The sequence below is a fragment of the Haliotis rubra genome, unplaced genomic scaffold, assembly GCF_003918875.1.
Source record: "Haliotis rubra isolate DU_JTF1 unplaced genomic scaffold, ASM391887v1 Scf1181, whole genome shotgun sequence".
NCBI classification, from domain to species: Eukaryota; Metazoa; Mollusca; class Gastropoda; order Lepetellida; family Haliotidae; genus Haliotis; species Haliotis rubra.
This window is the reverse complement of record NW_025765094.1, coordinates 122,899-266,820: the sequence shown is the minus strand read 5'-3', so window position 1 is coordinate 266,820 and position 143,922 is coordinate 122,899. Positions and strand designations below refer to the sequence as shown.

At 39.5% G+C, this 143,922-nt stretch overlaps 2 protein-coding genes across 2 annotated transcripts; both read left to right on the top strand.

Moving 5' to 3' along the window:
* The first annotated feature begins 32,889 nt into the window (after nt 1–32,889).
* On the top strand, nt 32,890–102,668 carry LOC124259750 (cGMP-dependent 3',5'-cyclic phosphodiesterase-like). The gene is given in 28 exon segments (XM_046693950.1): nt 32,890–32,920; nt 39,271–39,360; nt 52,498–52,586; nt 53,626–53,732; nt 54,988–55,043; nt 57,878–57,949; nt 62,872–62,970; nt 63,622–63,674; nt 64,406–64,480; nt 65,836–65,877; nt 70,337–70,405; nt 70,788–70,909; nt 71,914–72,025; nt 73,975–74,014; nt 76,129–76,192; nt 76,454–76,535; nt 76,891–76,951; nt 77,627–77,708; nt 78,178–78,212; nt 78,462–78,577; nt 81,411–81,541; nt 81,632–81,668; nt 83,274–83,315; nt 83,317–83,349; nt 83,595–83,694; nt 83,886–83,998; nt 94,728–94,873; nt 96,657–102,668. Coding segments are annotated over 22 exon segments (1,839 nt in total). The 5' UTR covers nt 32,890–32,920; nt 39,271–39,360; nt 52,498–52,586; nt 53,626–53,732; nt 54,988–55,043; nt 57,878–57,949; nt 62,872–62,879; the 3' UTR covers nt 96,850–102,668.
* Nucleotides 102,669–105,675: 3,007 nt separating this feature from the next.
* On the top strand, nt 105,676–110,284 carry LOC124259743 (anhydro-N-acetylmuramic acid kinase-like). The gene is made up of 2 exons (XM_046693938.1): nt 105,676–106,532; nt 109,137–110,284. The coding sequence occupies exons 1-2, from the start codon at nt 105,792–105,794 to the stop codon at nt 109,590–109,592; spliced, it is 1,197 nt and encodes a 398-aa protein (XP_046549894.1). The 5' UTR covers nt 105,676–105,791; the 3' UTR covers nt 109,593–110,284.
* Nucleotides 110,285–143,922: the final 33,638 nt, after the last annotated feature.

Genomic DNA, 143,922 nt, shown 5'->3' with positions numbered 1-143,922 from the left:
ATCAGTATTGCTTCGTTCCAGTTACGTACTAATTATGTATTGACGGGTGTTTCAGAAGGTAATAAACAATAGCGTTCTTTGTTAGAATATATAGTGCATGAGATATATTGAACATAAACACCTCAGACATGCTGGTCACAGAGGTGTATGTATTTAAATGTAGGTAGAGAGAATTAGTATGGGTATGAAAGTGTGTTAAGGGTATGGAAGTTATTGCAAGACATGGAGGTGTGTAAGGTATGAAAATGTAAAGGTATGGAAGTTAATATGTAAGGTGCTATGGAAGTAAAGACAGGTGTGTAAGGTATGGAGATGTGAAAAGTATGAAAGTAGTAAGGTAGCGGAGTGTGGGGTATGGAGGTAGGTACTGGCAGTGTAAAAGGTATGGAAGTGTAGCAAAGGTATGGGAAGTGTGTATGCAAGAGAGATGTGTAAAGGTATGGAGGTGTGTAGAACAAAGTGTGTAAGGTTATGGAAGAGTGTAAGGTATGGAAGTGGGTATGATGGTGGGTAAGGTATGGAAGTGTTTAAGGTATGAGGTGTAGGTATGGAAATGTGTGGGCATGGAGGTGTTATATGGGTGTATGAAGCGTGTAAAGGTATGGAAGTGTGTAAAGGGTATAGAAGTGTGTAAGGTATAGAAAGTGTGTAAATGTGTAGAAGGTGTGGGAAGTGTGTAAAAGTATAAGAGAAGTCTGTAGGAGTATATGGAAATTATGTAAGGTATGAAAGGGTGGTAATAGATATGTAAAATAAGGTGTGTAAAAGGTATAGAAAGAGGTGTATAAGGTATGGAAGTGCTGTAAGGCATGAAAGTTATTAATAGGGTATGTAGAGATTAATATAGGTATTGAAGTGTGGAACATGAGTGTGTAGGAATTATGACAGTGTATAAGGTATATGGAAGTATATGGGTATATAGAAAGGAGAATTAGTAGCCAAAGAGGGGTAAGCCGGGAGGTGGTGGCCAAAGATTGTAGAAGGGTGGTGAGAGTGTGTAGGGTATGGAGGTGTTTAAAAGTATGAAAGTGTGGGTGTATGGAGTATACATGCTGGGTATGAAAGTGTGTGGTATTTGGGCATGAAAGTTAGTAGCCAAGGTATATAGGTTGTTTAAAGGTATTGGGGGTGTGCTGGGTGTGGGGTGTGTAGGTGTATTGGTGTAAAGGGTATGGAAGTGTGTTGGGTATGAGGTTTAAGGTGTGAAAGTGTGTAAGTGAAAGTTGTGGGTATGGCAGTGTGTAAGGTGAGAAAGTGTAGAGAAGGTATAGAAAGTGTAGCAAAGATTATTGGAAGTTAGTAAGGTATGAAGGTGTAAGGTATGAAAGTTTGTAGGTCATATGAAAGTGTGTGGGTATGAAAGTGTAGGTGTAAGTGTGGCAGGTGTAGATGTAGCAAGGTATGGAGGTGTGTATGGTATGAAGAAGTTAGCAAAGATTGTGAAAATGTAAGGTGGGAAGTCAGGTTACTCATGGGAAGGTCATTGCTGGGCCTATCCAGAGAACAGATGTATTAAATGCATCAACACAGATCAATACATAAAACCAAGACTACAAGCATATGGTGATTTACTAGGCGCTGCATGCAATACTCTCCCAGATATTAGCATTAATTTTTGGAAGCTTAGTCAGCTGTACGTTCCTTTGGTAGTCCCTAGATGATATCCGAGATGCTTTAATCAGTTGTCCTTCACTCTGGGCTGGAACGTTAAGATGTTCCACTAGTGGCTGATTGTTGTCTCTGGTGAGGTGGACCCGTGACTTTCCAAGTGCAAATCCCTTGGAACAATGCTTGTGAAACAAACACTTCCTCATGATTGAACCTGGAGTGTTCTCATCAGAACTTAAAACCACCGTGGAAACCAGCGTGCTGAAACCTTTCTTCATGTAAAACTCAAACCAGAATGTCCCTCAATACACCTGAAAATGTCAGCCGCAACTTGAAGAATGAGGAGTCTGCAGCAATTTTACTCTTTCTCAACATAGCAGTGTAACAGATTGCTTAACAGGTGTTCCCTGGTTTGACTTTGACGCTTTCGATACCCACCGTTACCAGAAAAAAACAAATAGGGAGCATCATAGTCCTTCAAAGATTCTTGGATACTTTAGTAGACACGCCCTTGCATCAACAGATGGCCTGTCACTGTCATGCTTACCAAAAATGAATACTACCCTAGTTGCATTTATAGAAAACATAGAAGAGTTATTATTATTTTACTTTTGGCATTGGAATAAAACTATTATCTGGGGGTGCTGATGCTTTAGAAAGGAGAGAATCTAATTATATCCACATTACATTCTTGAAACTCTTGACCCTGTTTGCAGGGGTGTTGATTAATCGATTACAAAAAACTTCCCTATTTTCAGTACTTACGTCAGTGGCCGTATAACCAATTTCTGATGAGCGCAAAATAATTGCATACTGTATCAAAAGGAAACTAATATTTCTGGAAACGGGCAGTGGAGTGTAATTCCACATTGCAAGGTAAATATATAGTTACCTGTCGAGGCAGTAATGGTAATCTATGGTATTTCGTTATCGACTAGGTGTTTTACTATGATCTTTCTCTTAACATGGTATGGTACATCAATAGTATACGATTGGCATAAATAATATTTCACCATTCAGGGGACATCTAATGCACAAATTGGGATTCACATATGCATCTAAAATCTAATTTTTAAAAATAGTTGAAGTTTATTCATTTTACACAGAGACACGTTCATTCCTCATTTATGATCAGAGACACGTTTCTTTTTATGAACTTAGGGACTACCACCTAGATTTGATTTGTAGAGAAAATATCTTTATAGAAAATATCCTTTTATGTTTAATTATAGCATTCTATGATGGCCTGTAAAATGTACAGGTGTATAACGATGGGTCCATAGGCCAGACTCGACAATCCATGCACAAACGCTAAGAGTCTGCCAGCTAGTCCACCACAAACTCCAAACATTTTATAAAGACATTCACTTGATTGGTTTGCAGCTTCATGAGCATGACAATATTCACAAACATGCATTGGGGCCATTAGCAATACGATACTACCATTGAATATCTGATTTTTAGGCCTGCTCAGCTACATTGATTATCCTCATACGTTCAGGTTACCTGTGATGTGGTTGACACTTAGCGTTAAATCAATTCTTGTGAAATATTACTCATTGACTAAAGGTCAGGGTTTTAATTTTGGGTGTTTATGTGAGACGGAATGTCAGGGTTTGTCTTGTTTTAAATCATCTTGTAAAAGGGCCTTGGCGTAGGAACAGAAATATTGTGGCGTAAGAAATGGTTTACAGAGGAGGGATGGTTAATTGAAACCACAAATGTGAGGTAGAAGGTCTGTTGTCCATATATCTGGTAGAGATTATATATATATATATATATATATGACAGTAGAAAAGTGTTGACATGTGACAGTGAAGATTTTATATATATATATAATTATGTGCCCTTCTCCCAGAATGCATGAGTCAGATATTTCTTCTTACCAAGAGGTACAGCACTATATATCTGCACAAGATCTCGCTTTATTTCAGCTTGGCTCTTCAGGTGTACAATGAAGCTGGAGTGTCGTCATAGGCCTGAAACAGTAATGGAATGTATATATACCAGTAGGGGTGTATGTGTGACATACATATGTGGCAGTGGAAACTATATATGTATATGAGAGTAGAAAAGTATATTGTGACACACATATGTGACTCTAGAAGAGTATATTGTGAGCATACATATGTGGCAGTAGAAGAGTATATTGTGACATACATATGTGACAGTAGGTAAGTGTATATTGGTGACACACATATGTGGCAGTAGAAGTATATATTGTGACAGGTACATATGTGGTAGTTGTGACACACATATGTGAGTATATTGTGACATACATATGTGGCAGTAGAAGAGTATATTGTGACCTAAGTATATGTGGCAGTAGAAGCAAATTCTTGATATTGTGACATTGTGACATATGTGGCAAGAGAAAGACAACCCTAGATATATGTGGACAGTGAAAGTATATTGACCTGTAGACATGAAACTATGAGCAGTGAAGACATGTTTGTGACTTCCATACATGTGGCAGTAGAAGTGTATATACTGACACACTAATGTGGCAGTAGAAGATTATATTGTGACACACACATGAGGCAGAGTAGAGGAAGGTATCATGTGAGCATACATGTGTGGCAGTAGAAGAGTATATTATGACATACATGTGACCTAGCTGCATAGACACACACAGTATATTGTGACATACATATGTGGCAGTAGAAGAGTATATTTGTGACAGCCATATGTGTGGCAGTGACAAAGGACACATATTGTGAGCAGAGCACATATGTGACACATAGAAGAGAGTATATTGTGACATACATATGTGGCAGTAGAAAGAGTATATTGTGACACATATGTGGCAGTAGAAGAGTTGTATCATGACATACATATACATGGCAGTAGAAGTGTATATTGTGACATACATATGTGGCACTCTAAGAGTGTATTTGCAGCATACATATGCGGCAGTAGAAAGAGTATTGTGACACATGGCAAACTCTAAAGTGTATATTGTGTGCCATACATATGTAGCAGTAGAAAGAGTATATTGTGACATACATGACAGTAGAAAGAGTATATTGTGACAAACAGTGACCAAGAGTGCTGGAAAGCTTACAGTTGCTGGTCTTGACAATTAGTTGACCAAGAGTAAGGCTTACTGTACAAGGGGAGCTGTGGAATAGCCACACTTTAAAGCATAAAATGTTGAATTATAAAACAACTTTTCAATCTTACATAGTAATATATTCTTATTGTTTGACAGGTCAAAGGGTACATGAGTTGCTAATTCAATACAACATATACTTATCTACTACTCAAACTAGTAGTAATTAAAGAACTTTAACCTACAACTATGTACAAAACTAGAATGAACCTTATATTTACATAAACATATTCTTTCATCCAATAAAAATATCAATGTTTTACAAATATCGTGCGTTACCCTATCACTTTGGAAGTAGATCAGACACAAACATGGAGGTGAAAACCTGTGTAATAAATATCAGCCTTTGATACGGACAATTACAATCCTTAAAAGTAATATCCTTGATTGACGTGGGTTGGGTATCCACCTTTCTGCTAGAGATTCCCAAGCTACGTTTCGAGGATGGATTTATTGAATCTATCACCTTGTGTCACTCACGAGGTCTGGAACCTACAGTAACTGTGTACGTGAATCCTTGAGCAGCGGTGTTTGCCAATAGCCACCAGGCGGATCACCTCATTCCTCTCATGGTGCTTCCCGCACATTGTGCAAAGGTTTAATACCTCGTCCTCTCCAGCAATAGGTAACTCCCGAAGATTGGCCTTAAATTTGATTTTATGTCCTTATCAAAGAGACGTGTTGTAATGTTGTGAATGCCTTATAAATAACTTGGAATACAATCGAAGAGAAAACCATGATGGTCCTTGGGGTTATAGTAGTTTGTGCATGGAATTGTATGTGTGTGTCACCAAACGGGATGACGGATACGAACATAAGATACAATCAAGCCCTACGTTATGTCGAGATGTCTACGTAAAACCTCTAGGTATCCGAGGTTCGACACAACCGAAGACTATGGACTTCAGAATTAATACGATGTGGGCTTTTGTTGGAGATAGCTTCGTAAATTCGGTATGAACGCGTTCGACATCGGTTATAGTTTTGGCACTGTGTCTGGCCATCTTCTCAGTTCATGTTTTTTTCTATGTTTGTAGTTTTAATGTGTGCAGTATTGGGTGTCCTTGATGTACGTACGACACTTCAGATGTTAAAAGAGCAGCAAACCTATGATGCATGGAGAGGAATGGCACGGGTGAGGAATTGAAATCGGGTTTAACGTCCGTACTTGAATATATTTCGCTTATATGACGACGTACATTGCGTGTGTATGTGTATTGCTTGTACTGCAGCGGACTGCGCGCTTGCTCGTGATACCGGCATGCCGCAGTTAAGCATGGAACACCCACTCAGACACATTATACTGACTCCGAAGCCGACCAGTCCCTTGTTGTACCATTATTACTGCAGAGAACAAGACGGGAGGTTCCAGGCCAGTTCATATAGCGGGGTTTTGTATGACATGATTATCGAAGACCGGTACTCCCGCCCTCCCATTATGAAAACTAAAGCGCGAACCAGATCAAATAGAAGGAAAGGGTCCTATTGACAACTCTGGCCTTCCTTGATCATGGATAGGCATTTCTATTGGTCATTTTGCTGCTTCTTTACATATACATGTCGTACATGTAACATTACAGTGCTTTTAATCGGGACTACTCCCGATACCGCACATCACACTTACCTCCACATTTCATGGAATATGAGAGACCGCTATAGTTCGAGTCGATAACGTTGTTATCTTCACAGAAACTCACATGTTAACTGGATGATTTGCCTGGGGTGATCATAGTCTGGGACTGACCGTGAAGTGTTTGGTAACATTATACTTTCACACTTTATGGTAACGGAGTTTACAACTGTTCTCTGGAATTCGCATGGCAGAAGGGATGCTTGGTTCAACCGTCAAGAGAAGGCTTTATGGGACCGCTTCTCACTAAGTGAACATCAACGTTCATTTTACATCATTTATTGTGACAGGGGAATTGGGAATATGATAAGATGATGCTACAATGAATTACCAGACAGAAATAAGATTACAAGGTGTTTGCGAACTAACTGCCGGGTGAAGACTATTAAAAACAATATATGAGTGGTTAAAATTACCATAGGTCTGGCGATTTAATGACCCGATGCCACATTACTTTAATTTGCGCAAACGTTTGAGATATGGCTCAATTTCTAGAGATATTTTTAGAGATATACTTTTTATTACAGGTGACCTTATTTTATTGACTTGTAGTGATGTCAATGTAAAAATGACAAAAAATTGCATGTGCACTGATACCATTTACTGCAAACATTTGCTGACCTATTTCTGATTTTTATTGAGATCCTAATATTGGTGGCCACACCATGGAGAAAACTCTAGGTTACTTTCCTCCACAGTGAAATGTCATAGCACAGTCCTCTGCAGACGTTTTACATCCTTGATGAAAACAGTCTCTGGTTTATTCACGGAGCATATTGCCGTTGATGTCCTGGTATTTACAGTCCCCACTGTTGTTTTGCTCCGTCTGGAACCATTCGAGGGTCATACCTGGTGTGTGATGGTGACCAACAGGATAAAGGAGCAGTGTTATGGGTTACCTGGACAAAGTGTTAAAACATACGAGAATTTTATCACACTTAAACACAGCTGAGGAATTGCTCTAGGGACAACATTCTCAAGTCACACAACCACAGTAGTGACATTCGTCTCAGGATCCATCTCTTTACTTTGCTTGTCTGGCAATATACGGGGTTCTTCCTAGCGGGCCGAGATGTTGGCGGGCGTGCGCTTAATGATGGAGGTGTCGCTGTATGGGACTCGGATACGGTATACATGAAATGAAGAAAGGTTTATAGGCATAAAGATTATATGTGATAACAAAGAGCCGAGGGTGGTTGTACCGTATACACGAATCATTAGCGGCATTGTTCGCATTAAGATATTTCATCTTGATTTTACAGCCATAGCTACTCCGGGTTTCCGGTACATTTGGCGACGATCCTTTTTGCTTTGGCGCCAAGCTTTGTCACATACGGTACGACCTTGTACATCCTACCAATTGTCCTGACTTTTGATCATCCCGCCATGTTGACATTCTCTTCACCAGATATATGTTTGCTTGTGTCGTGGGCGTATGAAAAATACAAACATGTATGTATATGTGATAAAACTTTATTAAAATCATGCGGAGATGTAAAGGTATGCTTTGTCTGTCTACGTGATGAACTCTCACCTTTCATTAAGATCGTACGAATGATGACTTTTTCTGTCTGGGTGATAAAGAGCTCTCACCTTTCATGAAGAGATCGGCACGAATAATGTAATAAATATGCTTTTGTCTGTCTGGGTCAATAGGACTCTCACCTTTCATTAAGATCATGCAAATGTTGCTGTCTGTCTCATTGATAAAACTCACCTTTCGGTATTAAGATCATGCGAATGATGTTTTTGTGTCGGTCTGGTGATAAAAGCTCTCACCTTTCATTAAGATCATGCGAATGATGTTTTTGTCGGTCTGGGTGATAAGAGCTCACCTTTCATTAAGATCATGCAGATGATGTTTGTTGTCGGTCTGGGTGCATTGACTTTCACCTTTCATTAAGATCATGCAGATGTGTTATAAATATGCTTTTTGTCTGTCTGAATTTGATAAAACTTCTCACCTTTCATTAAGATCATGCAAATGAATTACTTTCTGTCTGGGTGATAAAACTCACCTTTCACATTAAGATCATGCGACTGATGCTTTATCTGTCTGCGATGATAAAACTCTCGCAACTTTCATTAAGATCATACGAATGATGCTTTCTGTCTGGGTGATGAAACTGTCACCTTTCATTAAGATCATGCGATGATGCTTTATCTGTACGTGATGAAACTCTCCACTTTCATTAAGATCGTAAGATGTGTAATACATATGCTTTTGTCTGTCTGGATGATAAAACTGTCACCTTTCAAACTGGATCATGCGAATGATTCTTTGTCTATCTAGATTGATAAAACTCTCACCTTTCATTAAGATCATGCGAGAATGTGTAGCCCATGCTTTGTCTGTCTTGATGATAAAACTGTCACCTCATTAAGATCTTTGCAGATATTTGATCCCCATTAGCCTGACATGCGTGAGGTAAATGTGTTTATGGTATGTTATTGCTTGTATAAGGTAGATCAACTGGTTCCAGGTCGGTTAGGATTTGAGCGTTAGTTTTGTTTAAGAATGAAAGTTAATTAGGCCACGCAGTCACACATTCATGTATATACCAAGTGCAACATTTTCCTATATTAATATTGATGGTAGCAACCTAGTTGTTGAAGCGTACTCATCATAACAAGTTCCAGGTTCGATCCCCTAACATGGGTAGAAATGGGAAGCCAGTTTGAATTGTCTCCGCCGTGATATTGCCGGAATATTTCTAAAAGCAGCGTAAATCTCGCACCTCCCGTTCGAGCGTATTTGAAACCTTTCACACTGCGGTTGGAAGTCTAGACGACTAGTCCAGCATATCGTTTGACATCCTGGGCCTTTGGGAGCGGATGTCCACCATTGTTGATCTGATTATTAAGTCCCTGAATTACATTTTGATGTCGGAAATGGGTCAAGTTATCATGAATGTATGATTGATATAGTAGCGTAACGATGACAGAGCGTGTAGGCCTTGATTTTTACTCGTAAGGTGATCCTACTGACTTACTAAATATATAATTTGCAGAAGCAGATCTGACGTCGCAACAAATTGATCATTTAGAAACCTCATGTACATAAAGACGGTGAAATTGTTCTACCCTGATAATCCCACATCATTTTGTTCAGCATTTACGAACAATAGAGCTCCTATGCTTGGAGATTACTATGCTTGACTCGACCAGAGATAATTAATACTCTGTTAATGCTTGGTGAAATACGGTAAAACAGCACGGGTTGTGTATCCGGCCGCGTCACTCTTAACCTATATGTTCCTATAGGTCTAAATAATCGTATTTGTGAAATCATTTCAGAGCAAGAAATCGAAATCTAATTCAAATTATACAGAGCTGTGGTTAGAATACCCTTTGATGCTATTACCGCAGAATACCCGCAATGCGCATTCCATTGCTTGTATCGCCACATCGCGTTGCTTTGAATTCATAACGCATTCGTCAGGTTCAGAAATACATCCAGACGCAAAATCCAAATAAAATCAGGGGTCCTGGTTGATCGTTATATTTTTGACTTGTTCATGTGACTTTTGCAATGTCGAGGGTTTTCGAGACAATATACCCTACTCCTAAAGATTACCCGCATACACTGCCCCGAATCTAAACTCAATTTGCGGTTATTAAAGACTTCTCCAGCGGTCATACCTTTCCAAGTGATTACTTCTTCTTTCTTCTAGGAATCGATACCTTCCCATCGGTCCTTTAACGGTTCTAGATATGCCTCTAATCAGCGCTTGCATGTGGTATGTCTGCTTCATCGCATGTGTGCTCCATTTCTCGATGCATTTACGTTGATTTCATCTCCCTTTTAGAAAATCTGGGGCCTTTGGCCCTCATCTTATAGGGCTGTGTCGGGCCTGAGACGTGACCTCCTTTGGGGGAACATACCTCGTTGTTATCCGGTAATGTCCATTACTTCTAGCTACTTGTTTTCAGAACCATATAGGTCAATTTCAAAGTTGTTTCCACGTTAGTTGCTGTCATTTACTCTGTTTCCCCGTGTAGACGGTTACAATTGACATTTCATTTGTGGTTCCACAGAAGGCGATAATGGGAGTTGGATGGTACATTGTATCGTCGCTTTGAGTGGGATGTATCGGAGTGTATTGGCAATGGGGTGGAACATCTTGTGTAGGTTCATTGGGCGCGTCTCCTATTCTATGTGGTTCTGAAACAACCCGGTACAGTGGCTGTCTGGGGCCACGTTAAGTATTCTTGGCGTTTCAGGGCATGTTGTTTTTCAGAACAGGTACAATAACAGTATATATATAGTGTATATTTCATCTGTGCAAGAATATACATACATTATAAACCTATTCATCTACGGCACAGTTCATGGGATTATCTATTTCAACAAGGTGTTGTCTGATGTGGGCATTTTGTCGGTCCTGTGTGTATAGTCTAGTATATTTCTGGAATGAGACAGATAACAATCAACACTTGAATAGGCGTCTTGCGTGTCAGTCCAGTAAGCCCTATTACGGGAGTAATCGATATTTCCTTGTGCTGACAACTGGATAAATAAATTACGTATTAATGGAATAACCATTGTGATAGGCTTCATTTTTGATTTGAATTGGTAATCTCTTGTTTCTGTCTCAGTGAGATCAGTCTACTCTGTTTGATGTTGTTCTTTATTATCACGACCATTTAACCATTGCACAGAACACGACTCGGGGCCGCGTAAACCGAACATAACTGGCGAATTGAAGAAACGTTACAGTCCGTGTGTGTGTTTGGGTGCTGTTAATTTTGCTTTTGGTTTATTTGTCTGGGTGGGCGAACAATGTCTGTCTGCCTGTGTATTATTATTGATATTAACCGTCCATGAGAGCCTGTTTACGTTTGACATTGTGATAGTGTTAAGGTTACTGTGTAGACTGATGATCGTGAATGGTGTGCTTATGTAGAGCATATGTCGGTGGTGTGTTAGAGTGAGTATGTTAGTAGGTGGTGTGTATGTCGATATGTGTGTAAAGTGTGTATGTCGGTAATATTATTGGGTGAAGTGCATGTCGATGTGTGTGTAGAGATATTAATATGTCGATGTGTTGTGTAGGTGGCCATGTCGATGTAGTGTAGTATTATTGTGTGTCGATGTAGTGAGTAAATGCGTGCGTATTGTGTGCGTGGGTAGTGTGCATGTTGATGCATGAACTAGATGGTAGATGGGGCGGGAAGTTGGAGGTGGTGGCTATTCTCAGTATGTGGTTGGTTAGGTAATTATTAGCAGTGGTGGTATGCATGTTGCTATACCAAGGCAGCAGGTGAGTGGGTGGATAGGGATATTTGTCTGTGGGTGGTGTATATGAAATGTGTAGATGAAGTGTGTTAGGCACACATGGGTCCCTATGTGATGTGTGTAGATGTAGAGGTGTGTAGGTGTTGTATTGGTGGTTGACGTAGTGTGGGTGGAGGTTGTGTGTGTGATGTGGGTGTGAAGGTAGTGTGTATGGAGGTGGTATGTTGAAATAGAGCGTAGAGGCGGTATGGCTGAGGTGATGGTAGTATATTGTGTGTGGACATGAGGTATGTTGAGATAGGCGTAGAGGTAGTGTGTGTGTAGAAATTGGTATGTGTGTGGAGGTGGTATGTTTTGAGATGGAGCGTGAGGTGAGAGGTGGTGTGTGTGGGTTTGATTAGGAGGCGTAGAGGTAGTGTGTGTAAGTTAGTGTGTAGGGTGTTGTGCATTATTGGAGGTGTATTTAGGAATGGGAGGCAGTAGGTGGTGTGTGTATTTGATAACCCGCAGCGAGTTGTTGTTAGGATTACATCCTTGGCACGGTGGACGGACTGTAAATAAAATGTCTTCACGAGGTAAATCGATCGTCGATAAAATTTAAATCCGTCTAACTTCTTGATCACTTGGAGGCACTGATAAAACTAATTGGCCAGCGCAGACTATGATTTGTGTCTAACCAGTCATTTAACGCCGGATGCCATTTAGAGCATGCATGTTTGTTGCTCGGATATTAGACAGAGAGCAACGCTCACCCAAAGTTATTGGCGGAGATATTGCCAGCTTGGGAAGGGTTAGATTGAAGCGGTAGTGTAGCGTGCATTTTAGACATAGGTACAACTCTGGTGCTTGAGAATAGAACCGTTGACACAAACACCACCAAGGATTGTTTAGGCCACGGAATTAGGGTGAATAATATTTCGAGTCTGAATGAGGAGTGCATCTGTATAACTAGATCTCTGCACCCTGATGACTTGCTAAAAAGCTCAGGTTTAATGAGAAAATCAATGAGATCCTTAGAACACTTCATGAATTAGAATACACTTACTTCTTTTGACAGACAAATTTTGACCTAATTAACACCTTTCACTGAACATAATCTCTGAACCTTTAGAGACTTCCATGTTAACAGACAACTTTCTCACCAGGTGAAAATCTAACATAAACTTATCATCTTACTGACAAACATTCAAAGATTTTGGTGATGTTGTACCCAGTAAAGTATGATACTTGTTCTCTATGTAACAAAGAGTTGAGTATCAAGACGTTATCCTGGCGTCCATACACGCTTAACATATATATCAGACCATGGAGATCCATAGACGTTCTGGGACTGTCACAGCAGATTTCACTGTGTTCGTCTAGAGAAAGGGACATCATCACGCATGACATATGGCTGGAGACGATGTGGGGCAACTGGGAAATACTCCCTAAGGACAGTTCGTTGTACTTCCTCTCGAATCTCCACTTCCAAAGAGAGACCATGCCAACCCACAGGACCGTGTTACAACATCTATTCACCACTTTATTCATTGCCTAGAGACTAGTTTCGATGATTTGCTAGAATCTAAAGGGACAAACTTCTTTCCTTCGAAATTGAAGCTACAGTTATTGGAGAATTTCACCGGTTTAAAGTTGACATTTTCAGTGTTCGATTTTTATGCAGTGTGTGTGTCTGACATATTGAACCAGGATTCCATTAAGTTAATTGGTTCTAACGTCAGTGATATGATATCTGATCGGTCATGCATCACACAAAAGACTACACTGTTTTGACGTGGAAATGTACCGCAAGTAATAAAATGATGAGCAAGACGAGATTATTGGAATATATTTTGCAGCTCAAAATGGGGCAGTTGGCAGATACCTGTGAACCTACAAATTCGGTTGTATTTTGTTGTCTCACCGGATGTTTCCCGAGGCCACTTTCCTTTCTAAGACACTATGTTAGCACACAAGATTTGGTCATGCCTTTACACCTGCAGGTTGCAGGAAACCCTAGTGTTCGCTTACATTTTGGGAGATGGTTCGATTTGCAAAATGGGTACAATGTGTGTGAAACCCATTTCTGATCTCCCGCCATGTGTGTGCTCCGAATATTGCCCAAACGGCGTGGAAGTCTAAACTCACTCACTCATTTACCCCAACAAGGTTTGTCACATTGTACGCCTTGTTGATACCGGGTGGTCAGACCAGGTAAATCGTTACATCTCGGAACAGTCCAGACCAGGTGATGTTGTATAGACAGAGAGCCATATATCCCGGTGTATGAATTCTGAGGGCAACCCTAAAAGCTCTAAGACTGTAGTATGACTATGTTAAGGTATGGGGTTGCAGTCTGCATAGCACATAAGATCGCTTTGCTTTAGCAGCACACTGGTCGGCAGTCGCGTCTAGGAGCAGTCGAACCGGGTGCTTAGTCTCACGTCTCCTGGTCAGACCAGAGTTGTGGTCTCACGATCTCACCCTTGGTCAGACCGGGTGTGGTGTCACATCTCCCCTAACGGTCAGACCAGTTGTAATGTCTCACATCTCCTAACGGTGTGACCGGGTGTATCACGTCTCCCCTAACGGTGAACCGGGGTGTGGTGTGCATCCTTGTTCAGACCAGGTGTAGTGTCACATCTCTATCAGTGACCGGGTGTAGTGTCACGTCTGGGGCCGTTAAGACCGGGTGTAAGTCACGTCTCAGAGACGGTCAGACCAGAGTGTATTCTCACGTCTCAAACCCAGGTGTCAGTTGGGGTGTAGTCCACGTCTCGGAACGGTCCAGACCGGGTGTAGTCACGTCTCGGTGGTCAGACCGGAAGGTGTGTCCCGTCTCCGAACGGTCAGACCGGAGTTGTGGTCTCACGTCGGAACAGTCCAGACCGGGGTGTAGTCTCACGTCTCCCGGAACGGGTCCAGACCAGGTGTAGTGTCACGTCTCGGAACCTCGGTCCCCAGACCAGGTGTAGTGTCCACGTCTGGAACAGTCCAGACAGATTGTAGTATCGTCTGGAGACGAGACCGGGCAAGGTGTAGTCACGTCGGAACAGTCAGACCAGGTGTAGTGTCCGTCTTGGAACAGTCGGACCGGGTGAAGTGTCATCTCTAGCGGATCGGAATTCCGGGTGTATTCATCACATCTCTAACGGTCCAGACATGCCAATCACGTCGAACGGTCCAGACCGGGTAATAGTGTCACGTCTCAAGACAGGTCAGACCGAAATTTAGCGTCACGTTAGGAACGGTCAAGATAAGGTCAACTATTGACGTCCCTGAAGCTGCAAACTGTCCTTCAATGTCATTCGAATAGCAGTTTCAAGATTCACCCTTGTGCTGGAAGGCAGCTCTTATCTAATATACTGTATATTACCACGGTCTGACCATTTCTTATCGTTTATCATTTTTGGCAATGAAGGATTTCATGCTAATACTTTTCAACATGGCGACATAGATAGCACAGAACGGGATGTCATTACTCTATAGAAACCTTGTTTACCCCTAGAGACAGATCTCTCCGACCCCAGCCTGTTCTGGAATGGCATACAACAGACCGTACAGCATATAGTAAATGTCCAAGAAAACATTATCATTGTGCTTAAAGAACCCCATGAGACGTGGACAAGAAAGACAATAATGGGGCTCTTTCAAGCTTCTAGCTGGTCAAGTTCAAACTCAAACTGGTGGAACAGGCACGTTGTTCCCTGACTTCTGTTGATCAGTGGGCTGGCACGACTGGAATTTTAGCTCCTGATTAATAATGGAAACCGCAGAAGAATTGAGTCAAATTATACAGAAGTGTTGCACTTGTCAAAGTCTTCACTTCTACTCAGTAGCCTGTGTGAGTTAAACAGAATGATGATGATCAGTTGAGCCACGGTTATCTAATTGTTCGATTTCTTAACTATATATCGAGATAATCATTTGTGTTTTTGGTATGAAGGGTGAAATGTTTGTAAAATATTTAATCATTGAGATGTATGTGTGTTTGTGGGTCCGCGACACAATTTGATTAATCAGTAACAGAATAAAACCTAAAAGCATTATCCATTCTACTATTACGGCGACAAAATCATGAGCATGTGTATTGACTATCGATGATGAAAACCAGATTGGTGTGTCACCTGCCCATCGGTGGCGCCGTTTGTAAAACACATGCAGGGTAAGTGCGGTGTTCGGCCTGGGGCCTTATTCTCGAAACGTTCGTAACTAAGGTGCTTAACTTTTAATGGCGACGGACTTTAGGGTTAGGGCGGAACGTTTAAGAATATCCAGCAGGTAAATACCAGACGTCGTGAACATTAGTGAATTGGTACTGAGACGTTGTACAACTTCGGCTGGCAACGATACCTGGTGAATCGATGATTCGTTAACGGGCGACATGGCGTTGTGGCATGGTTGAAGATTTTGGCATCTCGCTTTGCAGAACACGGTATTATCTGTAGTCACAACGGTGTCACATGACCAACGCAAAAACCTCTCTGGGGTTTATTCCTGAAACCAGTCAAATCGGGATTACCACGCAATGCAGAGGGACCAGCGGAGAAAAATGCTCTCTTTTGTATAAGTAACAATGGGTCGAAGTGGAGATTCCGTTTCCATACAGGAGGTTGTCGCAGCCTGGGAGACACCCTTGACTGGCTTTTTATCAAACTGTCCAATGAAGATCAGTTGCGTTTTTTCACCAAGGCGAACCATTGACAATTAGACAATGCTGGGTGTAATCAAGTAGACACCGGACGTGAAGTAATGACCTGTTAACGACTCGAAACGTCCCTGTGTAGAAGTGTTAATACATGATAACAGCCCTCGCCTCATGGCGCAGCGTTCAACGAAGCAGGCCGCTGGTCCCCACCATTTAAGTCTTGTATAAATGAAGTGCCGTGTTCTGTAGCTTTGACATGGGGTCAGGAAGATCAGGTTGATCGCAGAGCTCTGATTCAACTGTTGGGTCGTGGTCGTAACGGGAAATTATCTCTCTGATGGAAATTTTCAAAGTAGGGTTTATGCAAGTTTGGGAATCGCAAGGGGACAGAATGAACGTTTTGATTGAGAGGCAAAGAAAACCGAATTTGGCTTGGGTTTAGATCACTGTAAGGGTGATTAGGCTGAGGCAGCAGGGTTTGCTCCAATGTACATTACATGTGGATGTTGAGGGGACATAGGGTGCTCGTGAGATGGTAACAGTTTCAAAGCTGATCTGGATGTACGTATGGTGATTCTGATGTCTAGTTGATTTGGTCTGATTTTATATGTCTTTTCACTGCAGGGAAACATTTGTAGATTCGCTACATATGCTTTTCATACAAATAACTACGAGAGTTTTGTGTTCATGTGGAGACATTGAGGCAATATCCGAAACGGAGACCTGCTTAGAGCATATGGCAGACTTGCCATCCACCAAAGTGCTGAGCCAACCTAATGCAACTGTGACGAAGACAGCCAATGCCGAGACTGATCCGACAAACAATTTTGGTCCGTGAGATCGTATAATAACGAAGGTGTTGTACGGGTTGAAAATCATTGGGTCTAGGTAATCGGTTATTTTCGGTTGCATGTATCAAACAAGGACTTTGGGCAAGATTATTTCATTTGACTGTTTTCAACAATGCAAATATTCGCTTTATTCAATCAAGTTCCTGGCAGAGCTGCGCAGAGGAAATAATTTGACATCAGAGCTATCGCGGAGTTCTTTACCTCTCCATGAAAACAATCCTACACTAATTGACGGGTGTCCGTTTACGAAATAACCAGGTCTCCACAACATTTATAAAATGGATTGGTAAAACTGTGTTTTACCGTGAAGAGAGAATCATTGAAATATTGCCACGTTTCGGTTGACAATATAACCGTCTAATGTTGTAGGGTTACCTCGAGGAGCGTGACACCAATACCGCGGAATGGTCCCACGGTCCACAATCAAACTATCCATTTCCTCGGCAGGTTACGATAAATGAACTTCTCCTCTCTTCCACTTGAATACCAGAGCGCATTTCGATCATTAAAGTGTTCATCGCTCAAACCCTGCACTGGCTGTCAATGAGTATCCTCCCTCTAATATGAATTCCAAAGTATGGTTGGCAATGTACCAGAACGTCCAACCTTCACAGATTGAACATTTTTTTCAGTTTCTCATCTGAGAACCAATACCCTCACCAGGTACCTATTGTAAGAATGGTATATTGCGAAACCACCGAGAAATCGCCGTATTTCGCAAACCAGTTTAATTGCGAAACCCGTTTAATGGAAGAGGTATTGACTGAACGCCGCAGTTACATATTTAATTAAATTTTCATCAGCAACCATCGTAGCTCGTGTTTTCTAAGTTATTCTTTCAGATATGACGACGGTCTACCCTGTACTGGCAAAGAAGCTGAGCCATCGTTCGTACCGTCAGAGTGAAAGGTGGAAAGCGTTAGTTTGTGAGTGAGTTTACCATGGCAGCAATATTCCAGCAATATCGCGGCGGGGACACTAGAAATGGGGCTTCACGCAACATTGTCACACATTTAGAATGCGACCCCGGTCTTCGGCATTGACGATATTAACGTTGCCGAACAATGACTGGCTCGCACTCATATAACTACCTCCATGTTTGCGCTAGAGCGTCGCTTGTAGATCTGAAGGCATAACGATGCCACTTTGGTTGGAGGTTCATATAATCCCAGGCCCTCTATATCAGGGCCTACCGAAAACTTTCCCGCTGTTGCGAAAAACTACTTGAAAGAAGCCCACAATCGTGGAAATAGCAACATATAAACACATGACCTCGCTACTGGAAACGGTAAAGCTGCAGCGAAAAACATGAGCGCAACTTGCGTTTTCCTTGGTTTTCGCCAATATCAGCAGGGCGACTCTACTACGCATGCGCATTATGATCGGGCTCTTTCCAATTTCCGACAGCCGTGAATCGCCTCGCTTCGTAAAAAAATATTAAATATGTCAGGAAATAATTGCTGTCAATTGTTTCCATACGAATCAGAGAAGTAAAATGACAAGTGTGCACACAAGTATCATGAGTATATGCCAAATTACCTTGAAATGCCAAAGGGAATGTAACTTTTTATTGGTAAGAAATGTATCATATGCGGTCAGACTTCACTTCCATTATTCGCATGCGCAAAATCAAGGATTGCCGGCCCTCGTTTTGGGATCTTGTTAGCGGTGCTGTTTCGGTAGCGAGGTGGTACATGTTTACCCAGCTTCTATGTGGGCTTTTCTTAACGCACAGTGGGAGAAGTTTCTTTGTTATATATATTCCTTTCGGAGACACGATTAGCATAGTAGCGGGGACTTCTTATCGACCCTGAAACTGAATTTCTAATTCCAAACGCTAACCGAGCCTTTAAGCACCCCAGATTAATTAACACCTGTACATATTATTATCGTTGTAGGTTGAACCAGCACAAACCTACACGCGCCAGCTGAAGTGTCTGTCCTGTGATTTCAGACTTCGGGTTTTCGTGTGTGGAAACGGGTTTGCGCGTCGTGAAAGCTTTTACGTGAAATTGTCTCTGTTTGATGATGGAATGAAAACACTTGGTTAAAGAGACCCTCGAAGGGGCAATGATATCTTGTCTTTGAATTCTCCCTTGGTATCCGATACGACCAAGTGTAACAGGGTCTTACTGTATGCAAGCAGAAAACCTGACGTTATCACGTCGCGGAGGCGTTCATTTTGGGAAAATGCGAACGCCTCTCTTGTGATGGATCTGTCGCTAATGGGAATCTAATATTTTAGCATATAAGTGGATTTAAATTGCATCGGTTGCAGGTGTATTCTGTAAAGATTACGTTTTTCTTAGGTCAGTTCTAACTGACTGCTCGTCTAACGATAGCCTTAATCTCGATCAGTTTTCTTAAAGTATCTTGAACTTTTAAGTTCATATACGAATTGTTTTATGTGATTCCAAATAACCAGCACCACTTTAAACAGCACATTGGACCGTGTCGGAATCACCAGGTTGTATTACACATAGGTCTTCACCAAGATTGTATTACCATGGACCGCATTAAAATCACTACATTAATATTACATATAGACCATCAGGATACTTCATTATATTACATGGCGCGATGGGCCTTCGTTATAATACATGTACCTTGTCAGGATCACTTATCATTTTAAATTACCTTGTCCAAGATCACCGGCTTATATTACATGGGCCGCGTCAGGATCGCTTCATTATATTACGCGCCTGTAGGATGCTAGGTTATATTGACCGCTTCCCTTTCAGCTAAAAAGCACGTGGACCATTATCCAGAATCATAAGTTATTATATAGGTCTCCACCAGATTATTATTATTACATGGACCGCATAAGATCCGCCGTTACCATTCGCCTTGGCGATCCTGGAGTTGTATTACATGGACGCATCGGGATCCACTACCGTCCTTGTACCCCCTTGTCAGGATCCTGCTGGGATTTATTATTACATAGGTCTTTACGGATTGGTATTACATGGACCGCGCCAAGATCACTACATTATATTACATGTGCGCTCAGGATCACCAGGTTGTATTACATGGCCCACGTCAGGATCACTACATTTATATTACATGTGCCTTGTCAGGATCCTGTGGGTTGTATTACATGGCCCACGTGGGTCATTACATTCTATTTTGTGCCTTGTGGGATCACTTAGGTTTATAGTACATGAACCCGCATCAGGATCACAACATAATAATACATGTACCTTGTCGGGATTACTAGGTTGTATACATGGATGCCATCAGGATGCTTGTATTACATGTACCTTGTCAGGATTACCAGGTTGTTATTACATGGCCCGCGTCAGGATCACTACAAAATATTACATGCATCTTGTCAGGATCACCATGTTTATTACATGGACCACGTCAGGATCACTTCATTATATTACATGTACCTTACGGATCACCAGGTTATTATTACATGAACTGTCAGGATCTACATAATATTACATGTACCTTGTCAGGATCGCAGGTTGTGGCCATGGACTGCGTCAGGGATCCTGGATTGTCTTTGCATTGTCTCATTAAATTGGATTTGGTGAAGGTAAGGTGGTCCCAGCTCACCAATATTTCACCTGGTCTCGCTACTTCCCGGTCTACTCCCATTTGTTCCCCGGTTGTGGGGACTCCCAGTTGTGAGACAGTGGGTAGGTAATTAGCAAAGCTTACACCTTACTCCCTATCTGATGAGATGGTTAACCCCAGCTAATTATAGGATTACCTGTTGTGAATCTTGTGGAGATGACGAGCTCTAAAGATAAAAGTAATTAGCCTACTCAAATAAATGGCTTTTTTTTAAAAACACTTTGTGTAGGTAACTTCGTGATTATTTGAAGAAATTAATTTACCTACTCAGGTTTACGTGTTTGAAAAATTATAATAACTGTTGTATTATAATTAATCCAAATGTGTTGTAAACCTTTGACTGCTGCTTTCGATCACACCATAATGGCAGGCCTTCAACAAGTAGAATATATCACCAGTTCACGATAATCTTTTTCAGTATTTCCATTATCTATTGAAAACAATAAATGCTCTTCAACGAACAATGTCTTTATTTAATTAACTCATTAATGAACTATCTTGCCTCCAGCGGGTACTCTTCAGCAACAAGGGCTGTTTCCACGCTTTCATCGGGATGGGAGCACCACCTGTGTGCACTGAACCATTATTAATGTGTCTCACAACTGGGAGCTTCCTACACAGCTGGAGGACACCGCTTACTTCTGTCGCACAGGCGTATATCTTTCGATAATCATTCTGACATCTGGTTTCACATTGTTTTGAGAGTATGCTAAAATCGGAATTTTACAACGATAGGAAAGTCCCTAATCCTGCTCCCCAGTCAGCGGCCCCGCATTGCAGACTGATTAGGCATAAAATTATTAAAGTTTAGAAATAAACACGGAGGACTGAGCCAGTAATATCCAACGGACTTCCGGTGCACGTCAATGACGAAACTGAAACTACTCACTCGTCCAGGCTGGTTCCTTTTAATACCGATACGACCTCGAATAATTCAAATCTTTACCTTTACATAAACCTACATTTACTAGTTATTATGTCCTTAAAAGTCAGCTTTCAGAAGAATAGGTTGATGTATCCCGCACACAACTGAAAACACAGACAGAGTGGGAGGAATACAATTACACAGTCTCGAGGGAACTGTATGCGATTAATCACATTTAATAGCAGTTTGACCGCGTTCCTTCTGAAGTCAGGTCGATTTCGGAAGGGAAATTAAGCTACCATGTTTGTGGCTCGACAGCCACATCTTGTAGGCAAAGCTGAAAGGTGTTCTACACTTTTATTATTGCTGCCCATATGAAGAGGGTTATCTTTGATTGGTCCAATCACGAAAGTGAATGACATTTCTACTGAGCATTGCTGTCATTGTTTGACAAGGACAAAGATGGACCTGTTACAGGTTGTTTCAAAGATGTTGTTGTTTTGCAGCACGTGATCTAAAATGCAGTTTCAAAGCCCTAGAGCAATGAGAGCACCCATGTGAGGGTAAAACAGTTGTAAATATTTGTATATATGACTGAACGTGTTGTATATATGACCAGGTGAGTGGAGGTGAAGGTTAATTTTACGCCGCACTCAACCAATATTCAGCTATATGGCGGCGGTCTGTAAATAATCGAGTCTGGATAGCAGACAATCCAGTGATCAACAGCATGAGCATCGAATCTGCACCAGATAAATAATATCCAACAAATTAAACGAGCCACGACCACAATCCCTCTAGTCGCCTTTACGTCAAGCGGTCGCCTTTTAGCAATGAGAATGGGTTTGCTGAAGACCTTTTTCTACCCCGGATCCGGGTCAGTATATGTTGAACGTGGTGTGTATATGGCATTTGAACGTGTTGTATGACTGAACGTGGTGTATATAGCGACTGAACATGAATTGTACATATGATTGAACTACATTGGTGTATATATTTGAACGTGGTGTACATGGGACTGAATATAGTTATTTTATATGATATTTAGACTTGGTATATATGGCTGAACGTGTTGTATATTTCTAGGAAGTGAACGTGGGTACATATGACTGAACGCGGTGTACATAATGCACAGATATGGTGTACATGTACAGACAGTAGTTGTATATGACTAGCTTATGGTGCTGTGAATCTGAATGTATATATGAGGCTAGACGTGGGTGTATATATGCCTGAGCGTGATGTGTATATATGACTGAACATGGTGTACACATGACTGAACGTGGTGTAATATATATATGAGCAATGGTGTATTGTATTGAACCTAGTGTACATATGACTGAACGTGGTATATATGACTGAACGGGTGTATATATGATGAACAGGGTTGTATATGACTGAACGTGGTGTTTAGTATATGATTGAACGTGGTGTATATATTACTGAATACTTGGTGTATTTATGGCTGAACGTGTTGTATATATGACGAACATTAGGTGTATATATGACTAGACGGGTTGTATATGACTGACAGTAGTTGTATATGACTGAACGTGGTGTACATTTGACTGAATGTATTTGTATGTGACTGAACTTGTGTTGTATACTGAGCTGAACGTGGTGTATATATATTAGACAGTAGTTAATATATGATTGAAAGTGGTGTATATGACTGGTTGGGTTGTATACTTGAACGTGTGTATATGCTGACTGGTTGTGAATATTTTTATGATTTGAGACATTAGTGTATATGACTGAACGTGTTGTATATGACTGAACGTGGTGTGAATATCTGACTGAACATTGGTGTACATATTTTGAACGTGGTGTGTATTATGATAGACGTGGTGTATATATGACACGTGTTGTTGCTAGCGATACGAAAAGAAATTGGTTTATATGTGAAGAGCTGAACTTGGGTTTGTATACTTGACTGAACATTGTTGTACATATGCTTGACTGAACGTGGTATTTTGTATGACTGAACGTGTTGTATGACTGAGCATTGGTGTTCATATGACGGGCATTGGTGGCTATATGACTGAACGTGTTTGTATGTAATGAACGTGGTGTATATATGACTGATCGTTAGCATACATGTATATGACTGAACGTGAATTATATATATGAAGCTAGAACCGTGTTGTGCCTGTGAACGTATATATGACTGAATCAATAGTGTATATATGAAAACGAAAGACGTGGTGTATGTATAGCTGAACGTGGTGTATGTATGTCTGAACGTGGTGTATATATGACTGAACAATAGATATATATATGACTGAGCATGATGTATATATCTGAACGTGAGTGTATATATATGTCTGAACGTGGTGTGTATATATAGGTGAACGTGGTGTATATATATAGCTAGACGTGGTGTACATATGACTGAACGTGTTGTATATGACTGAACGTGGTGTACATATGACTGAACGTGAATTGTATAGGACTGAACGATATTGTATATGACTGAACGAAATGGTGCATATATGACTGATCGTGAGCAAACATGTATGTTCCTGGAAAGTGGGTATATATTACTGAACGTGTTGTATACATATGACCTGAACGAGGTGTATATGGCTAGATATGCATGGCAGAGCATGGCTGAACGTGCATGAATATGACTTAACGTGGTGTATATATTAATGGACTATTGAATGGTGTACATATGACTGAACGTGGTGTATATATGTTTCGGAACATGGTGTATATATGAATGGAACGTGTAGTGTATATGACTGGAACGTGCGTAGCATGCATATGTAGGTGAACCGTGGTGTATATATAAGGACTTTGAACGTTAGGGTATATATGACTAGACAGATGTGGTATGACTAGGCGTAGCCGTACATATGTCTGAACGTGATGGAACGCTTGTCGAAGGCTGGACTAACACAACATGACTGCTTTAATTGGCGACATTTCAGGTCTCAAAGTTAATGTCTTAAATCATGATTAGTGTTTGCACAAAGTTCTTAGCAAAAACTTCTTTACATAGACGCCATCATTGTGAGGAACCAGTATTTGCAAGCATTATTAGCTTCGGTAAACACAGACATTTTGCCTTCATTTCTTCGGGGCGGTGTGAATTTGGACGGCGTTCGCTCCTACGCCTTTACATATTAAAATACTATAACAATGTTTTGAAGAAATCTATACTCCCCGATCTTTGCTTTGGCGGTACTCCCCTATTCCCTTGAATTAAAGCTGTCTCCCGGGAAATCCGAAATATACGTTTAGCCTTCCCGGGACATGTGAAAAATATTTTAGCTGGCACGACACCTAATGACGCATGGCTACTACCCCGACGGTCTACGGTATATTTAAACGCTTTGTGACCCGTAATGTCTTTCTCAATTTGGCAGTGCACCTACGTCGTAATTATTACCGCCATTGTGTTGTAAGGGTACGGTACCTTTTCCTGATATGCGTGACCTGTTCCACGATAGAGGGACTATGCCAAAGACGTAACGTGCAGCGGTAATAGACACCACCTGTCGTTCTTGTGAATGATTATAGAGACTTCCCCAAGAACCCTATCTATAAGTAAAACAGATGAATGAATTATTTTACATATTCCATTTACAATAAATTAAAAGGTATGTAGCGATGTAGATCATGGCCTGAGACTCGTGAAGGTCCGAAGGCAGTCGCTGTGTAGTAACGTCGTGAGGGCGACTGAGCGGATCCAGTGGTCGGAGCTCTCTGACTTGATTGACACATGTCCCTCGTATCCCAAGTTGGGGACGCGCCCTTGCAGGTGATCACTGGATTGTCTGGTCCAGACTCAATTATTAACACCGCCGCCATAGCTGGAATATTGCTGACGGCGTAATACTAAATTCATTCCTCCTTAATAGTACATTTGTGATTTCGCCCTTGAAGATTTGCTGCTGGGCTTGTAATATTTCCCACCCAGATGGAATGTTCTACAGTCTCCCTGGGACGTGGGTGTTCGCCATGATGGTGAGACCCCGCTGCACTGTAGTTATTATTGACATAAACGTTATATTTATGCCTTGGTGCTGGAAGCAAGCTTTGCACCATTTAGATAAAACATGTTCATGGTTAACACCTCCGGAAGGAGAGACCATGGTTTCCTCACTGTGTGGGAGATACGTTACGAGAATCAACTTCGGTTTATTTCATGTCCGCATTATACTTGAACAAAGAGCTTTACATCAGTAACGTTCGCGTACCACACGTACCACTTGTAACATTCCGGCAAATCTCTCAGCATTATATAAAACCTCAGTAACATCTTATGTACGTCAATACCTTACTCTATTAGCGTCATTTGCATTTGCGCAGCTGACTATAGTTGAAATACATAGGAAGTACCCGGTATATTAATAGACCTGACATCAGATTACCTCACACACTATACTCTCATTGGGCTGAGCTCTTGGATCCGACATCTGGGCATAACTTCCTGTAAACCCTTTCCATTTACTGTTTCAAGTTAAGAATACTTCAACCCTATAAACACTCTCTATGTGTTATGTCCAATATGCTCGACTGAAGTCACGCTTTCCACGAGCTTAAAACGCCCGTTTAGAATGTATAACAGTGGTTGTAACTAAATCAAGGTTTGTTTTCGATAATATGGGTATCAGCTGTAGTTAAGTCCGGTGGTTTGTATAATGCAAGGTTTATGCTTTCTCTTATGGCTAAGTAGCAGTTAAATAAATTTAAATTAGGAGCTTTAAATCTTCCCTTACACCAACTTCCACTTTTGTCTTCCTATACCACAGTTTGGAATGGATGTATTTACCAATACAGTGATATATTATCACTTACCATAATAGCCAACCTACGTCACATTTCAATTGCTTATCTCATAGAAGTCGAGCCAGGAAAGAAGCCAACTGAGTGTTACTACTCAGTTTGCTGGGTGGTATCTAATGAAACACCATTGATCGCCTCATGACCGGAGATGATGGAATCGAATTATTGACGTCACGAATATTCAAACGGGATATGAAACACGAACAATCAGAATTCCATTTGTCTGATCAATCTGACTGTCCTACAAAATTTGCTTGAACTTTAAACATGCATTTAAAACGATACACACACGGGTGAAAATGTATGGATGTCAAAGTCTATATATCTTGGGCGCAGCGGCGTCATCTCGCCTCCTTGTTCATGTCGGAATAGGTCTTCAATGGCATTTATATTGAAATTGAAAATGTAGAATCTGTCTTTACATTCTGTTCCTCAATACCATTTTATTTCTAAAATTCCATTAGCAGATCTTACACATTTTAATTATAATTGCTACATCATATATTAATGTGTAATGAAATACGCTGTATGTAGGAAGTTCCTTATTTGGTTCATGTTTATCAAAGTCCTCCACCGTTCCTCCTTCGTCAATTTGTCGTCTTCCATTATTCCAATGGTGTATGCCGTTGTGGAGACATTGATTCAAAACTACATACAGCAAGTGTCGTGGTTCTTCATAGCGTTATGATGACATCTCATGGCAACGGCGATTATTCACACCAGCACACGGTGCATTAATAGTTCGCCTTTATCTGCAATGTTACTCATGAAATTTTCTTGGATTTCACCATGACCGGGACCCGGGGACTTTAACTGTGAGGCTGACAAACAGCTTCTAGCCATCAGCAGGCCTCCCAGACACGCCTTCCGCAATGCAGGTAGTTACAGAACGTGAGGAATCGCCGTCAAGAATTCCATAATTCATATGTTGTTGTAAGCTTAGTAAATGTTTAGACAGTTTAGGCGGATGAAGCGTTACGTAAGACATATTTAGAATAGAATTACAGTTCTAACAGATGATAGTTCGCTATATACTCAAAGCAACAGCTGCCTTTAAAATAGCCCGCATGCATCCTCTCTTTGTTGTAGCAAATCTGACTGAATTTCTGAGTGCTCGAAATCTGTAGAAAGGGACCGGGATATTGTAGAAGAGCACATTCAAACCAACGGGTAACAAAGGGACGGGTTTTACAAAGCAATAATAGTTTGGGCTGAGTTCAAAACTGAAAATAAATAATAAATAATAATTTTACAACTATGCTTGTTGTAAACGGGATGAGTACTGAGGGTTCGTTGACTTGGTGGTTGATACATGTCACATCCCTATATCATTTGCAGAACGTTATTCTGATGTCAGTCACTGAATTGTCTCGGAACAGACTCTCGATGATGTACAGACGTAATCAGACCGATAGAAAAAATTAACTTTTTAGACATCTTATAAAATGCCATATTCGTCATTAGAATATTTGCTCAAACATAGGTCTAGATACGGGAGACAATTAAAACCCGTGAAGCATCTTCAACTATTTTATGGGCAGTTCTGTATCTGTTAGGTTCGTTTTATTATTGAGGGGTGTGGTGTTTTCTCTCCCAACCGCTGCAGAGCAGACCGGCAGATTGTTCTCCACCACAGGGTCATTAATGGGGCCCCAGACGAACGATTAGAGTAATCTACGGCCGCTAGACAGCACTAAGCACTTACAGACGGCTTGCAGGATGCCCTGGTTGGATACTTTGACAGATCCAGTAACTTCAAAATTACAGTTGGAATTACTGAATGGAAACTGACACTTTTGTTCATAATGGTGATTGTAATAACACACATACACTGGCCTCTGCATACTTGTTCAGTAAGGATCCGGATATAATTTCTGAAGAGCAAAAGTCAGAATCGGAACCAGTAAACCAGATGCACAAGCTTGAAGTTTCCCCAAATGCACTGGCAATGTTTACAGGTTTCAGTACGCATTTCACCATAAATGTGTCTGTAATGTTGTTGATATTTGTTAGTTATTCAATGCAGACTCCTCTCTGTAATCTGTCACAGTCGACAAAGAAGGGGAGATACTTCGAAGAGCGATCGATAAGTTTAATGGCTCCTAAATTGAAGGCTATTGCAACTGGCGTATGCATGTAACCTAAGAATATCTGAAACACCACGCTCATCACTGACACATGAATGGTCAATTATTTGATACAGCGATCAATGGCTAATTTAAACTTATTGTCATATTTTCGATGTTTACATTTCTACTTTTGGAATTGTTTTCATATCTTTATATCATGTTTTTGTAAAAATAACATAATTAAAGCTTTTACCTGGATTAGTGACATGATCTATAGACAACTCTTTCATTTGAAATTGAATATTATTGAAACAAATTCTGATTATAATGTCGCCAACTTTGGGTATGTTGTATTTATCCAAAGGTGAAGGTATGTAAACATGTTGGGCATTACTACACTAATTAATATTTTCTGAAATACATTTTGATATATATTATCCCAAAGGCTGAATTAGATGTTTCTGTGGTGATATCGTGATTGCATTTACTTTCGTATGTCAGTGCGATGCGCTGGAGCACATCGGTTGGTCGGATGCCCAGTCCACTGTCGGTGAAGTTTTATTTACAATTGAAACCAGCGGAAGTTTCAGTTGTTTAAAAACAAACAAACATCAATATCATTTTACCGAGGATCGTTAATACCGCTTCAAATGCAAAATCAGTTGCCTTTATAACAAAAAATAACAAACTAAATATTTCAGTGGATTGATGGTCTGCTTTCGTCACGAATTGATGTATATAAGAAGTAGAAAATAGCGTTATCACAACATTCCCTGTGGTCTTGGTGAAAACCATACAAAATACCAAGGATGTGGCAAGCGGTGGCTTTCCAGTTTGCGTAGATAGATTATTAATCGGCCTTATCTTTTGTAGGAAACACTTGATATTTTTGGTGTGAAATGAATGAATATATCCTTTAGGGTTGGTAAAATTAAAACTTCAAATGTGTACTTTGTTGCAGATAAAATTATGTTTTGTCTTACACCGTTGAAAACCCTATTACCTGATACATGGCCCTTTTTGTGACAAACGGTCAATTTAATTGATGATGAAACATCCACCAGTTGCTTGGTCATCTACTGTATTGTGTAAAGATATATATGCTGTGTGATGTGGTATCGTGTCAGTTATTCCTGTTAGATATCTCTGTTTGAAATATTTGCACATTCCTGGTTTGCATGATTGGTGTCAAAGAAGTTTATTTTGGATACCAAAGCAAAGTTTATATATATCAATGTATACTAGGTCTATATACTAACATGATGTCAAACACTTGCTGATAGCTAGCAGTTGTGTAAAGGTGCAGTTGTTTGGCCATAAACACTCCAAGAACCAAGGTTTAGAATACTTTGAATCTCGAGGAGCGGTAAATTGTGGGACATTTCCTCGGGGTTATAGTTCTGCAACTCTGTAGCTGATCATTTTTTGTGGACATGTCACGAGCTGAGTTTATAGTTTCGCTAGCTTTTAGCAATATTCCAGCAAACATCACCGGTGAGGGGACATACCAGAAATGGAGCTTAACACTTTGTGTGGACATGTGGATGGGCACAGTGGATCCTAATCTATATTCCCTGTTGATATGTTTCATTTTCATTGACTGAACTATTTTAGTTGAGGACAATTTCGCCCTGGAATCTAGCGGAAATCAATTACCAGAGTTAAAGAAATCTGTGGCTGTGGGGAAGTTAGGCGATCACCTGAACTTTGGAAACCTGCAGAGATCATGTAGGAATAACAACAATAATAGTCCAGTCCTTAAGATTTCTCTATAAGAACATCATAATCATTATTACTACGCGTGTATATTCATCAGATATGCCTTGGGATGCAGAAATTGGAAAAGCATTAGCTCATGGGGGAGTTCATGTTTCTTTATGATTCGCGATTTATGTTTGCAAAACTTCATGTAATGTTTTGCCGAATATACTGGTTCTCAGAAAAGATGTTATTGATACGCGTCGTTTCAAAAATGTGTGCAGTGCTCTCTAGTGAAAAAAGCATTAAGCTAAGTTCAAAAGGTAGTTCACAATTATTTTCTTGATGCATGAGTATGTTCAAAGGAGACATCAAACATCAAAACATATATACTTTGTGAGTGGTTTCAGGAGCACTTGGAAAAGATTTATTTATTTCTTTACATATTTGACAAAATCTATTAACAGAATTGATGTGCTCACATCCCTAATAGCTTGTAACCTATTACAATTCATATGTAAAAAGGAAAAAGTACTCATCCAAGTGTGAGCAATTACTCACTAAGTTGGAGAAAGTCTTCCAGTACAACTTTAGTTTTGTTTGAATTTAAAACAACAGTCCAGTAACATGTGTATGGACGATAAGATTGTAGAAATTATGAATTTAATACAAGAAAATGTGTTTATACTGAAAATATAAAAACATGTTTGAATATGGGGTAGGGGGGGTTCTTGGGTTTTTCCACAATGATGTAAAAAAATTGTGGTATTTATGACCATATTATGTAGTCTACTATTATGAAATTAATGTTTGTACAACATCAACATTGGTATTTTCTTACAGTTACATGAATGTGAATAAGATGTAATGCATCTAAAGTCAGGTTTCTTGCTTTCATTTTTCTCTATTATTGCCAAAACTTTGTCATGCAGTTATTGATGACAGCTGGCTCATGTCAATAAAAAATGAGCATACATACATTTACATACAAACAACTGTCACTGTCATAGTGTCATTGTGGCAGAAATGGAAGTAGTCCCTTGAATGTGATCAGTATTTCTGGTTGTGCTGATCAGTTTCAGTTCATCAACATCATCAGGCGATCTGCTTAGTGGCAGTGCTACCAAGTTACTGTATGTAGTGGCTCCGCAACTATGCTGCCCAGCTTTTTATGACATTAGCCTATTACAGTCTCAAAAGTAGCTTTCTGTGTTTTGTATGAACTCAATGACCATAAATCAAATGAGACCTTAGAGACTGTAACCTTTTATCACTGTTTGAACAAGTGGTTTAGTTATATTGGGCCATTAGGGGCAATTCTGTGTGCGGCCTTTCATAAACAGCCAGACGGTAGAATTTTCTATGCATTATATATGTAGAATTATTATATTTCATCTAAACTTTGAAGTTTGGATGTTGAAACAAAAGGTTCAAACTCAAGTATTATTTTTGATACCTGTAACCTTCAACATGTTCAAGACTTCCGGTGTTGCAGAGTACTTAACTTTGTGATGTATTGTGTCTATGAACCTTCCTAATGATACCCTTCAGTACACCTGATCCATGTAATTATTTAAAATCTGGGATGTTGTCATGACAACAAAGTAGTTCAGCCATCTTATGTTCGGATTCTGAAAGAAATCTTCGACAAAGTCACTGCAACAACAACAGCCAATTAGAGAAGATCTATTACACATTAGCTTTGTTAGAAACATTGATCAAAAGAATAAAAGTAATTGATCTGGTTTTAATTATTTCTGTGAGAGGAGTCATTGAGTAATAACAGTTCCGTTTATTTTGTAGAAACTAAATAAAACATTTTTATATTTTGAATTTGTGGGATTTTTGTGTAAATTGTTCCCATAACATTAGTGCTGTGTTCATCAGTAGTGCTTGTACCTTACAGAGGGTCCTTGGCCCTTGGTGTTTTTCACTGGAGGCCTGCCATATAATACATGTTTTAACAATGTCAGGATTATGATAAGAGCCCCTTATATAAAGAATATAGTTACACCTACAGATCAACGTGGACCATGTCATTATGCTTCATTGACACAATACCTGAAATAATACAAATGCTTTGTATTCATCATGATTGGAAAGAATGTAGGTAATTTCAATACAATGCAGTTTGGATGTTGAGTACTAAATAAGCTGAAGACGAGACACTTGTAGTGATCACTGTAATTGAGCTGTTCCAGCCAGGGATGGTAGACAAACAACATTGACATCCTTTTCTTGTAATATAAATCACATGCTAATAATACTTTGATATACAAACAGATGCATGATACAAATAACAATCCACAGATATTCTTGGTGTCATCACAGATTTTCATAGGTCAATTCATTTTATTTTCATTGCTGTTTTGCCCTTTGTACCAAATGAGATCTGTTTGTGAGGATAGTCCAGACTGGGTATTCTGTATTTTTGCATCGATATTACACAGTTACAAGTGTGCCAGTGTATTGTTTGAGTCCGAATTTGATTTGAAATATTCTTTGATATGTTATACAGGCAATTTGTATACAGACTCAGTAGATGGTTCTACTTATAGTATCTTCTTTAATTTATTTAAAAAAAGATACATGTTGAATTCCTTTTTTTGTACAGCATCACTAGCATCAGTATGATACTTCACTGGTATGTTGTTGCAAACCTGTCATTCAGTCATGTTTATGAATGGTTTTTCACGATAATCTCAAAGACACTTTGTATAAATAGGAAAGAATGACAGGTATCTTTCGTGTGTCATGTCTCTCTCAGTCTCAGTTGAATTATAAATATGTTTTTCAGATTTGCGGGTTTTGTTAATATGGTATTCAAGGAGATGATACATTAAATGTAAGTAAAACTCAAACATGTACATCTATTTAGATTCAGATATGCAAATTTATGCCCACAATACATTTTCCTACAACGAAATGTCATAGTACTATTGATCTCATGACCATACAACATATATCTGTCTGTCTGTCTTTCACAGAATCAACTGCTACTTACTTGTGCTTGTTTTTGAAGATGAGATAAACTGTTCAAATATTTTATCTTTCATCAGGGCCATTACATTCATGTGTTGCTGCTCATGTCAAAGCTGCATGTTGTCACCCTGTCACTCTGTGTTGACTCTCTTATTGACATAGATTGCACTGCTCTCATCGTTGTCGTTTCCCATGGCTATTCAATTATCAGCTCCTTACTATTAAATGATATGCCACTGATAGTAGCCATGTTCACATACTGCTACCTGAAACCATTGAACTTGAAGTCATTTGTGTGTGATTCAACCAGGGTAGCTACAGGCATATGGTCCAGAAATACTGTTTTCAAATAAGTGAAAATACACTTATACAATTATGATCTTAAGCAATCCATTTTATTATGTTGAGATTATGTATACCATAATCATGTCCAGTCAGTAAGTTTATTATAGAATATTAGTTACACAGTGCTCAGTTGAACTCAATAACATAATCATGACACATGTCCTGTGGCAGCAAAATGCAAGTAATTGCTAAGTTTATCAACACACTGCTACCCACACAGTGTTTATCCGATTATTGATCGATATGATCTATATGTAAAAGATGTAAAAATGTTATACATTGCGAACAATGCAGTTTCTAGCCTAATGGTAGTATGGTTAGGGACGTTAGCAAAGTGACGCAGGTTACATCACTGAATGTCTTGGATATTTTCTATTTTGCGTATCTCACTTAGATAAACAATAAACTAGTTTCAAGTAACAATCTCACTCTTAAGAATGTTTGTAAATATTGGATTCAATAATTGATTTAAGTACTCAAGATAGTTATTTCTGTCAAAGTACCTCAATCCTACAGTGCAATTTCTCATTGATTTTTCAGTCACAGTGTGTTCATAGCAGTTAAAAAACAAATTGTTTCACAGTACAAGTTGCAACATTTTCAACAAAATGTGGGACAGCATACCATATTTCCTCTAATAAATTACCAGACACAGTAATTAGACCCAGTAACTGCAAACGTGCCAGGCCTCTAATAAGCACCAGGTCTGGAACACCATTGAAAAAATAAGTGCCCATGTCTTTTTTTCGAACAGGTTTTGTACTTCATCAGATCATGATAAGAATTTCAATGTTCTGCATCCCTGCATAATTTTATAGTTAGGGGTATGTGCAGTGCAGGTGAGATTCTTGAACAAAGTTAATTTTCCAGATCTTATGAAAATGTGTATCAGAAAATTGATGTGGCATCCGGCAAAGTCCTCTGGCATGCTTAGGCTGAAATATTATAGAAGCAAACATCTAGGATCAAAGGATCACCCTTAATATTTGAGAACATATATATTGGTAAAGAATGCTCAAGAAATCTCCAAATCACGAAATAAAGACAACTGTATATGAACATGAAAAAGTGGGCAGAAGTAGATAATAACACCTTGATAACTAATCCCTTTATTGACAGCACCTTCTTGACAGAACATGTGGTAAAAATGACACACAATGACTTATAAGGACTACAGTGCACTCTGTCAAGCTCGGACTCTGTCTTTCTCGGATTGCTGTACAAACAGGACTGAACTCACGGTCCCGATGAATCCTTCTTCGTTGTCATAATAAAAAAGTTCTGTATCTCGGACTCTCATTATTTCGGATTTCGGACCAAAGTGTTGGCCCGATAAGGTAGTTACATGTAAGAACATTGCTACATGTATTTAGATAGTGTGAGTCATATGTGATGCTCTGGGTAACTCAGGGGCTGGTGATATTGGGCAGTAAAGTAAATCCAGGTCTATAGACAATTAAAGACTTGGTTATGTTTGTTTGTACGTTGTTTATCATATTACATCCATTGGTCATGACTACTACAAAATGAATCATCAAATCCCTTTGATTTTACTGCATCACAATCAAGCATTTGATACAAGGAAGTTCATAGTTCTAGGTCAAGCCACTGATGGAGGTAAAACAGGGAGATTCACATGGCCATGTTTGCCTACTGTGTATTTAACATTGTTTTCAAATTGCTCAGATGATAGGGTCATTACCCAAAGTAGGGCCCCCATTCAAAGTAATTTCATACTCGGTCTGCAGATATTGGGCCACATACATAGTAATCCATACACACACAAACACACACTGAGTAAATTATGAGGGTATTTGTTATACATTTGTATTTGTTAGAACATTGCAAAAAGAACTGGGGAAAAAACAATGTCTTTGTACTTAATCTGGATGGAACGGTTTCAGGTGAAACAGATTAACAGACCATGGATATCACAGTGGAACTTCCCTAACACATGTTATGTAGGTGTTGCTAATTATTTATTGTTAATGTGATATGTCACTTCAACATTAACCCTCTGGATGTCATGTTGTTGTTTTAAAGATTCAAGAAATCAAAAATGTGCAGGTTGTGTGAGAACTGCGGTCACAGCATTAGGTGGACCTCAACTAAAAATTGTGCAGGAATGTACAGTATTCAATTTAGAATCTTATGATGTAAATGTAACTGGAAATATCAGATTGGCTTGGAACAAAGACAGTGCTTTTGTCCTAGATTGTGTTATGTGTGAGAAAAAACAGGAACAAATTTTGCAACTTTTTATCATAATAGTACTGTGTGAGGGACTTTTTAACTGAACAGCTTTTCAGAAAGTGTGAAAAAAACAATACTGCCTCTGCATGAACTACATAAATGAATATCAATTTATCATATTGTTTTAAGCATTTAAAACTTGCACTGGTGCAATCTGAAACTTCAAAATGCAACATCATATTTATACCAACCTGCACCCAGTGTATGTTAATATTTTGTTTAATATTGACTTACATATAACATTATCCATTTTTGTATTTTGATAAGTGACTAGCCATAATTGGGAGAAGATTGTTTTTTCTCTTTGACATCACAAGACAAGAGTGAGGACCATGCATAAAGAACAGGACTATTTCTCTGTTTTGCCTTGTGTTATGTCCACTGAAACTCTGGACAATATATTTTCTTAATGTTTTTGTTCTCCATTACCATTACATCACAAATGTAGATATCAGAATTGTATGTGTTTTAGTTTATGACAAATCGTAAGAAATGCTAAAATTAAGAACAACTTCAGTGATTTGTTGTTGGTTGTTTGGTTGTTTAACACCACACTCAGCAATACTCTAGTATGATGGCAATCAGTTACCGTGTCTGGACCGGAAAGTGTAGGTACAGGCATGATGAGCATCAATCTACACAACTGGGATATGATCACATGCATCACACATGTCAGCAATCCTGACCACCTGATCCCGTTAGTTGCCTCTTATAATAAGCTTCGGTTGCTGAAAACCAATTATAACGCTCATCTTCACAGGTATACATAAATGATGGGGTCATGCAGAAATTAATAGCCCCCTATTGATTATGTAAATAAGTAATTATGTTCCCACATTCACCTGGGTGTGTAAGTTGCACCTTTATGAATGGAGCTTTATCATATATAATGAATTATTGAAAATTTATCACCTTTTGTTTAATGTCATCTGGATTGTTTTATGTTTTTGGCTTAATCCAAGAAAGATTCATTGTAATACTGATTGATATGTCACTTAATTTTCATTGATAGAATGAAAAATAAAAGATATGGATCATTCTTGCACGGTATAAAAGTCAAGCCCATCATTAATGTATTGCAGATGAGTGTGAAGTTACAAATAATATACAAAGTTATATGTAATAGGCATCTCATAACAGTCATAAATTAATTGTGATTTATTAAGCACTATCAAGTTGTTTTACACAATAACTAACATATAGACAGTAAATTGTTAGTCATAGAATTAACTTTCTAATGTCCATGTGAAATATTTATAGTGAACAAGAATGTAAAGAAATCTCAAATTGGATTAAACATTTCCCAGTTGAACCAGGTAGATATGATATTATTGTTGTGGTTGTTTGTTTATTCACAACAGTCTGCAATATCCCAGCTATATGACAGTGGTCATAATCAAGCCTGGACCATGCAATCCAGTGATTAACGTCTGACTGACGATTGTGTTAGTCACTTCTAACGATAAACATGGCCATGGGTTGCTGAAAACCACTTCTAACTCAGATCTCTACTGGTCATAACTGATGGCTTTATCATGTTTATAGAGGTGACCCTATGAATACCCTATGAGCATAAGGGGAAGAAGCAGTGTGTGAAATAGCCATTGGTTTGCTAGCCCATGCCTAGTAAAAATCCTGTCGGGCCAGTAAGTCTCCCCAGTAACTGGCCTGACTGGTTTGTGAATTAGTGAATTTTCATGGGGTCATTTTGTAAATATATAACTCTCTCCAAGTTGTTAAGTTATAACACACCTTTCAATCATGCAAGATTATGTCCTGATGAAAATATGTTCATCATATTAGCAGTTTCATGATGAAAGCTGTGTCTACATTCAAATTTCGGGCAATGGGATTATTTTGTTGGCTTGTAACTTTCAGGCATAGCTAGCCTGACTAGTAAGCAAAATTTGGAAACTGTTTTGCATGCTGAACTAAGGGGATGATGTTTGTTGACATGGCTGATAACATCCAGCTAACATGTCAGTTCCATGAATCAATGCTCAAGTCACTGGATTGTCTGGTCCAGAATTGACACAAGTACATCCTATCACGTACACCAAATATTACATTAGTGAGTTACTCTTTAAGATCAGTGTCAGGCAAGAGTTGGATGAGGACATAACTAATGTATTTATTACTCACAGTTTCTAATTAGCTCATCCATGTTAAAAGTGAAGTATCATCTACTAGTTGTAGTATTTATTCTTCAAAAAAGCTGGGGACCCTCAGAGGTAACATAAATTTTCCAAATGTTTTTCACAATAAGAACTGCAATGATACAACATCATTTACCTGACCAACTGAAATATACAACAGAAAAAAAAATTAGCTGTGGGTAAATATTGTGTTACACCGACAACTGCAGTATATTATTGCAACTCTTTTCACAGTTCACTACTTTATTTTTTAAGAGTATGTTTTGAAAAGGGTGAGTGTGATTAGTTTTACGCCAGACTCAGCAATATTCCAGCTATATGGAGGCGGTCTGTAAATAATCGAGTCTGGACCAGACAATCCAGTGATCAACATCATGAGCATCGATCTGTGCAATTGGGAACCGATCGCATGTGTTAACCATGCCAGCGAGCCTGACCAGTCCTGATCGCCTCCTACGACAAGTATCGGTTACTGAAAATCAAGTCTAACCCGTACCTTCACGGGTTTTGAAAAGGGACTCCTGAAACTAAATACGATGTGCCATCACGTCTAATGCAACATCTACAAGGGTAATTGCTTCAGTCATGCTGTGGAACAAGTGAAATGTTATGATGCTTATTTACGTTTTGGGAAATCCATTACAGCGACAGTTAAGTTTGATTCTTTATGCTACTATCAGTCGTCATTTTAAGATTCGCGTAGATTTCTGTCTTCAAACGTGATGTGTTATGGTAACAACTCAGGGCGAGCGTGGCTAGACTGAATGAATGACAGGTTTATTCGCGGATTATATAAATTTTGGCTAAAATGTTTTGCGCGAAAAGCGTGAAAATAAAACCTGCACGAAATATACTACGTTTACAGTATATGGATGTCATTGCTTATAAATCTTGATCAATAGTGATAATATATTTGTGAAAATGTCTGTGAATTCAAAATGTTTGCAGCCCATGTAGACTATCTCAACAGTTTTACCACTTCTGCAAAATATGTTCTGTAATACTGCTGGAATATTAGTTCAATTTCTAAAATGCTTTAATGTTTCAAAAGTTTGTGTTATGGTTCAGCTAACATATTCTAAACACACCAAATGTATTCACCAGTCGCCATTGTTTTCATGCTTGGTTAAAAACAAATTTCTACTAGCAGCTGTTGCCTGTATATGGTAGGGAAGTATTGGTGTATGGACTAACACTTGAATAACAGAAAAGTGCACGCAGCAGCTTCCTGATGTAAGGAATGTAAAGGAAACATGTGGCTGGATGTGTATGGTCAAATTCACTAGAATTCCTACAATCTTATACAATATCATGTGATTATGCATGTGCATTCAACAATTTTCAGTGAGACTATTCATTTGTTTTATCAGTTGGGATTCCAAACCGTACATTGTGTTGATGGTTTACTTCACTTGTTCTTGTTTGTGTGTGTGTGACAATGATTCCATGTTGTTTACAGGAAGCATTCCTACCCTTGCTGGAAGCCAAAACAGTAGCAGAACTTAGAACAGCAATAAGAAAAGCCCTGACATTCATTCTTCCTCAAGTGGTAAGTACACTTGGCATCTGTTGTTACACTTACATCTAGCAAGTCTTATTTATGATTCACATTTGGTTTTTATGACTGCATGTGACTTTTCTTCTTTTACACTTACAGGTATTTACATATTATGAGCTCACCTCAAGTAGATATCCAGAGAGATTGTATCATATTCTACGAGTATCTTTCCTCCAATACTTATGGCTTGATTTAAAGAAGCTATCATCCGTTTTCAGCAGTTATAAATATTGTTGCAAAAATAGGTTTTGCATGTATTATATAAGATGCTGATAAAAGAATACCAGATATTAAATTGTCACATCAGTGTTCGAATTCCTTGTGTTAGTGACCACATCAACAACACTCCAATAATCAATCAAATATAACAACTATACCTTGTGACAATGTTTATCGGGTGAAACCACGGAAAAAGTAACACACAAACAGTGCTGAAAATATCAACATGTTTAATCACAAACTTGATTTGGGTATTTGGAAATAGAGAAAGGATATTGTCAATCCCATGCAAAAAATGGGGGCAACTCCAAAAATTGCAAATGTTTTTTATCTAGCTTTGGTGAAATGTGATAAAGCAATTTGATGAAGGATCAAAATGATACTTCCAGGTGGAACACTTTGATTTCAAAGTATGCAACTCAATATCTTTGAGTGCCCATGTATTGCAAAAAGGAACTAAGTGTTAATGTTCGCATCCAAAGGAGAAACTCAAATAACTTGTGAAAAGTGGTCCTTGCAACCATATAGATTCTCACTTGTAGCTTCATAAACTTTAGGTGTAGCTTATTTGTAAACACCCTCATTTAGACAGGCCAGAAAAGTGACTGCTGAATATAAATCAGCTGCTGAAGTGCCGTTCTTCAACATCCATGGTTCAACATGTTCAAAAGAACCATACCTGTTACTGTTCCATTGCTGATACACCAACAATAGGAAATTAAAGTGATCTGATTGGGATCTATTTATGCCTTTTTATTCATATGTCAGGTTTTTGAAAAGAAACATGCTAGAAAATTGTTTTTGGAAAAGACAGACAGATCAAATTTGGTGTGGCCTGACACTACAGTCTCTTTATATATTTACATTTTAAGATTCAGTCGGGCAGAGCGTCTCTGCTCTTTGCAGACATTTTCTGCATCAAGACACTGTTAAGGACCCATGCCTTGAATGAATCCTTCCTCCACTTCACGCATTTAATGAAGTGAGTGCATTCATATATCTTCTTCCCCTTTGATCTGATTATGGAGGTAAATTGGCATAAATCCCCATGAATAATTGTTCTCTTAGTAAGCCATGTAAGCCTAGACTGGTCTTTTGGAAGAGACATTATCGATCGTAGGGGAATGGAAATGTCTTCGTTTCTTGCTAGACTATATGCTTTCTCCATCAACAGACCTGTTGTGCTTGTTGGCGGCATCAGCGACCACGAACATGGTTAAAGGTGGGAGATTAGATGTAATGTGGTCAGTCGTTTACAACCATCAGATCACTTTGTCACCAAGTGCTGTCTTAACAAATATCGCCATGTTATTTTAAGTTGCAAATAATGGTATAAATTGTATCTCATAGTCACTTGGAATCCTAGAACATATGTTTTCCTAAATGTGACATTTTGTTTGATTCTGTATTTATCATGGAAATGTTAGGTAGAATTAAAATATTGTGATTGTTAAGCATGCAAGTTCAGTTTGTACAACAATGTATATTTCTGTAACATGTTATAATGAGTTGGTAAACAGGCTCTTTGTGCCAACTACACACCTATTGCCAAATTACATTAGCCTCATTAGTGAAGGTGTTGTTGCTGATGTGTGGAATGGTGATGGGCAGAGCTTACTAGACTAAGGCACCGTTCTTGTGGCTATATCATTGCCAACTGTTCTGTGTGATACTGCTGAACAAAAACAGAAAAAACTCGATCTTCTCTGTTGGTACAGAACACAATTGTAAAATGAGCATATGTACTGCTTAAGGGTTCTGTCGAAATTCATTACACAGCTCTCTAAGCATGTTTTCCTTGCACATTTCTTCTCACAAAATAGAATTGTATAAACCTGACTCTCTCTGTCATTATTGATTATGCTAGAAATTGATCATCACATGGAGTGAGCAGAGGAAAAACTGTAGTTACTTGAAGTGTCTTGTGGATGTAATCAGTTGGAGGAAGGGCTTCAAGCTCCTTGGTCAATAGACATCCAATACAGGGCTCCATGATTGCTCAGTGATTGAGAGTACTACCAGAGAGACACAGCCCCTCTTCTAGATGATACACATGAAATTAGTAATAGTTTACCCACAGTACAGCAGACACAGTCACACAAAAAAGGACTGATTGCTATTTGTGAGATTTGGCAGCTCGTCTGCCAGAATAATTCTGTGGATACTCATAGAGGACTAGAGGAGTGAAGTTTGTTGGACCTAAAAAACAACAACAGTATAACTTTGGTATTACCATTTAGGCTTAAAAAGGATAAATACTGATTACATGTATTCAAATAATGGTTTGGGTGTGAATGTCCGTTTCCAACTACAGATGAACAAAGAACAAGTGATGTCTGATATCATGATATCAGTGTAATAGTAAAGGTGTTATCATGTATAAGTCGGTTATGTATTGATGTACATTGATGAATATTGCTACTAAATTAATACCTCTTTGTTAATCTAAATATATTCAATGTGTGAAACAGGCTGATCCAGTTTAGATGTTTGTAAGACCCGAATGGGATAATTATCATCACTTTTTGGATTCTGTTGATTTTGCAAAAATAGAATAAAAATTGAGATAACATGGGGTTTCCAAGTTGTAATTGCAAGTAAGGCTGTAACGATTCACTCGCATATTCGCTGCATCGAACCGTAGCCCTTCATGAATTCAATTCGTTATTCGTGGTCACAAGAACCGAATATTAACGAATATTTACAATTTTATAAAGGGAGCTTGTTTTACTTGAACCCTTATGTCCTTTTCCAAAGTGAGATATGCAAGAATGGAACATGTACTAGCATTGGAATAGTGCAAGTCATGTTAGTTTGCCAAGATTGCACATGGTACTGTCGACTATAACTATTACATAACAAATTTGAGTGTCATGGTATCACTGGTTATTGCTGTGACAAATCAAAACTGTCAACATGGGTTTTCTATAAAGTGCATCAATCACTTAACTACAATATTGTATTCATGAATAAGTATTCGTATTCGTTACCCAAAATTCTTGATACGAATCATATTCACCACATAGTGTATACGTTGCAGCCCTAATTGCAAGTAATGTTAAACAAAAAGTACCATCTCCAAAACCTGCCTCAGCCAAAAACTTGGGGTGTACTTGAACATGACATGATGTGAAGGGCTAAGAAATTGAAGAAAAGTCTGACTTGTGGAAATAGCTTACTGCACAAGCAATGCAGTACAGCCTTATTATGTTCAGTGTAAGTCTTTGCCTCTTAATTGATAGGTCTCTGACCGAAGACCTTAAAATGCCACTCCATCTTGAAGTGATCACTCATGGATATGTAAATATCAATTTATTAACATTAAACAATGACAACCAATGCACAGTATTCATCCACCATGTTTTATTCTATTTATTGTTTTGTCTTGCTGCTTCAAGTATCAGTTCCACAAATCATACCGGTTGCATTTTCTAAATGCTCATACGTCTCAATGTTAACATTTTCATAATATATAGGTAAGACGCCAATTGCTATTGCCTGGAACTGTTGACAGTTGAATTGGTTTCCCATATGCCATTATGTACCTGATTCAATCTCTAACAGCAAACTGAATGATTCTCAGAATATTTTCATTGTTCAGTCTCAAACAGTATGCAGATTACCGCTGTACTGTATAAATGTAGTCACTCATAACAGACAATAACCTAGTTAGGCTCCCCACCAAATTTCTCATATGAAAAATGTCAGGAAAATATACGTTGTTCTTTGTCAAAAGAGAACTGTAGGAAGTGTCTGATAAATGTGTATGAGGTTGTGCATCTGAAACAAGACTTCTTAAAGATAACTGAAGGTTTTCTCACTCCAGGTCATCATGACTATGATTATGTTTGCACGATTGCAGTTCAACCTAATCCATGCATATATTTGGCAGGGTTTTACATGACATGTGATTCCTGAGTATTTGACGCAACAATTTTGTAAACGACTGTCAAAATATTATCATACGAGTCAAGCTTGACGGAAGTTTTATGGGTGGCCCTTACATTTTAGTTCAATAATATCGATTTGATAAGCAAAAAAAGATATTGTTCGATGATAGTTTGACTTTTACAGAGCTGTCAGATTGTTCCAGAGTACTCAGAGGACAGTAATCCTGGCTGTTTGAATTGAACAATGCTGTAGTTTCATTTGGTGGTGTGACATACACAGTTACATACTGAGAATGATTAACATAAAGATTTCATGACTCCCAAATATTGAAAATAACTCCCAAAAATATATATTGTGAGTCACCATGACTCCCATTGTTAAAAGTCTGTGTAAATCCCAGATATTTGGCCCTAAATCTGCAGCAAAGTCAATTCAATATGCGAAATTTGTGTTTAAAAGGAGTAAGTGGATAAATAGAGTGTGTTACTCGACTTTTATGAAACAAGTGTGAAATTTTGTATTGCGAGAGCGAGAACGTACATACTTTTGCACAAGTTTGTGTAAGTCATATGGCACATTTGCAAATGTAATAGTTTCTTTATTATCCATTCTATTCATGTACTTTTGTGTAGTATAACGCGGTAAGCAAGTGTGGCAGCCCTGTTCATTGACATCACGTTCAATTGTTTAATGATGTCACTGACGACGAAATACAGAAACAATGGTTGCTTGGCAAAAGTGATATGTGATATATATGATACTGGTTATGTTTCACCATATGGATAATAAGAAGTTTTATGCGTCTACATAAAAATGTTGGTATTGGTTGAAAGTTAACAGATATGTTGAATGGCTGGCCACGAGGCATTTTTTTTTCTTAAACTTGGAAGTTTTGAAAATTTTGATGTGGTCAGAAACACAAATAGTAACAAAAATGAGTACAAAAGGCTGATTTTTAGAACTTCGAAGTCTGTGACCAAGATTACATTTTCACCAAATGTTTATGATTTTGCTATGTATATCTCCTATGAAAATGAGCTTTGGATGCTCAAAGTTTAGGCAAAGCAAGAGCACTTTATGCAAACCTCATTTTTTCTCCCCACCAATGCATTTTGTGTTTTCCAGAAAAATGTAGGTTAGTTGATTCTTAAATTATGGAGATCGTGTGTGCCCTTACTCATCCTTTCCATATTCTTGTTAATGGAGTTATTACTACTGATGACTTGGTAGAGATCTTTTCCAATACAAGGTTAAAATGCAATGTGTTTGGTTTAAGAAAATATGAACATTAAAAATACCATTTTGAACAGTATATAAGTTCTTTCCACTATATGCCTACTCAGGGAACTTTGGGCATGTGTGGGTATTCAGTATGCATCATTACATCAATGACTAAGTTAATCATGTAATAAATAATAAGTGAGTTTCATTTGTTATTTTCTGTATATATGCATCTCTTGGCTTATGTAATCATAGATGAAGGATACAAAAGCATAAAGATCACATTTAATCAGCACCCCCAGCCTGAACAGCAAATTGTGAAGGAATCATAATGAATTCATGTTTTTTTGTATTGCTTATTTTGAAACCATAACCTCAGAGAATGATTGCTGACGATGTCTGTTCCAAATGTCGATTATCATCATGTAGCCTTTGATCAGTCTTGTCACAGACATGACTTAATGATTCTTCGCTCAGGAAAATGATAAGAACATTTGCTTGATTGAGAAAATTAAATGAAATGTTTGTTTAATATTGTGAAACCAGTTGGAGGGACAGTGATGTATGATAACTAGGACTGAAATAACTTCATGTAATTAGGCTATTCCACTTGTCCATGGCATTGCTTTGCTATATGGAAACAGCTGCAGCTCACAACGATTGCAATCCCAATAGTGATGATTTGCAAAACTGATAAGACACATCTCATCAAGGGACGACACACAGAGAGCTTTTTGTGTAGCAGACTTATTTAATACACAGTCATCATCCTAAGTTTATCAGTAAACTTCCACTTTTCCTAGCATTAAAGATTCCTTGATGGTTTTAATGACAGATGTTATGTACTCATCTGTGGTTGAAGGCCATGTAAACAGCAGGCAAGTAGTACGGCTTGTGGGAGATAATAACCTACCTACAGCTCAGCACATTGTAATGCTGATCATAGCCAGCTGTCAGTTAAGCTGCAGCAATAATTTGTTTATTAGGATGAAAAGGACAAAAGCACTTTGGTATAATGTTTTTTCTAAAGTAGCCTACAAAATGTACTGATATAGGTGGAGATTGATCTAAATGTTTTTCAAGCAAAGCATGTTGATTCAGTTATTTACATAAACTATCAAGTTCTAAGGTCTTCAGGAAAAGCTCCATATGAGCTTGTCTTCATACCGATAGCAGTTTTTATTAATGAGCACGAAATTCTAGTGGATGAAGCTGTAGGGTCGTCTATTAGAATCAAATACCTTTGGAGCAAACTCACAAGAAGGACCTTAAGACCCCTTTGATTGGAACACTGCATGCCTTGTACACTAAATGAGACATTTTTGCTTGCACTTTAAATCATAAGTTTTCTAGATTATTGGTTCATTGGTTATTGTATTCAGACCATTGTTAGCATTGAACTTCATAACACTTCATCCATGGGGATTCTGGGTACGAAGAAAGATCGCAAGCAAACATTTTTCCTATCAGGTGACTTAATGGTCAACCACCACTAGAATGAACACAAATAACCATGGTATAGCATGGTCTCATGAGATACTATGATATACCATGGTTGATGTTTACCTTTGCACACCATGGTCTTATTATATACCATGGTTATACCATGGCCGTTCCATTCAGGAAATACAGTTCGCTCTATAGTTAAAGCAAGGGTCTTTGTGCTTTAACTGTAAAAACAGTACTTTATTACACAAAACATAGGGGTAGAGCAAACTGTACTTCTTTTCTAAGATGCCAAATTTAATACTTTCCAATGATTAATCTAAGACACAAAACAAATAGAAGAACGAATTTGTCGGTACTGAAGGTAACCATGGCTGTTCAGGGCTATCTGACATGTTGTTCTATTGATGTGTCTGCCCCCTATGTTAAGATACCAAGAATAGAAGTTTCAAGATGGTTTACATTCAGGTTGAACATAATCTCTTTATTATTTAAATTACATTTATGATTGTACCACACAAACCACATGGTCGAGCTGACTGTCTTGTGACATTCCACTGGTCTTTGAACTAGATGGCGAACATTCCCATGTTGAGTCAAGCACATTTTCTATCGAAAAGGTTTAACATAATGTTTCCACCTGTTAGGCAACTGCATGAAAAGGGGTGCTAACCATGCTTTTGCACTGTAGGAGACTGAACTTGCCAGTGACAACTGACGTGAATCGGTCTGGGGGCGAGGTAACCTGACGTGAAATGATTTGATCATGGGAAGAGCACCGCGGAGATAGTGCATTAGCACTGACATGAATCCAAGCCCACCAGCACCAGCCTTGGTCAACCTTGTAGCTGGTTTTGCGCTAACACAGTGGTCTGTGTACATTTGTCATAATCTCCCTTCTTTGGAGATTGGTTAACATAAAAAATTTAAGAGAATTATTGCTGGGAAATACCAATTTCGCTTCGGATTTCACAAGGACACTGAAATAAAAAAGTTTTAGACAGATTTCAGACAGAGAGTTTTTTACGGGACAATGTGCATCCTTTGTCTTATACATCCATGGCTGTTTAGACTTTCCTTGACTGTCAATGCCATGGTGTGTTTTGTCAGACTCATTGTAAGCCATACGAGTGAGTGAGTTCAAATTTAACATGGCATTATTTCAGCCATATGGCAATGTTACACATATACATGTACACAAATGTGTGATTTACACAAAGCCACAAACAATAGCAAGTTTTCATATACACCTTTTAACATCACAATATTATCAATTTACAATTTGGAACACTTGAATTTTATTGTTATAGCAATACTATTTACAATCTGGAAGACCGCTTAACACCCAAATTAGAAATCGAGCAATGTGTAATGCATATATATTCAAAGTTTCTGATACAGATCATTTTCCTTCAACTACCTAATTCAGTGCTTCAGCCAGGCAAGCGCGCCATTGCACCAGTCACACTAAAAAATATGCAATGGCACTTTTTTTCAATGCTAGAGCACCCATTGGCGCAACATTTAATATATTCCACAGGTCTTCTATACCATGGTTACCATGAATGGCAAAAGTTGCAACTGCATTGGCACACATTTTAGTAGTTAAGGTGCCAAGTGGCAACACTCAAAAAAACTTCTGGTTCAGATTCTGCAATATATTGGGTCATCCAGAGTTAGCTCCCTTTGAGTTGTGTGCCCTTGATTTCCATAGCAACAAAATGTGCTCTAAAAGTGCCAAATATACTTATATATCTGTTGGTTTCATGTAACATTTTACAAGTAGAAGTATCTTTATAGGTGGCTCCAAAAGTACCAAATATTCTACCAAATGCTTTCAGTTTTGTGGGCTTGAATGGTTTCATATGTGACATTTTGGAGGAATTATGTGGCCTCATATAGAACAATTTTTTATTTGGGCTTATTAGTAGAGTGAGTATGGTTTTACGGAGCTTTTAGCAATATTCCAGCAATATTACGGCGGGGGACACCAGAAATGGGCTTCACACATTGTGTCCATATGGGGAATCGAACGCTTTAACCACTAGGCTACCCCACCTCCCTACTTATTAGTAGAGCTTCTGGCTCTGACTGACCATTTATCAATTCAAGTTATTTTATTATTTTTGATTGTTTCATAATGGGACATATGTTATCAATATATGATAAAGGCTTAAGTCTTATAAATTTTTAGGACTGTATAATGACATTCCTGTCAAGCGTCTTAGTTATTGGAGGTCACATGAGATTTAAGCTCAAGTAGTCAACCTAAATGATTTGTTTTATTAAGCAATAGTTCATGTGAACACATGTTAATATTTGGAGTTGAATCTGAATGGATAACTGTCATGCAGTAATAATAATTACATCCTGCATTAAAGTGCATTCTGCTGAAGCAAACAATACTGATCATGAAAATCATTTTATACTATTACCTTTATCATTATGTTCTCAAAACTGTGTTGCAATACTTCAATTAAACATTTCACATTAAGGCTCTATATCATTTTATTTATCTGTAAACCACTGGCACACGGCCATACACAATGGGGAAGGGGAGCTGAAAGTATGGTGTAACAGCAACTAGGAAGATGATGTCACAAAGAAAGCTATTATGAAATTATGATGTACGCACTTTGGCACAAACCTTCCAGTCAATATATCACAATATATATTGCAACATCTCTTAATTTATTGCAATATATCGCAATATGAGAATTAGGGCAATATCCAGCCCTACCTGAAGCACTGGAGTAATTATTAGATGACAGCTAGCACAGGTAAACAGATCTCTCAGGTTCAATGCTTTGTAAGCCATACAAAAGTAAAGGCGCAGTATCATCTTTGGATAGAACAAACAGATCTTGTCACAGATCCCGAAGACCTTCAACACCTGGGTAACGGCAGCATAAATGAAGGTTACTTCGAATCACATCAAAGTAAGTGTAGAGTGGCTTCAGAATGTACTTCAATACATTTTTTCTGAAATCACCCGATGAAAGAGCATAGTGATGGTAGTCTTCGTTTTTGCTGGCTCACTTTATCTCTTTGACAACTCCCATGAAAACATGGTTTAATGTCGTAAAGTCTTTGTCATGCAGATATATTTGAACTTCTAATAGAGGGGAAGAGATGTGCCTATTTATAGCTGAACAAATGGAAGTCATAGTAGACTTTGAATACCCCTCTTCAGTTTCAGTCTGGACTTTCGTATAAAATCTTCTCAAAATGGAGTTTCGTTCTCGAACAGGTTGCATCTCAAAATCTACAGGGACAGGCCTACCATACAAACGGTCAACAAATCATCAAAACTGAACTCATATACACCAAAACAGAACAAAAATCACCCAAAACTGCAACAATATCCTCTAAAACCGAAACAATATATTTGTAATGGAAGACAAATCGTTTGAAATGGAAACAAAACTCGCGTATCAGCTACAACAGCATGCGAGAATGGTCGCCAAGCGTACAAAACGGCATTCATAGCATTCCGTTACAAAGCAACAATTCTCAGTGATATCATATTGTCAAATGTAGGTAACAATACAGTCTCCAGAATGCAGAGTAACATTTCATCATCATTGTCATCAAAGTTAAATTTGTGTTTGAAAATGCAAACCTCTAAAAAAAAGTATCTATACACTTTAAAAATAAAAAAAATTATTTTAAAAATTCTACAAAAATAGAAAAATTGCAAAGTCATACAAAATGAATATCAAGCATGAATTTTTCATGTCTGCATGCATCGAGAGTGATATGTTCAGGTAGAATAAGTACAGGATATGTGAAAATGCAACCATGTGGTAGAGTGGCAGCCAAACACCAACATGAAATGACCATGCAACATGAATTATTGGGCTATGCAAACAATGAGTTTTTGTTTGTCAGTCTTCATGAATGTACAGCAAGTGAAAGTGAAACATGCCACGATTGTCACTGCAGACAGACTGTAGCAGGGATTTTCCATGCATCAATAAGCACCATTACAAGACCATGGACCCTTTATCAGACTTCAGGGGGCAACACATGACCTACCCAGATCCCATCAACCATGTGTTACAACTGTAGTGCAGGACTGGTTTATGTGGTTCGTTACTTTCGTGATAGACTCACCATGGCCACCTCCAGTTAGCTACAGCAATACGCAGGATTTCAGCCCAGACAGTGGGAACAGTCAAAGTGCCACAGGTATTCTGGAGACAACCAGTTACAGGCATTGCTCTGACTGACAGCATCTCAGGCTGCAACATTAGTAGTGTCAAGGATGGCAACATGTTTAGTTTAGTAACAAGTCTTGTTTTTCGTAAATATGGAAGACGTCATGTTAAAAGACATCATGGTGAACATTAAGTTTGAAATTGCATACAGGAAGAGGACAGGTTTGGTGGCAAGAGTATAATAATGTGGGCTCCATCTCCAAAATCCATATAAAAGACTAATGGTATAAGTCCAGGGTGAGGCTCTTGAGAGGCATATAGAAGTTGGTATTCAAGTATAAGAGAAAATATTATGGATGTCAACTTCTTCTTTATTCTATACATAATAGTGCAGGGTAATTTCTTTATTCTATACACATAAGTCCAGGGTAATTTAATGGCGCAACATTACACAAATGAAATTCTTCTGCCACAAATCTTTCCCATTATGCAAAAAGCAAACATCACCCAAGTACTGCCACAAATCTCTCCCATTATGCAACAAGCAAAAATCACCCAAGTACTGCATGGCCCTCAGGGTCTCCAGATCTCCAGATCTAAACCCCATCAAACATTTGTTGGATGCTCTTGATCAATGTCAGCAACAGCCACAGATCCTCCAACTGTTGGTACAGGCACTGCAATAAGAGTGGTTGAACATTCCCAAGGCAACAATTAGTAATCTGATTGGTTCCATGGGGCCATGATGTCAGTCCGTTCTTGACTCTTATGGGGACCATAAGATACTGAGGACAGATTACCTTCACCTTAGCATTCGATTTATTCATGTGTACCAAGATGAACCTCGGTCATTGAAAATGACTTGTGACAAGTTTAAACAATTTATCATAATCTGTTGATTATTTATATAATACATAAGGTACAATCTGAAAAACATGTTCGTTTGTTGTTTTTGTAGAGTATATTTTCAAATCTTCAAGAGGCCTGTTGAATGTGAAGGTTAGTTTTTTTAAAATTCATAATCACACATACATGGCTCAGTTCCTTGTTCATCCTAATATCTAATGTCTTGACTGCCTCCCTCGTCTAGTGGATATAGCTGAAGGTTACTGGTCCAAGCTATGCCATTCTAAAGATTTTATATGATGGTAACAAGTGGTTAATTCCTTTGGGAGATGGTCATATCATCCCCCTCAAGACAGAAATTAGGTTTTCATTTAGAAGAAATCAAAATAGATCCTGATGTCTGAAACTTGATCGGTAATATTTTTACAGTCTTAAACTTACAGAACAGAGACAAACCAAAAGTACTTAAATCGAACTTGTGCTTCTAAATTATAGTCAGATGTAATTATGTGCAATGTATGAATTGTGGGTTTTTTTCCATTTTACCAAGCTCAGAATAGTACAGGTTTCAAATTTGAGATGAAGAAATAAACTAATAAACATACCAAAACATCTTGGAAAGATTATGAAATCTAATCCCACTTTCCAACATGTTGCAACCAATCAGATTTCAGCACACATTCCTATGCCTCCATCTGTTCTGCAGAGTGTGCTATCTGACAGATAAGCTTCTTGTGCACATCTTCACTGATACACCACTAAATATATGTGAAGAAAGTATTTTTTTCATGGGATATGCAGCATGACCCCCATTGTATATATTGTCCACCAGCTGCAGACAGAACTTGGAAGAGTGTTCATACTTGAAACACAACGTTTGTGCTGATAAGTTTGATGTGTTGCTGAAACAAAGAAGTGGTCTATGTTGGGACTGTTTCCCAAGTTTCATATAAACTAATCCTGATTGGTTAATTGATACCCTGTAGCAATAGGAACCAGTGTCGTTCATATACCAGGTACACTCAATAAACAAGTATAATGGTTGAGGTGAACATAAAACTTGTAAACCTGGAAACACTTCTTATTTCATCATCATACGAACATGTGAACAAAGCTTGTTAGTTTCGACCGCAGGTGAGTTCTGTGGATAGCACTGATCAATGTTACACATTATTCCTTCTTGTATGCTGTGTTTCACTTTTTCTGTGGTACTTGCTCATGCAATACTACTGAAGTTGAAGTACACCATTTTAGCCAGAAACATAATGTTCCTGATGGAAATTCTAAACAAAAGGAACCGGGTGTAATTTTACAAACATTGAATCTTTGCTAACTTGCATTTCAGACAAAAGCAAATGTATACCTGCGGAGTCCTGAGACAACTCGAGTAGAAACTAACGGTAGAAAATCACTTCCAGCAAAAGGACTAGCATGGTAAGATTATATCTTTCTACGTTCCCACATAGTTTACTGTCAGGGTGAGAGCAGCCCATGCCCATGATCATATATACACAACCATATGTATGCTGTGTCTAACCATATGTATACTGTGTAAAGCCCTCAGCCCTGGTTCCTCATGTTTATCATGTTTAGTCCTTACTTCCTTATGTATATAAAATACTACAGCATATCCCTTCAGTGAATTTACCTTTGAACGATCACAAATTAAAAACGCTAATAGACATATTGATTTTCCATTCGTTTCAATTTAAATTGTAACTGATAGAAGACATACTGGCTGGAGACACAGTGCCCTTCAATATTTTGTTCTCTTTCCAAGACAGATAATGAAATTACATCAGTGTTTAAGGTATAGTATACTGTAGCACAGTGTTCTTTAACATTCATGGTGTCTTTTTCTCTCTTTGTACTTAGTAGCTTGAAAAATGCTCACCTGCAGAAAGACCCAAGTGTGTTTATGTCATAGCCTGTTTAATGGTTGTCAGCATCTCTGAACCACAGGACACATGAGACTAGACAAAGCAATAGTCTGGATATATCATGGCAGTGATACAAGATGTTCAGTTTAGTTCAGTATAACAGCAGAAATTGAAGTTGGTAATGACAGTTGCAACTTGGCAGCAAATAGTGTAGTCATGGCAGTGCCAGCAAGCAGCTGACAGCTGGGGGTTAAAGTCTAGATATTTTACCAAACATCTCTCACCAAGTCTGTAATCTCTGATCTTATGGTAGCAGGGGTGGAAATAACTTTAAAATTGCTAGTGTACTCTGGTACAGTGGCACATGTAAAATCACTTGCCCTGATAAGTCTTCCACTATACTGGCCGATTTTCTTGCTGATTTGATTTTTTAAATAAACAACATAATTAAGATTGGAAAGTCAACTGGACACCGGTACAGTGTGATATGCAAATTTGCTTGCCCGACAGAAAAAAACACTGGACTGGGGCGACGGGCAATGGGTTATTTCCACCCTTGGGTAGTCTCTAACTTAGATCTATTACTTTGGCAGGAAAGCATACCAGCAGCGACAGCAACTCGTCCAGCCCATTTCCTCGCCTCAAGACCCTGTGATCACGGCACTAGCCCTTGATGAAGACATTCAGCAGAGCCAGCTCGGTATGTATACTCGACTATCTATTATAACTACATCAGTCATCCAAGAAATATCATAATGAGGGAATATGAATAGGATCTTTGATCAGGTTGTATAATTAATATTTGATTCAAGTAAGCATCTAGAGGTATCATCACCAGCATTATCATTAACATCAGGCATCTGTATGTCCTCTCATGTGGACAGGCATTGATATCAGTTTCTTGCCAGTGTTAATGATCTGCATTCCTGTTCTGTTGTTAAAATCTCTGTTACATATAATCTCACCTACATGGTAGATGTGCATCTGTTGCAAAGAACCAATTTCAGTAACAGTGGAGAAGTGGTAACAGCAAGTTCCATTCTAAAATTGAATAAAATTGAAAAAATATTAGCACAACCAGTGTAACCTGTACTGAGCTTCTTGCCATATTATAACCTTGCTGTAACCGGTGAAGCATCTTGCAACAGTTTAGCTATCAACATAGGTACATATATTACAAGTGTTGTATTTTATTGTGAAGAACTGACATGTAGTTATAAGAATAATTAGGTATGGTGGCTAAGAAGATCCTAAAAGGCTATTTTCCCAATATCAAATTGGGTATGATATTATGAATGAGAATCAAGGGATCCTTTCAGAATCTGTGAAATGTAACAGATTAATGGGATACCTAGATCTAATATGGACAAACACCTAGAACCTGACAGTTCAAATCTTAGTTTTGAATTCAGATTGCAACTGTAATTGATTCATTATCATTGACATCAAACTCAAGGTCAAACATCTCTGGCCTCAGTGTATATTTAGTTTGAATACTCCGACCTAAGGTTTGCCTTATTGCTTCTACATAAAAGATATCCTGGTAGCAGTGACAGATGAAAGATTGGTGATGCTGCTTGACACGCATGCAGTGTACCTCCATTTCCGCTTGTCACAAAGATAGCAAAACAGAAGAGAAGGTCCAAGATGCAGAGACAGAAAGCTTCATTGCTTATTGTGAATGTCAGCTAATTGGCTTTCCGACTAGTCTCTTTGCTTTTCACGATCTGTATAAGCTGGGTCAATACTGTGTCTGCTTCTCCTGACTTGTGTCTTCTGTCGGGAGTCTATCTTGCTCATCCCCTTTTGTCTAGGGCTTACTACTCATTCATGCAGCTGATTCACAGAAATTGATTGATATAGAGCCGCATTGTTTAATCAGTGATATATCATCACACACAAAAATATTTCTGAAAAATCTGGTGATATTTGTTTTTGTTTTCATTTAATTTCAGTGTTATGTCTACCAATTCAAGATAGAGAAGACAATGAAAATATAGGTTTAATTGTGGTAAGTGTCTTTAGACTTAGATTTTAATGTGCCTCTTTAGGCAGTACCCTTTTTCCACACAAATATGTTGTATACAAACAACACTGTATTTGGTACAGAGTCTCTGTCATTTGCTGTGTCAAATTTTGTTTTATTCTTTACTGAGGATTATCGAGTGAAATGATGCAGCATCACTTTCCACAACATAAAGTATTGATTGGTGAAGCATGTGATAGGTGCATTGTGCAATAATTTCAAAGTTGAGGAACCTCTTTACCTCTAGTCCTATCTGACTGGGTTTAAAAAGAATTTTCAAACCATGTAATGGATGTGTCAGTTTTGTAATATGTTTGGGTCTGCTTACAATATTCAACTCATTTCATTTTTTAATCATGTTAATGACATTACACACTGTGTTCCAAAATTCTATCTCAAGGCATTAGAAGGCAGTCAACCTCTTTGAGTAGATTATATTAAATTTATTGACATAATATTTTATTAGATTATAAGAGTTGTCAGGCTATACCAATGTCTCAGTGCTGTTCTAAGGCACAAATCGTTATGTTTGCACTGACACGAATGGTGTTATACAAACTGTTTCCCCTCAGACAGTATATATCAACATCATATGGTTAAGTGGCACAACTTCTCAACAGGCCAATATAACATACACTGTGAAGTGATAGTGGTCATTGATTTGGGTTAGACATTCCTACAGTCATGAAGAGCAGCTCGGGCAAAATTCATACAGCATTGATTGAAAATTTGAGCAGCCCCAGATCCTCAATAAGGTTGAAGGATTGTTAGTTCCTATAGCAACAAACCTGTGCAGGAAAGAAGCAATTGTTCTTCAAAATGATTTTCCTGGATCAAAACTGATTCCATTTATAGTTGGATGTTGATAAAAGAGAAATTGATTTAGGCATGTTAGGTAGCCAGTTTATCATTTGGTTCACTCTCAGTGCAATATCTCTCAACATTTACCAGCAAGACATTAATCTTCAAATATGTATTTTGTTATGAATTATGCTCATTTGATTCCATGTCACATCTTAACATTTTCAATGTGATAAGGAAACTGTCTTTTGAATTTAATATCTGACAAAATCACATCCTTGTAATACATACCACTTACAGAAGGCCACAAGGAAATATCAGGTTCATTCAGGAAGTTAATCATGACACATACATGGCTGGCTCGATTCCTTGTTCATCCAAAGTATCTTGGCTGCTTCTTGTGGTATTGTGGACAGAGCAAATGGTTAGTGGTTCAACTCCAAGCCATGCCATTTCAAAGACATTAAAAGATGCTTGTTACCCTACGTAGCACTCAGTGTCAAGATTTATAAAACAAGGACTGGTTGTTTGGAGTCAGTACATTTAATCTAAATGGAGTATGCACATTTAACTGAGGAATTGTATATAAGTGGGTTAGCACTATATTTAATCAAATATGTGTTTACAGTTGGGTTTCTTTTGTGCAATCACATATTGAAATGACTTTTGAAATATCTACATTTCTTGGGTTGATGGTCTATAACAGAATCATCAGACATTTGTATGTTAATGTGGCCATGTGCTTCATTTCTCTCTATGTGACACTGACAAGGCAAATCCCTAATAGTGTCTTTTTTAACGAGTAATAACAGAGTTATATTCACCCATAGTGTGTGTTTGCATGCATATGACATTTAAGTCCATTATAAAAAGATTCTTTAACTTATGATTGGTTTGCTGAAAAGTTCAGAACATGGCCATGATGGACTGTATTAATGGAATTGGTTGCTAATAATGTTTTTGACATAATCCCTTCCAAGCTTCTCATGCTTGATGCTGGGGTGCCTACATCACACTGATGCAGAAGTCATACTCCTTGTGGTGCAAAACAGCATCCATATCTTTATCATTTGCATAATTGCCAGACATTTCATTAAATTTGGGAAGAAGCGAAAATAGGGAGGGTGACAGAGTATGATGGAAGTTCAATATGTTCAAAGCCACAGTCATGTAACCATGGTGACAACAGACTTGTGCACTTGTGCCTTTAATAGTGTGTGTTTCATGATGCTTAGCCAAGACTCATATAAGGTTCAAATCTTTCAATAAAATCAGCTGTGAACATAAAACCTACAGAATGTCTGGTCAGTAGTTTGGCTAGGTACCCAGTATGCTGAAACTATTGTCAGGTATTATTCAGAATGATTTCATCTCAAGAGAGATGCTTTCTGTTTCAGCTGTGTGATGTCTGTCAAGTCTTCAGTCATCCATTAACATGTTGTATATTTATCAACCTTTTTCTTAGTGGTGGTAGTTGAAGATCTTCCTGATCTATGATCATTTTCAAGGTTGTCTCTTTGCCTCTTAAAGAACCTCTTCTACCTGGTAATAGTGGTAAATGAGTAGCTTCATCCCCTAGAGCTGATACAATGTGAGAAATGGTTGTTGCTTGCCTCTTAAGATTGAGATACTTGATAACAGTGCAGAAGCCAATTTAATACCTGCTGAAATATCCTGCTTGGTTGTGTCTTTCATTCAAATGCAGCTTTGGCCATGTATTGATATTAATACATGCAAATGATTTACTATACATCCTGCATTGTTAGGCTCAGAACTTTTCAAGCACCTCTTGGATGACAGCTTCCTTGTTGCCATAACAAAGACTACATCTGTTTCATAATATGAAATAGATGTTAAATATGAAGCATGCAAACAAACGCATCCAACGTGTCACAAATAGGTTTTTATGTAAATTCCAAATGAGTAGCAATGGATTTGCAGCTATTGTGCAGATCAACATGTGAGAGTCATAATTAGATATTTGCTTGACACAGTTGAACCATGATCTTTTGATACAGGCATCCTTACCGTCAGGTAAAACTTCCTGCTCCGCAACAGAAGAAGGAAACCTCACATATCTAGCAAAACAGGTAGGTTGCTTTGCACATCTTTTAATTAAAAAAAATGTAAGTTTGATGTGACGTTGTGACATAACCTTTCAAATGGTCATGTGATGAATCACTGGGGTCATGTGAGTCTTAAGATGAAACACAATGTTGTACCAGATCCTAAAGGGTGTATGCACTATTTTGTGAGTCATCCATTAACTTGGAGCAGTTTTTATCCAGAACCACAATTGTGGTTAGTCTGTAATTGGGGTCAAATGTGTGCAGGAAATGAATTATGTTCAAATATGTATTTGTTTGCACCAAAGCACATGTTGTAGCATAGCAAGTGTCCGACGTTTACCACAAGCATGGGTATGATGCTGACAGACCTAGAAACTTAATCAGGTTTAGTCAAAGATTCAGCCCCATAGTCACAGTGTTGTGGTGTGGCCAGGTGACACAACTCTGTACTGTGGTGCCTTAGACGTCTTGGCTGCACGTGCCTGTTGTTGTTCTGGAGGTTGGAGACTGTAGCCCACTGTTGTTGGGAACTGTTTGAATTGTCTTGACTGTTCTTGCTGTGCATTTGTGACAGGGAATTGATTAGCTCGAGGAGTCAGAGGTCCCTATTCAAGGTTAATCAGCAACAATACCAAGACAAATATTTTACTTGGGTTTATCAGTTTTTTTATGTAAATGTATTGTATGAGGAACTCACATTGTATTTAGCCAACCTTGCTTGCTAAGAACATGTATTTATCACTAATGAAGGATATCTGCCATCCAAAACACACATGCATGACTATTTATGATATAATTGTAAAATGTCTTTTTAAATTCCTCTTCAAAGCAACTTTTACTTGGTATTTTCATCTCTCTCAAAGCCAGTTTTCCCGAAAGTATCACATTTATATAATAAACTGACGTACGAAAGAAAGTACACACCTGGTGCTTTTGGATTACTTTCCAAAAAGCGACGTAAATGTTTTGAAAAGAGTTTTTACAGTGATATATAAGTCACAGACATTCCTAATATGTTGCCAAAACACCACAGATATCGTGAGCAATTGCGAAGTTGCCAGTCAAAATCACAACACTTTTCAAATAATCCCAAAACACCAGGAGTGTTCTTTCTTTTGTATGTCAGTTTATGTGTCAGTGTCAGTGATTTGCCAGTCAGACATTGACAAAAGACAGCATAATTGTTAACTCTAATTTGTATAATTCTTTCAAATACACTACCTCAGTTACATCATGGCCATTATTTCGGTGCATTGACTTTGCTCACAGTACAAAGTCATAAGATTTTCAAGACTTTCGTCCATGCTGCCAGCTATCACCCAATCCTGATGCTGATTGAATATTCCCACCAAAACACACCTCCAAGCATACACAAGGAGGGAAATGTGTCACTTCTCTTTCTGTTTGTGCTAAAAATGGTAGTGAAAATTGTTCCCTACACAATTGAACAATAGATTCAGATTCACAGTAATCAGTTGATCTTTGCACAAGAAATTTCAAATTTTTCAAAGTTAAATTATTATTATCGTTTTTGTTCATATATTTGATATAATTCATTTCTGAACCAGAGTGTTTGTTATTGTGTTTGGAAAAGGATTCCACCCACTTTTGCCCAGTTTGTAGCTGCCAACAGATTGTCATGGATCCTGATCTATCGCACTACAAATGTAGGGAGGTGTTGTGTACTCTGGATTCTATGAAGACGTCTGAGATGCATGACTCATTTTCCCTGTTTCCACAGTTTTCACATGCAACTAAAAAATCAAACATAATTAAAACACAATTATCACTTATTCATGACATATAATATACATTACTGGTTATGAAAAAACATAAAAACAAAATTATAAGCGTACAATCTCAAATAAAAAAGTGCAATATTTTGTTCTTGGGTTTACTTCCCAAGAAACGAAGCAGCCGGGATACCGAACCCTGTCAGAGCGGGTGGGTGTGCACTCAAGTGTAACGGCTGGTTCATTTGCAGAAGCCTTCACGGCTCATTGTGTGTGTATATATAGAGATGTTGGGTTTTGTAAATACATGCTCATTTTTTGTGTATAACATTTTGCAATCAACAGACATCAAAACATGTCATGTGTACAAGTATCACACCTGCCTGTCTGTGTAATTACAAAATGTGGCGGAGACCGAACTCGGGCCATAAATCAATGCGTTTTGTTTATGGTGTATAGTCTGATAGGTGTTAAAGTTCAATTTGCATGTGGTCAGTGATTGAACTTTTGTGTATTGAATATTGTCATTAGCAGACGGGCAGGCAGACACATAGGTGCCAATAAAACAGACATTGAGTTTTGTCTGTGACAACGACATATCTATATCACAGAAATTCTGTCGACGCTAAATAATGACATTGCTTTTAAGTATCGAACTGAGAAAGTGACTCGGTAAGAAGAACATGTGGTGAAATAGACAAATGAAATTATATAAACAGTTAAATCGGTAATCTACTGTAATAACATGTTAAAAGCTTGCGCCTGTGAAATATCAACAAAACAGTAGAAAAATAGCTCACACCAAAGCCTTCACCGAATATTCACGGGACAACCCGCTTCCAAGCTCCGCGAACCTATTTCACTGCGCATGTGCTATGAGCGCAGCCCAGTTGTTGAAACCACTTCAATTCCTCCAAGCGATGGAGGAAAGTTAGTGAATCGTTTTAACTACGATTTCACGCGGGTTTTTTCATCGCGTTATTTTTCAACTTTATAAGTTGAATTTGCATTTTTGATGATTTGTTTCGGTAAGTCCATACTGCAAAGTTGCATGTGACCTTTAAGCTTGTAAAGAATCCTATTGTAAAACTTAGTTGGAAGTTATCTGAAGCTGTCTTAAAAATGGTATAATGAGGATTACTGACAGCTCTACAGGGATGGAACTAGAGGCAGAACCTGCGCTCCCTCCGGTATGTTCTGTCAATGATGAGGGGCAGTGGGGTAGTCTAGTGGTTAAAGCGTTGGCTCGTCACGCCGAAGACCCGGGTTCGAATCCCCACATGGGTACAATGAGTGAAGCCCATTTCTGGTGTCCCACGCCGTGATATTGCTGGAATATTGCTAAAAGCGGCGTAAAACCAAAACTCAGTCAGTCAGTCAATGATGAAATAGAGGTAGAGTATTTGTCAGAATTATAAAAACATAAGTATAATTGTTAACAGTTCTAAGAATATTACCTGTATTACCGGTAATTCAAAGGTACTCCCTTCCAGGTCCCTAATTATCTATGTCAAGTTTAGCATGTAGATGTTTGGTAAGTAGTGATGATTTTCTGGCCTTGTACAGCTGAGCTGCAAGCTGATAGTTACATTACAAGGACAACTAAAGTACTGTCGGAAATGCTAGAAAAATGCTTTTTTGCCCATATATCTTTATAAAGGTAATAAATGTACTATGTTGTCAATATATCAACTCGCCTATAGTGTACCTAATTTTTATTTCAATCGATTTAACATTCCCATGCATTTAAAGGGCAGTTTACAGGAGAGAATTTGGTACCAAAACAACAACATAAGATTTTTTCAGAGTTCAACAACAGAAATCTGAAATAGTCTTTAAATAAATGCAAATAATACAGGTGGTGTAAAAATAGGAATTTACGTTTTTCTTAAACAAATAAATGTTGAATGTTTGTGTTACTTTACTTAATTATCGTTTCTTTATTGGAGAAATATTCATATAAATGTTAAGTCTTGATAAATAAGTTTCCCGTCATGCATGCACATCTTTATCACAGCGTCCACTATGGCCAACTATTTGTAGTCGATTGTTGCAAAGGTTTATACGTTTTATTGTGCTTGAAAAAGACAGAGGTAAACCTTTCTTTAGTTTAGAAAGGGTTTATTACAGAACTTGTAGAGCTGTTGGTATGTCTTACCAACAAGTTTACAATATTGTAAACAAATCAGACAAGACAGGGACCGTCTCAAAAGCAAAACCGGGAAGTACAACCATCCTTGACAACTTTGACAAGGGAGTACTGAGACGGCGGGCTACAAACTTTAGAAGAAGAATATATATATATTCAAAAGAAGCTACACCAGTGACTTCGTTAAATCTTTGGCCAATGTTCACAACAAGATTAAACTGACCGAATTACATTCATATATTTGCAATGAAATATACTGTTGACATGCAAAACATTTATTAAAACGTTGCACATTTCTACAATCAATCGATAAGATAACACAAGTGATAGGATTCTTTCCAATGTACAGTAATTCGTATGTTTATTTAAAAACAAACACACATACACAAATGATCCCTTACATAACCAATACGTATACTATACATGCTCATATTCAACATTTAGAAGATAACATCTATTGAGATGACCCCTCGCCCGAGCGTGTGCTCAGGTGTCAATTTCACCTGTCGATACCGTGCATGCTGATGACGTAACACAGGCAGTTAATATTTGTATCAAATAACGTCCCACTACCCCTTATTTTTCTACGTTTTGGGTATTTTCATCAGTAAAAACACATTTTAGGGCATGTCTCAAACTTTATTCCCTCGGTCTACATTAGGTAGATGTTTATTAAATTGATATTTGTTATTTAAGTAACTGTAATACCTCTGAATATTAAATATAAGTCAAAAAGCATTTTTCTAGCATTTCCGACAGTGCTTAAGTTATGTATTGTTGACAGTGAAGAGGACATCTGTTGAAAATCTGAAAGTTATGCCAAATACAGGGTTTATGGCAGTGATGTAATAGAGGTGATTCCTGGAATTACTAACAGTGCCAACTGTTGTTTTGATTTTTTAATATCATTTTTTTCAGTACAACATATGTGCAGTGATATAATTGGAATACCATTCAGTACTCAGTCCATTTGGTATACCAAACATCTAAACCTTATATACATTTTGTAAATCAGATTTCTCATATAAATGTTGCATCAGTTTATTTCCATATGTTCTTAGGTATCTGTATGTTATCATCTCACCAAAAAAACTCTGTGACAAGGAGAAAGAGCATTTGTGCAGATGACACCCACTTTGAAGCCCTCATCAATTTGTGCGGTGAGTTGCTTTTCCTTCATACAAACACATGTATTTAGAAATAAGACATAGACATAACCCAGTTGTATGTGCACACTGCAACTGGTAACTAATAGAATTAGCTGTAGGCATGAAATGAATTCCCACAATGTGGCATTCAGTCTTTACATCCTGCGGTTTAATGTGTTTTCAAGGTCATTACACATACTGTAAACAATGGTACTCTGGACATCTTGTAGTTTATTGTCGTAAGGTTCACTGTAATACAAAGAATGTGCACAGAATGACATTAATCATATCTAAATGTCCTGTAATTTATTGTAATTTAATACTTGACATAGTGCTTCGTACTGGTTACCATATCAAGTTTGGCAACTCTTTGTTTACAGTCTACCTGCTTCGTGTTGTCTTTTGTCAACTAACATAATAGTATTGTTAAACTTCAAGGGTTGGTCTTCTCAGAACTCATATATTTTATGATCTACAACATCAAGATTTTCTTTGCCGTAAAAATTTAGCTATTGATGTCAACATAGTTGTTTATGGCAGTACTAAATTAACTTATATGTAAGGTTGTAATATGTTTAATGTTTAATGGTTCCTCAATTTACAAGGGACTCCGTCACATTGCCATGTCTAATGTCATTATTATGTGTTTTTGTTGTTATGTAGGAGAACTATATGACCATGATGCAGCATCACTTCAACTCAAAGTCATTAAATATGTAAGTATTCAAATGCATTTGAAGAAATACCAATTTATTTCAAACTTATCAAAGGCATAATTAAAACATGTTTTTACAACCAACTTTGCATGGATTGAATTCTGTATTGATGTCAATTTTCAATGTTTATAATAGTATTTGTACCATGATGGTGACGTTTGTGCTTCTTTGATAACAGCCATTACTGTAATGATAGGTTACAATGGAAAATAACATAGCTTAAGCATGTCAATTTCTATTAGTATTAGCCTGTTTGCCCCTTATCTGGTTGCCATGTGTGGAAGGAACGGTAAATGCCTTAAAATTAGCAGTGGGAGGTAAATAGTAGTCACCCATCATTCCTGTTGTTCTGTTTCTTTTGTAGATTTAGGTAGACTTCTTATGTCGTGTTTTGGTCTTGTTTGTGTTGGATTAACTGTCACTTATATCATGACTGATGTGTATGATTTATGAGGACTTTCAAATAATAAATAGTGTTGAAAAATAATGTCAATAGCCACCCAGTAGTTTTGGACTTGTTGCAACGTAACATCTTAACTAGCCACAACGTTTTAGCAGTCTACAATTAATTTTGTGCAGCCAACAGAGCTGGTGACTCTAGGTTCATAACATGAATAAATATATACATATCTGAATGCAGTCAGTCGATAGTACTTCTCTGGCTATACTTGTATATTATGGATACGTGTTATGATATTTGATATATTTATCTTCATATTTTTGTTTGGCAGTTGGAGCAACGAACACAGGCACAGAAAGCATTTTTACTCATTGTTGTCAAAGAAACAAATGAACTTTTCTGTCAGGTAAGGATAAGCTTTGTATCATACTAAATCAGGTGATCGAATTATTAGACAAATACCTGCATATTCTACAAAATGTTTTCTATTTCTTATGTTGAAATGAACATGACATAAGTTATCAGATCATAACAGACATGAAACTGTTACATGAATTGTGAAATTAAACTTTGTCATAACTGGCCACAAGGGATGATAACCCCAATGATGCTTGTGTACTTTTCTCAAAGACTTGTTTGCATAGTATGATATCGGTGTAAAAAGTAACACAGAATGTAATGACATTATAATGCCACCACATTGATTTCTTCTTGGTTGGCCTCATCTGAAAATCCAAATTTCTCTACAGTATATGGATCTGATTGAATTATTTCGTTATCTTGTGGTAGAAAATGCCAAAGGCGCAATCATTGATTGGTTCGTATTTCCAGGAATAGCCCCCATAATTCTTGCTTTGTAAACAGCCCTGCCTTCTGAGTGCCTGGCTAGTATATCCCTCCTCCTTATGATGAGCTTCGTTTTCCACAGCTTGATGGCTTTATGTGTATGTTATTGATACAGTGTGCTAGGCAACAGGTAAATATTCAGCCTACACTGACCACTGGCCTAATGTTGCATTTGCAAGTATATTTCAATATCTGTCTTGTTATGTTTCATGTATGATTGACATTGACAATTTATGACACTAGCTATCGTTAGGCTCATGTTTCATTAGTGGATATGTCAGTTATGTGTCAGCTGGCGGTGGAATTGACAAGTAACATGTAATACATGGATGCCTGATGTGCTGCCATTGCCCACTGCTGCTCAACAGTAGTGCAGTGGGAAGGAACAGTGGTCACATGTCAGTGTACTCATACAGCAAGCTCTGTCATGGCCATTTGATACAGCCAACATAAGAGACATCAAAGACTGGAACTCTGTGTGCATTACTGCATTCAACTCCCATGACATTTGACAACAAAGCCTGCTTCTCTTTCCTCATTTCATATATTCAGTCCTTAATTATCAAAGATTTTTTTTAAAGTATTAAAAATGCCTTCCCTTTAAAATGAAATGTTACCTTAATGGCTTGATGAATATTTTGATTTTGGTTTGTATAAAATGTGAAAGTAAGGCCGAGCTGATGTTGCTGTGTGGTGTTGTCAGCATATCAGCTGATTACGATTTGCTATATTCTATTGATGGTTAGAAAATGTTAGGTTTGTTACATCTAGTCTTAAGCAGTAGAATGAAACTTTGTCAAGTATCTACCATTGTCAAAGGAATGTTTATTGTGCCCTGTTGTTCACTCAAGTAGTACTGATAATGGATTCTGCATCACAATGTTGTGTTTATATTCATTTGTTTACCATTTGCAGGTAGTTGGAAACACAATATTAGCGGAAGAAATTCGCTTTCCAGTAAGTAGTATGAAAGCTGTCTTCATGTTGTTGGAATGTTTACATTGTGTTATTACATTGTATACAGGAACCCTACATCATATTTCACTTGCATGTGAGAAGTTGCCTTGCAGTAATAAGACTTTGAAATGCAGCTGTTCTCATGGGAAATGTTCAGCTTTCAATGTGCTGATGAGCAAAAATTTTGGGAATTGAAACAAATTAGTGATAGCCAGCCACAAGTTGCCATTCAAGGATTGCTGAAGAGGTTCAGGCGATATCATCATTACAAAAATACTGGTGTAACCTCTATTTCGAAGTTGCCCTACGGCTTCCAATTTTTAGTGTAATTTGCATGCTAACTGTGAAAGAAGTGCACGGAAATATTTTACTTAGATGCTCAGAACAAATAATTCTTTGGATTTGGAACTGCAATTTTCACCAACATCCCTTATGTTTGCATTTTAGATCACAGTGACCTCACTGAATAATGTTTCTGTTTGTCTATGAGTACTGTGTAGTATCACTCCTCTCTTACATGAATTATTTCTTACTGGCAGAGTCAAGTCAAACTGTTATCTCAAGTCTACCCATATTTGCAACCTATTTACTGGTCCAGTTAAATACATATTAACCTACTTTTGATGAATTGAAGACATGTATACAATATGCTATCAAAAACCTTGGACAAGGTCAGAACATTGATTCCTTTGAATACACTACTGTATCAAAGCATCTCTCTAAAGAATCTAAAGATTTTCAACATACTTAATGCATCTTCTATCACAATGCAGATAGGATATTCTCACCAAAACATTTTCTGCAAATGGGCAGGTTGAAAGGGATAGCTTCTTTCAGGAAAGTAAGTTCACAAAAATCAAGTTGATGTTCGCTCTAGGAAAAATTTATGCTTAAATTTTCAAATTTCACTCATATTGGATATATTTACTCTATATTTGAAGGATAAAGTGTTTGTGAGTGTATTGGGATTTTCACAGAATCAATCAGTCATCACAGAATCAAGTAGTCATTTGTTATCTTCTATGAAAAGGGATACTTCTTCCATAGCTCCTTCACTCTTCACATGGATTTCAACCCCTGTGATCATGTTGGCTTATCTATATCCAGCAAGACCCCTCTATTACACAGAAGATTTCCTATCAAAACAGAACTAACTCATTCAGTTGAAGTTGTTTTGCCACACTTTCATCAAATCAAAATTGACAAAAGTACAGGACATCACATATATCAAGAGCCAGATTCCTACTTTACCTACCATTTGCACTCCTCTACTGTTCATAAACCAAAGCAGTATGAGTTTGGAAGATCAAAATCTACCCAACAGACTTTACAGGACATGGAATCAAAGACAACAGTGTTGGTAGCAACAGACAACGCTTCTGTGGTAGCATACGTCCAGAAGCAGGGAGGAACATGGTCAGTGAATTTAATGAAGGATGTTATGCATTTGATCAAATTGGCACACTTGGTCTACTGCAGACTTGCCACATTTTGGGAAATTCCAAATCTTGGCAGATTTCAACGTAAGGGTCTCTATAGAAGTGTTCCAATTGTGAAGAAATGCGACACTTCTCATATAGGTCACTTCTCTACCTGCCTAAACCACACTGCCAGTTTACAATCAAGGTCTGTCCATGAGTTGGAAGTGTACTTTGGCCTATGGGGGCGGTGGGGTAGCCTAGTGGTTAAGGCGTTCACCCGTCACGCTGAAGATCTGGGTTTGATTCCCCACATGGGCACAATGTGTGAAGCCCATTTCTGGTGTCCCCCGCCGTGATATTGCTGGAATATTGCTAAAAGTGGAGTAAAACTAAACTCACTCAACTCACTTTGGCCTATGCATTCCTTCCTTGGTCTCTGTGAGACAGAGTTATCAAGACCAGGCAACTCCTGTTTACATCAGATAATGCCAATCAGAGTCGGATTATAGGAATGAAAGTTTAGTGATGCTACTTGCTTTGTCCAAACATTTTATCAACAGCCCTAAGTTGGAGTGTTGTTTTTGCCAAGTGGATAAATATAGATGCACTTTGGACTAACATTAGTCCCCAAATCCAATATGTCAGAGGTAACACTAAGCTCATTTGAATACAAAGACCACATTCTTCTCACACAGCTGTTGTTGATTCCTGTCTGGATGTCCATGCCTCGTTTTCTTGAATGTCTAGACATATCAAGGTTTCAATAAGGTCTCACTAGCTAAAAAAAATCAGGGTTCAAGTGTCATTATATATGCCTCTTCAGAACCTAGATAGTCAGTCATATTACATTTGAAGTGGAAGAACAGAAGAAAATGTGCTCAAAGGTGGTGTTCCAAACTATCTTTTACTTTGTGAGTGTCATTAGTTTCTTGCCTTTGTTGATCGATCTGGTGAATCTCATTATATCCACTTGGGACGATGATGCCAGAACACTGAAGACTGCACTGTCTTACGCAGAGACAATTGGGTCCCCAGAGCTCCTTGTATGTGACAGCATTAAGTCATTCGCTTTCTTCCTGCTGCCTTTATCTCTCTTTATCCAGTTAAGTCACCTTTTAAGCTGCTTAAGCCTGACTGCATTGTGTTGGGAAGTACAGTTGTTGTACTGCTAGAGATATAAACTAATTGACACTTGTCATAATATCTCAACATTGTAGCTCTCATATACTGCTTAGGTACAGTTTGGTTGACAATCAGTTGTGTAAGCACAGACCTGGATAATCTCAAGAACATGTCAAGACTGAGAACGATGAGATAGTGTCCTGCACTCATGTTGGGAATGTCAAGACAAAAGAGTACCTCACATTGAATGTTTTCCTGGGCATGAAAGTACTTTTTCCAGAGGTCTTAGCAACAGTGTTGCAAATCTGTCAGTATCAAATTCTGTGAAGACTGGATAATATGCAGAGTGTAGGCAAAATTGTGTACTGCCCGTCATGGCCATGATGGGGGAAGTATCTTGGCTTGTTTGTATTGTTTATCATATCAAGCTCTTTCCCACAGCAATGTCTGGTTAGAGAAAAAGTATAGCTTTCAAGATCTAATAATTTTGTAATTAAAAAAGCTGAAAATATTCTATCATATTATTTTGTCCGGTGTGTCTTTGTTTGTAAATGCAGAATCTATTACTAGGAAACACTTACAGAAAATAGAAAACAAATTCATATGTGTTCAAGATACAAAGCATATTGCTGGAATATTGCAAAATTTTAGAGGCATAAAACCTTACTCACTCACTAGGTCACAAACTTCTTGACATCATCATACAGAAATACCTCCCATTTCTCCCCTATGGATCATGAACATAATTTGGCTTGCCTTTGTATGTTCTGTTAATTTGAGAGCACTCTGAGGCAGCCAGTGATCCATTTCCTTTTCAAAATAAAGAAAAAGTAGGTTTAGAATGGAGAGCTGTGACACTAGCCAATTTCCTGATGGAGTTCATCCACCAAATGGTCAGTAATTAGAGCCACAGGCAGGAATTCCTCCTGTAATCCTTACTGCCTCAGTAGTCTGAGGGGATATATCTTGTAAATATGTTGATGCAAGGGCAAATGAATATCATATGTGACTAATGTCGATAAGACAATTTTGATATAGAGATAATTAGCACTGATCTGGCAAAACACCTTTCAAGAAAATTGAAAGCTTGTTATCTTCCACCTCAGTACTTTTCAATTATCATACGCAAGATATTCAAGATTCAATTCAATGTTTTGTACTCAATGACAGGCTTTTGAACATTACTTGCTATTAAGTGGTAGGACAAATCATCATGGGTGCTGTCCATCCTTCACATTGTGTTTCCAGAGCATAAATCAGACAGTGTTCAATATTTCTTGATCAGTTTCTTTTATTAGTGTGATCATGAATTCTGCTATTCATGAATTTTGGAACCTTTTAGGTGTTCTGTTTTTTAGGCAACAAATGATTATCAGTGACCAAATTGTATTTGTTCACTTTTCAATCAGATGGTCAACTGCTTAATTTCATGGTTTGGGAATATTTTATCCTTTATACTTTTAAATTCTATATGAAAATGACCAGAATTTCCAATGATAGTCACTGATGTCCATGATATAGCACCATACTATAGATCGCTTAAGGTACATGTCTACTCAGAGTGTGTAAATCAGATTTTGATTAAATGTCATTGACTCCCAGGCACCTTTTGTAACCAAAGTGTTGAGTTTTGTAGGGGATAGGAGTAGTTTATGCTTGTTTGTATCAGGTTGTCCTCAGATAGATGTAATATATTTTCCAAGAACAAATTCTAAATTTGATTTATTTTAAGAACTACTTTTTCACTGCCTGTGAAACACTGATAAAAATAGCCTGTACCATGCCACCTCCGACCTGATCCATCAAGTTACTCCCTCCAGCCAGCAATTGTGTATGATCAAGAGAAAGCCCTATAACAGCTAATCCCATCATGTAGCCTTGAGTGCTAATACAGATACTTGTCATTTGTTTCACAGGGAGAAACCAGCAGTTTTGCTGTTGCTCTGCAAACCAAGGAGCCAATATGCCTGGAGGATATTCCACAGGTGGGAAAGTCTTGTGTCTGTCAATTGGCCATGCATGTTTTGAGTGTCATTATCGTGAACAGTGTCATAAATTACCACCGGTCTGCTGGCTGGCCTAGAGCAATCACTGTATTAACTCTTCTCAACATAATTACAGGAGCTACTGTGTTTAACGTTTTGTAATTGAAAGAATAACTCTTCCATTCAAGTAAGAAATATTTTAGATCCCTAGTCATACACCTATCATCTGACATTGGTCCTAAATATGTGTTGTATTTTAAAAGTCCATATATTCCCATAGTTCTGAAAATATGTCACAATTGCATAATCTTGATGTTTGAAAAGAATCAGTTTAAGGTTTTGAATCAGTTTATTGTGATGACACTTTGTGTTGTGTTGGCAGGACCGCCGGGCTGGTTTGGAAGATCACATAGGTTCGAAACTGGAATCGTTCCTGTGTGTGCCAGTCAGGAGGAAAAATTGTGATGACTTGATAGCTCTAGCATGTGTGGCCAACAAAAAAAGGCACAATTGGGTAGGATTTCATTTATATTCCTAATTTCATCTGTTCATGTATTATATGTGTAGGTTTTTATAGCCGAATCAGATTTTTTATGATGAAGTCTTAATGTTTATGAAGCTTGAGCTGTGAAAGGAAACCTTGTTGCTGGACTAAGAAATATGTAAAATTCAGGTTCTACCTTTAGTACAAATGCAGGGATGTAACATCATGTTGCAGCAGGATAATGCCTGCTTGCACCTTGCACCTTGAACTTGCTGTAACACACTTTTTGAGGCAGTATGCCATTGCTTTTCTGCCATGCCCAGCTATTTCTTCACATCTCTCCCGCAGAAATTTTCTGGGATGAGATGGTAATTTACCTTAGACAGAATAACAACCAGCTGGTGACACTAGCTCATTTGAGAAAATCTTTGGTTGACAAATGGAACAACATCCGCCTTTCTGTTTTCAATCAACTGATGTTTTCATTGCACCGCTGCTACCTCGCCTTTGCACTGCTGCCTTGCCTGCATCAACACACATAGTGGTCACAGCTGATTCACACTGTTAATTGAGTTGTTACACCAACACCTTTTTAGGACGTAGCTTTGTAACCAGGTTGGGTTTTTATCAATGAATTTGTTGTGATGAAACATTGATCAGACAAATGGCCATACATTGTGTTGTTATTTCAATAACATAATATTTACACTGCATTACATGAAGCGTGGGCGGTGGGGTAGCCCAGTGGTTAAGGTGTTGGCTCGTCACGCCGAAAGACCGGGTTCGATTCCCCACATGGGTACAATGTGTGAAGCCCATTTATTGTTTCGCCCGCCGCAATATTGCTGGAATATTGCTAACACTGGAATATTGCTAAAAACAGCATAAAACCATACTCACTCACCTACATGAAGTGCAGGTATGACATTCTGCCAGTATACTTTACAATATTAATATTAATGTTGTTCTTTTGTGTTATTTTGTTGATGTGAAGAAACATTCCAATATAAATCATTGTTTTCAGATTCACTAGTGAAGATGTTTATGCAATCCACCAATGTTTTCAATACACCGCCACTGTTCTCACCAGCACACTGGCATTTCAAAATGAAAGGAAGCTCAAGATTCAAACTCAAGTAAGATCATTTGATTGACCGATATGTTGATTTCAGCTCTGTAAAATGTTTAATGATTCATAAATACATCACTCAAAATGAAAATGTGATTTGAACCTCTAGAACAAATTGAATAGTCCATTGGCTTCTGAGATGTTTACAACAAATGACATACAAAGATGGCACAATGTAAGTTCACTTGACTTCAGTGCATACTGTGAAGCTCGCCTTATACAACTGAGTGAGTGAAAGTTTTACGAGCCTTCTTCTAGCTACTGCATACTATTATGCCATTAGTGTCAGTGAAGACATCAAAAGTCCTTGTACTCATGGAAGAATTAGGCGAGGAAGCAAATTTATGTCTGCCAGTTTGAATATTATCACTGAAGTTCTACAAGGTCTTCAGATTATATTTAAACAACAGTGTAGCTGGCTAAGCTAGACATATATATAGCCATTAAATGTATTGCTCCAATGACAGTATAATTCAATGACCACTGACTCGTCCATCAACCATATGTTTTAAAGAACTGAAAATGACTAACAGCAGCTTCTAGTTCTAGTGTTGGAATCTCTGTATGGCAGCCATATTAAGAAACCTATTTTTGACCATTGCTCTGAAGATTTTGGGGATATTATTTTTTATTAAAAATGGAATGAATGTGTAAAAGAAGAAGAGCTCAATATATATGTTCCAATTTCTTTTGCCATGTAATTTCACCTTTATAACTCAGACACTACTGATAGCAGAAACCGCTAATGGCCATTGCATAGCAATGAGAGTATTCATTCACATTGTGTTGAAAATTGTTTTTTGTATGGTTAGTTTGTGTGGTTTTGAGCTCAACCTATGTACAACTCAACACCTTATTTTAAACTCCTTCATCCGATCTTTGGTGGATTGGCCAGTTGGATCCAAACGCTGCAGCTGTCTTGAAAACCAACCTACAGGAAATCAAACTGAAACTAGCATTGGTGCCATACTGGTTAAAAAATAAAACAAACAATTCCTGTTTTGGGCATTGAAAACATAAAATCTCAAGGTTTGTGAACAGGTACACCATGTAGACTAAAATAATTGGCAAATTTCTAAACTTATAGTGAGCATGTCATGTTTGGCGCCCATTAAATATCCCTTCCAACACTAAAAACAAATACATCTTGCAGCATTGTCTGCAATTTTAGTCTGAGTTGTCTTCCCATGACTGTTTAAACCATAGACATTAAATAGATGTTCAAAATGCAATTCCTCACATTGCAAACATGACTTCTTCAGAAACCACTGAACAAATTTAGCTGAAACTTTACATGTGACAACACCCCAATTTTTGAAGAGGTTCACATGTATTGTTCTAAATGACCAAATCAGTTATATTGAGTTATATTAATGTCCACTCAGCCATTTTTGCTTAAAATTTATTGTAAATCTCTTGAATTATCTCAAAGTGCAGGCTGTTTTGGGGGTTATTTCAAACCCACCACACCCCCCTGTGAACGTCTCTGAAATTGTGAGTCAAAGGAAGCATGTTCAGTTCTCCTTATTATCATATTATATTTAAATCTGTAGGATTCTTGGTGAAGACATTATGGATAGTTAGTTATTTGATTCATATAAATATGGTACTACTTTTGTCTTCATATAATTATATATGATATGATCTATCTATCTATCTATCTATCTATCTATCTATCTATCTATCTATCTATCTATCTATCTATTTACTTGAGTAGCAAAACTGGCTATACTTGTTGAGTATCTGTCAGCATGTTAGATTGTTGAATACATACCCAGGTGAGCTACAGTTCTGTGGCCTGATTTTCCAACCTGTATATCTTGCACAATACAGGTATGCGTTCAGGTTAATGTCACATGGAATGAAAAATGAAATTGAAATTCATTTGGCAGGATGCTTACATGCATGCCAGAGCTTATAAATACCAGTTATTGATATCTGTTCCCTTTTTTTCAGGCACTTTTACATGTAGCCAAAAATCTATTTACCCGCCTAGGTGAGTTTGTTTTTGCACTTGGCAAGCATTTTTCTGCATATAACACAGTACCTACTGCCTTTAGTGACTCTCTCTGTAACACCACAGTGACAATGAGCAAACAGTTCCAGGAGAGCTTTAACAATTCCTCCCTGCTTGCTGGTACTGCCATAGACACTAACATAATAAAGCAGCTTCAACAGCAAGAAAAGTTAGCAAATGCACTCACTAACAGTAGCAATGATAGGTCACCTGAGAAAGCAGGAAAGTTAGACCACAAAGTTCACCCGAAGCTGAAATCTCCAAAACTAAAAGTATCAAAAGAAGAACCTGGAAAAAAAGCTGCTTTAGTTTCTCCCTACAAGAGACAGCGTAAGGTTTCAGCTGAATCTGATCCAACCATGCCTACCAAGGACCAGGCAGCTAGCGATGACTTCTTTAGTAGTAGTGATGAGGAAATGGACCTGCAGCAAGTGTCACCAATGAGTGGCACTGAGAAGTACTTCAGCCCGGTCTTCACTGATGTGAGCTGTGATGAATACCTGTCCGTGGGATTCTCGGAGGACACTGATGGACCGTCAACAGCATTCAGAACTATGGCAGTTGAAGATGATGACAAGACATGCAAACAGAGGTTCTTTGATATATGGGTTGAAGCTTCTTTGAAGTTGAAGTTAGATAAGAAGATAAGTAGATCAGATTCATGTATTACCTCAGAAAACATGTCCAGCCAGTTGCCAGATATTGTGAAAACTGTAGATGCTGAAAGCGCTGGAAGCCAGGTTCACATGTCAGTAAGTGCACCTGCTTTAGCAAAGACTGGAAATCAAGGTAATACAAGCCTCACCATCTCAGGCAGCAGTTCCAATTGCCTGAACAATGCATTCATCGATGATGACTCCTCCAGCATGGAACAGTTAAACAGTGAGCTTGCCTTAACCCTAAACATGAATACCAGCAAACAGTCAGAGCAAACAGTAATTGTAGAAGACACAGAAACCAGGGTAAAGCATGTCATCTCCACCAAACATGTGCCTTACATCCACTCCTTCAGTGAGATCCCCACCAACACCACAAGCTGGCTCCGACACCAGCAGGAGTTGTGGACATCCAGCACGTATGTCATGTCAGAGATACAGGTGCCCATTGCTAGGGGCAATCTCTTTAAGAAAAGTAGGTGCAAGAATTCATGTTCTTGTTTCCAGTCATCAGTTCTGTCCTTGTTGTGGTTCTTGTTCAGGTTTGGAAGTATAAGTTTATAAATGCACACAGAGTTTACCAAAGGGACAGCACACAAATAGTTGTTGTAAGATTCAGGCAAATGACATCAGTTTAATGCTTCTCTACAGAAGGAATATTCAGCCCCACACTCAATCACACACTCTCACTCACTCATCTACTCTCACTCACTCACTCTCTCTCTCTCTCTCTCACACACACACACACACACACTCATACAATCACAGAGACACATAAACAATCACACAACGTTTGCTAGATATGTATGATATTGTAAATCAACACAGATACAGTTATTGTTGACAAAGAAAACATGTCCATTGGCCTACACTGTAGACTTACTGAGTAACTTCAAACAAGTTGATTAGATGACTTGTTTGTGTTCGAATATGTGAGTGATATTGACTGGACATATGGACTGAGGAAACAATACCAAACAGTGCATGCATGCAGCTGTTCATCACTGAACATGACACAACTTCTCACAACATATCCGAACATAACTGATGTTGTTCATTTAATGTTGCTGTCTACTAACATTTCAGTACTTACATTTAACATCAAAGTTGTAATAATCATGTTTGAATATAATCATTGTTTATTTCAATTTCTTTGATTCACTAATCTTCTGCTAATCAATATTGGTTTGATCATATATTCTGCATCATCCCCAAGGTACAATTATTGTTGAATTAAGAAACTTACTCAAGGTTTTTCAATCACCATTTATCCCAGTTATTTTAGGTTCAATTTCTCTGTATTATGTTTGTTTAAAACATTAAAGCAATAAATTATATTGTGCACATATGTTGATTTGAGAGGCCCTGAATGATGTTTGAAATAGCAAGAAAGGCTGTTTCAGCAATGCTTTTCAAAGTGCTCCTCATTCATTTCAGATGACCTTACAAAACTACTCAGAGAAATTATGCAAGAAGCAAGAAATCTCACACATGCAGAAAGGTAAGGATAACATACATGAGTTAGATACCTCTTGTAATGCATGAATAGATAGGTGACAAATGAGGTTCTCTTGGGTTTTAAATTGGAAATGGAAAAAGGTTAGTTGTGGCTTCATAGATATTAACAGTTGATAAAAATGAGAGTGTTTGTTAAAAAATAGTTATTTTCTGTAAAATTTCAATTGATAAGCATATCATGATGAAATTCATTTTTCATGTGCTTTATGAAATAGTCTCCACAATGAAAATACTTGTGTTGTAGGTGTTCTGTGTTCCTTATTGATCCTGAAACAGATGAACTTGTTGCCAAGGTGTTTGATGGGATAAGTGCAAATGACAAAGAGGTGAGCTCATTCAACATGTACTTGTTAGAACAACATTGAAGAAGGATTTGACCATGATTTCAGAATCAGCCCTGTTAAAAACTATATTGCATGTTTTGGGGGCCTTATACCTACCGGTACTCTCCTATTACGGATTCTGAGAGAGAATAGATCTACAGTGTCTTGTGCTAGTTGTAAGAGCTTATAGAAGATCCAGGTGATCATCAGGCACAGTGAATTTTCTAATTGTGTGTCAAAGTGCCCCCAAAATGAAGGTCTTTGCTTGAAGTCTCTCATCTTGTGCGATCTCGACAAACTGATGTTACAGCTGGAATATTCAGGTTGAAATACATTCACTCACTTACACCTATTCCAGGTACAACAGGAAATTAGAATGCCAAAGACGCAAGGGATAGCAGGACATGTTGCCACAACTGGTGAGATATGAATTGTTAGATGACTAATTGTGTGTTCAGGTTAACATTCCTATATGCTTGTACTTGTCATTACTTAACTTCTGAAGAAGAGATGTATTGTTGTTTATGCATGCAGAACTTGGACTGAAAATCTGGTTTGCTACAGTGAATTATGTATGATACTCTGCTTCCTCAACTGTCACTCATCTGACTCAACTCAACATATTATTTCCACGAGTCAGTACTCACAGCTAATCTGTGACAGATGACACAGCTGCAGTATTTTGTAATGAATATATGTAACTGAATAAAAAATTAAATTACCAAGTAGTTATATTTTCTTACAAGTTTTGGAGAATGCTATAAATTGGCTACCATAGAAATGAAAATGCTGCTTCAAAAGGATCATGCAAATCTTAGTTTCTAAATTATGCAGAATTGAAAAGAAAATTGTTGTTAAAAATGGATAGATAGATATTTCAGTGGTCGTTTCCATTGACACTTGAGCTGTTGGAAGTAAAAATATTATTTCCAACCATTTAACCTTCTGCACAGTGCAACTGTTTTGACCAACTCTACTCAACATGGATGTTGAATATGCTTACAGCATCTGATTAAACTTAAATAAATGTTTTCCATTGCGATTTACAATAGCATGTATTAGAGTGAGTGTAATACCCTCTCTTCCTTAACCAGGTAACCTGCTTAACATCCCTGATGCATACTCCCATCCATTGTTCTACAGAGGCATTGATGATTCAACAGGCTTCAAGACCAGGTGATTTGTCCAATACAGTTTCATAACTTTTATTTATGGATGACTATTACATTTGGCTTGAAATGTATGTTCTGATATAGTCCTCGCTTCCCTCTAATCACATCACTTAAACATACTGAAGAAAACTGAAACAAGAATTAATGTACACAAGTAATGGGAGGCAACTCTTAAGGCATCTGTAAGGTTATTGATATTGTACACTCGACTGTTTGTCATTCTATGGTTAATGCTAAAGTAGATTTTCTTCACGAGCAGCCCAACTACCAAAAAGCCCACCTGACCTAACTACCTATGATCCAAGTAAAATCACTATGTGGGCCCTTCTGTGTACTTGATGACACACACAATGTTCTAGTCCAAATATACATACATGCTGCATGTGCACCAATTTTGGATAAAAAATTACAAATAAATTCATTGTGGCCTAGCCAAATGAATAGAAGTACTACAATATTTTTTCCTCTTTCAGGAACATCCTTTGTTTCCCCATTAAAGATGAAGAGGGTAAGAAGTTTGCAATATGCCCTATTTTATGTTTAAATGAACTTGTTGGGATTCCAGGTTAGAATATTGGTCTCCATGTAGCAACTTATGCTTGTCATATAAGGCAGCTAAATGGATCAGGTGATCAGTCACTGTTTTTTCTGGTCCAGACTTGATTGTTTACAAGCAGCCATTACCAGCACATTTTATCCGGTACAAATGTACACAATGACCTTCCTTGTATAATATTCGCTCTGTTGTTTGTTTCAGAAAAAGTTCTTGGTGTGGCTCAGCTTTGTAACAAGAAGACTGGTCCCTACTTCACTGTGTTTGATGAAGATATTGCATCAGCCTTTGCCGTGTATTGTTGTATTAGCATCAGCCATGTAAGCAACGTTCATTACAGTTGTGCATATTTCAACATACGGGATATCAAAGCGCTTCCTGGCTTCATTACGGAAGGGGTAGCGGGAAAACTGTATTGTCACCTTATCTGGAGATGAAATTCGAAAAGCATATTTTCGGGAAGAAATTTAAAGAAAAATTAAAACACAGCATAGACTATTACAGTTTAGTGACAGAACAGTTAGTTCAAATGCACTGCATCTGTTACATCATAGCCATTATGTCTTTGTACTGACTGGTCTCACTCTATAGATTCTTTAGATTGTTAAGATGTTCCCCTTTGCTGCAAGCAATCAACCAACAGAGATATGCCAATTATTTTCTGAGTGTGCTAAAGTTGACGGGGAGAATTTCCGCAGGAATTTATCTTTTCAAAAACAGGTTGATCTTTGCATCGAGGTTTTTGCTGTTAATCTTATAAGATCTGGTACTTTTTTTAACAACTTCTCAAAGATTCACATAAGTGCAATGATTTGTGATTGTGTTGGGAATGGATTTTCCTGGACACAGACTGTGGCTACCAACAGATTCTCATGGATCCTCATCTCTCTTGTTTTACATGCAGAGAAGTGTTGTGTACTGTAACTGCCAGATGTGTGTAATTCTCCATCGGATGTACACTTTCAAAGTTTGAAGTTGGCATGGAATTCTCAGTTATTTCATCATCAAAGTGTAATGGTTCATCTGATAGATCATGGAGAACTTTACCGTGTCACAGGGATATGCCATCCAGGATTGCGCCTAGTAATGAGTAAACTGAGGAGCAAGCTCCTACCACATCCACAAGGGCAGGAGCAAAGTGAAGCAGGAAGAGAGCTCTAAAGTCAACGTGGTGGTCTAGACTCACATCCTCACTTGCCCATGAGCAGGAGTATTACTCTACATGTGGCGACTCCCTGGATCAGGTTGTGAAGGCTGGAGATGACCACGGGATGGGGGAACCTGACGTCACTAGTCCCATTCAAGTTGGAAAAGTTTGCGAGACCTCAGACAAAGATTATCACAAAGACAAACAGCATAATCAACAACTGTCATCCGTAAAGAAAGTTATTTCTGCCTTGCAACTTACTGTATAAATCAACTAAGAGATTTACTTTTGCAAGTCTTCCAGTTACAGACATTCACAACAGAGTTTCAACTGTGATTTACAATTCTGCTCCCACAGGGTTGTTTCCAGTTAGGAGTGTCCAGGATGGCTGCTAGACTTTCATTTTCATACCCTTTTGAATGACCAAAAGGGTTTAGATTGGATTGCTGGAGAGATATTAGATATTGTGTGGCAAGTCTGGAAACCCTCAGCCACCTACTCACGTTCTGACCTCTCTTCTGAATTGCAATCTAGCTTGGGTCACATCCTTATATTTAGAACGTGGCTTGTGCACCTCATGTGACAGGTGCTCTCACCACTCATCCCCAGGCAAGTTTTGAATGAGGCATCAGCTTCACACTATTGAGGGAATTGATAAAGATCAACATGATTTCTTTTAGGCGAATTTACTTTATGCTGAAATTATTGATCAATATTATAACTTCAAGTCTTATCAGGTTCTTATTATGGGCAAAGATTTCTTTAAGTTTGTCCACTCCTTGTGGAAACTGATCTTATCTCAGCCCAATACTTTTGCCCATTATTGATTAGGTTAAACCAGACACTAGTTGCTAGAGCCTGGAAACATCCTGAAGAACCTGAAAAACTGGGTCAGCCCAAAAGCAGACATTTTAAGTCAGGACAGGATTCTTCTTGTGTTCCATCCAGGAAAGGGAGATAACCCTGTCAGCATACCTACATTAAAGATACCTACAATTTCCAACCTCAGACCAAGATTCTGCGTTATGGTTTCAACACATGACAAATACATCAAGCAAGAGATATGAATTTGGAGTCTGTAAATCAACTTAGATGTTGCAGAGGGTGTGTGTTGGACTGGGTTGCTCTCATAGATTAAAAATTCCTCGGAGAAGGATAAGACTTTTGGCATAAATTGTCAGGACATGAAAGCCTTTTTCCTAACTCTCAAATATATGGATCTGAAGACAACAACGCTGTGCAGTGTTTATATCAACAGACATCACTTCTGTTGTGCATGGTAGTAGTATGTATCTGGATTCAGGGAGGAACAAAATCTGTGAACTTAATGAAGAAGGGTTCACATTTTTTAGTTACTGAACTTGCAGAGTGGAAGCCTGTCACACATGAAATTCAACATCCTGGCAGATTGTCTCTCACAGAGGAGGTATTTCTGCAAGAATGGTCTCTCCATCTGGAAGTATTCATTTAGATTACAATCAAGAGGGACACTCCTCATCTCATCTCACGTCCTAAACCAAAAACGTTTGGTTTATGTCAGTCAGACTGTCTCATCATTCTTAGACCCCCAGCATGGCCAAACAGCTCTTAGTGACCGAGAGTATTTCCATCGTTGATGTTGAAAATCTTATCATTGTATAGTGTGAGGACAGTCATGACACAGAAATAATGGCTATGATGTTATAGCAGTTGTATTCTTAGAATTATACACAATGATAACTATTCTTTGATGTTGTAGTGTTTGATACAACAAAAATGTATGAAACAGTTGTTGAATATGAGCAGGCTGCACACTAGGCTATGTATCTAATGTTTTAGATTAAATTAGGCATAAACCTGATTTGATACAGCTTGCATCATTTGTGGAATTTCAAATTGTAGAAGACACTTTGATTTGAACATGCTACATTGTGAGATTGCCAATGAAGTGTTAAACTGCATGCAGTGAAGCCAGGTAGAATGGTATAGGTAGGATGTGGAGAACCATGACTATCTATCTGTTTCAGTCTCTGATGTACAATAAAGTGATTGATGCTCAATACCGAAACAGTCTCGCAAATGAGCTGATGATGTTTCACATGAAGGTAAACCATGGCGTCAGTTTAGCTGGCTTGCTGACTGACTGTCCCATAGACCTGTAGATGTCCTAGCTGATCATGGGGAATGTGTAGACATCTTTGGTTTCTTTCTTTCTGTATCATTTGGAAAACTGTATCTTATGTTTCAGTGTCTCATGTACAAGAAAGTTCAAGACGCACAGCACCGTAATAAACTATCTAATGAGCTTATGATTTATCACATGCAGGTTAGTTAGATCTTTTACTGTGCTAAACAAATGATTCTGTTGAATGCTACGACAAAATGAATAAAACAAAAATGCAAATATTAAAATTAAAACAGATTAAAGTTATAGGAACAATATCGAGGCCATTACCTTGTTCGAGGAATGTATCCATCAATATCCACAAACTGTTCCAAATTATGTGTCTTTTAACAGTTTAATATCACGAAAAAAGTGATAAATCTTTTCAGGTATTGGTGTATAGTCTCATTGGTAACCCAAGATAGCACACCTGGCAAACTAATTGCATAATGTCCGCCTTTCTTTAAAACAGTAATTTAGTTAGCTCAATAATGGGCAATCAATCAATGTATTGCCGGTTAATCCTTTGAAAGAAGGACGTTGTTTTACGCATACACCCGACAGAGTGTATTCAGTATAGATTAGTAAATCTACATACATAAACACTACCTTTTGACAATTCCGCTGTGTAAGATAAAAGTAATTAATCAATCAGCGTGTTACCGGTTAATCCTTTGATCGATGTTTATAATGTTGAATATTTACTCCAGACATAAGAAATGCCAAATGGGAACCTTTGTCGGGTAATCTAAGTGTGTCACCACTAATTATACCTGTTATAAATTTATTAACTGACCATCAAGTGAATGATGACAATTAACATGTGTAGGTTTATACCACCTAACACGGGTTACAACAAGGGAGTATTAATTGCTGTATTGCATGTGAAAACTTATGGGCCGACACTGTTTTGAGCATACAAACAGATTTTTACATGACATGATTAAATATCGAGGTAAAAAAACACAGAAATGGGATCAATTTGGATCAGTCATTATACAAATAAGGCCTAACGACACCAATCGATTTTGACAGAATCGTCTATGAAAACAAGTTGTAACTCAGAAACTAAGCAAAGCAGGAGACAAAATGAAATGACAGTAGATTGTGAGAACATATAGCTTTCATTTTCCACAACAATTGTCACGATTTCAGTTTTATACAAGCCTGTAAACAAGATAATTTAACCCCTAAAATGTAGATGAATTCTGCATCGGCCCTCATATCTATTCCTCATATGAAGTCACAGAGGCGCGCCGCCGCTCTGATTGGTTGAAATTTCGTTTGCGGGTGAGAATTGTGCACTGTTGTCAAAGAGGTCGATTTAAGTCAATTAAAGGTCGAAATGAGTAGTTTTAATGACGGGGTTTCATTTATAACGATGCCAGTTAGTGATTTATGTATTTTTACCCCCTAGGGTTTATGTGACCTTTAAAGGTATCAATATACCGAAGGACATATATCGTTGTATCTGGAGAAAAGCAATATTTGTCGGAAAATATCATGGGATGTTTTTTGCGCAAAAGTATGGAACCCTGTATAGTTACTATTTGATATTTACTTACTGCCAGTGTTTCACATAACATAATGCAAGCCATATCGGTAAACAGGTCAACTTTCCCTGGCGTCTTATGATAAAAGGGACAATTATGTCGGCAAGGTGACCTTCGGATTTTCAATGATTTATATATATATCACCTAAATAATTATGTAATTTATGTTTCAGCGTCACCATTTTGCACAGAGTATGTGTATTGTTAACACAGAGGGGATGCAATATCTTTGAACACCTCTCAAGTTCAGTAAGTACTTCTCTTCTAAATGGATATCTATCAAGTAGACACTACAGTGTGATAAAAGTCACTGATAAAAAAACACACAATGTCCCATGTTGAATAATGAATACTTTTAGAACAAAATACAGAAACTCACTGGACACACAATAAGGGGCCAAAACTGATGCAAACATATAAACAGTAACTTTGGGTCTGCCATAGTAGCGGTTTCTTGGATGTACATGAACTATAGGATAAACTGTTCCTTCCAGGACTACCAACATGTGCTGGACTTGATGCGAGATATCATCCTGGCGACAGATCTAGCACATCACCTCAGAATACTTGGTGATCTGGATAAAATGGCTGAGAGTGAGTGTACATATCTTGAAAAGAAACATCCCCAGTGTTTTATACCAAATACCAGGAAGTAAGTAGATTGGATTTCTGTAGAGGGATTGATCTAAACCTAGACCCGTCACCAGTTTGTTTATTTCTAGTCTCTAATCTGTGGTATCGATATTCCTTGTTTGTTTGTCTCACATTTTCTGTTTGTGCTACAGATGGCTATGATAGTACCCAGCCTGAACAGAGAAATATGCTCCTGTGTCTGCTAATGACCTCATGTGACCTCTCTGATCAGACAAAAGACTGGAACAACACCAAACACATAGCTGTGAGTTGTTTCAATGTGTACAGTAAACATGAAAGTTTCCTTTTTACCTGACCATGGTATACAATGCTAGCTATTCAACGAGTGGAAAATAGCATATATTTTTCCTTATCCTGACTCATGCTCTTTTTGCTTGTCTTCTTCTTCTTGCGAACATAGTGGAACACTTGTATCTCCCTAATTGAAGCTCCCTTCAATGTAAAATCACTAATTAGTACTCACCACGATTACCTCCTTTCCACAAGCGCGGGAACGAGGGCGCCACCTCTACCCATGTGCCTCACTCTCTCCTTCTTCGCCCAGTGAGCTGGACGTGAGAGCGCCTGTGTCTCCCGACACACTATATCCTTTGAATTATATTTAGTTAGTTACCTCATTATAGACATCTATAGAGGTTTAGCTAGTATCCTTCAACGATTATATATTGATATTTAGTCGTTTTTCTACAGTTTATTCACGGGACGCCGTGTTTGTTTCAGTGGATTACGTTGATGAAAATTCTGTACTATTGCAGATTACGTTTTTATGCTGCTGCTGATCCGCTTTTAATATGCCTTAGTTGTACAGCGCCATGTTCATTATATTCACGTTGCAGTTGCGGTACTAATTTATCCAATTCTACCTTTTTATTAATATTTACTTTGCGTTTGAAACGCGCAGCAGATAGGTCGCGTATGCAGAGTATGACTGATACACCTGAACCCCTCGCCAGTCTACTGCTGTTGGCCGACTCCCCTCCCGCTAGAGTGGTGGAGAGGCGTGGGACGTAGTCCGCCATATCCAAGAAGCATCCTGCTTCCCCAGACATCCCATCGTCGCAGCAGAAGACTAGAGGGTTTTTCTACTACATCTCAACAGCCGAGATTGTTCCCATCGCAGATTTGGGCCTGTATGATGATCAGCCGATCATCATACCTGATGTACATCAAAAGAATGACCGATGTCGGCGCAGATCAGCATGCAGCCTGATGTACCAACGCTGATATTCGATGATCGTCCTGAGGGTCCCATCGTTACCAACACTCAACGCAGACGTCGCGACACCCAGGGCAGCGTCGACCTCTGAGGAAATCAGCGAAGTCTACTAGGACTTTCTCAACCGAGATTGTTCCAGCCGATGACCTGGACCTGTACGATGATCAGCTGATCATCATCCCCCATCGCATCGCCACAAGAAGCGACCGGTGACAGCTACAACGCATCAGCAGAGATCACCATGCAGCCTGATGCCTCTACACTGATGTCGGACGATTTTCCTGTGGACCCCTCCATTAACACGCAGATAAGGCACCGGCGACCGACGCCGCGAGACCATCCCTGAGGACCTGATGCGCAAAATTATGACCATGATGGAGGACCGCTACAGACTGCATAAGCAGGGACCGAGCCAGCGAAGGCTCCAACGTGAACAACACCCCAGAGGCACCCCGTCAGCGTAGCAGCCAGGACGATGTCACCTTCGCTGAAGGAAGTCACGGACCACCTTGACGAAGGACCTAGATGTACAGCCTTCGCGAAGGACTTCGCGTAGGCGGAAAGGACCTAGATGTACAGCCTTCGCGAAGGCGGGAAGGACCTAGATGTACAGCCTTCGCGAAGGCGGGAAGGACCTAGATGTACAGCCTTCGCGAAGGACTTCGCGAAGGCAGGATAGATCATCACCTTCTTCGGTTTCATCCCTAGATGTGGATTAGGACCATCAGACATCACGGAAGCCTTCGCGAAGGTCATATCGTCGTTCCCCCGGACCGGACGCAGAGGAAGCTACGCGAAGGCATGCGTGAAGGTCACCTGAATCCAGATCATCATCATCTAGAAGGACATCGAGGGGCTATACAAGAGCTTCGCGAAACTATCAACGTTCCCCTCACAAGTCTCCGAGAAGATCAACCCATAGACAAGTTGATCATTGATATCAAGAATAAGAACTACAATCGTATATTGGTTCAGTTGAATCCATGACGAGACGTATGTTCGCTGGCCTAAATAGATCTAGAACGATCAATAAGACACTTATCACCAGACTTCGTAACACGACTTCTGAAGATGATAAGATGATCCATGCGGCCCTACTTATGCACAACCAGCAAGTCCCAGGCCGCCTCCGAGAAGGAGCTAGAGCCTCACCGGCTACAAGGGACATCGCGGAGGAGTAGCGCTTCGCCGACCCCTCATCCTGTTTAACACAGAGGCTTTGGCGAAGCAAGCACATATATATATAGATATATATACTAATCGGGCTTTGACTCGATACCTTCGCGAAGGTCGCGAAGGCTAAGTGGCTGCAAGTATACTTCACCCAGAAAATCTAGAAAGGATACTTCGAGAGTTTCGCGAAGTCTCCGGCGTTCACCGAGGAAGTCTCCTCCAAGGTCTCCATATACTAGCCACTCGTCATATATAGCTACTCGTCAGTCCGTTCAAGACATCGCATAAGTTGTCTATAAACTGTATGCCAGATGCCGTCTATAAGCCTACGCGAAGACAATTGCACAGGCTATTTACAACACAGAACGTCGCTGTATTAATTAGTCAACGACGTTTCATAGATCTTCACAGAAATCAACTGTTCCGTTTAGATTGATAGAATATGCAATCCCGGACGACGATACGATTATCTACATGCGTGACCATTACGCATTTATACAGACAATTCAATATCGAAATTGAACAGCAGCCTTGTTATAGCGAGTATAACTCATAATCGTCAACTTTTCTGAGAAGATATATGTACAACAAGTTCAGTCTTAATTCTACAATTATGACGATACATTCATGTATACAGTCTACAAGCTGACAACTTGCAAGTTTATTGTACCTTTATATAAGGAAGTCGGAATTATATTCAAAACTGAAGTTACTTTCGACAGCCAGGAAAATAACCTACCCAGCATTAATACTACAGGCGAAGGTATTTGGCGAAGGTTCAGCGGCGTTACCATTAACCCTCGAGACCGTTGATCGCTTGGGTAACCGAGGAAGCTACGGTGAAGACCGGCGATTATGCTAATATCAGCGGCGGCAAGATTTTATACAAGGTTCTTTTCCTGCTACACGGTGACATCACAGGCGGGTTATTCTACAGAATCAAAATGCCTTGTTCTGATTGGACCGCGCGATGGACCAGCGACCTACGCAGAGGTCGATCTGAGTTCTCAGTTCAAGACTTACGTCTCAAGTGACAACTATATATCAGTGAACGAGCAAGCCTCCTTACAGTCCAGTTAACCTGAACCTTCAGTAATTAGGCTGCTTTCTTCAGGTTAGAGACCTCCCCTGTCAAGTTAGGATGAGGGGACGGCAGTCAGGCGAATTTATATAAAGTTCAACAAGGACAGACACACATGGTTGTGCACCTACATCGTCAAGAACTTCGCAGCGAATTACCGAGACGACGGGATACAAGTAGATCTAAATCCACAGCGTCTCAGACTACAGTTGAATTTCATCATCAAACTACTAACACAACTAGATGGTTAGTAAACCTACTTAAGCTTTCTGATTGGAGAATTTAAACGGAAGTTTCACGCTCCAACTTGGGGATCTGAATATAGTATTCCAACACCTCACAAGTGAGGTTTATGAACACGCCTGGATGACATACTTGGGCTCCATGATACGATGATTCTATCACAATGGCCAGCAAGAGCACTGTAAATTTATCTCCACCGAACCAAACAGGAAGGGAAAATGCAACAGATTATTTCCTCTATCATCAACTTAGGCTGAATGAAGTCTCACGTACTATATCTCCGTTTGGATCAGAACTGTCATACTATGTGCATACAAGACGGATGGACCCAATCCGACCCTCCATGAGCCTTAATACTCATGATATTAGAGCATTAACTGCTACATTGGATCTACACAAATGTTATTTGGAATAATGGAGGGTTTATTACTGGAGATCCGATATGGTGGTTGCCAACCATTATCTGAGGGATATCACCACCGAGGACGTCTCAGGTATCCACCAATTCGATCCCATGGTCCTCGCACAACAATTGACAGTTTCCGTGGAGAAGATAAGTCAATCTTACAGTTTTCTACTTATCTTATAACAGTACTAAATAGCTACGTGCTATATATAATTTGCTTAAGTTCCTTTTATCATCACAGTACTATGATTATTACATCATACAATATATAAGTTAACAACTCTACAGAGTTTGTTATTATATATATTTACCTTAAGTTAATCATATCTTAAGAGTAATACTATGGTAACATGATAAATGCATTAGCTAACAAACTCTACAGAGTTTTTGGCTATTATATGGGTCATTTTCAAAATTGGTAGGGTTTTCAATTCTTTATTACAGTAAAATCAAACTCATGAAAATTGATTTAGGTTTTATTCAAATGAAATCTCAAATACTTAATTATTCAATAATACAAACATGCAGGCTCAAATTTACTAATTGGCCTTTTAATTGATACATAAGTAATTAATAGGGTGAGGGAAAGTCCTGACCGTTACCACTTCTTAATCAGAATAAGGATTTTAAAATATAATTGATAAAACTCTTTTAAAGATGGCATACACAGCTTTTACACTGACTTAATCAAACTTGAAGGTAAAAACTATTATCATTATTTTTGAAAGTGTTATTTTGTATCTTTCATTTATTTACCACAAAATAATTGCATTGTTCTAAAACATTATTATGCATATAGCTTTCCACAGGTAATACTGTCTAAAAATAACATCAGCTACTAAGCCCAGGACATCTTTAGATGACACCAGCATAAAGAGGAGTGTTTCATGTATTATCATGAATTAATTAGAGCAGTCAATTAACACCAGTAACGGTTAGGACAATAGTGGTAACGGTTTGGACAGGAATGGTAACGGGATGGACATAAACCTTAAACAATTTAATTCAACATAGAAACAGGTAACATGAAAGGAAAAAATTATATTATTTACTTCAACTGCTAACCCTATTTTGGACAGACAGTGAAATGTGTATTAGAAATTTTAACTTGTAACAAATGTGACATGTTTTCTTCCATGCTGTGGTTACGGTTTGGACATTTGTTATATCAATATGAAACTTGTGAATGAATTTAGGCTTTTGAATAAAAACAAACTGTAGCTTCTAAAGAATAGAAAAACACACCTGTCTAGGTTGAAAATCACTTATAATCTAAAGATGAGTGCAATTGGGGAACGAAAATTGAATGAATAGTAACGGTTGTGACATTATTGATAACGGTCAGGACATCAGTGTAACAAACAAATGTTATCCCTCTAAAAAGATCCAAAAGATTAAATTCTGAAAGGTACTGCAACAACTATGATACTGTACACATGGTCATGCTACACAGGCTACTGAATAGATGTCATTTTGCTGTTGATATTATGGTGCAATATTAGTCTCCACGAAATATCCTTCTTTCATTCACTCGGATACCTTTACTTTTCGTTAATCGTGAGATGGTAACACATATTTGTCAAATACAAAGGTTTGGCCAACATATTAGCACCTAGCAAATATTCAAAGTAAATGGTAACCTTACATATCTCACAGTTAAAGTTAAAACAGTTTACACCCCAAAAATCTTTAAAGGTTGGAATACTGTTACCATAGATGTCCTAACCGTTACCCTTAATTTATAAAGACTATAGATCTTATAGAAAATAGAAACTTAACGTGATAAATTCGTTTTGGTTTTTATTATTTAAAGCAGATAGATAAGTAAATAAAAAAGTATTATCACACCATGGAACATATTCTTCAAAAATGAAATTTATTAAAGATATGTCCAGACCGTTACTATTATTTGTCCAAACCGTTACTAGAGACTGTTTGTTATGATACTACATCAAAACTCCTTTGAACAGTAAAATTCCATGCTTAAACTTATCTTAACCCTTAAAGTAATTATAAATTTGTTATATTTCAAATAGTAATGAACAACTTTTTGAAATACAAATCATTTTGTCCAGACCGTTACAAGGACTGTCCAAACCGTTACTTTGCAGAATGGTAACGGTTTGGACAGTAACGGTCAAGACAATTTGTAAGTAAATCTAAAATAAAGAAATGAATGATCCCTAAAAGATTTCAAAGGACATGCCTTCCACCTCTTCCATTTCTGGGCAACATATCCATTGAAATGTAAAAAACAAAGAGATATATTTGACACAAAAAATACATTGGTAGCGGTCTGGACAATTAAGGTTGACACATAACATTTATACTTATTTGATGGTGTCAATTTTCTGCAAAATGTGAAATAATTTCATTATTTCTTTTGCTGTCACATCCACAGGGACTAGCTCAAGCAGACACAGGTAGTAGAATTACAATCCAGCTCCAGGGAAATTATTGCAGGAATTTCATACACTGGTAACGGTCAGGACACAAAAATGACAGGACAAGCATGTTACAATTTGTAGAAAAACTTTTTTAAGTAAAAAAAAAAATTAAATGCAGTTTGAGTATGCCTGTTCAATCCTAACTGGCATAATATGAATTAGTTTGTTTATTTGCATTTATATTTACCTTATTTGTGAACATTGATGTCAGGACCGTCACCTCCGGACAGAGCAAATCTGCCAATTTTGATCCTAAAATGTGGCTAAATATAAATTTCAAAATCACAAGACTAATGATATACCACATTTACTGACTAGTAAACTTCTAAATATGTTTTCTAGCACAAAAAAATCGTTTTAAGTTAACAGATTTTTTTTTTATTTGGAATGACAGAAAATCCTACCAATTTTGAAAATGACCCATATACGTAGCTTAAGTTAATTATACCTTAAGCATAGTACTATACTCATATTATAAAAAAATATATTAGCTAACAAACTCTACGGAGTTTTGCTATTATATAGGTAGCTTAAGTTAATTATACCTTAAGCATAGTACTATACTCATATTATAAAAATATATTAGCTAACAAACTCTAAGGAGTTTTGTTATTATATAGGTAGCTTAAGCTTATTCATATCTTAAGCTTAGTACTATGTTTATATCATATAAGTAGATTAGCTAACAAACTCTAAAGAGTTTTTGCTATTTGGCTAAAGTGTCATCATATTTCTAAGCAATATGGTTATATTATAACATGTATTAGCTAACAAACTCTACAGAGTTTTTTGCTATTATATATGTAACTTAAGCTTATTCATATCTTAAGCGCAATACTATGTTTATATCATATAGGTATATTAGCTGTCAAAACTCTAAAAGAGGTTTTTGCTATTATATATTTGGCTTAAGTTTCATCATATTTTAAGCTTTATGGTTACATTATAACATGTATTAGCTAACAAACTCTACAGAGTTTTGCTATTATATAGGTAGCTTAAGTTAATTATACCTTAAGCATAGTACTATACTCATATTATAAAAATATATTAGCTAACAAACTCTAAGGAGTTTTGTTATTATATAGGTAGCTTAAGCTTATTCATATCTTAAGCTTAGTACTATGTTTATATCATATAAGTAGATTAGCTAACAAACTCTAAAGAGTTTTTGCTATTTGGCTAAAGTGTCATCATATTTCTAAGCAATATGGTTATATTATATTCGACGGAGTTTTGCTATTATATATATATAGCTTAAGTTTAATCATATCTTAAGCTCAGTACTATGTTTTTAACATAAAAAGTATATTAGTTAATAAACTCTAAGGAGTTTTTTTTTTGCAATATACATTTAGCTTAAGTCTAATCTTATCTTAAGCTTAGTACTATGGTTACATTATAAACATATTAGCTAATAAACTCTACATAGTTTTGGGCTATTGTATATGTAGCTTAAGTTAATTATATCTTAAGCACAATACTATACTCATATTGTAAAATATATTAGCTAACAAACTCTACGGAGTTTTGCTATTATATATGTAGCTTAAGTTAATTATATCTTAAGCACAGTACTATACTCATATTGTAAAAGTATATTAGCTAACAAACTCTACAGAGTTTTGCTAATATATATGTAGCTTAAGTTAATTATATCTTAAGCACAGTACTATACTCATATTATAAAAATATATTAGCTAACAAACTCTACAGAGTTCGGCTATTATATATGTAGCTAAAGCTTATTCATATCTTAAGCTCAGCATTATATCTATATCATATAAGTATATTAACTAACAAACTCTAAAGAGTTTGCTATTATATAATTAGCTTAAGTTTAATCATATCTTAAGCTTAGTACTATGTTTATATCTTAAAGTATTTTAGCTAACAAACTCTAAGGAGTTTATACTAGCATATTAACAAGCTTAAGTCTATTAGTCTTAAGCATTGTATTAATGTTATATATACTTTATCATAATAAGTACATGGTAATAACCTTTATATGGCAGCTGATAAGTTAGCAGCAGGAATTCATCAGTTCAGTGCCTTTATGAAGTTCCCATAGGGTTATTACAATCATCACAGTTCAAATCACTAATTATTAAAAATCCAAAGTATTAGATATTCCCACCTCCGTTCCGTAGGATTCTACAAGCAAAAAGAGCATGAGTCAGGATAAGGAAAATATGTAATTTTTGGAGTAAAATTGATATTTTATACTTATCCTGACTCATGAGGTCAGCCCTCCCATCCTCCCCACATAACACTTTGGATTTCCCTGTAAATTCAAATGTTGGGCTCAGTATATGAGGAGAGAGTGAGGCACATGGGTAGAGGTGGCGCCCTCGTTCCCGCGCTTGTGGAAAGGAGGTAACTCGTGGTGAGTACTAATTAGTGATTTTACATTGAAGGGAGCTTCAATTAGGGAGATACAAGTGTTCCACTATGTTCGCAAGAAGAAGAAGACAAGCAAAAAGAGCATGAGTCAGGATAAGTATAAAATATCAATTTTACTCCAAAAATTACATTTTTTACCAGTAATTTGTAATTATATATTTATTTCTTAATGGCGTCCAGCATATCTTCAGATGTGCAGTGCAAATGAAAATTTAAAAAAAACATCACAGAAAAACATGTTTTAGAAAGAGGTGATTTTTGCGAAGCTGCTGCCTCTATTAGATCATTACCTTAAATCCTGTATTTTTGCAATCACACTAAATGTAAATTTTCAAATTTCCAAGAGATGTCATCTTCACAGTCAACTACACATTTGAGGATTTACTGTATGTTTTTGGCTCATTGTGATGTGAATTGGAAAAAACATGTGCTAACTGTATGAATCTAGTACCCAGCGTTGACAATACCACAGCAGTATCTTACATTCAGAAACAATGGGGGAAACATGTACCTTCCTATGATGGTATCGTCTCAACTACTATTCTACCGTGACTTCAGTAAACACTGGATTGTGATTGGTTAATTAAAGTCATTCAGAGGTATATAATCACGTTATACAGGTCTCTGTTTTCCGTGCACAATCATACATGGTTTACGGTAATGCACTATTTTGTCTTCCCACTAACATGGTGGACACCAAACAACCTACCGATGCATCGATAAATTACGGCAATTTTACTGTCGGAAATTACACATATGTCTTTAAAGATGGATTTAGCAATGACTGGCTCGACTCACTACTTGCGTAAATCATAGCAATAGGTGTTTATACATACAAAAGTACTTCGAAAGCATGGAAACAAATATTCAGTCGAACAAGATCAAAACATCGTCTGCTTTCCGAATAAAAATTCAGCAAAAACAAATATGTTTACGTTGATTCTATGTTATGTCAGAATAGATCCAGCAATAGACTGCTACATAATTTCCGTGTTAAATTTATTATCAGCTTTCGTCAACGATATCGCCACTGATCTTGATCCGGTAACGGAGGATGCATTAACATCGAACGCAGTTGGGTTATCAATTCAAACAAAATTATATTTTGAAATTTGTACTGTATCAAATTTAGCGCTAGTAAAACACAATTACAGAATCTGCAAACCGTTCTGTTTAGCCCAACATATTTTTTTTCTAAAAGAATATTATCGTTGATAAAGTTATTTAGCTTAGTCATGATCCCTCTTATCCATTACACTGCTTGATCTAAAGTAGTCTATTAAAGTATAATTGATTACCTTACCGTGTTTATGCCAGAGGTACTACCTCGTGTCCTGATCCATCTTTTCTGAAATATCACCACAAATCTGGCTCTTTGTCAACAGACTCGCGAAAATGCCAGCGAATCCGATTCAATTTGAATTCACTACACTTTGAAGCCACTAGGTCACAAAACACTTTCCAAAATGTAGAAAATAAAGAGAAAGAGCTCCACCTGAAATTGTTCATAAAATTGTCATGGTAAAATGGAGATAAACCTACTGTGTTGGAAAATCAGAGGTATATAACGAAATTATAATAGGTCTAAATTGTCCCACTTAGTGCTGTGCTGTGATGAACATGCAATAGAAACATTACAAACAGCAATGACTGGACCAGGTAGATGAAGACAAAGAACACCCCATGCTAACTTACATAACCACATTAGCTGGGGATACGTAGAGAGTGCTTACCAGATATTTAATTTTACAGAGCTGCTGAGGTACTTAACTAAATCTACCCAAGCTTAAAATACATCAGTTACAGTACACAATAGCTACATGCTGCTATGAATATGTACATCAGCAGATGATTTGAGCACTGCTTCAACTTATTTCTTTTGGAAAAACTGTAGATTATTGACTATTGACAATATCATGTCATGGACTTAATGGCAAGTCATCAATTAAGGTCAAAAGTAGAGGAGATCTGGATGTATGTGAAGATGAACATCCTTATTTCCAGGCCCAAGTGTACCAGGAGTTCTTCTCCCAAGGGGACTTAGAGAAGGCAGTTGGAAAGGACCCAATAGAAATGATGGACAGAGAAAAGGCCTGTATCCCAGACCTGCAGATCAACTTCCTTGATGGCATTGCATTGCCAGTCTACAGGTGAGACATTCTGTGGAGCTGGTAGTTACACTTCCAAATCCTTTTTTTTCCATTTCATCCCCAGTGAAAGAGGGGTCCGGAAAGAGGAATGGGTGCTGTCCATTCCTTTTGTCCCTCTCATTTAGTAACTTTGTTAAATATTGTATCTTTAACCATGATTGACATTGTTTGACATATACTATAAAGAGAGAATTGTTGAATTAGCAAAACAGTAGGAGTCTTAAAGGTCACATGCTACGTAAAACACAACTTTGCAGATTCGGATACCTTTCGGTATGGACATACCGAAACAAATCGTCAAAAATGCAAATTCAACTTATAAAGTTGAAAAATAACGCGATGAAAAAAAACGCGCGAAATCGGGAGTTCAAACGTTTCACTAATTTTCCCCAGACTTTTGTGCTTTTAAAGCTGGACTCATCAGTTGCAATGCAACTTGTGCTGTCTTTACATTAGCACTATAAATATTCTCTGGTAGGCAGCTTTTGTATGTTATGGAAAAAACTTTTACTTTTCATTTGTCAGTTTCAAAACAGCTTTTACCGAGTCACTTTCTCAGCGATACTAAAAGCAATGTTACATTTAGAGTTGACACAATTTCAACTTTATAGATATGTTGCTGTTACAGAAACTCAATGTCTTGTTTTATTGACACCTGTGTGTCATTCTGCTAATGACAATATTCAAAACTGCAATCACTGACCACATGCAATTTGAACTTAAGTAATCAGGCTATACACCATAATTTATTTATGGCCCGAGCACTGCATCAATGATGCATCCGGCAGGTGTGATACTTGAACACATGACATGTTATGATGTCAGTTGATTGCAAAATGTTATACACAAAAATGAGCATGTATTTACAAAACCCAACTTTCTATATATACACACACAATGAGCCGTGGAAGGCGTATCTGCTAATGAACCAGCCGTTAAACATGCAACCCACCCGCTAGCAAAATCAGTTTTCGAGGACAAGTACAAAATATTCCACTTTTGATTTCTGATATAAGTGCTAATGTTGTTTATTTGTTTTTCAAAGATCAGAACCATATATATGTCATGAAGAATAATTTGTTTTAATTATGATGGTTGCATGTGACCTTTAAGCTTAGTGTTAGCAAGATTGAACCAATATTCAAGAAATTTTGATGTTTAAAGTTTAAATAGTTTCCTGAAAGCTATGCAGGGGACATATTTATATTTAATAAAAAGAGACATATCATCATGATTCTCATAATGAAACTTCTAATATTTGTTCCTTAGATTATCTTTGACTGACAGGAGCATGTAAAAATTCAGTTGGACGAATACATCTTGTGTTATGTTAATCCAGACTACATATGTCTTGCCTTAGGGACCTGTGAAGATCCAGGTTAGAATTGATCTTCAGTAACCCATGCTTGTCATAAGAGTGACTAACGGGATCAGGTGGTCAGGCTCACTGACTTGGTTGACACATGTCATCGGTTCCCAATTGTGTAGATCGATGCTCATGCTGTTGATCACTGGATGGTCTGACCCAGACACGCTTATTTACAGACCGCCATCGTATAGCGGGGACACTGCTGAGTGCGGCGTAAAACTAAACTCACTCAATCTCTCTTGCCTTAGGCTAATGTGTGAGCATAGAGATGGAACCCAGCAATTCAAATCTCAGTTTATGAATTTGGAGGTAAAGAAAAATTTGTATTGATGTAAATAGTAGAACTTGTTTTTCTTTACCTTTCTTCATTGATCTCCAAGTAAGAAAATCAGTTGGAAAGTTCAATGTTTACAGGATTCTGGAGAAACTTTTCTCTGAGTGTAAAGAAGTTCATGAAGCTGTGGAAAAGAACAAACTGAAATGGGTTCGTATTGGCCAGCTCCTGAAGATGCGCCGAGGAACCAGCACCCAGGGTTTAAGCATGGAACAGATCCTCACTCTGGAGGATGACGAGGAAGAGGTTAATGAGCAGCATAATGGCAGATAGATCTCAAGCCTCATTCATATCCAGTCCATATCCGAACATATGTTATGAAGAAAGACCTCTTTCCTCTTCATGAAAGTTGTTGGTACAGCAATGATTGGGTAGTCTGCATAGGTGTGTCGACGATGTGGAGGGACGGAAGTGCTGTGTGTATGTGTGATCAGGCATCTAATGCTAACAATCCATGGGTGATACTGTGAAGCGTTATGCTTCCAACTGATATTAATTAGTGCTATTCATATCCTGCCTGTTTCAGTGTGGCTACTGTCAGGGAAGAGGAAGGAGGGTCCGGATGTCTCTATGATACTTCTTAATTTGCAAATGTCGAAAATTTACTATTTTCCATTAATCTGATAACATGTATGCAGACAAGAATTTGATATTTTCTTGCCAGGGCTTCAATATTTTTGAGGATGTTGAAATGAACCAGATTAAAAATCAACAAAATGAAAATGAACATCATAGAGACCCAAGTCCTACTGTTTACTTCTAGCGCATTTTTTGTTTCGCGCAACTGTGCCTTGCTGTGCAGGAACTTTCTTGCATGTTATCCCAGACTGTTCTCATCAGGGCAAGAGATATGATCTCAGTAGAAGACTGTCTCACGTCACACTGCCAGACACACTGTGTTGGTTGTACAGTGTCCACCTGACTGGGAGATCCATGCAGTGGTAGGAATCTTTTTTCTGGTGCTTCAATAGTTCACTGTAACTTGTGAAATAGAAAGCCTCTATACAGACAGGAAAGGAATGAAGTCTTTTTGTTTTCTTTTTTCCATAGTGTAATGTACTCATTATTAAGTTTGCTGAAAACAGCATGAAGCAGCTTTCAGATAATATTCCTAGGGTGTACAGTAACATATTCTCTCTGCGACATTGTCAAATTACCATTGAAATGTATGGTCATTATTCTCACTGTACAAGAACCTTGAAATATTTTCTAAAGCCGTCATGAATATCATTTTGAGGACATTCCCAGTGTACCATATGTACATGGACTCTGCAAAAATGAAAACATTTGTAATCACTTGTATCGGATTGCAACAGCTGAAAGTTCCTTATTTACTTCTGTTTGACTTCAAAGATATTTAAGATACATATTCCAGCTGATGTGTCACTGTGATACCTTGACTGTTACGATATGGATGGCCTGTGCTAAATCCAGGCATTTATCTTGGTGCTTAGAGTTATCTCCGTTATAACAGCAGTTGTTCTCTTGTCCTCAACACAGAATGATGGAATTGAAGTCTAAGGAAGTGAAAACAGGCAACATGTCTGTTTGTTAGGCTTCATGGTATAAGATGAAGTTGTTTGCTTCAACAAGACTATTTTGTTATTGATGATGTTATTTCTTACAATTCAAAGTTTCCTAGCATTGTTAGAGTTGTGTTGGTTTTTTAAATACATGTCTTTCTCACTGCATTTCAGCTGAATGTTGCATCACAAACCATTTGGTTAGTCAGTATTGTAGTGATGTGTATCTATGCTGATACAGCATGTCTAAGCTAGCAGTATCATTCATGGTAACCTGCTTCTAGCAAGCATATCAGTATCACGTGGGACATCAACAGTAGTGAAAGTGTCAGATCATTAGTGGATCGTGTTATTTCTTGTCAACTAGTCAGCTGTTTTCAAGAATATTGGTGAAAGAAACTGATCTGATTGAGTTTGTTTATTTGGCTTGTTTATATACAAAACTTTCATGTAGTTTGCGATGCAACATGAACAAAGTACCTGTGCATTTCATCAACTTGTTATGCTATTTCTGAAGATTGTTGTACAAATGTAGATATTTAGACAAGGATGCATTGTTAGGGTAAACTTGTAACCATGCAAGCAACTGCAGAATGTGTGTTTGCCTGTCTTTGCCAATGAGATATTGATATTTTAGACAAATCAAAGATATTCTTGTATAACAAGTCAGAATACTCGTAGGTGTCAATGTTCATCATCAGCATCTGATTAGTATGTTTTAGTCAGTTATGAAACCAAGTGGTTTCACCAATATATATTTTACATATCAATTACTTGCTTGATGAAATTGACAGTGAATTGTGATTCTGTGTTAGATAGCTATTCTAGATTCTACATGTGATTGCTCCAATTTAAACTATCCCTAATTGTTAAAGCCTAGATAATTATTTTTTTTGCTGTGTCTAAGGGTTAGCAGTTGCTATGACTTCATTTACTATTTCTTAGCAAACTGTTATTTGTCAGTTCTATTGGATTCCAATATTGTTAACGGTAATACATGTTAGTCTAAAATAATGGTTATTTGTGATCAATTGCCAGACAGTAAAATGCTGGTTATTCTATAGCCATCCATACAGATAGAACATGAAATATATGATCAAGGCAACCTCACCATTTCATAATTTGAAAAATCATCTTGTTAATAGCAGACATACAAATAACTTGATCCAGACATGACTACAGATATCCATGTCATGCTTAACAAAACGGGTTTAATGACAAGAAGAATCTCCTCCAGAATCATTGTCTGGACTGATCAGCACAATGATGTGTAGTCACGATTTACAATGCTGTTGTTTCAGTGCTATGGGATCATTTTGATGTTTAGAATTATACACTGCTGTATGTTCACATTGTCATAATTTCCTTTTTATATATTTGTTACCTTTTATTATCTGTGATACAGCTATGTTGGATCCACAAGTCCATCTGTTTGGATGATATTTGGACATACAATTAAATTTTCAGGACCGGAATATTGGGTAGATTTACAACCACGATCTCTAAGATATAATAAACCATATTCTCTTTCAACAGTCTGAAGTCAAACACAAAGGGCTGGTTCTGATTTGATTTGTGATAGACTCTGATATTATGGTAATTTGTTAGAATTACATCTTGTACATATTTTCAATACATGTATATCATTAGCACATTCACCGCTTACATCAAGTCAATACCATTTGTGTTGTGTTCAAATGTCATCAGAAGTAATTCTTACGTATTTGAGATGTTCATGATATTAATCAGATATATGGTGCATAATTATGATAGCAAAAATATCTGTGTGTTATGCCTCATCTTAGTTGCAGCAGTATATTCTGGCAGCTGCACTTGTAACTCTCAACTACTTCCAGCAGATACACCTGTATGACATTTCTAACAGGGAGAGATCAAACCGATACACCTGTATGACATTTCTAACAGGGAGAGATCAAACCGATACACCTGTATGACATTTCTAACAGGGAGAGATCAAACCGATACACCTGTACAACATTTCTAACAGGGAGTGATCAAACCGATACACCTGTATGACATTTCTAACAGGGAGAGATCAAACCGATACACCTGTATGACATTTCTAACAGGGAGAGATCAAACCGATACACCTGAATGACATTTCTAACAGGGAGAGATCAAACCGATACTCCTATACAACATTTCTAACAGGGAGTGATCAAACCGATACACCTGTACAACATTTCTAACAGGGAGAGATCAAACCGATACACCTGTACAACATTTCTATCAGGGAGAGATCAAACCGATACACCTGTACAACATTTCTAACAGGGAGAGATCAAACCGATACACCTGTGCAACATTTCTAACAGGGAGAGATCAAACCGATACACCTATACAACATTTCTAACAGGGAGAGATCAAACCTATACACCTGTACAACATTTCTAACAGGGAGAGATCAAACTGATACACCTATACAACATTTCTAACAGGGAGAGATCAAACCGATACACCTATACGACATTTCTAACAGGGAGTGATCAAACCGATACACCTGTACGACATTTCTAACAGGGAGTGATCAAACCGATACACCTATACAACATTTCTATCAGGGAGAGATCAAACCGATACACCTGTACGACATTTCTAACAGGGAGAGATCAAACCGATACACCTGTACAACATTTCTATCAGGGAGAGATCAAACCGATACACCTGTGCAACACTTCTAACAGGGAGAGATCAAACCGATACACCTGTATGACATTTCTAACAGGGAGAGATCAAACCGATACACCTGTACAACATTTCTATCAGGGAGAGATCAAACCGATACACCTGTACGACATTTCTAACAGGGAGAGATCAAACCGATACACCTGTACAACATTTCTAACAGGGAGAGATCAAACCGATACACCTGTATGACATTTCTAACAGGGAGAGATCAAACCGATACACCTGTACCTAATGACCACTATCGTCAGATACAGATGTGCTGCAGCCCTTAACCACTTTAGCAGATAATGATCCACCCCATTACAATCACCTCAAGCCGATGCAGCCACAAAATGTTGTAATATTTTGAAGTAAAATACATTTTACACCAGGAAATAGTTTGAGGTCCCTGTATCCAGTTGTATAAGGACTGCTCGTGAAGTACGTCTCTGAAATTCTACACTGGTTTCAGTCCTATTCTCTATGATTGACTTTGTAATTTTTCCATTCCAACTTCGTCTTGCTTTTCAAAAACCTGAGTGCTGACTCTGTTATCATATCATGTGGGATCATGCCGGCTATCCAGCTTCACACAAGGGTATCAGGAGTCCCAGTTTATCAGTATACAGTATTTGGAGGTAAACAACTAAACCAATAAGGTCGGCATGCAGCTCTCATAGGCTCATCTATAAAATGCTGGTTGTTTTCTCAGAAATATTCCAAGTATTTGATCTGTTAAAGACACAATTCACCATGTGTAAAATGCTTAATTTCTTATACAATCAAAATGTTTCAATAAAATGTGGATACAGTTGTGTTGAAATAGACAAAGAATCTGTTCTAACACCAAAAATATGACTTGATTAACAGTGACAGTTTGTTTTTAATAGGCGCCAAGTATTTAACAGAAGCATGTGGAAGATAAGTGTCTTCCTGTTTCTGAGTTTGGCAATATAGCATTCACTTGTGATCTAAGGTCCATGTTTGATTCCAATGGTTCTGGTTCTTCAAGCTAACCCCACCACTAAATATTGCTGGAATATTGCTAAATATGGATTAAATCACATCTTACTGGCTCATTCCTGCTGGATTAAATACTACGTTTGACTCCATTAGAAGATGTAACTGCCCATCATATCATGTCACTGTTGAGTTCATTTGCTCAACTTGAGAGGACAACCATGCTACAGACCAGCTAGATAACACATTTTACTATAAATACAAACAATGTATCCCATATAATATGAGCACCAGTCTAGTGACACTGTCATGCTCAGGGATCTGTAATGAAATCCCTCACAAAGCTCATTACACATCATTACGAATTTGTGTACAGATTTCCGTGAAGGGCCCTCACTGATTATAGTCATGAATATATCTGTTGAAACACATACCATGAAGTAATACCTGCAATATTGACAATATACAATCATATAAGTCTCATGTGTATCAAACAATACCTTTTCAAATGGAAAGTTTATTACAATCATTACTCCAACCACTGTTTTTGACATATGATCATTGTGTTCAGTAAGCATATCCTATTATTGTTTTTCCCTGTTGTTGAGTTTTTCTTTTAACCTCTAACTAATTTTAGATTATTTTCTCTGTTCGGGTAATCATTACAACAATAAGTTCCATGTGTTTTCATTGTACAAATTTTATGTCCAGACTATAGTAAGCAATGTGTATTGGCTTACAGCCATTCTTTACATGGCTTGATCGTTTTATTTTCAGGGATTGTTTTAGGATTGGAAAATAAAATGCAAAACTCCCAGTTTCTTGTTTAGATATGTGCAGATTGTATAATGAGATGTCTTAATAATGTAGGCATCAGTTGTTTTAAACTTGTTCTTTAATAAACTTTTTGCTGATAAGGGATGTTCTTTGTTGGTTTTCATTGTATACATATACAGAACAATAAGACTAGGGATCATGAATATTTGTGGCAGGGTATATAGTGAAGACAGCTCCAGATTTCGTAAGTATGAAAATAAATATTCATGATCAAAAATATATTTTGTTTAGTGTAGTCATGAATATACAATGTATTGTATCTCAAAGAACTTGAATAAGACTTGAAGTTGAATCATGAAGTATTGACTCATTTCATTGACTCATATCTTGTTTAATATGACCTTATAATGTACACTCACATGGAGAATTTAATCTGCTGTCATCCTGCCATCATAATCCCTGCATTTTGTTTTGTCTCTTTGTTCCTACATCACAGCTTAAGCAGCTTTGACAGTTAAGGAAGAACAGATCAACTCTGTTAACCTGAAGAAGTTGCCCAGAAACGTCGCGTTATACAATAAAGAAGTTGCCATACATATGCTGGTCTTATATATTCACCAACTTCTAAATGCCTCTCAAGAATCTGAACAGATCAAGTATTTAGAAACCTATTAGGTCTATTGTTTCAATACAGTTGCTAAATAAAACTTTCTGATCATCTAAAAATCCCATTTGCTCGGAAGACCTCAAATTATTTCTGTGTTATGACTGTCCTCACATTGTCAGTTATCAACCAATCAAAAACAGAAAGTATATTCCTGCTAAAACGTACTCCATGCATGCACAAGGGTTTTAAAAAAGTTCACTTCTTTTGTGTGTGTGTGCTAAAGGTGACAGAAAAATTGACAAAAATTGTTACATATTTGCACTTTTAATTGTTTTAAGGTTTTTACAGTTAAATTCTTACTCCCTATAATTTATTTGATACATATTCTATTTCTAAAAGATTTACAGAAGTAAAGTGATTTTGTGATTGTGCTGGTAATGTATCTTCCCCGACTTTGCCCAGACTGGATGTCTTCTCAAGGATCTTCAAAGATCTTGTTATAAATGCAGAGAAGTACTGTGTACAATGGGTTTCTAGTTGTCTGCAATCACACCCTTAGAGTTGAGTATGAACCAAGTTGGTTTTGTACATGTACCGGTAACTCTTTAAGGTATTCTCAATAAAGATATGGACGAATACCTATGTCATACACAAGAAAAGTGATGTCATCCGATGATCAGACTACTGGTTACTGGAGTGAGTGAGTAAGCTTAGTTTTACGCTGCACTCAGCAATATTCCAGCTATAGAAGTTTGTATCCTGTCCTTACAACGTCCAGTAACCAGTGAAGATCTGGGTTAGAATTGATCATGTTCTTTAGTAACCCGTGCTTGTCATAAGAGACTACTAACAGGATCGGGTGGTCAGGACTTGCTCATTTGGTTGACACATGTCATCGTATCCCATTTGTGTAGATCGATGCTCATAATGTTGATCACTGGAATATCTGGTCCAGGCTCGATTAGTTACAGACGCCATATAGCTGGAATATTGTTGAGTGCGGCATTAAACAACGAACCAAACCAAATCCTCCCATCCCTGGATATATGCATTGCTTATGTTTTGGCGGGTATATTTATTGGCTCACAGCTGACAGTGAAGAGGAGCATCGATTGAACATCCTAAGATTATATATGTTTACACAGGCTTATCTAGGTTTACAGATCAATAAAAATACTGCAAATGAAATTGGGTTTAACGTCGTGCTTGAGAATATTTCGCTCATATGACGACGTGCATGCGTGTGTATGTGCGGCTGCTTGTACTAGCCCAGACTTAAGCTGGTTTTATAGTGCTAGCTCACTGAGATACCATGCCGCAGTGAAGCATGAATACCCCACTCAGACACATTTTACTGACTCCGAGCCGACCAGTCCTTGTTGTACCCATTAATGCTGAGCGCCAGACAGGGACCAACAACACCATATTTTAACGTCTTTTGGTATGACGCGGTCGGGGATCGAACCCGCGACCTTCCGCTCTTCGGGCGGACGCCTAACCACTACACCACGGAGGCGGTCTACTGCAAATGAACTACAATGCCAAAACAATTATAGAGTGGTTGTACACACACAATGACAAATAGAATAAGAATATAAATGCAATTGTAATAGCAATAAAGACAGTGTTCATAATATTCACCTAGCTGGAACAAACATTTAAAAAGGTTCTAGTCTGGGAAGTTATCCTTGTGCAATTACTGGTCTTCTTGTAACATGAGATACCAGAGTAAGTCCCTTTACACACACACACCCACACACACACACACACATATACATACATATAAAGGTTCCCACAAGTTGCATTTCAGTAACACGCTGGGTTAAATATGTTTGGATATTCCAGACATTCTCAAAGCTTCCAGACCAATTAACCCGAGTGTAAATAATGTTATAACCATAGCCTACCACAGCCCTCTACTGAATTACAACAGTTTTACAATGCCACATAACTACTTTTCTACAGTTGTGCATTATGTTTTCCATATATACTCTATATATTGGAATTGACAGTAACAATGTGTCTTCATTCACAACTAAAACCACATGGGTGGGGTTGGGGGGTTCGATCCCCCCCTTTGAAAATGACTCAAGACCACATTGAAGATGGTTTTTTTGTGTTGGCAGAGCCAGGGGGTTGGGGGGTGTCGGTGCACCACCCCCCCAACAAAAAACAACAACAAAAAAAAAAACCTTGGCGCTGAAAGTTTGTTAAATGACCATTGAAACTCGGGTGAAAATGAAATGTGCACCCCTCCTTTTCTCAATAGTGTGCACACCCCCCTTTCTCAAAAAGCTGTATCCGCCCCTGATGTAAGAGGCGACTTTCGCAATATATTGTCATTTATCAGTTTTGTTTGATAGTTCAGTTATAAAATATAAGATGCAATGAATAGACATCAGTAATGCACATCAGTAGCAGTAATGCCAAACAACACCATTACTGCCTATTGTATTTTGTGTATAGTGTATTTACAGTTGTTATCAGTGCCCGTCCTTTCACCGAATTAACCAACCTTGACCCGGCAATATCTCGCATATCAACAACATTTAGTGGCGCTGGTTGCCGTCCTACCACGACATGCACACTATTCGCTGCATGACACAGCTTCTTTGCACATATCGACGTGGCTTGACTTTAGCATATCCACGCACAGAGTGATGGCGTCGTACAAAGGCATAGGTGTGATGTCGGGGACGTCCTTAGACGGCCTGGACATATGCTACGCGGAGTTCACAGGTGACATCGAGAACGATGTGTGGGGCTATCGAATAGAGCGAGCCGTCACTGTGCCCTATAGCGAGGAGTGGACGGACAAGCTGAGACGGGCGACAAAGCTGGCAGGAGTGGACCTCATAAAGCTCCATTTCGACTACGGCCACTTCCTAGGCGACGCTGTCAAACAGTTCATTGAGAAGGAGGGTTTGAAGGTGGACTTTGTGGCGTCTCACGGTCACACAGTTTTCCATCAGCCTGAGAGCAGTTTCACGTTCCAGCTCGGGGACGGCGAGACGACCTCCACGTACCTACGGTGTCCATTTGTGTGCAACTTCCGAGCCAAGGACCTGGCCCTCGGGGGTCAAGGGGCACCGCTCGTACCCTCAGGGGAAAAGTTTCTGTTCAGTCATACTGACTTGTGTATCAATCTTGGAGGTATCGCCAATGTTGGACAGAAGGGTAGGAAGGGCTTTGACATGTGTCCTTGCAATATTGTCTTGAATAAACTGGCCAAACAGTTCGACGAAACACGCGAGTACGATGTGGACGGTGAGATTGCGTCACGTGGGGTGGTTAAAGATAGTCTCCTGCAGCAGCTCGAGGGTCTGGAGTACTACGAGGAGCCGCCGCCTAAATCTCTGGGCATCGAATGGATCGACAGGGAGATATTCCCACTTCTAGATGTAAGACGCTTTTGTCATGTCATTATAACGTGTGATGCTAACAATTATTACTGTTTCTATGTGGCAAGGCGGCTTCTCTACCAATATTAGACCCGTGAAGATCCGGGTTAGAATTGATCTTCAGTAACCCATACTTGACGTAAGATAACGGGATCGGGTGATCAGGCTCGCTGACCTGGTCGTATCCCAACTGCGTGGATCGATGCTCATGCTGTTGATCACTGGATGGTCTGGTCCAGACTCGATTATGTACATACCGCCGGCATATAGCTGGAATATTGCTGAGTGCGGCGTAAATCTAAACTCACTCACTCTACCAAACTCTGCAGTTGTGGACAAATGTTTGATAGTCAAGCGAGTTTTCACACTGCACTGTTGTGTATAATACATTGACACTGTTACAACCTTATATAGCATTACAAAACAAGTTCTGGGGGTATTTTTGAAAAACAAAACGCCATTATTTGTTGTTTACGGTCACAGTTTGTCATTCTCCTATGTTCAACACAAGGGTTATAAACAATCAGCAACCAGAAGTATGGCCTTGTTATGGGGACAGTACAGCTGGATTATAGCCGTCAGTCTGTAGGTGTTGTGGACATTACAAGTAAAACATGTTCAGTTACTGAGCTAAAACAATGATCATTCAATGTTTAGCCCTACAGTCATGTCATAGGCAGTGATAGCTGGTTTGTACTGGATTCTCCGGTCAGAGTTACTGGCCTATGAGCACCATATCTCTGTTGAAATTTCACCAAACGTGAAAACTGGAACGAGGCGGGTACCATGTCTGTGTCCTGCCAGCTCATATGTTATTTTGTTTATCAACCTATCAGATAACGCCCACTCTGAGACAATGCATAAATACTAGGCACATAAAGAAACTGTGCATACAAAAATTTAAAATCTAAATTTATCAAACCTGTGTAGACACATAAGGATTTAAACTCAGAGATTAGTGACATGTATCCAACATGCATGCACGTGCCACGTTCCGTGACGGCAGTGGGTTCGTCCTTGAGACGTGCAATACGTTGTTGCACGTGCATTCCGGGAAAGAGAAACAGAGCAAATGAATGCCACACAATACTGTCACTTTGAAAAGCTCAACCCCTGCCCTTGCGATCGTTCAAAAAATTAAACGGCTATTGAAACGCATAGCATGCCAAGGCTCACGTCTGCACAACGTCATGAGGCCATTGGGATGGTCCGTGGGGTATTGTCTCAACGACAAGTGGCTGCACATTCCCACTGCCACCGGAACACCATTTCTGCACTGGTGAGACGCTACCAGAACACAAATGACGTCATCGATCGGCCACGTTCTGGACGTCCACGTGTAACAACTCCAAGACAGGACAGATGGGTAAGGGTGACGCCATAGGTTTCAGACTGCAGTGATGACTGCCCGAACCATCCCAGGACTTCCACCCCAACACAGTTCGACAACGTTTACGTCATCACGGGATCAGACCACGACGTCCCGCCATACAGCCAATCCTGACACAACGTCATCGACAAGCTCGCCGAATGTGGTGCCGAAATCATGCCCGCAGACCCTTGTTTTGGTGGAGAAATGTTGTTTTTACAGATGAGTCCAGGTTTAACATTTCCCATAGTGATGGACGTCAACGTGCCTATAGACGCGTGGGCGAACGTTATGCACAGGCCTGTGTCATGGAGAGGAATCGCGTTGGTGGTGGGTCCGTGATGATTTGGGGTGGAATAACAGCACGCCAAAGAACTCCTTTGGTGATTGTTCAGGGCAACTTAACGGGTATGGGCTACAGTGATCAGATTCTTCGACCTGTGGCAATTCCTTTTCTTCAACGTCATGGCCCTGGGTTAACATTCCAACAGGACAATGCCCGCCCTCATACGGAAAGGGTTGCTATGGATTTCTTGCAACACCACAACGTTGACTTACTGCCTTGGCCTGCACATTCACCGGATCTCTCCCCGATAGAGCATGTTTGGGACGAGATGGATCGACGTCTACGCCGTCTTCCTCATCCGCCAGATAACGTCCTTGACCTTGCAACAGAACTTGAGAGAATCTGGCGTGACATCCCACAAGCCTTCCTTGCACGTTTGATAGGCTCTATGCGTCGTCGATGCACTGCTGTTCTCAATGCCGATGGTGGACATATCCGTTATTGAGCTTGTGACATCATTGTGATTGACTTTTCAATTGAAATTCTCCCGACTTGTTATGGTCTCATGATCCCTCCATTAAAGTTTATATGTACCTTTGACATTGTTATCGTACTTAACAACTGGGATAATATTTTTACAATGCACAGTTTCTTTATGTGGCTAGTATATATGGCACCAATTACGATGGTTAGACCTGTGCTGGAAAGTACCACAGTATGAGAGCTGATTTTGGCCACTTTACTGTCCACATCCCCTATCCAATGTACTCTCCTTCTATTATATGTAGCCTTATAAACCACGGAGAAGCAGACGGTGGGCATCTTCACCACTAATGAATGTAAATCAAGACAAATCGTGCAAACGGGCCCACGACACGTAGGACAATGTGTGTATTGATTATCATGCGTTCTTGCTGCTAAATGTGTACATATCCAGCATATGTTTCAGGACAAACTGTACAGCGTACCTGACCTGCTGCGCACATTCGTAGAACATATCACCAACAGGATTGCGGGGGCCTGCGCCGACTGCTCTCAGAAGGATGAGGGTAGTGAGAAAACTGTTCTCATCACGGGAGGAGGGGCGTTTAATAAATTCCTCATGAGTCTACTGGAGAAGAAAATTAAACAGGGTGGATTTCAGGTCCAGATAACCGATGAAGACACGATTAACTTCAAAGAAGCTCTGGTCTTCGCTTTCCTTGGAATGAGAACATTGCTTGGTATGGACAACGTGATTTCTGTTGTGACCGGAAGTTCATGTGACAGCGTTTCCGGAAGTATTCACCGTTCAGTGCAACCATATACAGCCTCTCCCACCATCCAGGACAGGTTTAACTACCTGATGAAACGCAATACCGAGATATATATGACAAGGCGTATGAGCGGTGTTGAAAATGTCTAGCAGGTGCAATGTTGTGTCTCCCAGACTCCCAACACCGCTACCGGTGTAGTACTTAAGGCAGGTCGGTTCCATACACACCGGAACATGAAACTGTCCTGTGTCTCTTACACCGAAACCCACCCAATACCACTATTCCTCTCCTGTTCTCTGAAACAAGAAAATATACTGAGGGAAAAAATAGGGATCACATGAAAGCACAAGTGTTCCTTTAATTTTTTCCAGGTTTCTTCACAAGCTGTGGGATACAAAGTTTGTAAAGAAACCTTGGGAAAAAACATAAAGGAACACTTGTGCTTTTATGAGATCCCTTATTCTTTTTCCTCAGTATATATATATATATATATATAACAAAGACACCGTTGCACCGAGTCAGCTTATCGCGAATAGCTTGTTTTCACATATTTTTTATTTATTGCGTAGAAAAATTATTGAAAAAAATATAGGAAGGCGTATTTGTTCAAATACAAGACTGTTTGGGTGTTTTAATGTAAGTATAATCAGAAGAATTACATTCACTCCGACATTCTCTTGTGCACTGACTTCGTTTCGTTCGTCGCCTGGGTATATGTTGTACAGCGGAAGTCTTCTAAAATACGGATTTACTCATTCACTGAAGCATGCGGAATACAGCAGCCAATCGTTATCACCTGTTGTTGTATGGTTTACAGATAATATTAAACTCAGTTACGGAACCCAACTTCTTCTGTTTGCTTAATTACTATTTACACCTGCGAGTGTTTTACGCCTCAAACACGCTTCCGGTCCGTCTATCGACCAGACAATCCAGTGATTGACATTATAAGCATTGATCTATGCCGCAAGGGTATGATGACTCCCAGTCAATAATGTCACACCGACACATTGGCCATTTGGCCGGCTTTTACAATCATCACCGGTTGCTGGGGGCCATATTAAACCCAGACTAGCAACAGAACTGTATAATAACGGACAATAATTATGGGCGGCACTCATGTAATGGAAAATATATTGTCATGACGTGTATATTAACTGATTTGCGACATTGGATGTTAATGTTAACACCAATTGTGTCCTGTTATACATACGGTGCTTCATGGAATCTTTGGGATCCGGAACCCGATAGATGTCTAAATAGTTGGCTCTGCTGCAGACGATTGTGCAGTAATCTGATCGCAACGAAATACTGAAAGGTTTGGTGCCACAAATACTTGGTTTTGAATAAATGTATGAAGAGGTGAATGACTTAAACTCGTGAAATGACCCCTATGCAACCGCAAAAACAAGAAAATACGGGCTGTAATTCTGTGTGATATTTAATCTCGACAGCATATTCATCATTGGGTGTCTTGCAAACGTCTTCAATAGTGTTTTCAAATGAACTCAAGTTTTAAAACTTCAAAAACTAAGGAAACTAATTTAATTTGTTGTCAACATTTACAATACCTGCCTTAGCAACTGAACCCGGCAGCAAATGACAATGGCATCTCACAGTGTGAACCCCCAATTACTGGTGTAGCTGTGTATATGCCTCGGAGACAATATCTCAATGAACAGACAAAATGACGAATTGTAGGTGCAATAGAGTAAGTGAGGTCATGAGCCCAAATTACCGTAATGTCTGGCTGACCATCCGTCAAAACCCGGTTCTGTGCAGTCAGCCAGAAAGTGGGCCGTGCTGTGAAGTCTGTAACCATACCTGCTTAGGCGACAAACATTAGTCTGGACACCAGAGACATGCTCTCTTAATGTAGCAGGACTGCATCAACCACGCACATACCTGCTTAGGCGACAAACATTAGTCTGGACACCAGAGACATGCTCTCTTAATGTAGCAGGACTGCATCAACCACGCACATACCTGCTTAGGCGACAAACATTAGTCTGGACACCAGAGACATGATCTCTTAATGTAGCAGGACTGCGTCAACCACGCACATACCTGCTTAGGCGACAAACATTAGTCTGGACACCAGAGACATGATCTCTTAATGTAGCAGGACTGCGTCAACCACGCACATACCTGCTTAGGCGACAAACATTAGTCTGGACACCAGAGACATGCTCTCTTAATGTAGCAGGACTGCGTCAACCACGCACATACCTGCTTAGGCGACAAACATTAGTCTGGACACCAGAGACATGATCTCTTAATGTAGCAGGACTCCGTCAACCACGCACATACCTGCTTAGGCGACAAACATTAGTCTGGACACCAGAGACAAGCTCTCTTATGTAGCAGGACTGCATCAACCACGCACATACCTGCTTAGGCGACAAACATTAGTCTGGTTCACCAGAGACAAGCTCTCTTAATGTAGCAGGACTGCATCAACCACGCACATACCTGCTAGGGCGACAAACATTAGTCTGGACACCAGAGACAAGCTCTCTTAATGTAGCAGGACTGCACCAGCCACGCACATACCTGCTTAGGCGACAAACATTAGTCTGGACACCAGAGACAAGCTCTCTTAATGTAGCAGGACTGCATCAACCACGCACATACCTGCTTAGGCGACAAACATTAGTCTGGACACCAGAGACATGATCTCTTAATGTAGCAGGACTGCATCAACCACGCACATACCTGCTTAGGCGACAAACATTAGTCTGGACACCAGAGACAAGCTCTCTGATGTAGCAGGACTGCATCAACCAAGCACATACCTGCTTAGGCGACAAACATTAGTCTGGACACCAGAGACAAGCTCTCTTAATGTAGCAGGACTGCATCAACCACGCACATACCTGCTTAGGCGACAAACATTAGTCTGGATACCAGAGACAAGCTCTCTTAATGTAGCAGGACTGCATCAACCACGCACATACCTGCTTAGGCGACAAACATTAGTCTGGACACCAGAGACAAGCTCTCTTAATGTAGCAGGACTGCATCAACCACGCACATACCTGCTTAGGCGACAAACATTAGTCTGGACACCAGAGACATGCTCTCTTAATGTAGCAGGACTGCATCAACCACGCACATACCTGCTTAGGCGACAAACATTAGTCTGGACACCAGAGACAAGCTCTCTTATGTAGCAGGACTGCATCAACCACGCACATACCTGCTTAGGCGACAAACATTAGTCTGGACACCAGAGACATGCTCTCTTATGTAGCGGGACTGCATCAACCACGCACATACCTGCTTAGGCGACAAACATTAGTCTGGACACCAGAGACAAGCTCTCTTAATGTAGCAGGACTGCGTCAACCACGCACATACCTGCTTAGGCGACAAACATTAGTCTGGACACCAGAGACATGATCTCTTAATGTAGCAGGACTGCGTCAACCACGCACATACCTGCTTAGGCGACAAACATCAGTCTGGACACCAGAGACAAGCTCTCTTATGTAGAAGGACTGCATCAACCAAGCACATACCTGCTTAGGCGACAAACATTAGTCTGGACACCAGAGACATGATCTCTTAATGTAGCAGGACTGCGTCAACCACGCACATACCTGCTTAGGCGACAAACATTAGTCTGGACACCAGAGACAAGCACTCTTATGTAGCAGGACTGCATCAACCACGCACATACCTGCTTCGGCGACAAACATCAGTCTGGACACCACAGACATGCTCTCTTAATGTAGCAGGACTGCATCAACCAAGCACATACCTGCTTAGGCGACAAACATTAGTCTGGACACCAGAGACATGATCTCTTAATGTAGCAGGACTGCGTCAACCACGCACATACCTGCTTAGGCGACAAACATTAGTCTGGACACCAGAGACATGATCTCTTATGTAGCAGGACTGCATCAACCACGCACATACCTGCTAAGCCGACAAACATTAGTCTGGACACCAGAGACATGATCTCTTAATGTAGCAGGACTGCGTCAACCACGCACATACCTGCTTAGGCGACAAACATTAGTCTGGACACCAGAGACATGCTCTCTTAATGTAGCAGGACTGCGTCAACCACGCACATACCTGCTTAGGCGACAAACATTAGTCTGGACACCAGAGACAAGCTCTCTTAATGTAGCAGGACTGCATCAACCACGCACATACCTGCTTAGGCGACAACAAACATTAGTCTGGACACCAGAGACAAGCTCTCTTAATGTAGCAGGACTGCATCAACCACGCACATACCTGCTTAGGCGACAAACATTAGTCTGGACACCAGAGACAAGCTCTCTTAATGTAGCAGGACTGCATCAACCACGCACATACCTGCTTAGGCGACAAACATTAGTCTGGACACCAGAGACAAGCTCTCTTAATGTAGCAGGGCTACATCAACCACGCACATACCTGCTTAGGCGACAAACATTAGTCTGGACACCAGAGACATGCTCTCTTAATGTAGCAGGACTGCATCAACCACGCACATACCTGCTTAGGCGACAAACATTAGTCTGGACACCAGAGACAAGCTCTCTTATGTAGCAGGACTGCGTCAACCACGCACATACCTGCTTAGGCGACAAACATTAGTCTGGACACCAGAGACATGCTCTCTTATGTAGAAGGACTGCATCAACCAAGCACATACCTGCTTAGGCGACAAACATTAGTCTGGACACCAGAGACATGATCTCTTAATGTAGCAGGACTGCGTCAACCACGCACATACCTGCTTAGGCGACAAACATTAGTCTGGACACCAGAGACAAGCTCTCTTAATGTAGCAGGACTGCATCAACCACGCACATACCTGCTTAGGCGACAAACATCAGTCTGGACACCACAGACATGCTCTCTTAATGTAGAAGGACTGCATCAACCAAGCACATACCTGCTTAGGCGACAAACATTAGTCTGGACACCAGAGACATGATCTCTTAATGTAGCAGGACTGCATCAACCACGCACATACCTGCTTAGGCGACAAACATTAGTCTGGACACCAGAGACATGATCTCTTAATGTAGCAGGACTGCATCAACCACGCACATACCTGCTTAGGCGACAAACATTAGTCTGGACACCAGAGACATGATCTCTTAATGTAGCAGGACTGCGTCAACCACGCACATACCTGCTTAGGCGACAAACATTAGTCTGGACACCAGAGACAAGCTCTCTTATGTAGCAGGACTGCGTCAACCACGCACATACCTGCTTAGGCGACAAACATTAGTCTGGACACCAGAGACATGCTCTCTTAATGTAGCAGGACTGCGTCAACCACGCACATACCTGCTTAGGCGACAAACATTAGTCTGGACACCAGAGACAAGCTCTCTTATGTAGCAGGACTGCATCAACCACGCACATACCTGCTTAGGCGACAAACATCAGTCTGGACACCACAGACATGCTCTCTTAATGTAGCAGGACTGCATCAACCAAGCACATACCTGCTTAGGCGACAAACATTAGTCTGGACACCAGAGACATGATCTCTTAATGTAGCAGGACTGCATCAACCACGCACATACCTGCTTAGGTGACAAACATTAGTCTGGACACCAGAGACATGATCTCTTATGTAGCAGGACTGCATCAACCACGCACATACCTGCTAAGGCGACAAACATTAGTCTGGACACCAGAGACATGATCTCTTAATGTAGCAGGACTGCGTCAACCACGCACATACCTGCTTAGGCGACAAACATTAGTCTGGACACCAGAGACAAGCTCTCTTAATGTAGCAGGACTGCATCAACCACGCACATACCTGCTTAGGCGACAAACATTAGTCTGGACACCAGAGACAAGCTCTCTTAATGTAGCAGGACTGCATCAACCACGCACATACCTGCTTAGGGCGACAAACATTAGTCTGGACACCAGAGACATGCTCTCTTATGTAGCGGGACTGCATCAACCACGCACATACCTGCTTAGGCGACAAACATTAGTCTGGACACCAGAGACAAGCTCTCTTAATGTAGCAGGACTGCGTCAACCACGCACATACCTGCTTAGGCGACAAACATTAGTCTGGACACCAGAGACATGATCTCTTAATGTAGCAGGACTGCGTCAACCACGCACATACCTGCTTAGGCGACAAACATTAGTCTGGACACCAGAGACAAGCTCTCTTATGTAGAAGGACTGCATCAACCAAGCACATACCTGCTTAGGCGACAAACATTAGTCTGGACACCAGAGACATGATCTCTTAATGTAGCAGGACTGCGTCAACCACGCACATACCTGCTTAGGCGACAAACATTAGTCTGGACACCAGAGACAAGCTCTCTTATGTAGCAGGACTGCATCAACCACGCACATACCTGCTTAGGCGACAAACATCAGTCTGGACACCACAGACATGCTCTCTTAATGTACAAGGACTGCATCAACCAAGCACATACCTGCTTAGGCGACAAACATTAGTCTGGACACCAGAGACATGATCTCTTAATGTAGCAGGACTGCATCAACCACGCACATACCTGCTTAGGCGACAAACATTAGTCTGGACACCAGAGACATGATCTCTTAATGTAGCAGGACTGCGTCAACCACGCACATACCTGCTTAGGCGACAAACATTAGTCTGGACACCAGAGACAAGCTCTCTTATGTAGCAGGACTGCGTCAACCACGCACATACCTGCTTAGGCGACAAACATTAGTCTGGACACCAGAGACATGATCTCTTAATGTAGCAGGACTGCGTCAACCACGCACATACCTGCTTAGGCGACAAACATTAGTCTGGACACCAGAGACAAGCTCTCTTATGTAGCAGGACTGCATCAACCACGCACATACCTGCTTAGGCGACAAACATCAGTCTGGACACCACAGACATGCTCTCTTAATGTAGAAGGACTGCATCAACCAAGCACATACCTGCTTAGGCGACAAACATTAGTCTGGACACCAGAGACATGATCTCTTAATGTAGCAGGACTGCATCAACCACGCACATACCTGCTTAGGCGACAAACATTAGTCTGGACACCAGAGACATGATCTCTTAATGTAGCAGGACTGCATCAACCACGCACATACCTGCTTAGGCGACAAACATTAGTCTGGACACCAGAGACATGATCTCTTAATGTAGCAGGACTGCGTCAACCACGCACATACCTGCTTAGGCGACAAACATTAGTCTGGACACGAGAGACAAGCTCTCTTATGTAGCAGGACTGCGTCAACCACGCACATACCTGCTTAGGCGACAAACATTAGTCTGGACACCAGAGACATGATCTCTTAATGTAGCAGGACTGCGTCAACCACGCACATACCTGCTTAGGCGACAAACATTAGTCTGGACACCAGAGACAAGCTCTCTTAATGTAGCAGGACTGCATCAACCACGCACATACCTGCTTAGGCGACAAACATTAGTCTGGACACCAGAGACAAGCTCTCTTATGTAGCAGGACTGCATCAACCACGCACATACCTGCTTAGGCGACAAACATCAGTCTGGACACCACAGACATGCTCTCTTATGTAGAAGGACTGCATCAACCAAGCACATACCTGCTTAGGCGACAAACATTAGTCTGGACACCAGAGACATGATCTCTTAATGTAGCAGGACTGCGTCAACCACGCACATACCTGCTTAGGCGACAAACATTAGTCTGGACACCAGAGACAAGCTCTCTTATGTAGCAGGACTGCATCAACCACGCACATACCTGCTTAGGGCGACAAACATCAGTCTGGACACCACAGACATGCTCTCTTAATGTAGAAGGACTGCATCAACCAAGCACATACCTGCTTAGGCGACAAACATTAGTCTGGACACCAGAGACATGATCTCTTAATGTAGCAGGACTGCATCAACCACGCACATACCTGCTTAGGCGACAAACATTAGTCTGGACACCAGAGACATGATCTCTTAATGTAGCAGGACTGCATCAACCACGCACATACCTGCTTAGGCGACAAACATTAGTCTGGACACCAGAGACATGATCTCTTAATGTAGCAGGACTGCGTCAACCACGCACATACCTGCTTAGGGCGACAAACATTAGTCTGGACACCAGAGACAAGCTCTCTTATGTAGCAGGACTGCGTCAACCACGCACATACCTGCTTAGGCGACAAACATTAGTCTGGACACCAGAGACATGATCTCTTAATGTAGCAGGACTGCGTCAACCACGCACATACCTGCTTAGGCGACAAACATTAGTCTGGACACCAGAGACATGATCTCTTAATGTAGCAGGACTGCATCAACCACGCACATACCTGCTTAGGCGACAAACATTAGTCTGGACACCAGAGACATGATCTCTTAATGTAGCAGGACTGCATCAACCACGCACATACCTGCTTAGGCGACAAACATTAGTCTGGACACCAGAGACATGCTCTCTTAATGTAGCAGGACTGCGTCAACCACGCACATACCTGCTTAGGCGACAAACATTAGTCTGGACACCAGAGACATGATCTCTTAATGTAGCAGGACTGCATCAACCACGCACATACCTGCTTAGGCGACAAACATTAGTCTGGACACCAGAGACATGCTCTCTTAATGTAGCAGGACTGCGTCAACCACGCACATACCTGCTTAGGCGACAAACATTAGTCTGGACACGAGAGACAAGCTCTCTTATGTAGCAGGACTGCGTCAACCACGCACATACCTGCTTAGGCGACAAACATTAGTCTGGACACCAGAGACATGATCTCTTAATGTAGCAGGACTGCGTCAACCACGCACATACCTGCTTAGGCGACAAACATTAGTCTGGACACCAGAGACAAGCTCTCTTAATGTAGCAGGACTGCATCAACCACGCACATACCTGCTTAGGCGACAAACATTAGTCTGGACACCAGAGACAAGCTCTCTTATGTAGCAGGACTGCATCAACCACGCACATACCTGCTTAGGCGACAAACATCAGTCTGGACACCACAGACATGCTCTCTTATGTAGAAGGACTGCATCAACCAAGCACATACCTGCTTAGGCGACAAACATTAGTCTGGACACCAGAGACATGATCTCTTAATGTAGCAGGACTGCGTCAACCACGCACATACCTGCTTAGGCGACAAACATTAGTCTGGACACCAGAGACAAGCTCTCTTATGTAGCAGGACTGCATCAACCACGCACATACCTGCTTAGGCGACAAACATCAGTCTGGACACCACAGACATGCTCTCTTAATGTAGAAGGACTGCATCAACCAAGCACATACCTGCTTAGGCGACAAACATTAGTCTGGACACCAGAGACATGATCTCTTAATGTAGCAGGACTGCATCAACCACGCACATACCTGCTTAGGCGACAAACATTAGTCTGGACACCAGAGACATGATCTCTTAATGTAGCAGGACTGCATCAACCACGCACATACCTGCTTAGGCGACAAACATTAGTCTGGACACCAGAGACATGATCTCTTAATGTAGCAGGACTGCGTCAACCACGCACATACCTGCTTAGGCGACAAACATTAGTCTGGACACGAGAGACAAGCTCTCTTATGTAGCAGGACTGCGTCAACCACGCACATACCTGCTTAGGCGACAAACATTAGTCTGGACACCAGAGACATGATCTCTTAATGTAGCAGGACTGCGTCAACCACGCACATACCTGCTTAGGCGACAAACATTAGTCTGGACACCAGAGACAAGCTCTCTTATGTAGCAGGACTGCATCAACCACGCACATACCTGCTTAGGCGACAAACATCAGTCTGGACACCACAGACATGCTCTCTTAATGTAGCAGGACTGCATCAACCAAGCACATACCTGCTTAGGCGACAAACATTAGTCTGGACACCAGAAACATGATCTCTTAATGTAGCAGGACTGCATCAACCACGCACATACCTGCTTAGGTGACAAACATTAGTCTGGACACCAGAGACATGATCTCTTATGTAGCAGGACTGCATCAACCACGCACATACCTGCTAAGCCGACAAACATTAGTCTGGACACCAGAGACATGATCTCTTAATGTAGCAGGACTGCGTCAACCACGCACATACCTGCTTAGGCGACAAACATTAGTCTGGACACCAGAGACATGCTCTCTTAATGTAGCAGGACTGCATCAACCACGCACATACCTGCTTAGGCGACAAACATTAGTCTGGACACCAGAGACAAGCTCTCTTAATGTAGCAGGACTGCATCAACCACGCACATACCTGCTTAGGCAACAAACATTAGTCTGGACACCAGAGACAAGCTCTCTTAATGTAGCAGGACTGCATCAACCACGCACATACCTGCTTAGGCGACAAACATTAGTCTGGATACCAGAGACAAGCTCTCTTAATGTAGCAGGACTGCATCAACCACGCACATACCTGCTTAGGCGACAAACATTAGTCTGGACACCAGAGACAAGCTCTCTTAATGTAGCAGGACTGCATCAACCACGCACATACCTGCTTAGGCGACAAACATTAGTCTGGACACCAGAGACATGCTCTCTTATGTAGCGGGACTGCATCAACCACGCACATACCTGCTTAGGCGACAAACATTAGTCTGGACACCAGAGACAAGCTCTCTTAATGTAGCAGGACTGCGTCAACCACGCACATACCTGCTTAGGCGACAAACATTAGTCTGGACACCAGAGACATGATCTCTTAATGTAGCAGGACTGCGTCAACCACGCACATACCTGCTCAGGCGACAAACATTAGTCTGGACACCAGAGACAAGCTCTCTTATGTAGAAGGACTGCATCAACCAAGCACATACCTGCTTAGGCGACAAACATTAGTCTGGACACCAGAGACATGATCTCTTAATGTAGCAGGACTGCGTCAACCACGCACATACCTGCTTAGGCGACAAACATTAGTCTGGACACCAGAGACATGATCTCTTAATGTAGCAGGACTGCATCAACCACGCACATACCTGCTTAGGCGACAAACATTAGTCTGGACACCAGAGACATGCTCTCTTAATGTAGCAGGACTGCATCAACCACGCACATACCTGCTTAGGCGACAAACATTAGTCTGGACACCAGAGACATGATCTCTTAATGTAGCAGGACTGCGTCAACCGCACATACCTGCTTAGGCGACAAACATTAGTCTGGACACCAGAGACAAGCTCTCTTATGTAGCAGGACTGCGTCAACCACGCACATACCTGCTTAGGCGACAAACATTAGTCTGGACACCAGAGACATGATCTCTTAATGTAGCAGGACTGCGTCAACCACGCACATACCTGCTTAGGCGACAAACATTAGTCTGGACACCAGAGACAAGCTCTCTTATGTAGCAGGACTGCATCAACCACGCACATACCTGCTTAGGCGACAAACATCAGTCTGGACACCAGAGACATGCTCTCTTAATGTAGAAGGACTGCATCAACCAAGCACATACCTGCTTAGGCGACAAACATTAGTCTGGACACCAGAGACATGATCTCTTAATGTAGCAGGACTGCATCAACCACGCACATACCTGCTTAGGCGACAAACATTAGTCTGGACACCAGAGACATGCTCTTTAATGTAGCAGGACTGCATCAACCACGCACATACCTGCTTAGGCGACAAACATTAGTCTGGACACCAGAGACATGATCTCTTAATGTAGCAGGACTGCGTCAACCACGCACATACCTGCTTAGGCGACAAACATTAGTCTGGACACCAGAGACAAGCTCTCTTATGTAGCAGGACTGCATCAACCACGCACATACCTGCTTAGGCGACAAACATCAGTCTGGACACCACAGACATGCTCTCTTAATGTAGAAGGACTGCATCAACCAAGCACATACCTGCTTAGGCGACAAACATTAGTCTGGACACCAGAGACATGATCTCTTAATGTAGCAGGACTGCATCAACCACGCACATACCTGCTTAGGCGACAAACATTAGTCTGGACACCAGAGACATGATCTCTTAATGTAGCAGGACTGCATCAACCACGCACATACCTGCTTAGGCGACAAACATTAGTCTGGACACCAGAGACATGATCTCTTAATGTAGCAGGACTGCGTCAACCACGCACATACCTGCTTAGGCGACAAACATTAGTCTGGACACCAGAGACAAGCTCTCTTATGTAGCAGGACTGCATCAACCACGCACATACCTGCTTAGGCGACAAACATTAGTCTGGACACCAGAGACATGATCTCTTAATGTAGCAGGACTGCGTCAACCACGCACATACCTGCTTAGGCGACAAACATTAGTCTGGACACCAGAGACAAGCTCTCTTATGTAGCAGGACTGCATCAACCACGCACATACCTGCTTAGGCGACAAACATTAGTCTGGACACCAGAGACATGATCTCTTAATGTAGCAGGACTGCATCAACCACGCACATACCTGCTTAGGCGACAAACATTAGTCTGGACACCAGAGTTAATGTAGCAGGACTGCATCAACCACGCACATACCTGCTTAGGCGACAAACATTAGTCTGACACCAGAGACATGCTCTCTTAATGTAGCAGGACTGCGTCAACCACGCACATACCTGCTTAGGCGACAAACATTAGTCTGGACACCAGAGACAAGCTCTCTTATGTAGCAGGACTGCGTCAACCACGCACATACCTGCTTAGGCGACAAACATTAGTCTGGACACCAGAGACATGATCTCTTAATGTAGCAGGACTGCGTCAACCACGCACATACCTGCTTAGGCGACAAACATTAGTCTGGACACCAGAGACAAGCTCTCTTAATGTAGCAGGACTGCATCAACCACGCACATACCTGCTTAGGCGACAAACATTAGTCTGGACACCAGAGACAAGCTCTCTTATGTAGCAGGACTGCATCAACCACGCACATACCTGCTTAGGCGACAAACATTAGTCTGGACACCAGAGACATGCTCTCTTATGTAGAAGGACTGCATCAACCAAGCACACATACCTGCTTAGGCGACAAACATTAGTCTGGACACCAGAGACATGATCTCTTAATGTAGCAGGACTGCGTCAACCACGCACATACCTGCTTAGGCGACAAACATTAGTCTGGACACCAGAGACAAGCTCTCTTATGTAGCAGGACTGCATCAACCACGCACATACCTGCTTAGGCGACAAACATCAGTCTGGACACCACAGACATGCTCTCTTAATGTAGAAGGACTGCATCAACCAAGCACATACCTGCTTAGGCGACAAACATTAGTCTGGACACCAGAGACATGATCTCTTAATGTAGCAGGACTGCATCAACCACGCACATACCTGCTTAGGCGACAAACATTAGTCTGGACACCAGAGACATGATCTCTTAATGTAGCAGGACTGCATCAACCACGCACATACCTGCTTAGGCGACAAACATTAGTCTGGACACCAGAGACATGATCTCTTAATGTAGCAGGACTGCGTCAACCACGCACATACCTGCTTAGGCGACAAACATTAGTCTGGACACCAGAGACATGCTCTCTTAATGTAGCAGGACTGCATCAACCACGCACATACCTGCTTAGGCGACAAACATTAGTCTGGACACCAGAGACAAGCTCTCTTAATGTAGCAGGACTGCATCAACCACGCACATACCTGCTTAGGCAACAAACATTAGTCTGGACACCAGAGACAAGCTCTCTTAATGTAGCAGGACTGCATCAACCACGCACATACCTGCTTAGGCGACAAACATTAGTCTGGATACCAGAGACAAGCTCTCTTAATGTAGCAGGACTGCATCAACCACGCACATACCTGCTTAGGCGACAAACATTAGTCTGGACACCAGAGACAAGCTCTCTTAATGTAGCAGGACTGCATCAACCACGCACATACCTGCTTAGGCGACAAACATTAGTCTGGACACCAGAGACATGCTCTCTTATGTAGCGGGACTGCATCAACCACGCACATACCTGCTTAGGCGACAAACATTAGTCTGGACACCAGAGACAAGCTCTCTTAATGTAGCAGGACTGCGTCAACCACGCACATACCTGCTTAGGCGACAAACATTAGTCTGGACACCAGAGACATGATCTCTTAATGTAGCAGGACTGCGTCAACCACGCACATACCTGCTCAGGCGACAAACATTAGTCTGGACACCAGAGACAAGCTCTCTTATGTAGAAGGACTGCATCAACCAAGCACATACCTGCTTAGGCGACAAACATTAGTCTGGACACCAGAGACATGATCTCTTAATGTAGCAGGACTGCGTCAACCACGCACATACCTGCTTAGGCGACAAACATTAGTCTGGACACCAGAGACAAGCTCTCTTATGTAGCAGGACTGCATCAACCACGCACATACCTGCTTAGGCGACAAACATCAGTCTGGACACCACAGACATGCTCTCTTAATGTAGAAGGACTGCATCAACCAAGCACATACCTGCTTAGGCGACAAACATTAGTCTGGACACCAGAGACATGATCTCTTAATGTAGCAGGACTGCATCAACCACGCACATACCTGCTTAGGCGACAAACATTAGTCTGGACACCAGAGACATGATCTCTTAATGTAGCAGGACTGCATCAACCACGCACATACCTGCTTAGGCGACAAACATTAGTCTGGACACCAGAGACATGATCTCTTAATGTAGCAGGACTGCGTCAACCACGCACATACCTGCTTAGGCGACAAACATTAGTCTGGACACCAGAGACAAGCTCTCTTATGTAGCAGGACTGCGTCAACCACGCACATACCTGCTTAGGCGACAAACATTAGTCTGGACACCAGAGACATGATCTCTTAATGTAGCAGGACTGCGTCAACCACGCACATACCTGCTTAGGCGACAAACATTAGTCTGGACACCAGAGACAAGCTCTCTTAATGTAGCAGGACTGCATCAACCACGCACATACCTGCTTAGGCGACAAACATCAGTCTGGACACCACAGACATGCTCTCTTAATGTAGAAGGACTGCATCAACCAAGCACATACCTGCTTAGGCGACAAACATTAGTCTGGACACCAGAGACATGATCTCTTAATGTAGCAGGACTGCATCAACCACGCACATACCTGCTTAGGCGACAAACATTAGTCTGGACACCAGAGACATGATCTCTTAATGTAGCAGGACTGCATCAACCACGCACATACCTGCTTAGGCGACAAACATTAGTCTGGACACCAGAGACATGATCTCTTAATGTAGCAGGACTGCGTCAACCACGCACATACCTGCTTAGGCGACAAACATTAGTCTGGACACCAGAGACAAGCTCTCTTATGTAGCAGGACTGCGTCAACCACGCACATACCTGCTTAGGCGACAAACATTAGTCTGGACACCAGAGACATGATCTCTTAATGTAGCAGGACTGCGTCAACCACGCACATACCTGCTTAGGCGACAAACATTAGTCTGGACACCAGAGACAAGCTCTCTTAATGTAGCAGGACTGCATCAACCACGCACATACCTGCTTAGGCGACAAACATTAGTCTGGACACCAGAGACATGCTCTCTTAATGTAGCAGGACTGCATCAACCACGCACATACCTGCTTAGGCGACAAACATTAGTCTGGACACCAGAGACAAGCTCTCTTATGTAGCAGGACTGCATCAACCACGCACATACCGTCTTAGGCGACAAACATTAGTCTGGACACCAGAGACATGCTCTCTTATGTAGCGGGACTGCATCAACCACGCACATACCCTCTTAGGCGACAAACATTAGTCTGGACACCAGAGACATGATCTCTTAATGTAGCAGGACTGCGTCAACCACGCACATACCTGCTTAGGCGACAAACATTAGTCTGGACACCAGAGACATGCTCTCTTAATGTAGCAGGACTGCGTCAACCACGCACATACCTGCTTAGGCGACAAACATTAGTCTGGACACCAGAGACAAGCTCTCTTATGTAGCAGGACTGCATCAACCACGCACATACCCTTAGGCGACAAACATTAGTCTGGACACCAGAGACATGATCTCTTAATGTAGCAGGACTGCGTCAACCACGCACATACCTGCTTAGGCGACAAACATTAGTCTGGACACCAGAGACAAGCTCTCTTATGTAGCAGGACTGCATCAACCAAGCACATACCTGCTTAGGCGACAAACATTAGTCTGGACACCAGAGACATGATCTCTTAATGTAGCAGGACTGCATCAACCACGCACATACCTGCTTAGGCGACAAACATTAGTCTGGACACCAGAGACAAGCTCTCTTATGTAGCAGGACTGCATCAACCACGCACATACCTGCTTAGGCGACAAACATCAGTCTGGACACCACAGACATGCTCTCTTAATGTAGAAGGACTGCATCAACCAAGCACATACCTGCTTAGGCGACAAACATTAGTCTGGACACCAGAGACATGATCTCTTAATGTAGCAGGACTGCATCAACCACGCACATACCTGCTTAGGCGACAAACATTAGTCTGGACACCAGAGACATGATCTCTTAATGTAGCAGGACTGCATCAACCACGCACATACCTGCTTAGGCGACAAACATTAGTCTGGACACCAGAGACATGATCTCTTAATGTAGCAGGACTGCGTCAACCACGCACATACCTGCTTAGGCGACAAACATTAGTCTGGACACCAGAGACAAGCTCTCTTATGTAGCAGGACTGCGTCAACCACGCACATACCTGCTTAGGCGACAAACATTAGTCTGGACACCAGAGACATGATCTCTTAATGTAGCAGGACTGCGTCAACCACGCACATACCTGCTTAGGCGACAAACATTAGTCTGGACACCAGAGACAAGCTCTCTTAATGTAGCAGGACTGCATCAACCACGCACATACCTGCTTAGGCGACAAACATTAGTCTGGACACCAGAGACATGCTCTCTTAATGTAGCAGGACTGCATCAACCACGCACATACCTGCTTAGGCGACAAACATTAGTCTGGACACCAGAGACAAGCTCTCTTATGTAGCAGGACTGCATCAACCACGCACATACCGTCTTAGGCGACAAACATTAGTCTGGACACCAGAGACATGCTCTCTTAATGTAGCAGGACTGCATCAACCACGCACATACCTGCTTAGGCGACAAACATTAGTCTGGACACCAGAGACATGATCTCTTAATGTAGCAGGACTGCGTCAACCACGCACATACCTGCTTAGGCGACAAACATTAGTCTGGACACCAGAGACATGCTCTCTTAATGTAGCAGGACTGCGTCAACCACGCACATACCTGCTTAGGGCGACAAACATTAGTCTGGACACCAGAGACAAGCTCTCTTATGTAGCAGGACTGCATCAACCACGCACATACCTGCTTAGGCGACAAACATTAGTCTGGACACCAGAGACATGATCTCTTAATGTAGCAGGACTGCGTCAACCACGCACATACCTGCTTAGGCGACAAACATTAGTCTGGACACCAGAGACAAGCTCTCTTAATGTAGCAGGACTGCATCAACCACGCACATACCTGCTTAGGCGACAAACATTAGTCTGGACACCAGAGACATGATCTCTTAATGTAGCAGGACTGCATCAACCACGCACATACCTGCTTAGGCGACAAACATTAGTCTGGACACCAGAGACATGATCTCTTAATGTAGCAGGACTGAGTCAACCTCGCACATGCAGACAACAGACGCTACTTTTGTTGTTCTTCAATGGCCGATGTTTTATTGGAGATGTGCATAGATGAAAAAAACAACCTGAAACAATCAGGTGTACAATATAATAAATGCAGCAATATACACATATATACACAGATATACACAGATATACACATATATATGCTAATAATGAACATATACAAAAGCATCCCCAGCAATAATGCAGTAATCAAACACAAATGTGGCTGTAGCAGAGCAAGATATAAAACAATGAAAATAAAACCTCATTCATTCATTCATTCATTCGTGCTTATTTTCATTCACCCATTTATGATTACAAAGCTATACTTGTGTTCATCCATTCATCACATACTCACATGGTTAACCTTGCCTTTTATTAATCATGTTACTAATATTACATTATCGCCGTGGGCGAGCTGGCTAAGGCACCAGGCTAGTGATCCAACGAGGTTGAGGTGTCGGGATCGAGCCCACCTGTGACCGGGTGTAAAAACCTTGGAGTCAACTTTGTGTGCAGACTCTTTCAGTGTTGAGACAACCCCTAGTGTACAGTACACAACCCTGGAACCCACGAATCCGTTGGTATATGGCCAGATGGTGGCCACATGAATACGTGCAAACACCTAGTTGCGCGTACAGCAACGTGCAGTGAACTTGGACAAAGTACTGTAACTATGTGTCCCAGTCCACCCAGCTGTGAATGGGTACCTAGTTAGAATGACAAAGCCACAATAACTCGGTGCGCCTAGCGGCTGCAAGAGTTGTATACTCCCCAGGGAGTTGAGATTGATAATACGATGTGCCGTTGAGATTGACATCCAATGATCGAGGGAAAAATACCAGCGCCTTGAGCATGCACGAGTTGCCTGGATATGTGCATTATCTAAATATCCTATAATTATAATAATAATAATAATGAATGTATAGTATTTATCACCCAATTCACAGTACTATGCATTTGAGACTAACACACACTGATCTACAAATGATATACATGAACAATAAATAGATAAAATATCCAAATTACCTCAGAATGCGATCCTAAGATCTGTCAAGTAAATCCACATGAAATGTTGCTCATCTAACGATTGAATGTGGAGTGACCACAAACCTTGTAATGTGTAAAAGTGTAAAGCTTAGCTGATTGCCCAAGCTGGCTATACAGACAAAAGGACCTACGTGAGGAAGGGTTTATGTTATTGTGCTGTGTGGTAAACATGCGGTAAGCATGCTCAGTGACCTGGCTGTGAGTGATAGTTAGTTAAGGCAGGCTGAGGAAAACTATGCAATGAAATTTCAAGCATTTATTTACATGAATTCTAATCAATATACAACATGTTAAAATATACAATATCTGTTACTGCCACATTAAGAGGTTAAGCAAACAGTTCTTAGAGTTCTTAGCAAAATGTACAATTGATCAAAGAAGGGCCATCACTCATAAAAATATCTTTTCCATGTTTGTTTTCAAACTTGATCGATCTGTCAATCGATCTGTCTATGCACTGTTAGTTTCCAAACTTGATCTATCTGTCAATCGATCTGTCTATGCACTGTTAGTTTCGATGGGGGAAGCCTAAATACAGCCTAGGGAAGCCTAGTTAACAACGATGTCAAGCCTTTCACATAAGTGTTCTCAGCAAATTTTAGATACCAATGTTTTTCGCTTTTGTGAAATTGCCCTGAACTTAAGATAGATATAGATAGACAACTGTATCCATAGACACCTCGTCCAACCTTGTAGACATATCTGTTGTATGTACACATCTCCCTTCTACCAATAGCACTGTGTCTAGCTATCAAGGCGGCTAAGGGAAACATTTGACATTGTTGATGAACTCTGTGAAACTAGTCACACTATCTTGTGTGGCGACTTTAACACAGACATTATCAATAATCAAACCTCGCATAGATCAAGACTACTTCAACAGTATCTCTCTGTGCGGAATTTGGTACCTTCCTATAGCAGCGGCAAAGTAGTGGGACAAATGATAACATGGAGAAACAGAAGTTACACTCAATCCTCCATAATTGACTATATATTTGTGCCCGAACATCTAGAACTCTCTGTCATCAACTCACGTATTTATGACTCAATCCCTTTCCAGGTATCTGATCATTTTCCTGTCGATGCATCCCTTCATCTTGACAGGCTCACTAGTACTACATGTAAAGCTGGTATGCCATCTACACCACACAAATTGTCAACAGCTCGTCAGCTACAACTTGGTCTGTTCGAAGCCGAGATACACAGATTGCTAGGTGACATAACGCCAGTCACTGGGGCTGTAGGAGCAAATATGATAGAGAGTTACTTTGACACCATTGTTGGTGCACTAAAGAAGTCTGCTGATGAGCACATACCACGTGGACACTATAGGCCGTACCTCAAGCCTTACTGGAAACGGTCAAATCTCGATCTCTATCTCTACAGGATGCCAAGCAAAGAGAAATTGGAAACTCAGCATGTGAAGTAGATATTGCTGAATACACCAGCTGAAGTGAGCAACTTGTGGGCAGACGACTATGCAGATCTGTTATCACCTCTTGAACGGCCGGTGTTTGAGAACGACTTTCGTAATGAGACAGACTCTAGGGTAGACCTGGGGCTCCTTTCACGAAGCAACCTTTACTAAGGTTAACCTTAACTCCCATTCTTTAACATTGCACTAAGGTTACCTTAGTGACTTACGATCACCTTAGTGCTTTGTGAAAGGAGGCCCTGATCTCAAGAATACCACCACAAGATGATGAGCCTATACTCAAAACGGACATTGAAATATGTGAACTAAAACGATTGAAACAATGCCTAAAAATGAGAAAATCACCTGGACCGGACCAAATCACAAATGAACACATTTATTTCGCTGGCGATGTGCTCCTCAAACATTTAACGAAGTTGTTTAACATGCTGACACATACCTGCTATACCCCTGCATTGCTAAGATCTGGCACAATTATACCAATATATCAAGCAAACAATAAGGTCAGATCGGATCCTGCCAATTACAGAGGCATAGCCCTCACCTCCGTCATCGGGAAACTGTTTGAGAAGATCTTGTTAGAAAGAATTGAGAGGTATGTTAAATATATGGAACCGGACTTCCCACATAGACTACAGTGTGGATTCCGACCAGGGCATGGTGCAAACATAGCTACCTATATACTCAAAGAAGTGATATCATTTTATACGGAAAGATCCTCCAATGAATACACTGTGTTTCTCGACAATGAAATATAATGCGACAGTCGTACCACCAATCAACCGGATGTGTCAGATATGCTGACGAGACAAGTTGGACGTTCACAATCAGACAAAGCGTAGGAAAAGGGCGTGTGTTATCCGCGTGGATGTTCCTTGTGTATATATAAATGAGCTAATATGTCGCCTTGTTCAGTTAAGACAAGGTCTTATCCTTGGAGGTGATCACTTTCAAGTAGTCCTACTTGCGGATGACAAGACACTCGTAAGCCCGACAAGTAGTGGCATACGTATGTCCTTAGAAACTGTCCATCCATATGCTTGCCAATGGAGGCTGACATATAATGCAAGCAAAAGCTGTGTATTAGTATTTAAGGGTGGAAATAAAATTGACCAGTCATCCCCCTTCAGCCTGGGCAATCACATACTGAAGTCGAACACAATATACGCAGGTTCCTTTATAAGTTCTCATTGGAATCCGAAAAGAGTACAGAGCTTGTGCTAAGGCGAGAAAACCCTTGAACTCACTTAGAGATATTGGACTTAGAGCTGTTGGTCTAAACCCAGCCTGTTGTGTTAACATTTGGTGTAGAGTAATAATTCCATGTGCCTTCTACGCGAGTGAACTGTGGTCAAATATGTCACGCACAGAAATAAATACCATTGAAAATACCCAGCGCTACTTTGCGCGAACTGTGCAAGACTTTCATCAGAGATCTCCGACCGCTGCAACTATTCAAACTCTAGGACTGTGGACTATGACAGCTACTTTCGACAAACTGAAGCTGATGTTCCTTGGAAGGTTATGCCGAAGCAACCACAGATATGCCTTTAAAAAGATATTCTATTTCAAGTGTGTTCAGTATATAGCAGCCGGTTACAAATGTGAGTCTGTAACACACGATCTTCTTAATGTAGCCAAGAAATATGAATTATGGAATGCAATTGATCTCTTCATGAAAACTAACCAGTTTCCATCCAAGGAGGCGTGGAACAAAACTATACGGGCCAAGATAACAGCGCATGAAACAGCTCATTGGCATACATGCCTGCAAGATCGCCCTGAATTGGACAGATTCTATAGAATCACAGTAACCTGGTTCCACATAGACTCTGGAATATGTGTATACTATACAATATCCCAACCAGACCTGTGTAGGAATGCTACCAATAACACCTGGTCAGTGTTTAATGTGTAATGAAGAATGCAATGATATAATAAAACACCAACTGGTATATTGTACAGCTTTAGCTGATGCAAGAAACATTCTTTATGAGCATCTGTTTGACACATTAAGCTTGGAACAGTACACGTGTATCGAAGACTGTGCAGATGACGAAGTCAAAATTGTGACATTACTAGGTGGTATAACCTCTATTATAGAGAATATAAGCCTTGACACCTGGGCTGAATTCATAGGTTGTGTATCACGTGACATAAGCTCCTGGAGCCTGCGATCACTGCTATATCTATAGACAGCATCCATAGACAATGACTTAATTCTCACTAGAATCATGTAAATATGTGGCTTTGTAAAACTTCCTTTTTTTCTCTTTATCATATTTCTGTAAGTATGTTGTGTTAACAGAATAACCAACGTTTGTAACTCTCCGAACCTACTGGAGGAAATAAACATCATTCATTCATTCATTCCTCGTTTTGTAACAGAAGCACCATGGATAAAGAAATTAATTTGTTTTAAGTTTGTCATGTAGTGGTGAACATGAGATGAAAAAATAAACGTGTCAGAATTAAACTTTATTCTATTCCACGAATGTAAAACGCCAAGCCTGTCTCACTTTCGAGATTGTATTAAAGATTAAACGCTGTGCATTCTGCAGCTATATGGCCGTGAAGTGTGAAACTTTAATCTAACTGTGAAACTGTTTTCATGACAATGAATATATACTACAAACAAAAAGTATGGGAACACCCTAAAATGTGATAGTCATGTATAAACTTAAACGTGGTGAGGTCATTTATACTCTAAGGTAAATGCAACTTTTTGTGCGCTTAATAGACACTATAAACGGCATGATACAGCATGCAGTGAAGCAACTGGTTCAATATTCGTTGAGTTTGAGCGAAATTAAACATTGTCAAAACCAGGGAAATACAAGGGTGCTGAAGCACACCAGCACCATGTCTGATTCAAACGCCCAAACACAACAGCCTAGCGCGTTTTATAACGCTTTTATTTCAATGTGAGTTTCAGAACTTGTCAGAGCTCCTGTATGAACTGCTGTGGGGTAGCCTAGTGGTTAAAGCGTTCGCTCTTCATGCTGAAGACCCTGGTTTTATTTCCCACATGGGTACAATGTGTGAAGCCCATTTCTGGTGTCCCCTGCCGTGCTATTGCTGGAATGTTGCTAAAAGCGACGTAAAACCATAGTCACTCACTCCTGTATGAAATATCACAGAATTCAGATATTATACACGCTTTATATGGTTTAACATTTTCGTTTGACAGACACCAGCTATTAGTTTACACACCCTGCACAAAGGATGGACATTCAGGTGACCTGGCAACCCTCTGTATACCGGGCCAACATCACTCTCTCCATCACATCTCACACCACATGACAGCTGAAGGAATGTCAGGAATGCAGTGTGACCAAATATTAATCATTTAAGCCTCATCTATTTCCCTAAGGGTGTGGTCAACACAAGTAATATGTAATAGTTGTTGAATCTGCTGCGTTAATCACTGCAAGCCCACCGATGTACTGACACAAACATTTGTGTGGAATGTTCATGTGTATGATTAAATAATACTAAACCACAGTGGGATTCTCCTCAATGTGTTCATGCGTGTTACTAATTAGATGACGGGGCATTTGGCTCTTAGTGGGAGATGCATCCTGCTTCCTTTCGCTATCAGAGTCACAGTGTCACACCGTCACGCAACAACCCAATTGTCAGAAGCCAAATTGCAAGTTATCAGACGACTTATTCCAGGATTGACCAATTTTTGGTTAGTCAAGCAACAGTTACCTGTTTACTACGGAAGCGTCCTAGTGCCACAGTCTGAATTTTTTTATCTCCTAATTAGGACTTACTATCTCCTAATTAGGAGATGGCTAAGTCACCTAATTAGGAGATAGTAACTCCTAATTGGGAGATGAAGTTAGGAGATGATATCTCCTAATTAGGGAGATAGTAACTCCTAATTGGGAGATAGCTAAGTCCTAATGGGGAGATAGTAACTCCTAAGATTAGGAGATAGTAACTCTAATTGGGAGATAGTAAGTCACTAATTAGGGAGATAGTAACTCCTAATTAGGGAGATAGCTAAGTCCTAATTAGGAGATAGTATCTCCTAATTAGGGAGATAGTAACTCTAATTAGGAGAGAGGATGAGATAGCTAAAGTCCCTAATTAGGAGATAGTAACTAATTAGGGAGATAGCTAAATAGTCCTAATGGGAGATAGTAACTCCTAATTAGGAGATAGTATCACCTAATTAGGAGATAGTAACTCCTAATTAGGAGATAGTATCTCCTAATTAGGAGATAGCTAAGTCCTAATTAGGAGATAGTAAGTCCTAATTAGGAGATACTTAGTCCTAATTAGGTGATAAAAAAATTCAGACTGTGGCACTAGGACGCTTCCGTAGTTTACCTTCATTAAAGAGGAACAGACCATAAAACACACATTGTCAGAAATTCACAGGAGGTGTTTATAATGCCCTTTCAACAATCAAATGTTACCAGAAACACTGCAACAAGCACGCAATGATTGTGATCAAGGAGAACTTGAATGCTGTGAGCTAAGAGACAAGGTTTTGTAAAGGCTTTACCAATTTTTGGACCTTACTTTTCAACATGAAAACACCAGGCCATGCGTTGCTCGTGTTATACTGAAGTATCTTACTAAAACATGTTTATGTGGTACCCTGGCCAGCAAGATCCCCTTTGAACACTTCTGGGATCTTCCCCAGGACCTTTACCTCATTGACAATGCAAGGCCTGCATCAGTACAGTGTAGACACATAGGCCGCTGACACCCACTCTTAGGGACCTTTCATAGTTTATGGCGAGTGGGGGTGATGATGTTAATTATGGAGAACCATGTACAATGTGAATGATCCCCCATCCCCTTAAAATTTATGTATAAAGAAAGCGACCTCCCCTCAGGTCAAGTCCAGGAGGAGAATCTCAAAGAGGCCTAGAAATAGGATTTCGTAGCCTCCCAGTACTGATTTTGTTTGACACTATTTTCAGTTAGTATGATGTCTTGGGCTCATGAAAAGGCCTGTAATACTCTCAGATTGTGGTATCAGTTTTTTTTTACAGGCCATTATATGTGGTGGGGGTCTGCGAGCCATTTCATCACATTTCGTTTGCTCTCCGACAACACCTCAAAGTTAATCATTAATAGTTTTACTACTATCAATCTGATCACTTTCATTTTGACTTTTGTGTACTGCTAAAGGATGTAGAAATTATTTGACATAATTTTGTTTTGAAAAAAAAATCAAAATGGCCGCCATTTTGTTTTGTCGTGTTTTGCCTTCTCAGCACTTCAATCTACATAAAAATGAACACTGAATGTTTCCATTTACATCCAAAGTTGATACTTTTGATGTGTTTTGACACTTGTTTCTCCTAGAGTGATGGCTTGGGCACAAAACAAGTCATTTGGTTGGTCATATCATGGTAATTTAATGTTTTACGGCTCATTCTTTGAGTCAGGGGTATTTTAGCGATTCTCCGACTTTTCATGGAAATGTGTGAGGGTGATTTATTTAATGGCAGTTGACATTATTTTTGTTACTAAAACAAGTTCTTTTTGTTTTCTCTTTACTTCTAGAGTGACAGCATATTATTAGGGATTTTTATATATTACCCAGAATTCAAAATGCCTGCCAAAATGGCCGCCATTGTAGTTTAACTACATATACTTATTGGAAGACTAAATTTGTACTGATATGAAATCCAAACGTATCATTTGGTGTCTAATGTTTTATACAGTATAGGAATAGAGCTAAATTTCAATGATAGGGTCAGTCAAAGCTTCACATTCCTAAAATATTTGATGAAATAACATTATCCAAAAGTGTTTGAAAACTATGCTTCATGGCCAATAACTACGTCTAAGCTTTGGTTGTAGGTATTCAAATTGTTCTATCAGATAACTCTTAATCACTTTTGATACATCCATAAGCTTGCAATTAACCCTCCTTTTCACTTTCTTTCATTTCATATGTTACTTCATGTCAGAATCGGACCTGTAGAGATCCGGGTTAGAATTGATCTTCAATAACCCATGCTTGTCGTAAGAGGCGACTAACTGGATCTGGTTGTCTGGCTCGCTGACTGGGTTGACACATGTCATCGTATCCCAATTGCACAGATTGATGTTCATGCTGTTGATCCCTGGATTGTCTGGTCCAGACACGATTATTTACAGAAGACCGCCATATAGCTGGAATATTGCTGAGTGTGGTGTAAACCTAAACTCACTCACTCACTCATGTCAGAATCGGAGTCATCTACTGGCAACAAGTCAAAGGTGTTCAGGCAACAATCATCTGCCATACAAAAAAGACATGCCTATGTGCACACTATATCATTCTTTCTGCTGGCATGATGACTTTTTGCTTTTACACGATGTCAGTTCAACTAATCCATGGGGGAGCAGGATCTCTCGACATCAGAATAGGGATAAGCTGACCATCACATATGCTCCAACCATGGTCAACTGGTGAAGGAATGTTCATGATTGGTTGCAGAGACTGTTTCCAAACATGGACTTTGTAGGTTACTCTTTCAATGTGATTTTTTAGACTGTTGGATGTTGGTTGGAGGTTTTCATTTAATATCTTGTGTCATCTACAGACATCACTGGATTATTTGGTACATGAAATAGAACTCACAAACTGGCCACAAGATGTAATGAGTGTTTCTTGAACATCCAAATTGTCATCCATTTGTTGTGTGAAGCTTCTCATCCCTGGGCTTTACAGCCTTTTTGGGAATCAATGTAGAAAAGGTTTTCAGGTTCAGTCGATGTAAAGGTGACCACAAGTTTGTCCTGGAAGAGTTCAATCGACTACTTATCTAGTTATCCCTTTGCTCTGCCCCAATCTGTTTAACATGCAAGAGGCTGTGAATCATATCCTTGGGGACAACAACTCCACTTCCAATGTTCACAAGATGCAGACATCATTCATTTGGAAGATTGAATGGACTTGTCATCAACCTTGATGTGAACATGGACATTTCTAGTTTTCATTTCACAATGGCTCATTCAGATGGAACATTAAGAAAGAACATCAAAAGCGGTTTGTTAAATGAACTTTAAAAGGAAGCTTTTGGTCCTTCGCTGCTTATACTAGCAGAAGAGAATGTTGCCAGTTCATATAGTTGATGGAATGGCAAAATTGCAAATGTTCAGAAAGGAAGCTGCTTCCACATTTGGACACTTGGCTGATATGCATTGGGACAACTTCACTTCAATTCTGAATCGAACAGACTGCATTAGAGTTGATGTTGTTTGGGACTAAAGCAGGGGAGCAAATCAAAAGAGGATCGCCAACGGCGCTAGAAGTCAAAAACAAACCACTGCCAAGACAATGGGACAAACCCATCAGCAGTCCTGTCAACAAGTCTAGTCTTGTAGCATGTATGGACGAACGATGGTGTTACCTGTTGGTAAAGCCTGAGTCACACCAATGTAGTTCTTAGGACGTCCTGCCCTGTCCAAAGAATAACTGTAAAGTGAGCTCGAACGGGATAGAACGTGTAACTTTTGTATAAATTACAATGCTAGTTTGATCATAAACAGTTCTCAGTACGTCTGTCACGTCTTTACCCCGCCCCCAGACAGTTGGTGTTACGTTTAGAGTGGGTAAAATTGTCCGTTCAGCCCGTGTGGACAACATTTTCAAGCAGTCCAATCCCGTCCATAGTCACTTTATTTCCCTTCTGAGCTAAACCTATCTCGTTCTTAATACGCACAACCCCGTTCTAACTCATTCTTCTAAACCAACTCATTTTCAGGCACTTCTTTCCGTTCTCACTACTTTCTCACTCCGTTTCTAGTGCGTGCAATCGTAATAGCAATAACTTCCTGGTTCGATTTATATAAATACCCTGCCCATTATTATTCCGTTCTCAGTTTCAAGGTGGAAACATTGACATCACCATGCCTCCAAGGAAGAAGAAGGGTGAACATCTAAGTTATAAAGGGGTCAATGCGTTCAAGAAGTTCATCAAACATGGGAGGGGTGATTCTCAAGAAATTGTAGAAGGACTCATGATCATCAAGGCGGAGCTCCTCCATCAGTTGATGATAATGTTCCACAGCTATTCACCTCTCAGGTTTAAGCCAGCTCCTCACCCAACACGTTCTTGTGTTTTCCTTCTTTCTTGCTCTACCAACTCATTGTACTCTTGCTCTGCTTCCGATCAAAACTGCAGGAAACCAGCATTCAATATTTTGACAGCTGCAAACTTGTTCATAGAAACTCTATCCCAAAGGACGACCATGTTAAAAACGCATGTATATATACCCTACCTTGTCATTTCGTAATGCACACAGAGTTGACATAGTAAGAACGGCATGAGAACTACATAAACATACTAACAACGACTAGAACGTGATGAGAACCCATTGCAAACTGTTAGAACCATGTACTACAAATTTCTTTAGAACGATTCTTTTTGTTTTGAACATATTTGCTTGGAATAGCGACTAACTAGAGTTCAGTAGAGTTCTGCAAACGGGATGGACCAGGTGGAAACTGTGTACAAACGTATTGCAATTGATGCCGGACTGCACTACGTCCGCCACGATTCTGTTCGTAGTATGGCAATTCCGTTCTTAGTATGGCAATCTCATTTTTAATACGTTATTACTCCGTCCCATTTTAGAACGTGTAGAACGTTCGACATGGGGAATTGACTTACAGAAGTCCTCTGAAAATCACTAACAAACATTGACACAATTGGGTGACAATTTGGATTGTCTGCATCTTGTGAACATTGGAAGGGGAGTTGTTGTCCCCAAGGATATGATTCACAGCCTCTTGCATGTTAAACAGATTGGGGCAGAGCAAAGGGATAACTAGATAAGTAGTCGATTGAACTCTTCCAGGACAAACTTGTGGTCACCTTTACATCGACTGAACCTGAAAACCTTATCTACATTGATTCCCAAAAAGGCTGTAAAGCCCAGGGATGAGAAGCTTCACACAACAAATGGATGACAATTTGGATGTTCAAGAAACACTCATTACATCTTGTGGCCAGTTTGTGAGTTCTATGCATGTACCAAATAATCCAGTGATGTCTGTAGATGACACAAGATATTGAATGAAAACCTCCAACCAACTACCAACAGTCACATTGAAAGAGTAACCTACAAAGTCCATGTTTGGAAACAGTCTCTGCAACCAACCATGAACATTCCTTCACCAGTTGACCATGGTTGGAGCATTTGTGATGGTCAACTATTCTGATGTCAAGAGATCCTGCTCCCCGTGGATTGGTTGAACTGACATCGTGTAAAAGCAAAAAGTCATCATGCCAGCAGAAAGAATGATATAGTGTGCGCAAAGGCATGTCTATTTGTATGGCAGATGATTGTTGCCTGAACACCTTTGACTTGTTGCCAGTAGATGACTCCGATTCTGACATGAGTGAGTGAGTGAGTTTAGTTGTACGCATTCGGGAATATTCCAGATATATGGCGACAGTCTGTAAATAATCGAGTCTGGACCAGACAACCCAGGGATCAACAGCATGAACATCAATCTGTGCAATTGGATCACGATGACATGTGTCAACCCAGTCAGCGAGCCTGACAACTAGATCCCGTTAGTCGCCTCTTACGACAAGCATGGGTTATTGAAGGTCAATTCTAACCCGGATCTTCACAGGTCCGATTCTGACATGAAGTAACATATGAAATGAAAGAAAGTGAAAAGGAGGGTTAATTGCAAGCTTATGGTTGTATCAAAAGTGATTAAGAGTTATCTGATAGAACAATTTGAATACCTACAACCAAAGCTTAGACGTAGTTATTGGCCATGAAGCATAGTTTTCAAACACTTTTGGATAATGTTATTTCATCAAATATTTTAGGAGTGTGAAGCTTTGACTGACCCTATCATTGAAATTTAGCTCTATTCCTATACTGTATTAAACATTAGACACCATATGAGTTGTTTGGATTTCATATCAGTACAAATTTAGTCTTCCAATAAGTATATGTAGTTAAACTACAATGGTGGCCATTTTGGCAGCCATTTTGAATTCTGGGTAATATGTAAACATTCCTAATAACATGCTGTCACTCTAGAAGTAAAGAGAAAACAAAAAGAACTTGTTTTAGTAACAAAAATAATGCTAACTGCCATTAAATAAACCACTCTCACACATTTCCATGAAAAGTCGGAGAATTGCAAAAATACCCCTGACTCAAAGAATGAGCCGTAAAACATTAAATTACCATGATATGACCAACCAAATGACTTGTTTTGTGCCCGAGCCATCACTCTAGGAGAAACAAGTGTCAAAACACATCAAAAGTATCAACTTTGGATGTAAATGGAAACATTCAGTGTTCATTTTTATGTAGATTGAAGTGCTGAGAAGGCAAAACACGACAAAACAAAATGGCGGACAAAATGGCGGCCATTTTGATTTTTTTTTCAAAACAAAATTATGTCAAATAATTTCTACATCCTTTAGCAGTACACAAAAGTCAAAATGAAAGTGATCAGATTGATAGTAGTAAAACTATTAATGATTAACTTTGAGGTGTTGTCGGGGAGCAAACAAAATGTGACTAAAATGGCTCGCAGACCCCCACCACATATAATGGCCTGTAAAAAAAACCTGATACCACAATCTGAGAGTATTACAGGCCTTTTCATGAACCCAAGACATCATACTAACTGAAAATAGTGTCAAACAAAATCAGTACTGGGGAGGCTACGATTTGAAATTTTTCAGCGGCCTCCTCCTGGCCTACTTACTTTGTAGGTCATTTGCAAATGCCAGGTGAACTGTTCTTATGGACTGTTGAATGTGTACATACCCTGAAACATGTTTGTTTCAGTGCTAAACAATTTCATTCATATAACCTAAGATGCTCTGCCACCTTTGCCAGGAACAACCATTCACTGAGGTCCCCTGCTAGGTTTTCAGCATGTCCTTCCTTTGTTTTGAGCCCTGGTCATCCCAACCTTTCTGAACAAGCATGTCCTAACAGAGGTATGGAATTCTGAACAGTCAAACAACAGAGCTATATGTGGGTTATCACATATAATGCTTTTAATGTTCTCGCAGTAAAGAAGGAATGGATCTCTCCTTTCACCGTCAGTGATCTCCATTGGAGTTTGGTCGACCTCCTTTTAGCTCACTAGGAGTTTTGATGAACTCGCCATGGCTTCATCAGGAGTCACATCGTATTATTCACAATTGTGCTCGAACTCCAACTAGCATATTTTGTATCGATATGCTTAGCAGTTCTCCCAATGAGTTTCTTCACAGTGTAATTGTACTGAGAACCCTGGTAGGGTAAGAAGACTTCCGCCCGTATCCCCCCTAAATTTTAACCATGAGGAAAAATTTCTTTGAGTGGCATTTTTAGAAGTTGGATATGTCATTCAGTATGTTCAGACACAATTATAGAAATATGTTAAAACTCATCCTTATCAGATGAGAAATATATATTCAGGTGATATGATTTGACTAGAATGAAATTTAAAGGGGGATACGGGCGGAAGTCTTTCCCTTAGTGTTTCTGCTTCTCGGCCATTCGGCCCTCCTATGCTTGTCCCTGAATCAGGATGTTGACGTGTATACTGTGACAAACATTTCTCCACATTGTAGCACATTGCTGAGTCAGCCGTCCACACATGCACTCACACCAAAGGAATCAGTCTGGTACCATACAGTATAAGTTCTAAGAAGTCAAGATCTAAGACAGTCAACATTTCGCTCACTGCAGCATACTTCTCTTTTCTGCTCGCTGGGTCAGTGAATGAACACCGACTGGTCGACTAATGGAGAGATACTGGCCTACACCAAATAAAGACATTATCTTGCGAACATTTATATCAATCAGTTCTTTCGGAAATACTATTCCGCACATCAGAGTAACAGATAGGGATCGAGTACTGCACTTTACCGGGCCCACTGTTTTCGTTTGTTCTCGAACGCGCTTTGCCGGATTACTGACCCGGGAGACGGTGTTTTCGTGGGCTGAACCGGTTCGTACACGCGGTGGATTCGTAGCCCAGACTGGTTCGTAGACGATGATTTAGTAGACTCTAGCCAACAGATAACTTGCATGCTATCGCAAACAGTTACCACATTAACAATTATTTCGAATATACTATCGCCAGCAACGTGCGCCAGTATTTATAGGGTTAGAGTTACCTCCCCGGAAGTACAGCTTCGTGTCGTCAGTGTTGTGAGTTGAGGACGTACAAAACAATGGCTGACTTTGATACAATTTACGAAGAAGAAGACGACGAGGATATACCAGAAGATTATGTTGTTACCGTCCCTAACCCTATTAGTATACGTGGAGCAGGGAATGTTACTATGTAAGTGCTGTTTTCATGTACGAATCGATGGACCCTCTAAGTTGTGTTCAGATAAGGACCTATTTTGGCTATTGAATCGAGGACCTCGATCGAATAATGAAAACAAACATGTGTGTCAGAACGTGGCGTCGTGTAGCCCGATATTTGTTTGAGACAATACCACTTGACTACCAAGAATACCATTAAAAATAAGATATATTTACAATAAAACACATCGATCATTGGGTTTAGAATTAATGGTCGCCATGGTCACACTGACCCTCATATTGAATGAAGAGCATTACCTGTCTCTACCAAGTTTCTTTAAAAGTCACACATTTGAGCAGTTACACAACACTATGTAGTTTATTTATTATACAACAGAGGAATAGTCTGAACAATCATGACAGTGTTTATGTACCCATCACAATATTTCACTGTTACCTTTTCTTGTCTAAATAACCTGTGAAGATCCGGGTTAGAATCTTCAGTAACCCATGCTTGTTGTAAGTAGCGACTAACAGGATCGGATGGTCAGGCTCACTGACTTGATTGACACATGTCATCGTATCCCAATTGCGTAGATTGATGATCATGCTGTTGATCACTGGATTGTCGGATTCGATTATTGACAGACCGCTGCTATATAGTTGGAATATTGCTGAGTGTGGCATATAACTAAACTCACTCACTCTTGTCTAAATGTTCCAACTCTTGAAACAGCCAATTTCACAAGATAATAACCAGTAGCCAACACTGGTACAATAAACATGATAAACACATTCTTTTCCTGAATTTGTTTCCACAGTAGTTGTTGCGAGGTGAATCTGAATAAAACAGATGGGAGTACTGTATATTACTGGGCCTCAATGATACACTGAAGATGGTGGGACTTGGACTGAGTTTTAGTCCATTTGAAAATCGGAACACAAACAACAGGTCCCCAAAATGGACCTCTGTCAGGGCAGTCAGAAAATGAATCATCTGATTCGTGTTGTCAACTGATGTGCTATGTGACGCAGATGTCTAAACTCCTATTGAAGATTATTTTATCATATTTACTCTATATTTTAAAATTAGGCTAATATGGTTGTTTTGTGATGCTTTTTTTGACTTCTCGTGTCCATTTTCAGCATCTTGTTTGTGGCCATTTTGACTATAACCATGATAGCCCATCTACCCTAACCCTTGTCAAACAGACAACAAAGCTATCCATGTTGTTGTACAATGTTCATTATATGACCAGTAAAGTTTTTATTTAGCCCTATATTGTATTATATTTATCATTTTGTGATGAACTTGAATGATTCCTTTTGTCTGTTATCTGAATGAAGCTATTTAGTCATCGAAATGCAATTGAGGAAGTGTACTGACATACAAAAGAAAGTACTCACCTTGGTTTTTGTGTGTGGTACGGGGGAACCATTTTCAAAATACAGCAGAAGTATAATATTCAAACAGGTTTTGATTATGAGAAGTATCTGTGTTGACAAAATTAGCATTTCCAGTTATCTGCTTTCCAGCAGGAACCTTGGCTGGGTTACTTTCTTACCAGTTCAAGTGAAGTCTTTCGTAACCATTTTGGACCCACAGTGCTGGTTGAGTAGCAATGTTTCTGTCACTTGGGCCTTAGCAATAGCATTAATTATTTATTAGTTATTGCAATGCCAGGGACTTTGGCTCGCATTTTGTACCCGCACTATTGGTTGTGTAGTGACGTTTCTTTCATTTTGGCCTTAGCATTAATTATATGATCTGTTACATAGCTGTTGGGCCTTAGCATTCATTGGCCCGTAATAATTATGTTTGGTGACACAAATTGCCATATTGCTAAGATTGTCCTGGCCTTGTGATGTTATCGTGGCTTCCTGCTGTAGGTAATATCATGCAATAATTTACACAGTATGCGATTTCCATACATCTTCTTAACAATATTTCCTGTACCTTCTTCTTTCATGTCATTCCTCATATTCTCCATGTTCTAGATTTGGTCTCAGCAACAGATTTGACACAGAGTTCCCACAAGGTCTTTCAGCAAAGGTCAGAGCTCACACAGCTGTCTTGGACAGTGCAGTACAACTTATTGACAGTTTTG

Excerpts from the sequence above, each read along its gene's own strand:
- LOC124259743 (XM_046693938.1), top strand. The coding sequence starts at position 105,792 with ATGGCGTCGTACAAAGGCATAGGTGTGATGTCGGGGACGTCCTTAGAC. Across the intron at positions 106,533-109,136 it reads AGATATTCCCACTTCTAGAT|GACAAACTGTACAGCGTACC; the intron begins GTAAGACGCTTT and ends CATATGTTTCAG.